The sequence below is a fragment of the Silurus meridionalis genome, chromosome 17 (assembly GCF_014805685.1).
Source record: "Silurus meridionalis isolate SWU-2019-XX chromosome 17, ASM1480568v1, whole genome shotgun sequence".
Taxonomy (NCBI): Eukaryota; Metazoa; Chordata; class Actinopteri; order Siluriformes; family Siluridae; genus Silurus; species Silurus meridionalis.
Genome location: NC_060900.1, coordinates 14,192,605 through 14,336,783, shown reverse-complemented (window position 1 = coordinate 14,336,783; position 144,179 = coordinate 14,192,605). Strand labels below are relative to the sequence as shown.

Below are 144,179 nucleotides of genomic sequence, written 5' to 3'. Positions count from 1 at the left end.
CATTTTTCCGTGTTCTTTTTTTAGCCTTTGGCCCGGAACTATTTCGGGCACGCTTTTTTCTGGTGGTGATCGAGATTACCCAGAGCAGGAGATCGATTCTGCATATGTGGCATCTGCAGCTGGCAGCAGCACCTGTTACTATGGGTGTGTATCTGATTTTTTTACAAATAAAATATGGTTTTCACATGGAAAGATAAATATAATTCATTATTTCTTCAGGCAAGTGAAAGCTTCAGTAACATATTTTGCTTGGCTGGAAACCTAAGTGCTTAGTCTTAAATGTAGTAGCCATCATATGGTGAGCTATTTATAGACTGAAAAAACACTAAACGTCAGCTCCTGGGGCAGTTTGTTGCCTTAGTCTTCATCTTCTCCGGATCGGTTTTTGTGCACAAATCTTTTGCATTTTGACAAAAAAGATGATCTGTGCTTGTTGTTGGAATAGCACAAATTCAAAACCCATGGTGGTGCACAGGATAGTGTTGCCTTTGTAATTTACACTGTGATATCTCATGAGTGTGATATCACATTTTTTTAATGCTGGAACATGCTTGGTTATCATATTTGTTGGCTTATATTTATCCATTGCACATGCTGTTTTATAATGCTATTTTCAGGAGCTACCTCCACCCCTGCTGATAAAAACGCTGCGGCTTCGTCATTGACATGCAACTTGCAGAATGACTCGACATCAACCCTTAAATCATCACTTAGCAAGTCCAGCCTACGCAGTGCCTGTCGCCTCACACTGGTCAAAGAGAGGGTTTTCAGTCAGGAGCTGAACCTTCCAGATGGGGTAGAAGTTCTATCTGCCACACCAGCGGCAGGTATGAATCTGGCCAATGTTATCTTTGCGATATTTCCTGATGTAAATCAATGCAAATCCATGTAAATTGAGATTGTGTGTTGTTAGTGTTGAACCGATCATTTTGTTTGTGTTTACCATTTGTTTGATTGCATATGTTTAAAAAAATAATAATAATAATTTTTAGGTACATATGAATAAGTCCTTTTTTTGGTGGTATATTTTATAGGCCATTTAAGCTCGTCGTCTCTGCAGCCAACTGGCCGGGCCCCATATCTTCTTGCCACAACCTGTACAGATGGAACTGTGCGGTTTTGGAGTTGTAGAGTCTCTGACAATGACACCTCTCTTTATATTTGGGAGGAATGGCCTTTGTTAGTGGAAGAAGGTCTCACCAATAGTAGTGCATTGAACTTTCCTGACAGGCCTGTAAGCATCAGCTGCTGCCACACTGGCAGAGTAGCTGTGGCATACAGGGACCCGAAGCTTTCAAGACATATCAAGAAGCCCCTCATTCATGTGAGCATATTCCAATGTGAATCCACTGGAGGATCCCAATGGATGTTAGAGCAGACCCTTGAAATGGATGTTTCAAGTAGTCTAAATATCAATGGTTCTGATAAACCTGTGCCTGTGCCCAGCTTTCAGGATAGATTAATCAGTTCTGAGGACTGTTTAAATAGCAATGGTAAGAGTCTAGTTCATCTGGATTGGGTTTCCAGAGAGGATGGTTCACACATATTGACTGTAGGTCTTGGCTCCAAACTGTACATGTATGGGCTGCTGTCAGGAAAACCTCCTGAGCTGGGGCTGTCAGACACCAGCAGGGAACACTGCTCTTCAAGGTTTGTTCTGTTGCGTATTGTGGACCTGGTCTCCTCTGTAGAGGGCTCTTTGCTAATCCCGGTCTCACTGTCTTGGGTTAGAGATGGCATTCTGGTTGTGGGCATGGACTGTGAAATGCATGTCTACTCTCAGTGGCAGCCTGCAGCATTAGCCAAATCAGCTCTGACGACAGGCGATGCAAATGTTGGCAGCATGACCTCACTTTCCACATCTTTAAAACAGGAGGGACTAAGTCTCCAAACATCAAAAAAGACTCTTACTAGGTCTATGACTAGTCTAGCTCAGAAGCTTAGTGGTAAGAGGACAATGTATGACCTTCCAGCTGAAATGGAAGACTGTGGATTGTTTGAAGCAGCACACCACTTGTTTCCTACCTTACCTCAGTATCATCCGGTGCAGCTTTTGGAACTCATGGACCTAGGCAAGGTGCGAAGGGCCAAAGCTATTTTGTCTCATCTGGTTAAGTGCATAGCTGGAGAGATTGTAACTCTAAAGGACACCAATGTGAACCAGGAACGTCGTCTACGATCACTCACTATCAGTGCTAGTGGCAGCACATCCAGGGACCCCAAAATGTTCAACAAAACTGAGAGCTCGGACTACACAGAGATCGATTCCATCCCCCCATTGCCCCTGTATGCTCTGCTCGCTGCAGATGATGATACAGCCCCCTGTGCGAAAGCCAAAACATCCAGTGTTAGTGGGGACAGTGGTCATGGTTCCAGCCGAGCAGACACCTATGATGAGCTTTTCCAGACCAGCCCTGTGAGTTTAGATGACATGGATGTCTTAAATGGGGAGGAGGAGGATTCTAAGGCTAAAGTCATTGATTTGTCAAAATACAGTCCCACTTTCTTTGGACCTGAGCATGCCCAGGTTTTGTCAAGCCACCTGCTTCATTCTAGCCTACCTGGGCTGACACGGCTAGAGCAGATGTCTCTCATGGCTTTAGCTGATACCATTGCCTCAACCAGCACAGACATCAGGGAAAGTCAGGGAAAAGGTCAAGGTCAGTATAAACTGTTTACATGTCTGATTTTTTTTTAATGACTGTGTTCTTACATTTGTAACTAAATGTTATAACTAAAATTTAGGTGGTGAGACACTGGATGAATGTGGCTTGAAGTTCCTGCTTGCTGTTCGATTGCACACTTTTCTTCTGACTTCGTTTCCTCCAATGCATCGTGCACAGCTCCTTTGCCAAGGTATATTTCCAAAGCAGAAGCAAAATTCATGTCATGTCATTTCCAAAATAGGATGAAATTGGATAAATCTTTTAGGTTTTTACTTGAAGTCGACCAATTAATCTGTTTTGACGATTAATCAGCAACGATAGTTGATTGCTGGAACTCTGGGCTATCAGCAAAAAATTCATACCGATAGTTTTTCCAGGTTGCTGGAGCGGTTGAGACGGTATGCTGTCATTATACAGTATGAGAAAGTCTTCTAGAGGCAAATCACTGAAGCCACCTGCTGTTAGTTAAAGTGTCTTTTTAAAAAAAATACATTTTGGATGTAACTTTTTACATTTATTTGGAATGTTACTTTTTGTTTCAGTTTGAATGTATGTCTTTTATTTTCCTCAATATTTATTCAAGTAATTATTATATTTATTTAATTTAGCACAATTTCATGATTCAGTACAGAATGTATTTATTTATTTTTTCACAAAGTTTAGTTCTATTTTACATCCAGTATCCACTTTGACAACTATGGGTTGATTAATTGGGTTATCGGCAAGTCCGATCCAACTTAGCTATTAGTATCGGTAAAATCCTCTAATATATTATAATAATAATTATAATAAAATATCGGTCAGCCTCTAATGTTTACTGTGGTTTGATTGCATTTTTAAAATCTGACACGTCTGTTAGTTTGTTGTGGTTCTTCTTGGTACTTTGAGTTAGTTTGACAACTTGGGGCTTTTATTCTGGTTCCTGGCTTGCAGGACTGTCTACATGTCACTATACCTGGGCATTTCACTCTGAAGCTGAGGAGGAACTGCTCAACATGTTGCCCTGCATGCAGAAAGGAGAACCCACTTGGCCTGAACTGAGAGCCATGGGTTTAGGATGGTGGCTAAGGAGCACTAATAAGCTTCGCAGATGTATTGAAAAGGTTGGCACAGACCAAAAATTCTCTCTCTCTCTCTTTTCTCTCTTTCTATATAATTAGCTGATTAGAGTATGACACCACCAATCTCCAATATTAAACTTAATAATTAATTTTGGGTTTTCATTAGCTTCATTAGCAAAATTAAAAAAAAAATAAACACTTGAAATATATCAATCTGTGTGTGATTAATCTATATAAAGTACGAGTTTCACTTTTTTCTATTGAATTACTTAAATAAATCAACTTTTTAATGATGTTCTAATTTATTGAGATGCACCTGTGTGTGTGTGTGTGTGTGTGTGTGTGTGTGTGTGTAATATATATATATATATATATATATATATATATATATATATATATATATATATATATATATTTTTTATTTTTATTTATTTATTTATTTTTTGAGTAGAGATTTTTTAGAAGGCAGTGTAGTTGAATTTAGGTCTCTAAGTTATATTAATAATTAACATTTTAGTGGTATGAGGTTTGGTTGTTTTTTTTGTTTTGTTTTGTTAGTTATTCATGTTTCCATCACTCTTATCAGGTAGCAAAGGCTTCTTTTCAGAGAAATAATGATCCCCTGGATGCAGCCCTGTTTTATCTGGCAATGAAAAAGAAAGCTGTGGTCTGGGGACTGTACAGGTAAAAACCTTTTTTCCCAATTTTTTTTTTATCTTATTTTGTGTGGGGGTTAGGATTACAAAAAAACTTTTTACTAGCCAATTTTAACTTGGAACTTTTATCATTTTGAAGGTCGCACAAGAACGTGAAGATGACTGCTTTCTTCAGTAACAACTTTAATGAGGACAGATGGAGGAAGGCTGCATTGAAGAACGCATTCTCTTTGCTTGGAAAGCAGAGGTTTCAGCACTCGGCAGCCTTCTTTCTGTTGGCGGGTTCCCTAAAGGATGCTGTTGAGGTGACTGATTTTGGGGCTGAAAATATTCTTTTTAAATAGGATAAATTTGTAAGGAATGTGTTTGGAATTCGAGCATCATTTGGTGAAGTTAAAAGACACGTTTGAGTTGAGGCATTCATACTTTGGTTTCCCGAAACTGAAAATCTTTTAAAGAGCTGTAATGAAGAAAAAAAAGTAATTGATGGAAAATCTTTGGTGCTTCTCAAGTCCTGGAAAATAGAGGCACTAAATAAGAGATTCTGAAAGGATTACCATTTGTGAAGCCTTATGATTAATAAATACTTGCTAACCTCTTTGATTCCTAAGCTCTTTACAAAATTTTTACCAAATGTACAAATTAAACATTTTAACCATCACCAAACAAATCCTTAAAATTTTAATGGGGAATGTGATCTTCTTTCGGCTGCTCTCATTAGAGGGTCGCCACAGCGTATCATAATTCTCTTTACTACTCTGTCCTTTACATCTGCCTCTTTTAAACTAACTACATGCATGTTTTCACCACATCCTTGAACCTCCTCCTTGGTCTTCCTCTTATCCTCCTTCCTGGTGGCTCCATCCTCAGCATTCTCCTACCAATATACCCCATGTCCCTCCTCTGCACATGTCCAAACCATCTCAATCTCACCTCCCTCACCTTGTCTCCGAAACATCCTACATGCGCTGTCCCTCTAATAAGCTCACTTCTAATCCTGTCCACCCTCGTCACTCCCAACGAAAACCTCAACATCTTCAGCTCTGCTACCTCCAGCTCCACCTCCTGTCTTTTACTCAATGCCACTGTCTCTAAACCATACAACATCACAGGTCTCACCACAGTCCTATAAACTTTCCCTTTCACTCTTGCAGATACTCTTCTATCACAAATCACTCCTGCCACTCTTCTCCACCCACTCCTCCCTGCCTGCACTCTTTGTGTCACTTTTCTAATACACGCTCAATTACTTTGCTTTGTTGACCCAAGGTACCTGAACTCCTCCACCTTCTCCACCTCTTCTCCCTGCAACTGCACCCCTCCACTGCCCTCCCTCTCATTCACACACATGTACTCTGTCTTACTCCTATTGACTTTCATTCCCCTTCTCTGCAGTGCATACCTCCACCTCTCCAGGCTCTTCTCAACCTGCTCCCTACTCTCACTACAAATCACAATAGTAGTGTAGCAGTAGTTACTGCAGGTCTGCGCATCTCTCTTATTCTTGAAGATCGGTACCAGCACACTCTTTCTCTATTCCTCAGGCATCCTCTCACCTTTCAAAATCTTGTTGAATAACCTGGTTTAAAAACTCCACTGCCATCTCTCCTTAACATCTCCATGCTTCTACCAGTATGTCATCTGGTCTTACCGACTTTCCACCTCCTCCTTACTAATCCTTTCCACTTCCTGCTTAATCTCATCAACATCCACCCTTCTCTCTCTCTCTCTCTCTCTCATTTTTCTTATTTATCAGCTGCTCAAAATATTCCCTCCATCTTTTTAACACACTCTCCTCACTAGTCAACAGACTTCCATCTGCACCCTTCATTGCTCTAACTTGCAGCACATCCTTCCCAGCTCCTTCCCTCTGCCTCGCCATTCAGTACAAAATGGCGTACTGACCGGGAATGGGAATGTGATATAGAATATTATGTATTTTGTATTTTCCATTAATTTGTTCTAGTTTGTGTAATCTTATCTGTTTTAACTGTCTGTATTTCACGTATATTTGGGCTTACACTTGTTAGCAAAAGTATTTTAATGTTTGTAGAATTTATATAAAATTCTCTTTGCAATGAAAAGATGAACTGATTTTTTTGGAATTTATCTAATTTCATTGACACAGCAATGGCAAATGGGTTTCTTCTATAGCTTTCATGTTTTAAGTATATATGTAAGACATACAAATGAGTTACAAAGACAGACTAAACTAACTGGTGGTGCCATTGCCATCAACGCATTAGTGTTAGTTATTTTTGTATGTTCCTGTCTTCTATTTGCCATTTTATTATATATTTTTTAATAAACATGCATACATTTAGGTTTGCCTGGAGAAGTTGCAGGACCTGCAGTTGGCATTGGTGATTAGCAGATTATATGAGTCTGAATTTGAGACCTCTTCCACATATAAGAAAATCCTTCAGAGGTATGTGCTGGGTCAGGACCACCAGCTTCCAATGCACCAGGATCCCTTTCTTCGCAGTATGGCATATTGGGTTCTAGATGATTACAGTCACGCTTTGGATACTTTGCTCGAGCAACCAAACCCAAATGCTGATGCTTTACACCAAGGTAGGAAGTAATACTATGTCATAGATATGTCATTTGATATTTAACAGATTGGTTAGTGATTAATGCAATTTTTTTGGAAATCTGTTTTTCAGGAAGTCTAGAAACATCTCCTTGTAACCCAGAGGTTTTCAACTTCTACAAATACCTCAGAAACCATCCACTGCTCCTTAGGTGTCGTTTTTCATCCTCAGATAAAGCTAAAGCAGGACTGACTGGACAAGCCACCATGGCAGACTCCATTAGTCTCACCGAAAGGAGACTGTTCTTCACTACTGCTAATGCTCACTTACAAGCTGGCTGCCCAATGCTAGCACTTGATGTCCTCTCCAAAATGCCCAAAGTTATTAAGAAATCCAAGATGCTACACAACCAAGAGAAGCCCTCACCAACATTTAGTGGTCCTGACAATTCAGACAGTGGAAGTGGAAAAGACCAGGCCTCTACACTAGACTGGTCCCAACCCATGTTTAACGGCTTTGGGTCTGTCTCAGACACCTTATCTTCTCCACAAGAAGACCACAGCCACTCGGACTCGGTTTTGAGCTTTGACTGGAGTCAACCTTCCATGACTTTGCAAGATGAGTCTTTGGAGCTGAAGTGGGAAAGTGACAAAGAAGAATCTGAGGAGGAGGAAGCTGGCTTAGCGATGAAGAAGATCCAACCAGATAGCTCTGCTTTCCTTTGTGATGCTTCTGCCTCTACCTCGGTGTCTACGGATGTCACTGTAGACAACTCCCTTGTTCTTTTCGATGACATCTTAGCTGCTCGTCTGAAGTTCATTTCCTGCCTGAAGATGCTGACTGCTGAGCTTCGGACTCTCTCGACAGGTTATGAGCTGGATGGTGGCAAGCTGCGCCACCAGCTGTATCACTGGCTGGAGCGGGAGGTGAAGGCCCTTCAGAAGTGTTGCGGCTACAACCCCTACCTTCAGCAGGTGGCCGGGACCATCTCGGTTGAACCTGGTCAAGTTAGCGGTGCCTCCGGAGATGACCAAGAATACCAAGGGACTGCAGAGCAGGTCAGAGAGGTGCTACACAGACGCAGACTGTGGCTTCAGAGAAACCAGCCACTACTCCGCATCTTCCTAAGCTACTGTATCCTACATGGTTCTCATGGAGGCGGGTTGGCTTCAGTCAGGATGGAGTTAATTCTGCTTTTGCAGGAATCTCAACAGGTAACTTGCCTCATGATACAAATTCTGACAAACTTGTCAAACTTTTCATTGTTATACAAATTAGTAAGTTTTTAAAAATTTTTTAATCGGTTATGTCGAACCCTAATATCTCGAGCACAAGGGGGAAAAATTTGCCACTTAATGTCAGTTATCTTGATCGGCGCTGTGCAGCCGCAGAAGAACTCGCGAAAGTGGCGGAAAAATCAAGCCTTACAGATGCTACAGGTGTTGTATTGTATACTGGTGAATCTCTGCTGTTAGTTAGTGCACATATGCCTTTTGTTGTTAAATGCTATCGTGGGATGAGCAGCAAAAGCATAGAATGAACAATGGCAGGATCGGGGAATTTGCGATGCGCTTTGGGAAGAAAAGAGCAGCCGTTGAGAGAGTGCCGGTTGGAAGACACGGACCGGGATACGCATGAGCGATAACAACGACCGCCGTGAACCAACATATACCAACAATAACGGACAGTGAGAGTGTGGAAGTTTAAATAGGAGCTGGTGATGATGATAAACGAGCACCATATGTGCGCGATTGAAGCCGCGGGAGCTTCAGAGAAAGCGGCCGAGAAAGCACCTGACACGCTGAAGGGGGCGTGGCAGGTGGATTCCTGACAGATAAACATGTACTGTATGTATTTTTATAGCATGCCTTCATCAAACAAATCGCGGCAACGCTGTTGTGTAAAAGAAACCCTTCAAAAACACGTGCATGCACATTCTCATTTATTAACGCACATCATGTACATAAAGAATTTTCAAGCACGTTAATATACTGCCGCCATTTTGATTTTCGTTTATCTCGATCATCGGTTATCTCTATGCTTTTTGGCAACCCCCTAGGACATCGACATAACCGGGTTCCACTGTATTTCCATTTGGGAAGACTTTTCCTTTAACTTCACTACATTTTGCAAAATCAGTTGTTCCTTTTTATTAATGAGTGGATAAAAACTTAACTGGTCAAGCACGAAGCGCACGCTCTGTTTTAAATTTGTTTTGAATACTTGCTAGTTTCTACTTCGAACTAACATACAGTTCAGCGTCAGTTCAACAGCAAGCAGAGAGTAAATAAGTGATGGAAAAAAACGAACTTTCTAACTTGCCACAACACTCAGGGTCTTATTTGTGTGATTTTTCTTTCAAGTAGTTGATAAAAAGGTTGCGGGCTCATAATAATTTATATAGATATCAATCAGTGTTTGACTGATTAAAATTATTCTATTAATAGATTGGTGTGCTGAGAGTAACATTAGAGTCTTTTCAAATAAACTGAGTTGATTAAGAGAGTCTTGGGACAAAAACGGTAATAGGAACATTTATAGCCATAATTAATCATAGTACTTTGGATACTTAAGTACATTTGAAGGCAAATACTTCTATACTTTTACTCAAGTGAAATTTTAAAGGGAGATCTTTTAATATTTCACCTACTGTATCTCTACTTGAACTCAACAACATGCTTTGTGTACTTTGTCCACGAATCTAAGCAAGTACAAACAAATAAACTAAGTAATTAAAAAATTGTGGTGTATTAATTAGTTAAATAAAGGACCAAGCAATTGCTCAGCTAGGTTCATTGTTATGTAAAAGTTACAGAACAATAGACTAAAATGTGCTTGATTGGTCTTGATTTGTTTTGGAAACATCAGCTGAAAATAATTGCAGCACTAGATTAAATGCTGCAGTGACATTTCAAGCATTGACTGAAAGATGGAGCTGAAACACAGGGCTCTGAGGAGCCTGTCCTCCTTTCTGCAGATCTTCAAACAGAGGGCTGCCTGAGTAAACACAGCAAAAGCCTGTCGCAGGAATCGGTAGCTCTGTTTGTCTAAATTTCATTTGGTTTCAGTCACCTCATTGTGACAGAAAATAGTTTGAGTCAGACTTTGTTGTTTATTCAATACGCGCCATGAAATATGCATTTTAGCACATCGTTTGGCATTTTGTTAAATTAGTCTGCTTCTGTTTGTATTAGGATGACAGTTTTCAGGTCCCTGTTCAGCCGCAAGCATCAGTTCCTCTCCTGCTCGCCTGCACCGCAAGCTCCAAAACCGTGGTGGCCAATCCTATAGTTCACCTGACCAACCTGGCACATGACATACTGCACATCATTAATGCAATGGACTCTCCTCCTCACCCAGATGTCATTAATAATGAGGTGTGGTAAATTTCCAGAGTATACATTAATGATGTCTATGTTTTCAGAGATATAGTATATTTGACACAGTGGCACTAAATTCACACACAACTCAAAGTTTTGATTCATTTCTATTAAGTACACAGAAAAGCCCCATATTAAGCACAGTTGTATGTAGATAAAGAAATGTGCTTCTTGTATATTTTCTTGTTACACTGCCTGTTCTGAATCTCGTTTCTAATCCTATGTCTGCTTTATACACAGATCTATGTAATGCACACTCTGGCAGCTTCTCTGTCTGCCTGTATCTACCAGTGCCTCTGTGACGGACACAATTACAGGTGTGTTGAACTCTGTTATAGAGCACCCATTGTGTTCCTTAAAAAAAAATCAGGAAAAGGTTATACGCACTTTGTCAAGCATGTTAATGCTGTAAATAAACTGTAAATAAACATGCCAGTCAGTCATCGACTTCTAAACCTTTTTGTTTAACACTTTCAGTATGTAATAAAAGAGAATATAACATAAGGGAGCTGCAGATTGTTGCTAATGTTTAAGCTTCATATCGTTTCTTCCCGACAGTCATATCAACCAGTTCACAGGCACAGTCTATGAGAGCATTTTGCTTTCTCATCATCACCCTGTACGAACTCTCAGTATGGATGAAGCTGTCATTCCTAACACCTCTCCAGCCCAGTGGCCAGGTAGACTGCAATTTTTTTATTAATAATAATAATAATAATAATAATAATAAATTAATTTAATGATTAATTAATTACTTAATTATTTAATTCATTATTTTTTTTGCTATTATTATTTTAATCATTATTATTATTATTATTATTATTATTATTATTATGTTTTTAGTCTGTCATTTTGAGTTTATAAAATCTTAATTTGTGTGTATATATATACACTGATCAGACATAACATTGTCATTATTGGCATCTGTTAGTGGGTGGGATATATTAGGCAGCAAGTGAACATATTGTCAAGTTGATGTGTTCGAAGCAGAAAAAATGTCCAAGCATAAGGATTGAGTGAGTTTGACAAGGGACAAATTGTGATGTCTAGACGACTGGGTCGGAGCTTCTCCAAAACTGCAGCTCTTGTTGGCTGTTCTCGGTCTGCAGTGGTCAGTATCTATTAAAAGTTCTCCAAGGAAGGAACAGTGGTGAACCTGTGACTGGGTCATGGTCGGTCAAGGATCACTGATACACGTGTGGAGCAAAGGCTCATATTGCTGAAGAAGTTAATGCTGTTAATGCTCGACGGGTCAGGACTTTTTTAGCAGCAAAAGGGGGACCAACACAATATTAGGCAGGTGGTCATAATGTTATGCCTGATCGATAACCATAAAGATATGCCTGGTCGAAATTATAGATCCACTGTATATAATAAATGAGTTTTAAATGTGTTTTATATCCTCTTTTACCACACCAGTTGTAATTTAAGTACTTTTAATCTACTTTTAGCAGTGCACCGAGCTGATAATTGCTTATGACTAAGATTAGCTCTGTGCCTTTCTTACCTTTTATATACAAGCAGCTGGCCTCGGTATTCACAATGGGAATGTTCTGTCTGAGCCTCACAAATAGCTATGTGGCAGTATTTTTAGTCTTATATATATTTTTTTGTCTTCAGGTGTCAGTTCGTTGGTGCGTCTCTTGGGTGCAACAGCAGAAGAGAACCAGCCGAGTGTGGGTGTGCTCCTGTGTGAGATCCTCACAGCTGTCTTCCTCAGCTTGTTTGTGCATGGCCTGGCCACACACTCCAGCAATGAGCTCTTTCACATTGTGGCGCATCCACTTAACAGCAAGCTGTGGGTGGCTGTGTTTGGTGGGGGGGCTCGGCTTACTGTAACAGGAAAATCCAGCCCAGCATTGGGTTAGTGCTTTGTTAAAAATATTTTTTCCCCCCTTTTTTTTTGTAGACAGCAGAAGATGCTGGCCTACATAATAGCTTTCTCAGTAGAAGTAAAATGTATTATTCAGTAGCTATTAGGGCATTTTACAATCCCAGCATTGGCCTACTGTGTTTGTTTACAATATATATATATATATATATATATATATATATATATATATATATATATATATATATACACACATACATACTTCTCTAGTAGGCATAGTACTGTTTCTCATGACAATTTGCTATTTGTGTGTGTGTGTGTGTGTGTGTCAGCCCCTGCTGTGATGGAGGACCAGGAATGGAAGCAGAAGCATTTCAGGCAACATTCTTCTAGAAGCAGTTCCAGGGAGGCAGCAGACAACCCAGTCAGCCACAGCCCTATAGTAGAGCAGGAAGCATCCATTTTTAAAGAACGCTTTGTTCCTCCTGAGCTTAGCATCTGGGACTACTTTATTGCAAAGGTACAAGACAAATTATGTTCTGTCCAATCTTATCTTTATTTTTTCCATTCATATTAGGCTTGACATATTCCACATTTATATGTCTCCCGCAGCCTTTCCTGCCACCATCTGTAAGCCAAGTTGAGTATGATTCAGAGGAAAGCCAGGGGAGTGATGAGGAAGAAGAAGAAGAGGAAGAAGAGGATGGTTTTGGAGATACTATTTGTCCCCTTCAAGAACATTCCAACAATAATTCTTATAGGTATGCAGGGGTTTTGTATGCAGTGCATTTTCTGATCATGCTGTGATTTTGTTTCAGTGTAATTGAATGCTAAATTATTCTTTCCTTAGCTGGTGTTTGATGCGCGTGGCCATGGTGAAGCTTGTGCTGGGAAGCTTGAAATCATTCTATCCCATGGCTGGCTTTGATCTCTTGGGTAAAAACCTCCCTTATTTAGTAAAGACACTCTTTTCACTCTTATGTTTTTTTAAACCATCACCTGTCAAAAAGGAATAAACACTGGCTGAGTGGAATCAAATATAGATTATGTTTAAAAGAACTTGTCATAGAAGATCTGAACACAAGATCTACAAGATGCCATTTTAATAAAGGAAACAAATATATTACTTTTATATTTAAACAAGGACTTTGCAGTACAATCATGTGTATATTCTGTAAGCTCTCATATTTCATTAAATCTGTCATAATCACTACTGGTGTCCAGTAAGTATTACTTACCCCTAATGAGCACCTTTGGGATGAACTGGACTTCACAGATGGATGGTCACCATAATAGCAAAGAGGAGACTAAATCTGGAATGGGATAAATAAAATGCAAATGTGAATGGTCAGGTGTTGGCAAAACTTTAGCTCTATAGTGTATGCTTGGAAATTGTATTCTGTACTTAGTTTTTCTCAGTTGCTTTGAAACGTTTCTCAGATACGAAATGACATTTTCAAAACCTCCATCATGTAGTCACTTGTGCACATCATAAAAGCAATTTCTCGTTGCTTTGAACAAATCGCGAATGCTTCAGTACATTCATTTAACTGATTGTGTATGCTTGCTGTCTCCTACATTATCATTTGTTTATGTTAATGAAAATATATTATACTGGTTCTCACCTGAATAGTCTCAACCCCCAAAACATCTCAGCTTCAGTTCATTGCATAAATCCAGAATGGTTAAACCAGTTATCAGAATCTGTCAAGCTTAAATATATGTGTCTTGAATTTAATTGTTCAGATAAATCTTGACTGTCACTAATGAAGGCGAGTGTACAGGTGTACCGGTTCTCTAAAACGCGTCAAAAGTGAATCTCGGGAACCTACACTTGGCAGAGCGAAACACAGAATTACAGTTTCTGAAAACAACCAGGAAACAAACAAACATTATTACAGTACAGTAAAAGTGTGAAACCTCCTGCAAACAATATCCCATACACAGGAATGTGTACATTTGTGCTGTCTTTAAAAAAAAAAGTACAGGCTTTTGCAAGTAATCCATTATGTGGTGCAAATTGCTTTGAGAAATGTACTTACTGTTTTGCAAATATTGAGGATGATTCAAGAAATGAGGAAAAAATACTGTGCGAATTCCTCAGCTAGCAGTTGAAATGTAGTAGACGTATTGCATGACCACTTTATAGTTAAAACTCAAGTCATATTTAGGATTTTGTGTTTGGCGATGTTAACAGGGGGATTGTTGGCAATGTAATTCAATGTCTTTTTTTAATTCCCATTGTGTATATTTTTAGATCTGCCTGTATGCTCTCCACTGTGCCACTCGGTAATGAAAACGCTACAGCGCTGGGAACAGGTGTTACTCAAAAGGCTGGAGATTTTCGGTGGACCACCCTCTGAATATATCTCCACACACCCAATTGATGGGTCCATGGCATCTGGACCAGCTCTCCTCAGACACAAGGCCTTATTCGAACCCTCTAACACACCGTTCAGGTCAGTGGGGATGAGACAATTTGGATTGCCAAACACACACACAGCCAATTTCTTCATTCTGTCGAATATGATTATAATGATTATGATCTCTAATCATGTTCTGATTTTTAAACAGGTAATTTAAATGCTGAAAAAAAATGCTTAATGAGGGGGAAATTGCTTGATTTATTATTATAATTATTATTTTTTTTACAATAATAAGACCTGTAATAATGAGAGTTAAGATTCTGTGTTATTGTATTGACTGTGCTTGTTAATCATCTAGGTCCCACCATCATTCTGCACTTTCTGTTAAGAGACTCTGGCAGTATCTGGTAAAACAGGAAGAAGTGCAGGAGACTTTTATTCGTAACATCTTTACCAAAAAGCGGGATCAGAAAGAGGTACACAGTTTGCATGCTTATCTGGTTTGTGCAATCGTAAGAACTGACCTAGTATATAATACAGCACTGATGAATTTTGAATGGGTTTCAGAACGCTTATAAATTTAAGAGAGAGGTCTGTGCTTCTCTGTGTGTGCTCTAACTCCCGGTTGTGTTGTGCAGTTGCTTTGCCTGATTATTTGTGATGTAATTGATGTTCATGCCATTTGTTGTTGCTTCTGTGCAATTTATTTTTGGTATTTAACAGTCTATACGTATGTTCACTTTTGATGTGAGCTATTGACTTGCATGTTTTCATTTGATTTCTCGTCTGATGTTGCCATTTTGAACAATTTAAGTCGGTTGAGGACTGCACTGACAGCATGAGGTATTCAGGGATGGAGCAACTTGGTTCCAATCAGGTACTGCTTGTTATATAGTTAAAATGTTTGTTAAAGATTTGTGGTGCACGTGGATATTATGTATGCATACTTGCTATATTTAAAGAAGCATTATGTGATTTTACCTCTTTCTTTACCTTTTACTGCCATAAGGTGTACTTTATCTCTCTTGCTCTAAATATTAAGTTAACTACATTATTAAATGTATATATAAATCATGAGAAAAAGAATTGTAAAAAGTTTTATATATTATTTTTTATTTATTTTCTGCCAAATCCACATCGCACAGGCTTATCCTGGAAACAATGACTGAGAGAAGGAATTACACTTTGAAAGACTATGGTTGGGGGATTTATTTATTGTTAAAAAATATCTTAGTATCTTTTTATTTTAGAACTGGCCCTGACACAGCTGATAATAAATAATGACAAAAAAATAACATCTGCACGAAAACACACTAGTTTAAATTTTTTTTTGTATAAGCAATATATGATATAATATCACTTTTATATACAGTATATAATATATAAACTATATAATTATATAAACCATTAGTTTAGAGGCCGCTCTCGTACTGTATAACGCAACCCGGAAAAACTATCACGATGGATTTTATATATCACTTTTAAAATCTTTGATATGAGAAATGGCCTGCTAATGTTAATCAAATAATGACAACACAACATATCTGCACAAAAAAACTTTTTTTTTATTACTCATCAAATCCACAAGCTTTAATTTGATTCTAATTAGATGCAAAAGAAAATTCTATAGAATATTCTATTTATCAAGATATTTCTCTAATTCTACAGCAATTTCACACCACTAAATTTTGGAGACAAGATAAGCTCACAGCTCACCTAGATTTGTTATTAAAACATACAGTTATGCTTTTGGAATGTAATTTCCATTGTAACTGACCACTTAACATCAGCTATTCTCTGTTATATGTAATACAATATGAGAATGTGAGAATTGCTGTAGACAGTAAAATGTTAGTGGAACAGTGAAACTTGAAATTAATGGCTCTATTTCGCACAGATTGAGGCAGATCTGGGTTACCCTGGAGGCAAAGCTCGCATCATCCACAAGGAATCTGACATCATCACTGCCTTCGCCATTAACAAGGTGCAGAGCTGCGTGAGAGATTTGCTGCCATTTTCTGAGTAAAGTTCTAGTTTTTGCTTGTGAACTGGGTTCGTGTGTGTAATGAAATGTATTCCGCTTTCACAGGCTAATCGTAACTGCTTAGTAATTGCGTCAACCCATGACATCCAGGAGCTGGACGTGTCCTCCATTCTGGCCACTCAGATATTGACATGGATCGATGATGAAGCAGAGACGGAAGCAAAGTAATTTTGGCAACTTCTTTTAATCTGTTCAAATTTCAAAACAAGGAAAATTGTCACAGTGACAAAATAATGGGAAATTTACTTTGACAATTTTCAATGAAGCGGGAATTATAATGCTGGTTTGGATCTGTATTTCCCTTGGCCAGCCTTTTATTTTCTGTTCTATTCTACTTCTACCAAGGCATGTACCATATGTTTCAAAGCTATATGAGTCCTATTTTCTTTTCACAACCTACACAAAAGCCCTTTATATGAATTTATTGTGGCATCATTGTAGCTTATTTCCACTTCATTCACTGATCAGACATTGAAGGAAATTATATTTGAATCTCATTATTACCTGATTGTCAGTGTGAATGCTTTGTTTTCTGATTGATTTGACCGTGAGCGACAGTAATGATCCATTTAAATTGCTGTTTCAGTTAACAGGAAGAGAGCAGACACATTATGTTTTTCAGTTCTTATTTGATCCTGTATTGTGCTTCTTGCTGTGTTTTAGAGGTGATGACTTTCTGGTGGTCCAGACCCGGGATGACTTCACCGCTTTGCATGGCACAACGCCTTACACTCGCAGCAGTCCTGGCACTCCTATTAATATGCCCTGGTTGGGCAGCCACCAGACTGGCAGAGGAGCAGCAATGGTGAGCAGCCCATGACCATGTTACTGGCTTTCTTATGCCAGCTTAATTCTTACTGCCAGTGTATGGTAATATACTGTTTAATTATATGGTTTTGGATATATTTAATATATAAGTTTTTTATTAAATATACAATAAATGGTGAATAGATTGTGGACACGTGACTATCACACCCATATATGGTAGTTTTCTTTACTGAAGCTTAGGAGTTCAAACATGTTCCAGACTGACTGTGCCTCTGTGCATAAAGCAAGATCCATGAAGCTATATTTTGCCTCGTTTAGAGTAGAGAAATTCGAGCAGTCTACACTGCCTCCTGAAAACAACTCCACTGAGCACAATTTGAGATGAATTGGAACACCACAGACTTTCTAACCTTTGGTTTTTCTAATGGCTGATTTGTTACATCCCCATAGTCATGTGCAAACTTATTTAGAAAGCATTCCCAGGGGAGTGGGGATTATAACCAGTGGTGGATGAAGTACCCAAACCATGTAGTTGAGTTAAAGTAAATATACACTCTGTTAATTGTTACTAAAAATAAAAGTACAAAAGTATTTGCCTTTAAATGTACTTGGGTATCAAAAGTACTATGATTTATTATGGCTATAATGTTCCTATTAACATTTTTCTTACAAGACTCTTAATCAACTTTTTGTTTATGTGAAAAGACTCTAAAGTTACTCTTATCACAATCTATTAATAGAATGATATTAATGAGACAAACAGCGATATCTGTTCAAATTATCATAAGCCCAAAATCTTCTTTTCAACTACTTTAAAAAAATTAATCTAAATAAAAAGTCAGGAGTTACTTCTATCGTTTATTTAATCATTTCTAAATGTTGTGGTTGCTATTAAACTCACACTCAACTGTATGTTGGTGTTGAGTAGAAACCACCACGCGGCGATTAGAACAAGTTTGAAAACAGAGAGCGCTTTACCCTGATTGGTGGCTTTCTGCACGCTTGACCGGTTAAGTTTTAATCCACTCATGAATGCAAACAAACGACTGATTTCGCAAAAAAAAAAATATAGTTGAGTAAAAAGTCTGATATTTGACGTTGTAATGTAGTGAAGTTAAAGTTCTCGCCAAATGGAAATACTTCAGTAAAGTACAGATACACGAAAAAGCTACTTAAATACAGTAGCGAATTACATAAATTACATTTGTGATTACTGTTCAACAAACGCATATAAACTCAAAAGAGCACATACAGTAAGTATGTGATGGTCAGGTATTGTGTATGTTTCTTTAGGATTATTCAGATGTTAAAGATGTTGTTTCTTTCTATAACTTACTAAATGTTTTATCCTCCGTGTAGCTGATTAAACGAAACATTAACAACGTCAGGAGGATGACGTCCCACCCTACACTCCCATACTGTAAGTGCCACCAGAAGTTTTATGGCTAATAATATATTACTGAGTGAAGCCCAGCGAAGAGTTTCCCCTCTTAATGAACAGGCTAATCTTTATCCAGTGTGAAAGACAAACCCATCCATTATACAGTTCATCCTAGTATTTTTCTAATCACAGCACTGGTATATTTAACATATACTAATAATAATCTATGTATAAAGTATTGTATATGTGGTAAGTATGGTATAATGGGTTCTCTATCTTTAAATACAGACCTAACAGGAGCTCAGGATGGCAGTGTGAGGATGTTTGAATGGGGTCATTCGCAGCAGATCATCTGCTTTAGGAGCCCTGGCAACTCCAGGGTGACGAGGATCAGATTCAACTACCAGGGGAATAAGGTGAGTGAAAACCTTTCGTGTACTGTACAGATAAAATGTAGTATCAAAAATAGTTTACCTGGTATTACCTGCCATTTTTATTCTTCTAAAGTACTTGAATATTTAGATGTAACAGATTCTTCTTCCCTCCCCAGTTTGGTATTGTTGATGCAGATGGAGCTCTTAGTCTCTGGCAGACAAATACTTCAGGGAACACCCCTAAACCCTACCTGGTACATTCCATCATTCTGTTTTGTTTTGTTTGTTTAAAGAAGAAAAATGTATTTTCTTTGGGGGTGGCAACAGATGGTGTTCTTTGTGTTCCTCTTTAGACATTGCAGTGCCATAACAAAACAGCGCATGACTTTGTGTTCGTGGGCTCATCATCCCTCATCGCCACCGCTGGCCTTTCCACTGACAACAGGTACATTGTGCAGGGGAATTAATCCACTGGATCATAGCTGACTTTTTTCAGTCGGGTTACTCAGGAAAAACATTTTCTTTACCTCTCTTTCTTCCTTTCACTATACAGAAACGTATGTCTCTGGGATACATTGGTCACACCATCCAACAGTCTGGTTCATGGTGAGTTTACACTGCTATGGCTGCTTTCAGGTTTCTCCACAATTGTGTTGGAGACTGCAGTGATGTTAAAAATGAACAACAAATAACCAATTAATCCTCAAATATCCCCTAAACAGATTTTACAGAAACAATAAGCACACAGCTCACACAGGTTTATTCATTAATTATAAAACGGACAATTATGCTGTAGGATTATGATTATTTTAACCGATCACATCTTCAGACAAATGTTCGCTCTAATCCCATAAAACTTTTAATAAGCCTTTATTTAGCTTTTTTCCTTATATTTATCTTTAGTTAAATTTAGAAAGTCTGCCCATAGTAACAATCTACCAACCTTGTAGGATTCTAATTGATTATCTATCTAAATTTTATTTAAAACATATTTTTTATCATTTACATATGTATATAATGTGCATATAATATGTATCATTTTTACATATGAAATTGTATTTAAAACATTTTTTAAATGCAAAGCAAAAGAATGCATCTCTTTTCTGTTTACTGACATAATACTACAGAAATTCTGCATTTTATTTAGAACTCAAACGTTTGAAAAGCTGTTGTAGTGCTGTTTATTATTTCGGATGTGGCACATGTAAAGAAAAGTGTCGGTACAGAGAGATATTTTATATACATGCTCAACATTGTTACTAGCTAGCTCTAAGTACTGAAGTGCACTGATAGGGAAATGATTGGTGTTATCAGTAAATATGTATTAGCAAGCAGCGGTGTTATAACGTTAAAACCTCCATTACCTTTTATATCCTTTTTTAAAGTGTCTCTCACCTCTGCTTTTCAAATATTGTCAAATTCGTAGGCTTTTTCTGGGAGCACCTCAGACCATTTACAGTGAGAAAAGAGGATTTGTTCAAGCATGCTCTAGATTTGCATCTAGATGACCCAGAAAAACGCAGGACAGGATTTAACTAGATTTCCCTGCCGATAGTTTTAAGACTCAAACAAACATGTTTTATTCACCAGCTAAACTGCGTCTTTGCCTGCTGTGAAATGAAGTGTTGCCATGGCGATACTGACAACCGCAGCGCTGATCATATTATGTGTCACACACTGCACCTGGCAGTAATGCATTTTTATCCCCTTTGGGGTCTATACAGGTGCACCACTGTAAACTATATGGGCAAAAATGTCAGCAATTGACCATCACACTTATATGTGGGTCTCAATCAAATTGTTGCCCTAAAGGAGAAGAGCAGAGTGTTTTTTTTAGTGTTTTAATTAAAACTGAGACCAAATTTGTTCCAGCATGATCTGGTACAAGGCAAGTCCTATAAAGTCTAGTCCTCCGACCTCAACCCCACTGAAAAGCTTTGTGAAGAACTAAAGTGCTGGCTCAGCCCCAGCTTTTCTTACAGTAATCAGTAAAGCTTACCTAAAATACAAAAAAACGCAGTTATTACAAATGAAAATGGAGACTAAATCTCGCTCAGAAATGCACAAATTTTTGTAATGGTCATGTGTCCACAAACGTTTGGCCGTACAGTGTATACCACACACACAAATCTCTAATAAACAGGGGCCCTGAAATCTCACCAAGCATGTCAATCTGATTGCAGGCTTTAGCTGCCATGAGTCTGGTGCCACTGTGCTGGCTCTTGCTCCCAAACAGCAGCTGCTGCTCAGCGGAGGGAGGAAAGGCTGGATCAGTGTGCTGGACCTCGCACTTAAGATCCAGCGCCAGAGCTTTCAGGCCCATGACTCGGCTGTCAAAGCGTTGGCTGTGGATGCCACCGAATGTTGCTTCATCAGTGGCTCGGCCGAAGGCAACATCAAGGTATTTTCGATTTAGATGTGTGTCTTATGTTACAGTGTAATAATCCAGAATCTCAGAAATTAATCGGTGACCTTTTTCAACTTGCAGAATAATGAACATGAAGATTGAGGTTCAAATTGTATTTGAAATGTTAACATTTTTATTTTGTATTGAGAGAATTTATATCAGTTAACGAAATGGAAAATCCAAATCAAATCAATATTTGGTGGGACAAACCATTTTAAACCGTAGAAACAGCATCAGTTCTTCTAGGTACACTTGCAACACAGTTTTTAAAGGAACTTGGCAGGTGGATTGTTTCAAGCATCTTGGGAAAACTAAGCACAGATGATCTGTGGATGTAGGCTGCCTCGGATCCTTCTGTTTGTATTTTTAGCACTGCGGGTGCCGGACGATGACTTCTGCATGCTGAAGATGGTATGACTTTGGTGTATGTTTAGGGTTGTTGTCCTGCTGCAGAAAAATCTGGCACTTTCCTGATGGTACTGCATGATCGGGAACTATCTATTTGTATTTCTCAGCATTGAGGAACCATTAAAGCTGTTTTAATCTCCAACGCCATTTGCAGAAATGCAGCACCAAACTTACAACCTCCACCATGCTTCACTGTTGCCTGCATTTGGACACATCAGTCCAGATCATCTTCTGCCACTTTTCTGCACCCAAGATCCTGTTTTTGTAGATTTTTTGAGTCGCTTAGCTTTTTGAACACAATTCTACCATGAAGACCATTTCTGGCCCGGGTACTCCAGACAGTAGATGGGTGTACCTGGCTTCCACCGGTTTCCTCCAGTTCTTTCCTGATGGAACTGCTGGACATCATCTGATATTAAAAGGAAGTGTCTTGCCATGGTGTAGGACCTGTTCCATGAAACTGTCTTCCAGAACCTCATCTTAGTCTCTGGTTGTTCCTCATCTGGTTTTAATCTCCCGCACAGCTTTTTCTGTTAGTTATTGACTGTATTTCAGCCTACATATGAAATTGATTACATCTGACTCTGATCCTACACAATTATAATAAAAAAAAATTAATAAAAAAATAGACTTGAAAGCCAAAAGGGTGACCACACTAAATATTAGTTTGATTTGGATTTTTTTTTGTTGATTTACTTTTCATTTTGTTAAAATTGTTAAATAATTGATTTAAACTTTTTTTGAAAAATTATTTTAACGTATTGACAATGATGCTTGTATGTTTTTTGTAGGTGTGGAACATGTTAACGCAGGGCCTATTGCACATGTTCCCGAACGAGCACGCCCGGCAGTCCATCTTCCGCAACCTGGGCACAGGAGTGATGCAGCTCGAGACGGCAACAGGCAATCACATGTTTTCTTGTGGTGCCGACGGCACCATGAAAATGCGCGTCCTGCCTGACCACATCAGCACTTACACCAACAATTTGAAGAATGTCAAATTCATTATTTAGCACAATTAAAACTTTCGGATCAACTTTTGCACAGGGTAAGATGAGCAATACGGACCACGGGGGAAAAGGCATTTTGAATCGAGTGAACACGGCTCTGCTGAAACACCCAGCAGTCGCAGCTTCGGACATACAGATTGATTAAGGCCAACTGAATTATAGATAACGGACGCTTTTTCATATCACTTACAAGCGGATCAAGTGTAGAAACGTATTTAAGTCCATTAAATGATCTATTTTACTCCATTTTTATCTGCATTACATGGAGAGTTCAATCCTATTGTAATATATACACAGCACTTAAGTAAGCCTTACATAATCCGTTGCTAAGCAGTTGTTGTGATCGTGGTCTAGATTAAAAAAAAATAAACAGTGAAAAGTGTCCTTATATTTATACCCGAATTACAACCGTGGACCTCTGACACCTACTGGTTCGAGTCAGGGTTGTAAACTTCTTTACATTCTGTAACTTGCAAATTTGTGACCATTCTTACATTTAACTATGTACTAGTTTTTGCTTGTATCCCTAATGGTATGAGCAAGGTATTCTGGAATATTAATAATAATAAGCGTGAACAGTATTTAGATTATTGTAGAATAATCATCGATGGTAAGACCTGCCCAGGAAATATGTATATCAGCGCAGGCAATCTTAAGTTTTTTTTTATTTCTTTTTCTCCAAAGACAAACTTGAATCCTATAGTAATGAAGGATGAGACCTTTCATATGCACTTTCCCCTCAGAGGAAGAGTCTGAGAAATCGGCATTTTTATGTGTACGTAAGTGGAAAATCCTTGCCATTAGTCAGTTACCGATAAAATGCTGTTCTATCGCCTCCAACAAATATCTTCTGGTAGACTGAGATCTGGCTGACAGCTGATTATTTCTAGTATATTCAATACTAGCATAAACTCTATAGATTATATTATCATTAGACTTTAGATAATGATCAAGCCCTTGAAGAGTTGAATCTCCGAGTTCTGCGCTGTCCCACATCTCTAACAGCACTACGGTTCATTATACTAGAAGCGAGTGTCCTGTCCCTCTGTCATGCTGCCAAAGTTCAACCTGATCACTCCTACGCCTTCAGCTTATCATTTTATGACTTGTTCTTTGAATCAAAGGTAAAGGGTACATATTGATAGCCTATGGTGAATAAGTAGTTAGACTGATGTTTTTTTGTCAGCCTTCTGATTTATGAAGACTGATTACAGTCAGCTGTTGCACAAGAATAAAATTTCGGTGTAAAAAAAAAAAAAAAACTGTACATTAAGCTTTATTTCAGGAAGCAACTGAAGAATTATTTTGTTTATGTAAATATATAAATATAAAAAAGACTATCTTGATTAAACCCTGCTAACCATAGGCCATTTACAAGTGTTTAAAAAATATATTTATGATTAGAATGTCACTTATTAGCTCTTGCAAATTATGCTCTTAACATATATATTTTTTAGAAATGGATTATTTTTTTTTCTTTTCGCTTTGTTCGTTTTAGCTCTTGCTACAAGATCATACACGCTTTACACTGCTATCATTCATGTTATACAGATTACGCCCTGAAAATAATAATCAATCATAGGATTCCACATTGATAGAAAGAATACTTGATTTGGAAGTAAGAAATAAACTGCAGTAGTTTTGAGCACGTCCAACCTTCTCCCTTAAAATTTTGAAATGTGAATATACGCAAATCTGTTGAATTTTATTATGGATATATTGTAAATTAAAATATGTAATTACACAGCGTATGTAATGAAATAATAAATCACCTTGCTGCAAAATTTGTTGAAGGTATGTGCATTTGTTTGTTATATACAGTTTACAAACATTAAATGAGCAAATTCCATTAAGCAGTACACAAAGTTAATTTATTACAAATTTAAAAATAATTATGAAACTTCTGAGAACAAAGTGTAGGGTTAAATAAAAGAAAGGTAAAATGAGAAACCTTTCAAATGACCGTATTGAGTTGTTTTACTTTCATAATCATTAATTAATCAAAAAGATGCTTTCAGTTTTATTTATAGTCAGCGAAATGATTGCTAGGAATATTTTTTTATGCAATTACGTCAACAAAAAGCTTTTCTCAGAGCTGCTTAAAAATAAAATCAGCTTTGACTACTGTTAAGTACCAAGTAACATAGTATGGAATTTTTATTGTTAACATTTTTTTTTTACGTTAAACGTCTGTCACTTTTGGTCTGCAAGTCAAGAAAACAGGCCTTAATAAAATGTAGGGTCAACAAAAACTAATTAAAACTAGATCACGTGAATACGGTTATTGCTCCTTTTTTTTATTATTATTAGTGTTTCACTCTCTGAATCATTCTCAGACTGTTGCTGATGATTTGTAAATGTTAGCTGTTTGATTTTAAATCTCATTCTAGAAACCATCGTACCCCCTCTGCAAAACTGTCATGCATTCTGCGTTTGCATTTCTCGAAGGCATTGGATTGTTTGAAGTCTCACAGCTTGGCATAATCCTTCAGTATTGTCTCCAGTTTCTGGCTCAGCATGATATTCCCTCTGACTTTCAATTTGCCAGCGAAAAATGCCTATGGGGTGGAAAACACGGAAAAACAACACTGATTTCTGAACAACGGCATTAACGTGCTAGAATAGTCCTAGCGCTCGCACATCTGGTGAATCAGCCTTAATGTGAAACAGTACCTTCTGTGGATTCAGTTTCCCCAGCACTACATCCATGAAATCCTCATCAGCCACAGTAAATGTCACGTCAGCTTTGCCGCTGTATGGACCTTTATGAAGTGCACCTTGTGCTGTTTTAAGATCAATAGCTGAACAGAAAAAGATCAGATCTTGGATTTAGAGGGATAAATAAATATGAAAGCTTGATCTGTGTGCCAAGAAAGTTACAGCATGTATCCCTTTTGGAGAGATGAAAAATGTTAAAATAGAAAAAGAAACAACAGGCAAGATATGATTTTTTTTTTTTAAGCTCAAAAAGCATTACATTTTAAATATCTAGAAGTATGAAGTTGCTCTTCACACAAGGCAATTGTAATTCATTAAAACAATGAAAGTGTTGACCCCTGTCATAGAGAGAATATTAGCATTTCATCCTTACATGTAATGTCTAATAAAGAACACTTGGGAAATAAAATCTTGAACCCCTCGGAATGATTAATCTGAAGTCTTACTCCACTTTGCAGCAGTCTTTCCTCCTTTGGTAATTTCCCATCCGAAAATAGCATTCACTTTCTTCACAAGTTCAACACCCAGGTCTTTGATCCGGCGTCCAATTTCAGCAAACACCAAGTCACTCTGGAGTCCACTGGTCTATAAAGTCACATTGTGATTTATAATCATTTTTTCATACAGTTGTTTTCCTCAAATTGCTTATTTTTGCTCACAATGTATTATTATTAATATTTAATAAAAATGATGCTGTACCTCTGCTGGAGAAGTGCTCGCGACAGCGCCGGGAGCTGCGTGGAGATCTATATACGCGCCAGATAACGCGACGTCTCCCGTCTCCTTCACCTGAACAGCCACAATAAAAATACATAAATGATTTGGACAGTGGAATGGAAATAGCAGAAAATAGAAGGTTCAGCAGTCAGTGTACGCTATAGACCGTGATGTAGGCTCTATACACAAGCGCTTATTCTCACTTTGCACTGAAAGTGAACTCTGTTTTCCTCTTTCCACATTTCTGTCTGTAGCGACTGGCCTGGGAACACTGGCTTCACAAATCGCACCTAGGAAAATAAAAAATAAAGGATAGAGCAAGAAGTTTTAATACAGACTGCCGCAATCATTCGAAGAAAGTATGCGGAAAAAAAAAAATAAAAAATTCTAAAAAAATCGCTAGATAGTTGAGTGTGTGTTACAGGAGTTTTACAAGGTTTTGAGTAGCGCTGCAAAAATCTGCCTCACCTTAATAGATTTCAATCTGGAAACGTCGTTTCCTGCATACTGCCTCAGGACCTGGCGTGCAGCAAATCCAAACGAGCAAAGTCCATGCAGTATGGGAGACTTGAATCCTAAAGTTTTAGACAACTTTTACAACTGTATATGAATCATTTCTTTGGGACAAACACTATTACTGTAACTGATTCTGAAAACATGCTCCTGTTTACAGTGGGAAGCACCTCTTACCTCCCATTGCTGCAAAGCTTGGGTCTATGTGAAGAGGGTTCCAGTCACCACTCAACCTATACAAAGCAGCCTAAAATGCAGAAAATGTTTTTGAGATAGTTGTGAGAGAGGTCAGTCCAAAATATGTATAAATGCCTGTATGAATATGACTAAATCTAATTGCTATGCACAATTACTCCATGCTGTCTGATATACCACCACCTACAAAATACTAACGAGTATAGCAATACTATTAATCAATTTGCAATCCTTTCATTAACTAGATCGTATATCACCGCTATCACACCTGATCTCTGGTGGTTTCATCAACCACGACTGCATCTGGTGATCTGTTTGGAGGTGCAACGGTGGCCTGGGAGGGGGGGAGGGGGGGAGAAATAAAACAAGGAATATTATAAATGCTGAACAAGAGGAATACATAAATAAACACTGAATAATCTACATGATTTACAGGCGTACCACTGCTTTATCTGATGTCCTCTTTCCACCAAACCCACCAGCCCCAACGATAAACACTGAGAACTGATTGTAGCAGACCAACTCCTGCTTGTTGTACGTGTAAACTGCAGGAATGAAGACGCATCATTGTGCTCCGTGTTATTTCTTGCTCGGTTCTTTATTCAGTTAGAACGGTTTTCATTTATCAAAGAAATATACATTACTGAGTAGTTCTTCCATATAATCAAGGCCAAATACAATATATTCTGATGATGATAAAAGATAATCATTCACCATCCAGGAGTATGACTGCTCCAGATCCTTTGTCGAGAACGTCTGCAATTGATGCCTTAGAGGTGAGCGTTCCTAGAAAATAGATGTTCGTTAAGCAGCCATGTAAAAGAAATAATTAATAAATAAATATCTATCATACAGTACACGCATGTGAAAGCAGATCATACCGGAAGTTGGCAACGGTTTGTACAATTCCAAGTACTGTTCTCCGTGTAGGAGCTACAAAACAATATACAGAGGGATGAATGTTAGCATTTACATTACATCCACTGTGTCCTTAAAGGCATACAAGAGTGGGAAATATAGAGAAGAATATATAGCAAGAAAGATATATGTACTGCACAAGTCTGATCTGATTAAGCAAAAGCCTCGGTGAGATCAGTGGCATAATTGAAGTCAAATCACTTGACATCACTTAAAAAAAAAATTAAAAATCTGCTCACCCTGGTAGGGTCGAAGCTGAGTCCTGGAACAGAACTCAGTCCTCCATCTAGCATTGATGCTTGAGCTGGGATAACTCCAAATGTAGGCAGGCAGCTGAACTCCTCATGACCTTCATAGAGGAACTTGAGGTGATCGGCCTCTCTAGTAGACATGCCCACTCCCAGGGCGTAAAGAATGCAGTGCATGTTAGTGTAGCTAAACGTCATCTCAGGAAGCACCTTCCCTACGGCCTCAGCCTGCAGGCATACAGTGTACATGTATAATTATAAAGGCTTTAGAAAGAAACTGATGTATTGTTCGATTAACCAGAAAGTAAATATCTGTTCAGTAGGACAGTAGTGTCATTTTATATATGATTTTATGACTATACAATTATGTACGCAAATTTATTGTAATAGTAACATTTCACAAATTAAAAATTCTAAATTTTATGGACTTATTGTATTTTGCATTTAAAGTGCGTTTCAAGCTGCATATTCAGTACTCACCGGGTTTATGCCAGATGATAAAGCGGTCAGAGCACTGGTTGGATTGGCTCCAATCCCTTTCTCAGCATCCACTTTCGACAACACGTCCACCAGCAAGTGCATCGACTCTTAATGGCAGTGCACAAAAGGGAACCAAATGTTTAATTAACCAGTCCACACTCAGAGGACAAAGACAGCGACATGCTCAACCCAAACATAACACAAATGATGAGCACTACAAAGCCATGCTAATAAGCCTTTTTGCAATCATAAGCAAACACACTCACAATGATGAGGCTCACTTAGCTGACTTTTTTTTTTTTTTTTTTTTGCAAACTTGCTAATAGATTAATGGAGATTTTATGTTCATGTATTTGTAAGCATGTGCAATGATGGACCCCATGGAGGGGCTTAAACCCATTCCATCTGATCCTCAAACTAGTCCTTTTAATTTAATTTGAGCCCCAATTTTAAACATATTACTACAGTCAAGCCCAAATTACAGAATTAACACAAATGGTTTATTTTCGAGTAATTCCTGCAAAAATATCAACCACCACTGCTTGTGTTTATATAATCTGTAGGCTGAAAGGTATAGGGACCACATATTTAATGATCATTAACACATTTCGGTGTTGACCTTGAATCGTAGCTGGCTTGGTGGCATTGGTGAAGTCACAGATCTGGGCCCACTTATCCCGAACCTCTTCTGGGCTCATACCCTGTTTTTTCTGACGGACAATACTGCCCAAAGTTCTCTCCCACCGCACTGCACAACCACATACCATTAAAAGTATTCAAATAGTCATTCATTCATCTTTTCAAATTTCAAATACAAAATATCCAACCATCAACATTCCACTTACATTTGCCAATCCAGCCGGCCCCAACCTAGGAATAGAACAAAAATGTTTGGAATTAGCTGAATTACAATTTTATATTTAATTTATCTAAGCAAAACTTATGATTTAATAAACTTCAGAATCACACCTCAAAAAGCCCTCCATTCTCCTGACATTGCTCATGGCAGAGCCACAAGACAAGAGGAGCCACGTACTCCGCTTTCAAAGACTCCACCAGATCTGACAAGGACAAATACAGTATTGTCACTAACAATTAGAGCAGGAGGGAACTCAAAACAAATCAGATCACACTACTTAATATCGCAAAACACTGGAAGTTTATTAAACTGCTTATCCTGTAGAATAATCCTACTGAGCTTTATGAATATTAAAAAAACTGCACTTCAGGAAATGAATACTCATGGAGGAAATCAAAGTTAATCCATTGTCTTGCTAACCGCATTTCGCCACACGTAGCTGATATTTGTATTTTATTTATGAGTAATTAAGTTGCTTTGTTTTAAATTTGGCAGTGACGTGAATTTAGGATTTTAGAAGTTCGGGATGGGGTTTTAGGAGCAGAGCAGTTTCTGATTTAAGAGAAAAAAAAAACTTAAGAGGCAGTGAAATGTTAACTGAATTTTGACAGCAAAAGTCAAATTACATATAATTTACATATTTGCATATAGGGAGTTGAATTCAATTTAACTTTTCTAGTAGCATGATGTTTATCCAATTCATGTCATACTGCCAGTATTCACAGATCACATGATGTATACACGATTTCAGCTTAAAAGGGTGTTAAGCCACTTCCACGATTCCACGATCTGGAATTTTTTACCACACTACATGTAAAGTGGCATGTGATTTTGGAGAAAATATATGGCTAACAAAATTAGATAGCTTGAGGCTTGAAAATTCACTAGTAAATGTTCATGTAGATAAAGTCGGTGTTAAGTACTGAGGAAAATGTACACTGTTTTCGAGTCAGATCATTTGGTTCATCTAACAAATAAGAACCAACCATTTTTTCACAACGTTTTTCTTAACCAGACAAAATATTTGTATTAATTGCAATCTAATCACCTCTACACAGGACTACACACACACACACACACACACACACATATATATATATATATATATATATATATATATATATATATATATATATACACACACACACACACACACACACACACACACACACACATACTTCTACAAAGGTTTCACTGCAATTAAAGAGTTTCTAAAAAGTAGTAAAACTAAGACTCAACCACGTGGTGAATAAAATCCTCCTATATATCGGCTACATTTTCCATCAATCATTTTGTTTCCATAATGCTACTGGCTGGAAATAAAAGGTTTGAAATTATAGGTGGTGATAAGAGACGTCACCTGGACACCTGCCTAAAGATTGTAGTCTCAAGCCTGAGATTCCACCTCTTTTACTGTTCTTTGTTTTGTGTGTTTTTTGTGTGTGTGGTCTTATTTGTTTTGTAACACTATATTCTACCAGCCATATTTGTTTTTTTACCAGCAAGATGTCGTTTTTTTTTTTTTATGCGAAAGTTATTTCCCAAATATATACAGACTAAACACCAGCCAAAATTCTGTGACAAACAAAAGAATAACCATCTAAATTACAACATTATTGTTCGGTTGGAGCAAAAATGCTTTACAGCATGTTTTTCACTGGAACCTTATCTTAGCTAATAAACTGGGATTAGCAGCAGTGGATGTGTTTGTGAATCGTTATTACAATAAATGTGTAAATAGTGCATTTTCTTTATGCATGTTGTTGTTGTGTACTGCTTACACACATTCAGCAAATACATTCGTTATACGTTTTCCATTCAAACACAGTGATGAAATCGCTGCTTGAGCTTTAGAGTTAGAGTTAGTCATGGTTACTCTTCCTTTTTATTTAATCTATTGCTGGACATTAACACCTGAGAACAGCGGGATATTGGTTGCACTGGCGCAACGCTGATGACTAGGAGGTTAAATATTAGTAAAAGGTAACACAATTGAACACAACATGCAGTTTTTAAATGAAGGTTTTTATTATTGAAGGAAAACAAAATCCAAGTAACCTAATAACTGCTTGGGCCACCCTGAGCAGCAACAACTGTCTCAATTACTTTCTTTACTCATTTGTTTATTAATTTCTTTGGATCTCGGCATGATGTCTAGCTTTTGATGATCTTTAAGTCTACTTCACTTTGTCAGGCAGGTCCTATTTAAGAGAATTCTTGATTGAGAACAGATGTGGCAGTAATCAGGCTAGAGAAATTTAACTCGGGTGTGATACAGTTTTAACAGGGGGGGCAAACACTTTCACACAGGGCCATGTGGTTTTGGATTTTGTTTTCCCTTAATAATAAAAACCTTCATTAGAAAAACTGCATGGTGTGTTCACTTGTGTTTATCTTTTACTTATATTAAAATTAGTTTAATGATCTGAAATATTAACGTGTGAAAAAAAATACTTTTTTGGCTACTTGATAAGCCTGAATTTTCTGTCTCATATCCATATTCGCAGAGATCAGCATTAAATTATCACAAATCAAGATTCTCGGCTCATAACCCATGCGAACATTATACTGGCTTGAAGAATCTTTTTTTGTTTTTGTAAATATCCGAAATGAATGCAGCAGCATGACAATCTTATTAAACCCCACAGGGGATATCAGATTTGGTCCAACCTAGAACAATACAGCGCTCTACTAAAGTGCAAATCTAAAGTGTAAAAAAAAGAGTACAGTGTTCCTGCATTGTATCTTTCCATGCTGTTTTTCTAAGCAGATGATCTGGGGATTATTTGTTGCATGGTTTTGATATATGTCCTTTAATTAGGGCTGTCAAAATGAACGCATTAATCACTAAATTTTAACAACACTAATTTCATTAACATGCAATTAATGTAGCATGCATTTTTATAAATAACTAAATATAAGAGGTGAAATTAAAACCTTCAAGGTAACACACATTAATTCCTTTCTTTAATCAGATATAAAAAAATAAATAAATAAACCACAAATAAATATTTTGACTTATGATTTAAAATAAATTTAAAACACTATAATTACAATAAAAAATTTACAAGAATATTTTGTCTTTATGCTCTATGTTGATATGGCTTCAATAATAATAATAATAATAATAATAATAATAATAATAATAGACCTACATTTGCATAAAGCATCCAAATTTGTCCATGCCGATGAAAAAGTTTTAATTTAAGGTACATTTAGAACGGATACAAATGTGCAATTAAGTTGCGATTAATCACGAGTTAACTCATGACAATCATGCGATTAATTGTGCTCAAGTATATTAACAGCCCTACTTTGAATAAATGCTTGTTTAATACAGGCATAGTTAATAGACCATTAAATGGTTTAATAAAGCTTTGCTTAAAGATACCGGTCGATAAAGTGATTTACATATTGAAAATAGCAAAGTAGAGTATACCTTGACAGGCACACACTCAGCTAAAAAAAAAACTCCATTATGGAAAAACTGCAATGACAAAAATTGCACTGAATAGCATGTATGAGTCTGTAATTATTCAATCACTTGCTAACCTGGTGGCATGACAGTCTCAGTGAGACGGGAACCCGCCGTAGGCGCAATGGTGTTGCAGTGGATGTTGTACTTCTGGCCTTCAATGGCCAAAGTATTGGACAGGCCCAGGAGGCCCAGCTTAGCAGCACTGTAATTTGCCTGACCGAAGTTCCCGTAGATTCCAGCGGCCGATGAGGTCATGATGATTCTGCACAATGTTGTTCAGATCATTAGTGTCATTATATATATATTTTTTAAATAGGGAATGTTATGTATATATTACCTCCCAAATTTTTGGTTCTTCATGTGATTCCATGCTGCCCGGGTGACTAAGAACGAACCCCTCAAGTGTACTCTGTGTATAAGGTCTAAATAAATAAGAATATATAAAGAATAAATAACTTAAATAATAAGACCTTTAAAAAAGTGAGAGGACACTAAACATTGTGCATTTATTTACTGACGGACTGCAACACAAAAAGGGTACATAAAGTTTACTCGCAACCTCTGCTATTCTTCTGTTCAAATGTGATACAAATACAGAATTAAAAGACAAAAGTCATAGAATATGTGGGAAAAAAACTATCATAATACTATTAAAAATGGTATATATCCGGGCAGTGTTTGTGTTTAAAATAAGAGGTTGTTAAGGCAATGGCCACCATTAGGACTGGATGCATCAGGGTCTAGTGGAATTTCAATCCACTCTGCACCAACTAAGCGCTAAATGCATTATGACGTGCTCATACAATAAACTTAACACTTATGAGTTCAAACTCTCTAGAACCTTGATTTGCTATACTGAGTAAATGTTATGTTGCAGATCGAACAATCTTACCTGAAAGTGACCATTGCCAATGATTCTTCAAAAAAAGATATAAAACTAAAGTTTGCTTTCACATCGTTCTTGCTTCTAAAAGCAATACATTTACTACCTTTTGTTTCAAAGTTCCAATACCAAAGATAATCTGGTTTATGCACCAGAAGTAGTAGTATTTATTTAGTGTTAAAACCCAACACTTGTATAACATGACCAAATTTTCCATATCCTTCATTGTCATGTTGCTTCGAAAGGTACAATTTTGTTGAGGTATTATGATTTTATTGGGTCAGAGCATCTTCAAAACTGCAGCTCTTGTGGGCTGTTCTCAGTCTGCACTGCTCAGAATCTATAAACATTTGTCAAAGGAAGGAACAGCAATAAGCCGGCAACAGGGTCATGGGCAATCCAACAGAAGAGCTCCTGTAGCTCAAACTGCTGAGGAAGATAACGCTGGTAATGACCGACAGGTCGCGACTGTTTTGGCAGGCGGTCATAATGTTATGCCTTTGCTCTTAACAAAGTTGAAATTCAATCCAATATATTATGTCTATATACACAAGACTTTTTTCTATACAGCAAAAAATAAGCCTGGGCTGAATATGTGCTTTAGGTTCTTTTTTCTTTTCAATTTTTGTAATTATTGTAGCATATATTTAATATTTTAAAGTTTATAATAACCACGCGTGTGAGTAGTATACACCAACACAAAAACTGTACGTTTGACTGAAACATTGCTAATTGAACATGAACTCTCGTGCCTCAGCATTCACTGATGTGCAGGGTTGGCTATTCTCAGCAAAATGTCCAGCCTAACTACATCTCTAAAACTGTGTAAAAAGACTTGACATACTGTAATTCCTCCAAAACCTCAGACATTAGAAATGAGAGTGACACATTCTACTTTGGGTAGTGAAACATACATTTCTAATTTGTTGTTTCGAAACTAACCCGATTGGCCAAAAAAGCCCTGGCAACCCAGCTGATGTGACAGGGGGCGGGGGGTATTTTCAGTTCTGCAGATAATTATTCTGTAGCTTGAACATAATGAATCCTGCATTCTTTATTAAACCGAGTAGAATCTCATACCTGCTGCTATGAACTTCCAGTCACCATGGTGATTTTATTAACCCGAATTGAATCCGCTATGAAAGGCTGCCTGAACGCAGCAGAGACACTTTTTTGTGTGTGTGCATGCGTGCGCGTGTTGGTATGAGTGGGTGTTTTTAGCTACTAGCGTATTAGCTTGTGAAAACGAGAAGTTTTTTTTGCCACCTGATTTGAAATAAGGAGGACATCACTATAAAAATGTTAACACCTCGCATAATTTGGGGCAAACAGAATACTCAGCAATCTATTGAACAAACTGATCAGGATGCAAATGTATCAAATAGAGAGCTGAAATGATACACTGTATACAACCATCCCTTTCAGCATACATTGTTGACAGGGGGAAAAAATGCAAGCAATTAAGTTGCCAAGATTCAGAATGTAGAGCTAAAAGCATAATGAGAAAAACAGGGGTGACCATGGCAATGTAAAACTCCCTGAGGCACCATGAGGAGAATTCTTAGCGAATTCATCTTATCGTTGCTCCAAAGTCTCAAACTGACTTGTGAGCAAAGTGCAGACCCTGGTGGGCGAGGGGAAATGAAGCATGCATATCTCAGAGCTCCATGCTTGCAGAACTGGAGCAGTCGTGCGAGAAAGCATCCTGCACATTCACTTTACTGAAATACTTTTGTGTCCTTACAATTTATGCTACATGTGTGCACTTTGCAACATCTAAGCTCACAGATAATGTTCAGAGCCCTCATATTGCACACCCTCACACGGCCTATTATACATGCTGTTTAAATGCCTTTACAGAAGACATTAGGTATCGGAAATTTCTTCGCCATCCTGATCAGTACGTACCCCAGTCAAGGTCACTAGTCCTAGCAAAAGATCGGTCACGCAGGATCCTTGAAAATCGAAGAACAGAGAAAGTAGTCCATTAAGATCCATAGTTTTTATAAAGAAATGTACAAATTTGATGTATGAAATTCCATAAATACAAAACAAACTCACCCAGCATTGTTAACCACAATATCTAAAGAGAAGAAAACAACATTAAATCACACAGCTACAATTCACAATGGTGCTTGTGGGGGTTTCTCGTGATGCCATAAGCCACTTTTAAAATCAGCACCGGGAAAAAGAGCTTGCTAAAATATTTTAGGAGATCATTTTGATTACTATATTGGAACAAATTCTGTCACGGATGAATCTGAATTGAATCCAAATATTTGTTTATAATAATTGTTGTACTGTAATCATTGCAAATAATTTTCTTAAATACATTTACAAATCAAACTTCAGTAGGTTTTTTTTTATATCTACATTTGTTCCAATGAGACATCATTATGAAAAAATGATAATAATCCTATATTCCAACCCATTCCCTATTAATATTCTAAACTGTTTCCTATCCATCCAAATACAACTTAACTAGATTTAGTGCTGAGTAGACATATTATATTACATTTTTACACCAGTATCATTCTAAGTAGAGGCTACATTTATTACCGTTTACAATATTATCACAATATTCTAAAACAATTAGTACATTACTACCGGATTATGCGATTGTCTTCTCCAAGGACACATGGATTCTTATTTAATAAATACGAAAATGTAGAAGACAGTTGTTCCTGGGCAACTTTCCAAATATGACAGACCTTATCAAAGAAGCATCTTCCCAAATAAGAGACAGGAGTAATGCTTTAAGGTATTAGATCAATTTAAAAGCCACTGTCAAAACCCAGCATAGCTGAGCTCGTTGGTTCTACATTGCATCCGGAAAGTATTCACAGCGGGTTATTTTTTCCACATTTTGTTATGTTACAGCCAATTCCACAATGGATTAAATTCATTATTTTCCTCAAAATTATACCAACAATACCCCATAATTGACAATGTGAAAGAAGTTTGTTTGGAATCTTTGCAAATTTATTACAAATAGAAAAACTAGAAAAAATGTAAAAAAATAAAATAAAATGTACATAAGTATTCACAGCCTTTGCCATGACACTCAAAATTGAGCCCAGGTGCATCCTGTTTCATCTGATCATCCTTGAAATGTTTCTACAACTTGATTAGAGTAAATTCAGGTGATTGGACATGATTTGGAAAGGCACAAACCTGTCTATATAAGATCCCACAGTTAACAGCGCATGTCAGAGCACAAACCAAGACATGAAGTTCAAGGAATTGCCTGTAAACCTCCGAGACAGGATTGTATCGAGCCACAGATCTGAGGAAGGGGACAGCAAAATTGAGCACTGTGGCCTCTATCATCCATAAATAGAAGAAGTTTGGAGTCACCAGGACACTTCTTAGAGCAGGTCGCCCAGTCAAACGGAGCGTTCGGGAGAGAAGGTCCAGTCCCTGAGGTGACCAAAAACCCAATGGTCACTCTGAAAGAGCTCCAGCATTTCTCTGTGGAGAGAGGAGAACCTTCCAGAAGAACAACCACCTCTAAAGCACTCCACCAATCAGGCCTGTATGGTAGAGTAGCCAGACGGAAGCCACACCGCAGTAAAAGACCCATGAGCACCCGCCTGGAGTTTGCCACAAGGCACCTGAAGGATGCTCAGACCATGAGAAACAAATACTGAACTATTGGGCCTGAATGCCAAGCGTCATGTCTGGAGGAAAACAGGCATTGCTCGTTAGCTGACCAATACCATCCACTACAGTGAAGCATGGTGGTGGCAGCATCATGCTGTGAGGATGTTTTTCAGCAGCAGGAACTGGGAGACTAGTCAGGATTGAGGGAAAGATGAATGCAGCAATGTACAGAGAAATCCTTGTTAAAAACCTGCGTTCTAGACCTCAGACTGGGGCAACAGTTCATCTTCCAACAGGACAAAGACCCTAAGCACACAACCAATAGAACAACGGAATGGCTATGGGAAAACTCTGTGAATATCCTTGAGTATCCCAGCCAGAGCCCAAACTTGAGCCAGATTGAACAACATCTGGAGAGATCGGAAAATGGCTGTGCACCGACGCTCCCCAGCCAACCTGGTGGAGCTTAAGAGGTTTTGCAAAGAAGAATGAGGAGAGACTGCCCAAAAATAGGTGTGCCAAGCTTGTAGCATCATACTGAAAAAGACTTATTGGTGTTAAAGGTGCTTGGTGCGAAGGCTGTAAATACTTACGTATGTGACTTTTTTTGTTTGTTTCTTTATTGCATTTCTTTAATTTTTTTAAATTTGCAAAGATTTAAACACACTTCTTTCACGTTGTCATTACGGGGTATTGTTTGTGGAATTTTGAGGAAAAATGCTGTAACATAAAATGTGGAAAAACTGAAGCAACATTGTGTAATTAATATATGTTTAGGATTTTTATTATTAAAAATAACATGTTAAAATAAATGACCATATTGCATTTCTTAAGGACTTCACTATAAACAATCATAAAATGTTTTTAAACATTTAATTTGAACAACAATTATTTATTCATGTATATGTTAAATAGAATACAAAATAAACATAATCTAAAAAATATAATATAAAATATAGACAATTATGACAGTGGTGATTCAAAACTCTAATTATTCCCTCAATCTCAGTTTGACTATCCTGCTTTTACTATGACTTCGATTGAATTGATCATTAGAATCCCCCATCCAATCTATCCAATATGATTTAAATGAGAGAGAAGGGGGTGGGGGGAAGCACCTATTCGTCCAAATGCATCCAGAGCAGTCTGGATTAGTTTTTCACCATCTTCTACTGAATCTGTAGGAAAAATAAAAAAACATTTAAAATGAAATTGCACAAGTAAATATATGTTTATATATATATATATATATATGTTTATATATATATATATATATATATATATATATATATATATATATATATATATATATATATATATGATCCACAATAAATAATGAACATATCTCACAGATTCCAGATTACGTACCATAATTTGCCACAGCTCTGCCACCTTTAGCTTTTATCTCTTCAACTACTTTATCAGCAGCTGCTGAACTCTTTCCCCCTCCCTTTATATCACCCCCGAGGTCATTCACTGTGTACAGAACAGACAATTGACAGGCAGTTTCCTATTAAATAATCCAGCATAAAAAAAATTAACAGATTTACTAAGAATATAACCTACCAACCACTGAAGCTCCTCTCTCTCCAAACGCTAAGGCATACTCTCGCCCAAGTCCTGAAAAAAACATGCCGGATTGCACTTTATTACAAGTGATCTGTACATGGACTTTATTAGAACTGCATACTCAAGTTAAATACTCAATACTGAAAAAAAATGATCAGTTAAACACTTTACATCCAAAAAAAACATTGGTTGGTTCTCATTAATATTCTTGTTTCAACATATAAACTTTTTTTTTTTTTTTTTTATTAGCTGCAAAAGCATAGCGCTGCTATTTCTGTTGCCCTTTGCTCTATAAACACCAGGCACAGTTGCAACAGTGACACTCCATATAAATGTGTATTGTTCACTGTGGTCTTCAACATCATTCTCTTCTTATTACTGAGGCTTTACAAAAGATAAACGACTAAAGTACAAGGGCATAGAGACAAAACACTCAGACATAAATACATACATTTAAGCCGAGCTATAAATAAAATTCAGTTAAAGACACAAAAATGTCACCAAAGTTTGAACAAAGCCAGGCTGTGAGAGGTGTTGCTGCAAAATTTGAACTTTGCTAATAAGAGCATTTTTCTGATATTAAATTTATTCCTACTGTGGTTTTTAATCATTTGGAAATATTTTACTTTTGAATTTATTTTTTTAGCTTTTCAGTTGTCATATTTTCTGTTAGCAAATGTTTAATTGTTAAATGTTTAACATTGGGATTTGGGGATCCCTTTTTTCATATGGGTGTTGATAACGGTCAGAACAATTTACATCCTATAATAAGTAGTATATTTTCTGGTAAATGTGAGACGTGATCAAATATAGTCAACAATCTATAGACTTTCAAGCTTTGAAAAGGTATATTCCTGTTTAGGAATTACACTCGTTTTTATATTCCCTCCACCTTCGCAGTCTACAACATATATTTATAACAGTTACTGTGTCCAAATAAGAATGAATACCCAGGGATCTCCTGAGATGCTTTTTCAGGCATTTATTATAAATCTTCCAGTTGCTGCATGGTTGAGAGTCTTTTTGGCTTCGGTTTAGTCTTCGGGATGTGAAAAGCACATACGCTTGTTCTGGGATCAGGTGACTGACTCAGCCATTTAAGACCATTCTATTTCTTGCATTTAAAAGGTTGCTTCCACTATGTTTGGAATCATTATCCATCTGCACTATGCAGGCCATCCTATCAGTTCTCAGAGTGAATCTGCACAGAAAGTGAAACTCTTTATACTTCAGAATTCATCCTGCTACTTGTCAGCAGTCCCATCAATAACCACCAGTGACACAGATCTATTGGCAGCCACACATGCCCATGCCATAACACTGCCTCCCCATGTGTGACAGATAAGATACGATATACCTTTATTCATCCCACAGTGGGGAAATTTCTTTGTTACAGCAGGATAGATATGTAACAAAGTGTTACATATGATATGGTAAGCTTTGGATTATGAACCCCTTCCAATTTCTTCTCCATACTCTATTCTCCCAATCAGTCTGGTACAAGTTAATCTTGGTTTTACCTGTTTACAAAAAATTTCTGAGCCCAGAACTGAGCATTTTTTAAGCACTCTTAATATTTTTTGTTCTTCTTGAGTGTCATCAGCAGTCTGCATCTTGTTGAAAAAGTTTTTACATTCATGAAGTCTCTTGATTGTAGACTTTGACAATGATGTGCCTACATCCTCAAGAATTCTCTTGACTTTCTTAAATGTGATGGGGACACAATTCTGCAATTATCCACTTTAGTTTTTTGTGGTCCTCAAATCCTTTTAGTGTTGCTCAACGTTTCTGCTCTCTCTCTCTCTCTCTCGCTCTCTCTCTCGCTCGCTCTCTCGCTCGCTCTCTCGCTCGCTCTCTCGCTCGCTCTCATAGATCTCTTTTGTATTTCAGATTAATGGTGACCTCCTTCACTAGCATCCACACCTTATAAATTGCAATCGAAGGTGAAGGACCTGCGATCATCTCTCTTCATCCAGAGTTTCATAGTTTCTTATTTGCCATTTTCTTTCTCCCTGGAGAAAGTGATAATGAGTTTCGTCTGACTGGGTTGTGCTGTTGTCAGCAAGCTCTTAATCATGAGAATAATATTTTAATCAGGTTGACAAAGTGTACAGAAATATTTGTTCTGTATTTGCTCTATATGATGTTGGTAGTGACACTAACATAGCATAATGCAGAATCAGTTATATGATGTACAGGATAATTACAGGGTAGGATCAACTGTCTGTCTGGCAGAGGGTTAATGTAGAATCTGTAACATTTTATAATAGTCCCAGTTTAAATGTAAATACATCACTATTTTGTACTTAACACCAGGGGAGGACGATGGGACAATGTTACAACATTATTTTAGTAATACATTTATTACTGAAATGTCTCACAAATCTGTTTTTATATATAGCTCAAGCATACTCATGCACAGTCGCACTGAGAAGTTTCAATCCTAAATTATATCATGAATCATGAGACATGAACAAACCAAGAACAACCAAAAGAAGGCAGGTTCTTGTTCTATGTTTCCTCCTATTTTTGGTAACAGTAGAATGGCTCACAACATGCAGGAGTCAGGGTCTAAAAATTGACAACAAAAAAAAAAGCGCAAAAACCACTGATCCTTGATTACGATATAAGTCTCAAATGTTTTTTCACTCATACTGCCATTCCTCAGCTGTACATAAAATAAAAAAAAATATTTTTTAAATATAAACCACTTCACTTAATATACTCAGTCTTGAAAAATTAAATATTAGCTTAAAAAGGCAACACATTAATATAGCGTTAGCCCTTTCCTCAGTGTTATAATAACCCTCAACCACCGTGGCGGCTTTTTATTAGCTTTTCAAGCATGGCTGTGGGGATTTGCCAAATCAGCCAGAAGAGAATTAGTGAGATCAGGCAGTGATATTCAGCAGGATATGCATTGCAGTCCGATTTCTAATTCGTTCCACAAGTGGTCAGCGGGTGGTCTCAGTACAGGCTTTAACACAGCGGGATTCTCATGTTGAGCCATATTTGAATTTGTAACTCAGCATACAATGACAATTTCATGTGCCTTCAACTTTGTGGCAGAGGTTTATGGAGGACTCATACATAGGGTCATAGCCAGGCTTAAAATGATTTGTAACCCTAACCCTAGTTCCTTGTTTATGTCCGTGTTCATCATTTAAACAAAAAGTACAATTGAAATAAATCGTAACGTTCGTTTTTTTTATTCATATTTAAAAGGGAAGCAAGTAAAACAAAAAACAAAAAAAAACAGAGCAGCGGGAGGAAGCAGTCAGTGCAATAAAATTAAACTATGCATACATTTACCTGCAGGCTTCTGTGAGCTCGAGAAAACTTAAATACTGCGGGTGGGAGCGGGAGAAAATAACATTTTTGCGGGAGCGGGACAGAAATATTCGTCCTGTGCAGGTCTCTAGTTACATCACCTAGAACTGGGAGTAATATGAGGAAACAGCAGTCAATTAAAAAAGAAACTTGTGTGCAAACTTGCGATTAAACTGGACATTATTTAGACAGCAGGTGTCGGTCCCTTTACATCTTTTATTTATACTTTAATTTAATATATAGTTCAGATGAGAGAATATACCGCATCACAGACACCACCACTAGGCAATCAATAACGAGACTAGGCTAGATCTAAACCTACAATAATGCCAGAAAAACAAAAAAACAGAAAACAAATTCACATTTAGAAGACAAGCATTCCAAATGTACAGTCTCTCTTTCAACAATAGAGATCGACAATTTTGATGGTACAATATTCCCATCAAATTTTCTATTCATTTAGAGCCCCTGTCTATTATAAATCATTACAAAATCACCTTTCCCAAGTTGCCATTGTTGACTGAGCAATCCAATCATTTTCTTAATCATTAGAAGACTCTAGAACAGGTGAATGAGGTGAAGAAAAAAAAATTAAAATCATCCACAAATGACTTCCATGTATTTTCACTGCTTCAATTCCCTCCACTCTTCTGGGAAGATGTTCCACTAGATTTTGGAATGTGCTTATGGATATTTGTGTCCTGCCACAAGCATTTTACAAAAGGCAGGTACTGATGTAAGCTCACTTTGTGCACAGTGGCATCAACATACTGGAACAGATTTGGGTTTCTAAGTACAAGTGAATGCAAAATGTTATTATAGCGCATCTAAACACGGCCGGTACAATTGAGTGCCTCCAGCTTTGTGGTAACAGTTTGGAAAAGAACCACATAGAGCAGGAAAGGTCAGGTGACCCAATACTTTTGGCAATATAGTGTTTTTAATATGGAAGTGGAGCCACTGGATATGACTTTGTGTATCAATAGAAATGTTGACATTGATTAAATCTGCTGGCAAGATTTTTAGTACAGTTTTAGTGTTAGAGTTTAAGTTTAACCTCTTAGTCGTCAGCGTTGCGACAGCGCGACCGATATCCCATTGTTCTCAGGTGTTTAGCAATAGATTAAATAAAATAGGACAAGAGTAACCATGACTAATTACACATCATTCTAAAGCTCTAAGCTTAAAGCAGCAATTTCAGATCACTGTGTTTGAATGGAAAATGTATAATGAATGTATTTGCTGAATGTGTGTAAGCAGTACACAACAACAACATGCATAAAAAAGCACTACTTACATTATTATTGTAATAACGAGCCACACACACACATCCACTGCTGCTAATCCCGGTTTATTAGCTAAGATAAGGGTCCACTGAACAACATGCCGTAAAGCATTTTTGCTTCAACCAAATAATAATGTTGTAATTTAGATGGTTATTCTTTTGTTTATGTCACAGAACTTCGGCTAGTGTTTTGTCTGTATATATTTCAGAATAACTTTTGCATAAAACAACATCCTGCTGGTAAAAAAAAAAAAATGTGGCTGGTAGAATATAGTGTTACAAAACAAATAAGACCACACACACAAAAAAATAAAATAAAAAAAACAGTAAAATAGGCAGAATCTCAGGCATCAGTCTACAATCCATAAGCAGGTGTCTGTTCTGCACCACCTATCATTTCAAACCTTTTATTTCCAGCCAGTAGCATTATGGAAACAAAATGATTGATGGAAAATGTAGCCAATGTGTGCAGGATTCTAACGATATATAGGAGCATTTTTTTCACCACGTGGGCGAGTCTTAGTTTTATTACACTTTACAAACTCTTATTGGTCCAATGGCATACGAACCAGGAAGTGTTGCAGCTCCCAGTTCTACTCAAACAGCTGTTTCACCTCGTGTTAACTGGACTATGTTTACAAAAAAAGAAAAAATGGACAGTAAAAAAAGTTGTTTTATCAGAGATTTGCACAAAGCAGCGATGTGGAAAATATTCCTGGGGGCAGAGTAACAACAGAGACTTTAAGATCTGCATGAAGATGCTATTTTACATCTCTAAGTTTATACCGTAATTTCCTGACTATAAAGCGCACCCATATATAAGCCGCACTGAATTTGACAAAGATTTTTATTTTAAACATAAATAAGCCGCACCTGTCTATAAGCCGTCTACACTGAAACTAATGAACTTTACACAGGCTTTAATAAAAGAAAGTGTCTGTTACACGGTGTAACGGGTAAAATAAGTTGCGCTTCCTTTAAGAGCAGAGCGGCATTTTGGGAATTGCCTGGCGTTGCATTTTTCCGTTATTACTGCATATGTGCAAGCCCGAGGAATATGTCCTTATTATTTTCTGATGCTCAAGTTTCTTTGACTAACCCATAACGCTGTTGCCAAGAAAAATAAAAAAGCACGGGTTTTGGAAACCTGTCTGTGCTTATATGATTTCTGTTGCAACTGGAGTTAGCGAGCTCTCCCTTCACCCAGACTCAACACGTTACAACGGCTTGTATCTAAATAGTAGCCTACCAAGAAAGTCATTGTTCACGGTCTTCCTCCTTCCTTTCACAACTATTTCTCTCAGGAGTTTATCTTTTGGCATCGTCATGCGGTAAAAAAAAAACTTTTTTTCTCTCGATGCCGTGCAGCTCAGAACACAGGTGAGGTGCGTTTTTTCGTTTCCGTTCGGAAATTTCATTGGTCTAATTCATTGGTCTAATGTCTAAGTTTTTTTGGATTGAAGTTTGTGAAACCGGGAAAAACCCAGGGAAAATTCATAAATAAGCCGCTTCGTTGTTTAAGCCATGGGGTTTAAAACATGGGAAAAAAGTAGCGGCTTATATTCCGAAAAATACGGTATATATATATATATATATATATATATATATCTCCCTTTACATATTACTATATATCTCCCTTTATACGATTTTATAGGTTTTATTGCCCGTTTGTTTTTATAAGAGAAATGCTTGAAAAGTGTGTGTGTGTGTGTATTGTTGAGATTGAAATGGCCGCACATCAATAGTAATGTCCATGACTGTAAAACAATAGCTTGTCTGGCTACCTAGCCATCAATATGAATGCCAAATCAATATCAATAGCCAAACATGTATAACAGCAGCCTTTAATAGTCAGCCATTTATTTCTATGCAGACTGTATGAATAGAGTATGAATGAACACCTGAGTTTAGCAGGTGTCTCTCAAACAGGGGGAGGGAGAAAAGGATCAGACACAGTCTCAGATAAATGTTTTAGGAATCTCATTTGTCATGAAAATCTTGCAGTACTTTTCTGGATTGCTTCAGGACCGATTTCATGTATTTATATATGAAATAAAAATAATGTTAAATGCAGGAAATGTATATCCATGGCACTTCATCATCTATAACTTAATATCTCTTTGAGCAATATCAACTTTGATGATTGACAGTAAAGCTCAAAGTGTCTTCTTTTTAAAGATATCTAAATTGTGTATGTAGCACATTTATATCAGGAACTGTTAACATTTTAAATTAGGTAGAGCATTTCAGCTGCGAGTCCTAAAATTTGGGCTGGGTGGGCGAACCAGACATAGTCTCGGATAAATGTTTGTAGGAATCTCATTTTCATGATATCCACATTCAATTTAAAATATGAAACTCATTAAGAAATAATTTCAATTCAGGAAATTTCTTTCCACAGTACTTCATCATGTATAACTTAATGTCTTTTTGAGCAATATCAACTTTGATGGACATAATGGACAGTAAAGCTCAAAGTTTCTTCTTTTTTAAAGATATTTAAATTGTGTATGTAGCTCATTTTTATCAGAAACTGTTAACATTTAAAGTTAGATAGGGCATTTCAGCTGCGAGTCCCAAAAGCTGTGGCGAAGGCTAACAGGTTAAGTTTAAGCAGCCACTGCTAGTCTGGTTGGAGACTACAGTTGACTACAATGCTTAGGACTGCAGTGTGTATGAACAATTCTGCATTTAAGTTACCACCTCAACACTGGCTTGCTCATTAGGGATAAAATTATATCCACTAAACATATAACCTGTTTATTTCTGTAAAGCTGCTTATGGACAACATCCATTGTTTAATGTGCTATACAAATACATTCAAATGGAACAGAAGTGTTGAGAGCAAAGCCTATAAACAATAAAAAGTTTGTTTACATGCTGCACTTCAGCCTTCAGGCTTACCCATAATCCCCTCTGTGCACTACCATACAAGAGGAAATTAAGAAAGAAAAAGAAATATAAATTGTATATATATATTTTTTTTAATCATCATGCTAGACACTAATACTGATCAGTCACATGGCCTGATATTAAGGATATTACATAATTGATCCTGATATATTAAATATGTACAACGGTGTAAACAATAACAGCTCTGGAATCAGGAAATCTGTACTAAAGGAAGCTTTGATACAAACACAAGGTTTCACTGCCCACACTGAGGCCATGTTTTATCAAGACTCCAGAACTAGAGAGGTTCACTGAAACCCTACTGTACGCACATGGACGTGTGATCATTAGCTAGTTGTTTGTTTGTTTGCAAACGAAAGTGCAAAGGAAGTTTTGACTTTTTAAACAAAAAACTTGCTTGCTTTTATACATGCATTGCATTGTTGTTTGTTGCTAAACACGGTGCGATCTAATTCACCAAATCGGTTCACTACTGCGCGGAAGTTGTTATTGTTGATACTTCCGGTCCAGATATCTAACCTTGTCTCATCATTCTTTTTCTTTAAGATTGCTATTCAATTGCAATTCACACGTGCATCTCAGATCTGTTTGCTGACCTGCTGCTTTCTCCCCGAGCACAGAGACTGCAAGCTGCTTGAGCTAGCAGCATTAGCAGGTTATAAACAGTTTAAAACAGGGCTCTGTCGCCTCTCTACTCACCACCGCCGGCTCCCGTCACAAGAACGACTTTTCTAGCAAACGACAGCGGTGCAGACATGATGGAACCCTCAGTCCGTGTTCCTGCAGGTGAACTGACTGCGTTTTTCTTGACTCTTCACCTACTTCCTACAATGGACTTCAGGACATCGCGTCATCGCATCCGGCCAATCAGAGCTCTCCCCGGGCCTCGCGACTCCCTGTTCACGGAGCGCGTGCATTGAGAGCTCTCACGACCTGTAGTGCACAATTCACTGATGTTTTTTTTCCAGTTCTGCATGTGTTTACTTTCCACATAACAGCTCGATCAGGCTACCAAATACCTCAGATATATAATAATTCTTTGTTGAAATCGCCGAAAATATATAAAATACAAAATCCTATAACAAAAGCACGTTTTTCTTGTTAACGGAGAACACAGCTGCCGACATCTTTGTATATTAAGGTATAGAGTCCATTTGCTATCTGGATAGACAAAGTTCTTTCTGTATTTACTTTAGTTTGCATCTTAAGGAGGACAAAGTCTTCTAAGAATGCTGAATTTATTAAATAATTATTATATTTTGTCACTACTTTTGTCACTACTGATAAAATGAGCAACTGTACTAGTAGAATGCATTTCCTTCTAACAAATTACTTACCTGAATAAAATACTAACAGAAGTAGTCAAACCACAATGCAGCCTTTCAAAAGTCTTTCATCAAATTGCAAATGTTTTTGTACATTCGTTTAATTGATTGTGTACAATTGTCTGCTGTCTCCTACATTATTAGTTCTTTATCTCATATTGATCCAAATATATAATACTAGTTTCACCTGAACAGTCTTAATCCCCAAAACATCTCGGCATCACTTCATTGCATAAATCATTCGATGCAAAATGGTTAAACCAGCTTTCATCATCTCTCAAGGTTAAATTTCTATTAAACCTTTTTGTCTTTTTGTAAATGTGTCTTAAATTGATGAATTGTGCACCGTCTCAGACCGTACAGAGGATAGTGAGGACAGCCAAAAAGATCAATGGAGTCTCTCTCCCCTTTATCACGTACATTTAAAACACACGCTGCATCCGCATAACCAACGGCATTGTGAAAAACATCACGCACCCTTCACACACACTCTTCACCCTCCTACCATCAGGAAAGAGGTATCCGGGCCCTCACATCCAGACTGTGCAACAGTTTTTTTTTCCTCAAGTCGTCAGGCTCCTCAGCACACAGAACTGAACTGTACATAACACACACACACACACACACACACACACACTCACTCACTCAACTGTGTGTTACTGAACTGTCATAAACCTAAACTCAAACACACACTCAATACTCATTTTATTTCATACATATCCATGTCAACAACACCACACATATTATATTATAATCATATTATAACTGTTTACATGCTGTTTTGCACACCTAATGATTGCTGCTCTTGCTGTTTTGCACATCCTTTTGTTTATTTTTACAAGTACACACTTGTTTATAATTCTCTTTTTCACATTGTAGTACTGTATAACAAATTATACAGTCAGTTTACTGTATAATGTGTTTTGTAAATTGCCTTGTATTGTGTGTTGCACTGTTTTTGTTTAGCACGTTTACACTAGGTTGCACGTAATGCACTTTATGTGGCTAGGACAACTTACTTTAGTCCTTAGCTCAGTGTTCTGTATGTAGCTCTATGTTGTGTGATGTAGCTCTATGCTGTTTTATGTACCATCGAGGTTCTGAGGAAACATTGCCTTATTTCACTGTGTACTGCATCAGCTACATATGGTTGAAATGACAATAAAAGCTTCTTGACTTGACTTCTTGAATCTTGAATTCGGCTAGTGTACATCATCAGATCAACCAATAAACAACTAGTTCTCTAAAACGGGTCAAAGGTGAATCTTGCGTTCAATTGGCGAGTGTATACAGACAAAGCAAAACACAGAATTACAATTTCTGAAATTGTCTGAACAACCAAGAAATGACCAAACACTATTATAGTACAGTAAAAGTGTAAATCGTGTCTGGTCTCTTGCAATTAATATAAATCAAATATGCAGTCAAATAAATAAATAAATAAATGAATAAAATTCATTTTTAAAAAAGTGCTGTTGAAATTCATAGATGCCATACAAAAGAAATTCAACCATGTGAATTTACAATTACAATCAAAATCACAGTTTATATCAGGAAATACTGAAACTGTGAGCCATTATACTGACAATATGACTAAACATTTTGACAATCTTGTTTGTGAACGATGACAAAAGGAATTGTTATTCTGATGGCAATGAGATGTTCATTGATACAAATACTTAGTTTTGAGAGATGAACTAAAGATTTTAAGACTTTTGCAAAAAATCCAATGTGTTGTTGTGCTGTTTGTACAAGTTGTTTTGCGAATCCACTCACTGGTTTGCAAAGGATGATTTGAGAAATGCTCCAAAGTACCTGAGAAAAACTGTAACACATATAATGCACTGCCACGGGCAAGGTAAAGAACACCTTCCCTTTAATTCTGTGTTTATTTATCATTGCCTAAATATCTCCTGTGTGATTGATAGTCTCCAATTTTTTAAACAATAAGAAATAACAACAACAAAGTTGCAGTCTTAATTTTAATTTTAGTTTTTTAAGACCTAAGTGGCCCCTTAGGGGTCTAGACAAACAGACAGACAGACAGAGACAGACAGACAGACAGACAGACAGACAGAGACAGACAGACAGACAGACAGAAGTCAAGTCATGTCAAGTTTATTTCTATAGTGCAGAACTCAAGTGCAGAGAAACCAGACTCAAAAGGGGGGAACTCATCCTCATTTGGGTGACATCAAGAATGTGATCATAAATCTTTAAACAATACAGAACACTGGAGAGTGAGAACTAACATGAGACAGACAGACAGACAGACAGACAGACAGACAGATAGATAGATAGATAGATAGATAGATAGATAGATAGATAGATAGATAGATAGATAGATAGATAGATAGAAAAAAATTGCCTATTTGCAAATACACATACTGTACCTGTGTTAAGTTGGTGTAGTCGGATGCACTGCCACCTCACACCTCTAGGGTCCCCGAATCAATTCAAGAGCTCAGGCTTTGTGTGTGAATTTAGTGCATGGCCTTTTTGTGTATGTATGCAGTTCTCCGGTTTTCTTCCACCTCCCAAAAAATATCCCAGCAAGTTTATTGGCTACACTAAATTCCCAATAGGTTTAAATGAGGGGGTAAATGTGTGTGTGTATTCAAATCTCACACCCAGTGCTTCTTGGATAAGCTCGGTATACATGTCTACCCTGACCAGAATGAAGCAATCACTGGAGGTGAGTGTAAAGGAGCCAAAATGTTATATTGTGGGTACTGAGGTTATGGTAAGGTGAGGCTCAGGGTTAGGTGTAGCACAGCATTAATTACAGCAGCAATCATGGGAATGGACGAGCGCGCGCTTGCGTTATTGCTCGTGCGTCTGTGTGTGCGTCTGTGTGGAGCGTGCGTGCGCGTCTGTGTGTGTGTGTGTGTGCGAGCGCGCGGGGCATGCCGAAAAAAAAACCTTTATGATTTAAGTGCAATGCCAATCACGATTCAGGATCGCTCACCTTGCTTAATGTTATTTCGATTTACTGTATGATATACGCACGAGACTCTGCACGAAAGGCTTGCAATGTGTTGCTTCTTTGTTTTTGTTTTTTTTCTCTAAATGAATGAACCAGGCTGCTTGCCCGTTCTGAAATGAAATGTCTTATTGCGCATGCGCGTGTACCGGGACGCGTCCTCCGCGCTTCCCCCCCTCCAGATTCTTCTGCAATGTATAAAGAGCCAAGAGAAGAAAACATAACATTAAAATGCACGAACAAAGTGTGCCGATCGCCATGAGAGGATATAGCTGCAGTCCTTGATTCGGAGGCTGTTTACAGAGAATGTCAGGGACAGCAAATGCGGAATCGGAGGGAGTCTCCAAAGTTCAAATAAAAAGGCAGATTAAGACAATCGTGGAAGATTTGGAGAACATCTTAGGGGACTTGAAGGATGTAGCGAAAGAACTCAAAGAGGTTGGTTGTGTCCCTGATGGGACCTGGATGCTGAATGAAAATCGTACCGTAATGCGATGAGCAAATGTTTCTCTGATACCTTCAAGTGGTAAAATGACACGTCTTTGGGAAGGCTGGCGGTGAGGTTCAGCGGAATCAGAGCACACTGACCGCTTTCACTCACAAAGGCCTTCGTCTACTGTATTTAATGCGATTTGTGCAAGATTTGTGATAACGTTTAAAGGCATTGTTTTTGGGCTTTACACTGGATGCCTGGAAATTAAATAGAAATGAAATGTCAAATAATTCAGTGCTTTTTCTTCATAGGTACGCGTGGCTTATATATATATATATATATATATATATATATATATATATATATATATATATATATATATATATATATAAACTTCTCTCAGCTTTTTTCTATGAAAAATGTCTGGCCTCACCGGTGTGTCATATGATGATATTTGTATTGAGCAAATGCAAATGGAGTTCCCTGTAGATTAATGAATGGTGACATGGCCACATGGCTGTTTATTTGCTTTCATTTTTAGATCCTTTTATAAAGCCAGTGGATACCAAAAGGAGCTGCAGTTTTTGCAGTCCTGCCACTGTGGTTTGTAGCCCTCACAGTACTAACAGATAATATACAGACTCTAACTAAACACAGCAGTACAGTAAACTTACTTTCACCCTGATCTAACTTGGACATCTTGGAAAAAAAATCTCCTTACAAATAATGATGGACATTGGACATTGTAATCATGCATGAAAAGTTTGCAATTTATTTTTTCCTACAAAAATCCATAATATGTATTCATATATATATATATATATATATATATATATATATATATATATATATATATATATATAGTCTAATTTGCAATGCAGATGTTGCTTGGCTGTTTCCTACTTAGTCAGTGTAGGAAGAGCATGTACAGATCATTGTAGTAGGAGGGCTACAGAGCACTTGTGGCTTTTGTGTTTAAATATAAGTCTAAATGCTGCGGAAATCCCAACTTTACTATTATATTCATAGCTCCATAATCATCTGCACAGTAACAAGAGTGGTGCCTCTTGAGCTTTGACATCATTTGCTAAATTCACACATTTATATTTATTTAAAGCATCCTATGGCTCATTTTATTATATTATGTGACTATTTTGTATTTAGACCTATCTGTTTAAATATACCCTGACCACAACAAATTATGTACTATCACACGTAGTTAGTGAACACTCCTTATACTCTAAATATTTCAAGGCTATATATATATCTTTTATGTTTTTTTTCAAGGTTGTTTATGAGATAGACTCCCTGACTTCAGACCTTCAGCTGGAGGAGATGGCAAACAGCTCAAAGACTGACACGATGAACAGCAGTTCGAGCAGTACCACTACCACTACCACTGCCTCCAGCATTGAGAGAATCAAAATTTACCCTGAAGACACCTTCCTCAGACCTCCATCCATGGCCTCTGGCATGCTCACAGTACTGAAGAGGACCCATCCACCTCTCCCACCCCCTCGCCTGACGCCAGCCCAAGTCGAGGACCGTAGCAGGAGCCTGTCCTCAGGGAACCAAGCCAAAGAGAACAGAACACTCATGCGCAATGGCGTCTTCTCTACAAAGCCTATTAACATACCAGGCAGAGATGCAGTACACATGCCTAAAAGCTCAACAGAGAAAGGACTGTCTCTCGTACCCCTTCTGCGGCACAAAAAAAGTCGATGTCCGCAGGTGACACGGGAGCGGGTGCGATTCAGTGAAAAGGTTCAGTACCATGGCTACTGCCCGGACTGTGACCTACAGTATGACATTGACAACACAGATATGCACTTACACAGCGAGCTTTTTGACATGAAACTAAGCCCCATTCATCGGTGCTCCTCCATGGCCCCAGCCCATGTTCTGATGGAAAACGGTGGGCTGACCCTCAGTCACAGCTTTCCTCCTTCAACTCAACCTTGTGTGCCTCATCATGCTACTCCAAAACCACAGAAAACCATACTACGAAAATCTACCACAACAACTGTTTGATATATAGATCCCCCTAAGATGAGACATTAATTAATCTTTTAAATATTTTATATAATGAATAAGCACTTTGTACTGCAATATCATATGGATTACATGAAGATTAAAATGGCTACGGTGATGGCTTTTTTCATTGGGAGTCCAAAGAAAGTAAGTGATTGGTGAGTACTTTTGTAAAAACAAGCCAAATATGATTGTTGTGGGAAAGCCGGCTAGTGAGATATTATGAGATAGAAGGGAAATGTAAGGAATATAAATTCATAGAACAGTTGTGTTCTGCTGAAGTGTCATTTTTCTTTGTGTATTAATTCTAGGGTATGGAACAAAATATTGGCTAGCAGGTAGTTGAGATTAATGTGTTGAATTCATTTTGGAGGGAAATTGGGCACATAATCAAATAGTGCCTTAAACAAATATTGTCCTAATTGTTTGGAATGGGTTGGACCTGGAAAATGTAAATTGCAGGAGGTTAGATGATAGATGATCTATATAGGAACTTTGCATACATGCAGTATATACTGCAAATGAGTATGAAGGTGTATTTGATAATGACCTCAGGTCAGACACTATGGTCATTAAATATTTATCTAGCCTCATTAAATAACTGGTCTATGAAAACTGTGAAGGTTCAGGTCACACACTAAAAGTAATCTGGCCCAGGTTGTCTACTAAATGGCATGTACCCAGAATTGTATTAATTGGGTATAATGTATTACACACGTTTTTACCATGTGATGTGTTTTTTTTTTGTTTGTCGGAGTTTGACGTATGATTAAATCCTGAAGTATTTTCTAGTGATATTTAACTATTGGAGTAACAATGGCCTAATTTTTTACATTCAAATCAAGGAGGGAGATAAAAGGCTTTTTCAATGCTAAGGGTTTAGGAAAGAAGGCATACCCTGGAGCGAGCTGAAAATAGCAACCTCCACTAATTAGAAAAATTAAACAAATGCCTATTATGAAATTTCACTCCAAATTTGCCTCAACCTAAATATCATCTCAAGTGTCAATTGCATTCAGTGTAGTGGTGGAAAGGAATTTAACACTGTGAATTATAAACCTAAGATGAGAATGATCCACACCTTGTGTTGTTAAAGGGTTACAGAGTTGACATAAAAACTCCATCAAACTTATATGACCCTGATAAAGTGTGTTTATTTCCCTTTAGTATAAAAACCGACTAATTCCGTTTAAATATTAAATACAACATTTTGAAGATTTAAACATACACAGTAATTCCACTGATCATCCTTTATCAATAATCCAAATCACTTATTATTACAAAGCAAAGCATTTGCTCTACCCAGTAGTAAAATATTTCAGGCAGGGATAATGTCAAGACAGGCTTATAAGGCAATATGTCACTTGCACAGACTCTCCTAGTAATCTGAAACAATAATGAAATCTAGACCCAGACAAGTTTTTAAAATGTTCATTGATAACATTTACCTTCTGATATTTGAGCAAATAAACAAATTTGTGGCAAAACACCTTACGGTCTGTAAATAGAGCTGTGTTAGAATGTGTGCTTGATTTCAAGCACAGAGTTTACTAAAGCAAAACGTAAAGGATGCCAGCGACTAGTAATAAAATCACAACCTTATTCAAGGACATGCCAAAACAAAATTGGAACATCATCAAAGCATCAATATGCAAATAACTATATTTAAAGTTTAATGCCTGCTATTACAGTATTTTTATGGCCCAGTGCAACCTACAGATGCTTGATTGGATTCAGATGTGGGAAATTTGGAGGCCAAGTCAGCACCTTGAACTCTTCGTCATGTTCCTCAAGCCATTCCTGAATCAATTTTTGCAGTGAGGCAGGGAGCATTATCTGGCAGAAAGACACCATTAGAGGTGTACCTCATCTGCAACAATGTAGGTTGTACGTGTCAAAGGAACTTCTATCTATTGTAGGAGCTTTTGGTGGTGTACAGGGTTAGAATAGACATGCTGATCTGTCTGTGGCTACACAGCCCTATATGTAGCAAGCTAAGATGCACTGTGTTCTGACACCTTTCTATAGCCAGCATTTTTTTTTCCATCAATTTGTGCTACAGTAGCTCTTCTGTAAGATTGAACTGGATGGGCTAGTTCTCGCTCACCAAACACATTGTGAGCTTTGATTACTCATGAAACTGTCACTGGTTAACTGGTTGTCCTTCTTTAAACCACTTTTGGTATGTACTAACTACTGCATACTAGAAATACTCCTCAAAAGCTGCTGTTTTGGAGATGCTCCGACCCAGTTGTCTTGCCACCACAATTCGGCCCTTGTCAAAGTCACTCAATGCTTAGACATGACTTTTTGTTCCAAATTCAATAACTGGCTGTTCAGTTGCTGCCTAACATATTCCACTGCTGGAAAGTTGCCATTGTAACTAGATAATCAGTTTTATTCATTTTACCTGTCCGTGGTTTTATTTCATTTTTTTATATTTATCTGAATTAATACATACCTGATGGTTTGAGCTCCTGGAACTCTTCTTACACTAATAAAAACAAGGAACAGTGCTTACTCAGAATTCACAGTGTACTCTTTAGAGAACATTAGAATATAATTCTCAAACCATCACTATATTTAGAAAAGATTTCCTATTGTATTCTTTCTGCAAATGTTTAAAATAATCTTTCCCCAGGGTGCTATAAAACAAACTAAAATAGAAAACAGATTTCCAAGTTTACCAATATTCACAAAAGTTATTAGGTCACCAGTATATGCAAAAATCCCCGCTGGCCTGCGTTGCTGTACTGAACACTTGATATTTTAAAGAATATACATTTTTTTTAGAAGTCACTCGGTCACACAGTAAGAAGTTTCCTAGGCTAGGTCAAAAATAAACAGAAAGTTTGAGGTTATTTGTCCAAATTGCTTAAACACCTATCAATCGATTGCTTTAAATAAATCAGCTCAGTGTGATAGTGGGAGGCTAATGTCAAGATACCAAGAGTGAATCAGACACACTTCTATTCAATAGTACAGAGAATATGTAGGCAGTGACTTTTATAGCAGAGATGTTAACATACTGAGATTTGTCTATATAGAGCATGTGGCTCTTTTTTCTGACTGTAGTAAAAATTTATTTATTCCATTCTCTGTAATATAAGATAACTGTGTTGGAATGATGTATCTAAATTGGTCTTTTCTAATATTTTAAATAATTTAATAGGCTTTACGGGGTTGTTAACTGTATGTTCTCCTTTTCAGAAACGTGACATCTTTTTTATTATAGAGTGGCATGGTAGAGTAGCAGGTACAGTTACTACTTCATATTTTTCCTAATTTGATCCAGAGATTGAGTTATCATCTGTGTGGGTTTCCATGTGGTCCTTAGTTTCCCTTCCTGAAGTAAACAAATGTGAGTGTGTGTGTTACTGGTACGATGGACTCCCATACAGGGTGTATTCCTGCTTCATGCCTAGTGTTCTCAGAAATCCTCTCTGGTTCTGAACCTAACCAGGATCAAACATTTACAGAAGATGAATCATTATTTCATGATGAAAATACTATCATTCAAATCGTAATCACAGTGTAATCAAGATATCAATCAAGGTTGATCATATACCAGTGTTGCTAGGCAAAGAGTTTTTAAAATGTAGAAAAAGACACACATTAGTGTTGTTAAATAATTTAATAGAAAATATGGAATAAGACTAACTAGTAGTATTTACAAGGAATAGGATATGGAAATGCTGCAATTGTGCCAAAAATGTATCAAATGTTATTTGATAAGACAACAAAAGTGTTTGTAATGCAGATGGCACCAGGGAAAATTCTGGTATTCTGGCATTCATAAATAACAAAAATTGTAAGTTCTGCTTTGTCAGTTGTGTGCCCTCAATTTATCTAAAAGAGACATCTAATAAAGAGAGAGATGCTTATAATGTCAGACAGTCTTTTTGTAACAGAAACCACTTTCTTTAAAATATATTTGGTAGATACTACTGACCTCAAGCAGTGTCTTAAAACGCCACTCAGGATTTTGGATCGAGATGCGAAGAAGAAGAGATCTAAGTGACTTTGAAAGAGGGTTCATTTTTGGGGCACAGATGAGAGAAGCTTCACACACAACAAATGTGTTGGCTGTGTTTCAGTAGGAACAGTAACTGAAGTGACATTTACATTGCTGTCTATAGGAAAGGCATCAGTAAATACAGTTGCAAATGTATACTCCAAAATAAGCAATTCATCAATATAATGTTCATGCAAGGAAAAACAGGAGAGCAACTGTTCTGGAGGAGAATTTTGGTGCAGGTCGTGATTAGACTGACAATGAGAACTGTCAGTTGACGACTGCATAGGATGGATATTACAGGGTTTTATGTGAAAAACGAAGACAAATGAACATTTTATATTTCAGAGGTGCAAAAATCCATAGACAGTGGACTACAGAGATGTGAAAAAGTGATATTGTCAGATGAGTCATCCATAATCATATCGGGCGAACCTTTTTGTGGCAAATAAGGGGTTTCAGTGGATCTGTTATGTTGTTCCTCTTAAAGGGAAGGGTTGCTACAAATCAATAGTAAATTATGGTATAAAAAATAATTAGTATAAAAATAGTATAAAAATTGATTTTCACATCAGTGTTAGAAAGCTCTATTTCTTTATTACCATTACTGAAACATTAATTCAGGGAATATTCTTGAGAAGAATGTGAACATTCAAATGTGCATTGAATCTCTTCTGGTGGCATGCTATATTTTCAGCCACATTTGTATGCATTTCTAACTTGCACAAGCTTGATACTGATCTAAATGTATCTAAATGGAAACTAAGTATTGTAATTCTTTTGTAAAATGTCAGTTCTTTGCGTGTTTTTATTTGTTGCAATATTTAAATAATGCAACAAATAATACTTTTTGGTCAAAGTAATGCAGGCCAGCCATTAAGTATGTGAGGCACAAAACCATTTATATGGGAACATAAATCCCTATGGGGGAAAAGAAAGAAATGTTGAGATGAAGCTCTGACATGGTGAGCATTTGCTGCTTTATGGCTTTGTGTGATGAGTTCTTAACATTGAGTAAAACGGGTCTTTTTTTCAGAGGAGTCCCTAAGACAGAGCAAGAAAGAGCAAAGCATTAGTGCGACTGTATAATATGTGTCAGCATATTCTTTGTCTCTGTTGGCTCCTCAAAGAGGCTGTCAGCCATGAAGGACTATAATACTGAGTGCCCATCTAGCCATGGGTGGTAAGCTCTTGCCACACTTTGAGTGGATGTGCATTTTTTTGTGTTGCTATATTTGCTGTCAATGGTTGTGTTAAAGCTGGCCATTGGGTGAGATTCGGGGGGCATTGAAATCTTCCACGAACCTTCCTTGAATACCACTTCCTTCGATCTCGGAGCATTGAGGTATTGTGATCATGAGATTAAAATGAAGAACCCTGTTTTCCTTCTCCTGTATTTAGTTAGATCCTAACGAAGTTTAATTGCTCTGTAGAGACTGATACTTGTTATTAGTTTGTGGATACCCCTATAAACTCATTTGACAAGTGTATAATGAATGCACTGTGGAAATGCTGACATAGATGTATAGAAATATTCAAATGGTAACACTAATAATGAAAATGTTTAAGAAGTTCCTGGGGCTTAACTAGCACTGTGTCAGATTATGTATTTTTGCTAATTTAATAACTGTTCTTTTTGATGACATTTTGATTGTGGCTGAAAGTGTTCTTCTGATAGGTATGACCTGATGTACTGAAAAAATATATGCCTTGCAAATGAGCAGCGTTTATAAGTGATATCTGAAAGCAAAATGCCAGGCTACACAGGATGCAGCAGCTGTAAATAATGCCATGAAGATCAGACACCTCAGCTGTTCTTTCAGAGGTAAACATGGGAACAACAGAAGCTCTTTACTAGAACAGCTGTATCAGCTGGTTTAGGGCAGAGGCTTGGTGAGGCAGAAAGAAATTGCTCAAGAAATTGTCAAATCAGGGTTATACCAAACATCTTCTCACTCTCATGTACATGAGATACTTCATCATATGAGAATAGATAAAGAACTTTTACATTTTTTTGTTTTTCTTCATTATTCATTTGCAAATGTAGACCAATGAAGGACAGGCTTTTACAGTTTTGTCATAATGGAAAATAAATAAATGTGTCAAAGCTGGGGTGAATGCTCTGGATGCATCCTTAGAGGCAACATACGTCACTGGATGCACTTCTCCCCAGAGTGGGAGGAAAAATCAATATCTTTTGCCATTCTCAACCCACATACCTTATATTTACCGAAAAAACCTACTGTACTCGCTAGAGAAAGAGAAACACAGTGAGATATGATTTTAACAGTGTAAAAGATACAATAATACAAATTGTGTACTTTATGTTTTATGTTAAGGATCTTTTGCATTGTATAAAAATGTAATTACTGTCGTGAATTTTTTTTGTTCTTAATTTTTTTGAAAATACAAAATAACAATGGTGGTTTAAAGGTTGAGGTTAAGACTAAATTCCTAGGTCCCTTTACTATTGACTGCCTACTTCTATGCTTGGACTGAATTCTGCCTCACTTGTAAGTCATTTAAGCATTTATGAATACAAATGAATAATTATAAAATCAAACAAAATCGATCACATCATGAAACATTTACAATGAAGAATTGTATGAGGTTTCAAGTATAAGAAATATTTCAACCTATGACTGAATGGCAGAAGCTCACCATGTTCTTGATGACATAAATTAATGCACACCCCAAGTGATTGAAAGGGTATGAGGAGAACTGGTTGCTCTGTGTGTTGCTCAGTGAAATTACCCTAAACTTAATAAATGTTCAGATCTAGTGGCTTATTCCTGCACCAGGGCTCAAACCAGTTTCTTTTTACAAAACCGTGAATGTCATGTCTGCCAATCATAGACAGACAGACAGACATCACTAGACATGCCATTTTGTACATCACAGGGGTAAAATCACAAAATCATGATCATGCTTCCAAAACAGATTTCTGGGTCACTGGGCATCAGCATGTCCCTTTGGGCTTGGTTTGTGGGCTTAGTATTTTTGAGTAAATAGTCCCCTAGGAACATTAGTGAGCTTGTAAGGGAGAGTTCAATTCCCAGGCTTGTGCTAGAATGCAGCTGTTAGGTCTGTAAGCGAGACTCTTAACCTTCAAACTGAGGAGCTTTATACAGTACTTGGATTATATTCTACCTCACTTTGGATAAAAACATGTACTAGATGAATGCATGTGAAATGAAACACAGCCAATCACATAAATGCCACATACGTGCTGGTATAAGTTCCCTTACCCAGCATGCAATGTGTATGCTCACATACCCTCCATTTTACCAGTTCTCCAATTTTGTCTTAATTGCAATACTCGCGTTAAAATATTTCATTTATTGTCCCTACAGGTCCTTTAATGGCTGAAGAAATACCATACTCCCTGCCTGAATTACATCAGAAGTCTCGAAGGCTTTCAGATCACTACCAAAGGCCGCATCACGGACAAAGAAAAAAGTACGACAAGCAAGGATACTCACCCGAGCCATCTACAATCAGATAAATCATAATGGCCAAAGGGTATAACGTTTGTTTCAGAAACAAATCCGTGATTTCAATAGATAGATTTGTAAACAGAGAGAATTGCAAAAAAAAACTTTAAAGAGAATGAGGGAGTCACTACAAACCTTTTCTTTTCCATTCCAACATTGTTTTATTTCTGTAGCAGAGATCCAACAGTGACCTGAAAATTCATTGTAGCTTAAATAGCTATAATAGAGAAAAGTGCTGTATTGTTGCTGCTAAAATCGTGAGAACATTTCATAGGGTCTACTTTAAATTAATGGCTTTATATTACATCTTATCTTATAATTAGTATCATTTTTCAGTAATAATTGCAATGCCCTTTCAAATATTGCCTTTGAATGATAAGGGTAACCTCTGGAAGGTATAGAGAAATGTGCATTTAAGTGTTGAAACACAGTATATGTTTTATAAAAAAAAAACATATATATATACAAAAGAACATATTTTTGATATTTCCTGAAGTGATTTTAAAGATTTTCTGGATGTAAATCACTGCAGGGGCATTTATTTAGATAATTTATTTATGTATTATGCCGAAGTATAGGAAATGATTAAAAGTTTTTTCGTATATGTTGTGGGTGTGGTTATGTGTGATTGTGTTTCTAATAATTAAAAAATCTGATGAATTTGTTTTCATGTATACACTCTAAAAAAAAAATATTTGAAATTCTTGAACAAGCCTGTCATGCGTTCTGCTCTTTTAATCGAAACACATGATGCTTTGTTCTAAAATATTTTATAACAGAACTCATGTAGACTCTAAGACACACATTTGCATCTGATGACTAATATCACAGTTCCATATCCAGAAATATAGTGTTGTTTTTAAAATTGTGCAACAGCTATAAACCATTTGTCTGAGAAAACGTTCTATAGATAATAAATAATAAATTTATGAATTAAAAATAAATGTTTCTGATGGTGATAACAATAGAAGATGTCCAGTAAACAGAGCACTTCCATGTAGTCCACTTTAGTTTCTTGTGTTTTATGGAAACAGTGAAAATATATATATATATATTTTTAATGGATAATCATCTTGCTATTTTGAAATACTACCAATATATTTTAAATCATTTAACAATTGACCTACAAAAAAGACACAATCATAACAAAATCTAGATTGATTTTTAAGATGTCAATTTTTAGCACTTTGCACTGTAATTCAAAGTCTTTATATAGGGGCATAAAGGTCTGCTGTAGTATGTGAAATACAGAGTGATTTGAAATGATGATGCTTTCTCTTTGTGTCTCTCTGTGTTAATCTGAGTGAGCTGTTTGATCTTTTGCCACGGTAGGCTTTTGCTGAAAGCAATGCAAATCAAACAGATGGAGACTACAAAACACTTCTGTAAGTCATTCTGTTTAAGGTAAATAAAAAATAAATTAAAAAAAACTGTAAATCTAGAAAATATATAATTTTCTTACTGAATCTAGCACTTAGGCATTGTAATGCCATTGGCTCACTCAAGAATGTATTGAATGTGTTGAAACATGGTAAAGATAGCGATGTATCAATGTGCTGCTAGTGCTCCATTAAAATTAATTGCTGTATAATAAATAGTGGATGCTTGGGAAAAAAACACTTCTTAGTTGATTTGCAGCACTTTCAGTATTTGTGTATGTATTAATTAGTTTGACAGGTGTATATATATATCATTTTCAATGAGCCATTTAAGTTCTCAACTGAATAACCTAATGGCAATGATTTGGTCTATGCAATGCACACTGGTAAGAAAACATGGCCTTGTTGTAAACAAAACATATTGGGCTGGTCTTGGCTATTAAATTTTACATTTATACAATCCCCTGAATATAAAACATTTGTACCAGCTGACCAGAAACAAATGCAAATTAGTAGAAAAAAAAACAGGTAATTACAAAAAAAAAGTATGTGATATATTTTGCAAAATCAGTAGTACACATTAACCACAAACCACACAGTAATAGAGAACACACACACACACACACGTTTGCTGTCACACATTGCCTTGCCTAAATTACCTACACTAAACAAACCTGGAGTTCGGTCACTGTCCCAAAAAGTTATATAAAGTCAGTATGTTTGAACACTGCTTTTATTGAATCTGATAATGTGCCCAAACAGTAGTGCTTACTTTTAAACCACTGTAATGAGAGTACATGGCACAAGATGGCAACCTACACATGCTCTTAGTTCCTCAAGCATATTTACATTTATGGCTTTTAGCAAAACTAGATTAAGACTCGTGCTTTGGTCAACTTTTGTGCTAATATACAGCAGTTATTTATATCTAATCTATCTAAACTCATCAAAATTAGACTTTCATTAAATAACATGAAGAAGAAATCTTGAGAAGACCCAGATTCAAAACAGTCCTCTTTTGGGTGACACTGAGGTAATTACAGTTAAGGTTACAGTAATGGTTCCTATACTAAAGAATAAATGAATTCATTTATTTTAAGACTATTATTACTAAAAGAAATATGACTTAAACTAAATGAATTTTGTTTCATTCAAAATGTTACTGTTGTCTACAATAAAACATTCTGAACTGCACTTTCCTCTTTATCCAACTCTGCTGCATGACAATAATTTTAACAAAAATGTTAACATTTGCTCTGCATTGGGCTCTATCACACTATGGCATGGGTTATTTTCCACATTAAGTATGTATTAGTACACTATTTATTCCTCATTCACCATTTCCAAGCTTCAAATGATGGCAGAAAGAGATACGTCTTTTCAAACACACCTTCCGGCTTTTTAAAAAGCTGTATCGAGAAATGCAAGGTCACGCTTCCCACGTGATTGAGTAATATTTTTTTGCGTTCTTTGTCAAAGACTATTTCTTTGGGTTTTAGTCGCATATTTTACTAAAATAATAAACTTACAATTCACAGTGGTTTTTAATTATAAATCTGAAGTTAAAAGAAACAAACGACAAAAAAGAATGCATATTAACGAAATACATTTTATCTGTATACCACTTATAACTATAGACATTCTCACTAAGCAGCTTTACATAGATCAAAAGTCTTAATGATTTTGAAGCAACACTGTCAAGGAATACTACAAGTGGGAATGAGGAAGAAACCTTTAAAGGTTCCACTTCAAAAACTCTTTCTGTCCTGGGTGATAACCAGAGGTGGCAAAAGTACACACATCCTTCACTTAAGTAGAAGTACAGATACTTATGTTTTAAAATACTCTGGTAAAAGTTGAAGTACTGACTATACTTTTTTACTCAAATTGAAGTAAAGAAGTTTGGGCTCTGGACATGTACTTAAGTAAAAAGTAGCCATTATTACTACCTGTTTTAGTGTCACGCTGGTAACTAGACGTCACTTCATATTAATACTAGGGCTGTCAATCAATTAAAATATTTAATCGCGATTAACGGCGTGATTGTCATAAGTTAACTTGACATTAAACAAAAATTAATTGTACTTTTTTATCTGTTCTAAAAGTACCTTAAATTAATCATTTAATCATTAATCAAGTTTTGATACTCCAATCAACCTGGGTATGAACAAGATGCTTTATTCAAATGTATGTTTATTATTAGTGGAACCAGACTCAACATAGAGCATGAAGACAAAATATTCTTGTAAATGTTTTAAAGTAATTATGCTGTTTTAAATGACATAAATCATCAGGACACCAAATGGAATTTTTGCAATGTTTCCACACGGACGGTTAATGAGGTGATACCGGAGAAACTGTACCTCTTCTGACTTTCATTCGAATTACATAATCATAGAGTATTTGTTTATTAGACATTTCAAGCTTTCTATCAATATATTTATTATGTCTGTGAGGCAGGTATTCACTGAGATTCAGGGTGTTTTATTTATGTGTATGTGAAAAGAGATGACAGAGGCAGAGACGGCAGAGATCGCCACCTGTGTGTTTTTTTATTTTACAAAAGCACAGCATTTGGCTGTTATTATGAGTGTATGCAAATAAAATTAGATCCTTTACAGATTCTAATGATGTATTGCTCTTATCTGTACGATCAAAAAAGACAGATTAATTTAAGTTTGTTTCTGAGTCATGAGGAACAAAAATTCACAAAACGCGCCGGCGCGTTTGTTGACCCCAGAGGGTTAATTGTGTGCATCATGCCAGATTTTGGTCCTGATTTGAGACTTGACGCATCAGTAAAACGAATGTAATTTTAGTTTTTTTCATTTTTTAAATCTGAGTAAAGAAAGGACATCGTGAAAAAATGTGTGTAACATTAAACATTTTAATTTAGCCTCTTTTATATGTATTTATTTACATTTTTATTAAAATGGTCAAACAGAAATGCGCGCTTTAATAAAATTAATGCAGTTAAAATGAATTTGCATTAACATGTTATTAACAGATTAGTTTTGACACCTAATTAATATTTCCTCTTCTTCTTCTTCTTTCGGCTGCTCCCATTGGGGTTCGCCACAGCGGATCATTGGTCTCCATATGTCAGGCGGAAGAATGTGCCGGAAACCTAAGTGCAGTTAACGATGTTTAATGAAGAAACACAGGGCAACAGCAGAAAACGGCAAACCAGGTTATATAGCCTGGAGGCTGATGAGCTCAAGGTTTAGATGATTAGTATGTAGGAGAGCTGCTTGGAATGATAGGTGGGTTATGTGAAGGTGTGGCTGGTGGATCCCTGATACTACTCTGTTCTTTACATCTGCCTCTTTAAAACCAACTACCTGCATGTCTTCCTTCACCACATCCATAAACCTCCTCTTTGGACCCTGTTGGCTAACAACTGTCATTGGGCCTCGACCGATCCGATATGAAATTCTGATTTGTGATCCGCATATTTGATTTGCCACGTTTTACGCTGGATGCCCTTCCTAACGCAACCCCTCCCCAAGAGTGTACTAGCTTGTGCAACCATAATTTCTGGGTTGACAGTCCTAATTAACAAATTGATACAAAACGAATTACAAATTGTGTTACCTAATGAATGTGTCCAGGCTGAAGCAAAGATGATGATTATGATGATGATGATGATCAGGTGATCAGGAATGTCTCTTCTCTTAGTCATGTTCACATCGCTGACTTCCTCTGCCTCATCCACATTAACCCCAAACTTCTTGTTGCCTATTGTTGCTTATTGTTTACTTTGTAATCTAGCCTCCATCTGTGGTGTGTGAGAGCCAGGAAATGACAGGAAATCAGTTGATGGGCTGAAAATGGTGGACAGTGAGAAGAAAAAATATTGACGTATCACCAAATAGATTAACACTAAACAAGCCTGTTTTGGAAATGTAAGAAGTAGAAAGTACAGATATTAGTTTAAACATTTAACGAGTAAAAGTAAGAAGTTGTCTGAAAAATAAATAGTTAAGTAAAGTACTGATACCAGAAAAATCTACTTAAGTACAGTAACGTATTTGTACTTCGTTGATGCTTGTTCCCATCTCTGGTGATAACTGATATTAAGTTTTATAAAGCATAAGAATATACAGATCTTGAAGAGCAACAGTTCTTAGAAGGTACAGGCCTATATCCTCAAAATGAGTTCATCCTCTAAAGGAAAGATACGTCTTGGGCATCATCTGTTGTTAAAATGTGCAAATGTTCAGCGTACCCATTTCTTATCATTCATAGCAGCAGAAGATGAGTCAGAAAAGTGCAGAAAGCACAAATCAGGAATAAAACACCAGGATGAATCAGATACCGTAGGTTCAGAGGGAAAGAGGCGCTGCGGCAGTAGAAGTGTGTGCTTTTCAACCATTCGATCTGCACCTTTATATAGAAAGGTGATTTAACAAAATGCCAACTGTGAACCAACTATAATTCAACCTTAAAATTAGGATTAAAGATTAAACCCCATCCAATATTTTCTGTAAATTGCATTATTTTAGGGAATGATAAAAAAATCTGTGCCATTCTATAAAACAAAATGTGCTCAAGAACCATGGGTTATGACCATTTAGTATTTTACAGGTCATTAAAAGTATTTTGGAATCACTGAGAAACATTAATGGTCTATCCTGTCTTAGACTATAGTTGGGGCTCTGAAATAAATTAAAGAATTCTAATTAAAATACTAATTCTAACACATTATTTTTTCTATAATAATCATACAAGTATGTGCCATGCACATAGTCTAATTCTAATATGTACCCTTTATGGCCATAAGCACTCTATTTCCCCATTGATTGACGAATAAAGGTATATCTTATCTTTACTGTGGGGCCTCCTTTGGGGCTTTAGCTCAGTCCTCCAGCCCTTCTACTGCTGCTGAGCATACTGCTCACATATACTGTACATACTACCAACATCTGATTTTCAGCTTGCTATTTTAGCCAGACCACTGTGAAACCCACTTCACAATCTAGCCAAATCCTAAGTTGCTACACAAAGCCAAATCATTCCTCAGCTTCCACATTTGCCAACTTCTGAAGACTACTAGATCCTGACTTTCACTGATATTTAAAAGTGCTTAATTCTAGGCTAGCTAGTTTCTAAGCTTAGCTCAGTGCAGCTGTCAAGATATGCTGAGGTTCCAGGAAGTTAAGATCTATGTATTAATGGTGTCTGCACCAACCATCTTAGAGGAGGAATCTTCAAGTTGGACATCTTATGTACAGCAAACTGATTTAGAAATTGATCTGGAATTGAAATAGAAGTAGACTGAAAAAAGTAAGGAAAAAAATGATTAGAATCTGTTCTAGTCATGTAGATTACTTTGTGGCAAAAGTGGCTCAATTGAAAAAAAATTAAATAAAATAAAAACATGCATGCTTAAAGGAAACTTGCATCCTTCCTTAGAGTCCTATAGCCAAGGAGTTCATTTTTCTATCCTGCTCCACAAGGAGTGCAGGAATGCATCTACTGGCTGCATCTGGAAGACATTTCCAGTCTGAGAGTAAACCAACAGTTAACTGTGGCTTTAACAACATCATAAACAAATTAGCCTCTTCCATCTCATATACACTGATGAAAGGCCCAAAAAGGTTTCACTGGAGAAAGTGTGATCATTAGATGCACATTGCCCAAGCACTGAATGCAGATTCACTGTAATGCAAATAGCCAATTTAATACTGCTTGCATTATAGTGCTTACTGCATATAGAAGGTGTGTCTCTGCCAATCTGGTTTATGTACAGAAAGTGTTGTTGGCACAGTTCACACTGCTGGGCACAAGTTAACTAACTTTGTGCAACTTATTCTATGCTCTCTTTGGGCCTGTGGCCAAAAAAAACCCTGGTGAATAGATCACAGGTTTCAGGAACTAGACACAGCCAATTGAATCAGCCATATGGCACCTTTAAAATCCACAGCCAAGATTGTTGGGTAGAAACCCCCAACCTACCCCCCACCCACTAATGTGTTCTATTGGGTCCATTCATAAAGAACTGAGGTTGCTGGCAAGAAACTTTACAGCCGAAAACATTGTTCACTAGACAGAGACTACAAAAGACCAGTGGCTTCTGATGGCACATGGGTGTAAGCTTAATTTCTTTGTTAATGGATATCTATGTATACTTTTAAATATATTAAATATACTGTATATACACATACACTGTCTTCTTCAGAAGAATTGAAATGTCAAGGCTAATTCTCTTGTTTTTGCTATACACTGCAGACATTTGAGTTTGAGATAAAAGGATAAACATGAATAAATATATTATTCTTTCATCTAGATGTTTTAATCAACTTATGACACCTTTGCTGGAAAAACACCACACGAATCCTTAAGATGGGCAAACATATTGGTACAATAATTCTTAAATTAAACATGTTTGTGCAGTTATATAACCATGATTTACTGCTTTTACACATGATGAAAACAGATCTGTTTGCCAATTAAACAGAATGATTAGGCATTTTCGCTCAGGTTATCTACATCTGTAGATTTAAATCCTTTAAGTGCAGAGCACTGTGAAGAATTTGTAGGATTGTGACATGGCCATGTAAGGCTCTGGGATTCAAGAACCTTTACTACATGTACCTCTTGAGCCAATGCACTGCCTAGATCCTATAGTACTCAGCCTACTATAGATCTGGCTAGACAACGGAAAGTCCTTATCTATTACACTGCAGATATTGACTAAGCTGTGCGTGGTGTCTTATTGAGCCATTCTAAAAGGAACAAGGTACATTTCTCCACAACACTTCTCCAAAGAGGATCTCCTTATGACTGCTCAATAGGAATTCATCCATTAGCCAGTAATTCCAGCAAAAAGAGTGACCTTATGGCTGGCCTCACAGTATACATTGAATAGAAACCCTTGTAAAAAAGATAATAGAAATGTAAAGTGATAGAAATGTCTTAAAAAATAAAGTACAGGATGATTTCAATATGTGTTAGCCAATACAATTTAACTCATAACAGTATTGGAAATAAATACCAGTTTACATGATATCAGTGAAAAAAACCCATTTTATTATTTGTTTCATATGCTCATGTTGTGAATTAAAGTATGCATGACATAATTTTGGAGATCTATGTTTTTACATTCACATTTATACATAATTTATCACAAGTAAGGCCCAATGAAGTTAAACTATAAGTTTAATGTATAAAAGAGTTGAGAGTAATTCAAATATTACTAGACTTGCTATTTTTAAAATATAAATATTGTGTATAAATAAACACAAGACAAATACAATCAGTTATATATAAATGATATATTTATGTTAAAATATGTCACTGTATAGTGTGTGCTGTATTTGCTGAGTGTTTTTTTCTTGGACTCCACCCTTTTTTTTTGTACTGTTGCGACAACAGTAGTTGTGTTTAAAGGGTTGGAAAGTAAGTCTGTGCATGCTGTGTGCCACGTTGCCTACCAAACTGTAAACAGAACCATCTGAAATGGGGGAAAGAAAATGAAATGTTTACTACATATGTGTACATAATGATTTGATTTGACAAGTAAAAAGCTCTCAGGAAGTTTGTTTGCTATTGCTGCAAATATAACATTAAAAGAACTACCTTCTTAATATGAAACATATGGACGTACAACAATGTCACCGTTTATTCTGTATCCTGAAAAGCAAAATTCAAATAGTTGTTAATCATTTATATAAATATATTATGACTAGGTTATGTAATTACATTGAAAAGCTGCTTTGGATAGATGTGAAGGCTGCATTACCCTTGTGTTTTATAGTTGATTCTAATAGTTGGAATGATTTTTTGGTGTCTTAGTTTCCATATATTTTATATGTCCTTAGGGGGTCTTTGCAGTCTGTATCCCTGTGGAGAGCCGCCTCATTATTACGGAGATTAAAGTGCCAGGGTCAATCTCACACACCTGCAACTAATTGTAACCCAGTGTGAATGCCTGTATATTCAGTAGGAAATACATTCAGTGTGGTAAAACGCTTTAACTTTGATCTTTGTGGAACACATAAAATGTGTCTCATTCAGTAGAATTCCCTCCTGTTTTTCCAACGTGGAAAGCCGTTAAGACAATTGAACATGCTGGCTTACTGCACGTGATGTACTGCATGTAATAGTTGATCCCAAAAGTTTTTTTTAAATAGGTATAAGATGGCTTATATACTGTAGGTATAAGCCAGTCATATAATCAATTTCTATCAGTCTTTCTGCTGTGTGGTGCCATGAGGATATAGATAGCAGGCAACCTTGCAAAATGCCAAAAGAATACATATTTGCTAGGAGCAGATAATGCTGTTCTGAATCTGAATCTGGTACTCTGAACAATTCCATGTAGGGATGCATAGAAAAGTTCTCACAAGGAGAATAAATAAGAACAATAAGTACTAATTACATAAAAGGAAAGATGCAAAACAATTACAACATCTTGAATCAAAGAACATCTTATTTGTTTTTTAACCTTTAAAGCTGCTTTAAAGCAATATTCATTGTTAAAAGAGCTATACAAACAAAAATGAATTTAATTAAATTTTATTAAAAACTCTACCTTCTTTTTGAAATTTTTTACATGTGCCTTTCACAGCTGCTCCAGGAACACCCTCCTCTTGTAATGTTTATCAAGCACTTAGGTGTGGTTGATGTTTTTTCACTATTACAAAGGCACTGTATGCAGATACATTATGATGTCTTTCTTAATGTTCCCATGATCACCAATCTTGGTCATTTTGTGCACTGTTCTCGGGAGGACAACATTCTTGTTTCTCTTTGGAAGGTAAGATACTAGGGTGATGGTGGGGCTGAAGGCCTCTCTCCCTGCTCCGAAAAGACTTCAGGCTTATTTGTTCTGCCAACCATAATGATCTTCTTCAGGAGCTGATGGCTAAGAGGTGAGGAAATTGTCACACATGACATTATGCCCCCTCAGTCCACTTGCTACACCAAGCACAGCCCAAATCCTATGACTCTCCTCCAGTAGTCGGCTTCCCTGTACAAACTAGATATTTCCAAATGTATCTGGTATTTCAATCACAGGCCACCTGTATACTGATGCCATACTTTAATGGCTTGCAGGATATATTCAGCAACTGTTTGCCAAAAGAAATCTGATCATTAGTATCAGTCACAAAAAAAAAACCAATAATATAAATCAATAATATAACATAATTCGATATAATTAAAAATAAAATTAAGAAGAAAATCATTACTTTTCAGATATATTAAAAAAATGTACCACTTACTGGAACCAGTTCTTCATTCACTGTTACATCATGTCCAGGGTCAATTTTTAAGAAAGTGGAAGAATTTCCATGTCTTTATGGCACATGCCAAAGAATAGAGGTAGCCTTGCCTTGGGACCTATGCACGCCCACTAAGATAAGCAACCCTATGTAGGCATGCAGGTCAATTTTAGCCATCTTTTTCCAAATGTCTTACATACTGTATGGAAATCCTCAGGATTGTCTGAGATTTTGTCTTTAGACTTGTGTGGAGTCAACAAGGGGAGTTATGTGCAGCATGCAAAAGCTTATATGATATGATATTTATATGTTAAAAAGAACAATAAAGCTTTGGGTATCTTCTTCTTCACAATATACATGCTTCCCTTAGGAAAAATTATTAGAAGGCATGGGATTAGCTTCCACTGTTATGCTGATGATACCCAGCTATATATCTCATCAAAACCAGGTGATACAGCTCAATTAGCTCAGATAACTGAGTGTATTAATGAATTAAAAGACAGGATGACCCATAACTTTCTACAATTAAATTCTGATATGACAGAGATTTTGCTTATCGGCCCAAAAACCAGTACACAGAAGCTCCAGCATTTCAACCTGCATTTAGACGGATGTTCTGTAGCTACTAGTTTAACGGTAAAAGACCTGGGAGGTATTTTAGACAGCAACTTGTCCTTCAAAGATCATATCAACCAAGTTACAAAAACAGCCTTCTTCCACCTTAGAAATATTTCTAAGCTAAGAAACATGTTATCTATATCTGATGCAGAGAAGCTCGTCCATGCGTTCATGACCTCCAGAATAGACTACTGTAATGCGTTACTAGGTGGATGTCCTGCATCATTAATAAACAAGCTTCAGTTAGTTCAGAATGCGGCAGCCAGAGTTCTCACAAGGTCAAGAAAATATGATCATCTAACCCCAATCTTATCGTCCCTACACTGGCTACCTGTTTTCGACTACAAAATACCACTTCTTACTTACAAAACACTAAATGGTTCAGCTCCCATGTATCTATCCAGTCTTTTAACACGCTAAAATCCGTCACGCTCCCTGAGATCTCAAAACTCTGGACTTCTAGTAGTTCCTAGAATAGCAAAGTCCACTAAAGGCGGTAGATCGTTCTCACATTTAGCTCCTAAACTTTGGAATAGTCTTCCTGACAGTGTTCGGGGCTCAGACACACTTTCCCAGTTTAAGTGTAGATTAAAAACTTATCTTTTTTAGCAAAGCCCACACATAACATATGTCACATATTATAAACATGCCCTCTAGAACATCTGATCACATGCACATTATCAAATTGTGCTGTTAATATCATGAACAGCAGCTACACTAATTCCTCTCCACTGCTTCTCTTTCTTTAACCATCCGGAGGCATCCTGAGGTTTGGCCAGCTCCAGTCACGTCCCACCTCATGAAGATTGTGGACCTTTAAAGAAACAGAAACCATCTAGAGACGTACCAGTGCCAATTGGATCCCACTACATGTGTGGAGTTTTGACATTGGACCTCCTGGAGTGTTTAAAGGCTCTGGCATGGAGAAGCTGGTGTTGGATCTGTGATGATCACAAATGCTATTTTATGAGTTGTTCAGTAGCTCCTAGTTTTATAACCATAATGACTGTAAAAGACTAGAAAGAACATTACTCATAATCACACACTCCAGTGCTCATGTTAGTTCTCACTCTCCAGTGTACTGTATTGTTGAAAGATTTATGATCACACTCTCGATGTCACCCAAATGAGGATGGGTTTCTCTTTTGAGTCTGGTTCCTCTCAAGGTTTCTTCCTCATAACATCTAAGGGTGTTTTTTCTTGCCACAGTTGCCACGGCTGCTCATCATGTATAAATGCACACCATTCACCTTAACTGTTGATTTCTGTAAAGCTGCTTTGAGACAAATGTCTGTTGTGAAAAGCGCTATAGAAATAAACTCGACTTGACTTGACCTGACTTCTTATCCCCTACACTTCCAATGTCAGCTGAGAAAGAAAATTATCCTGGCAACCATTCCAAATAAACCATACTTGTTCAGTCTTTTTCTAATTGTACTCTAATGAACTTTAACAATTGACATTCAATTTGAAGCTTATAAAGTCTGAGATGTAACTCTTGGTTTTTTTTTTTAGACAGCATTGCGTTGTCTGATCTTTGGGTGAGTTTACTGGGATGTCCAATCCTTGGAAGATTGGAAACTGTTTGAATGTTTTCTACTTGTGAATAAACTTCTTCACTTATGAGCTATAAATTACTTGGAAATAGATGCATAACTATACCCAGATTGATGAACAGCAACAATTGCTTCTCTAAGATCATTCGTGATGTATTTCCTCCCTGGCATTGTGTTAACTCACACCTGGATGCTCCAGTCCAACAAAACGCTCAAATTTGTGTTTTATAGAGGTATTCACACTTACTGATGTTCAGTTAAACAAGGGCATTTAATTAGCAGTGCCTGGCTGCTACTCGGCCTCTTAAATCCTATGGAAGCAGTAAAGGTTTTTTTTAGTTTTCCCACATTTTTACTATTTCAGCTTAATTTTTGTAAATGTGACATGGTGTTATTGTTCATCTGAGACATAATGAGGGCAAGATGATAATGAAATCTAAATTAATCTAAATCTAAATTAAATGAATATTTGGTGGGACCACCCTTTGTCTGCAAAACAGCTTCACTCCCTATAATTACAATTGCACACAGTTTTTGAAGGACCTTTCAGGTAGATTGATCCAAACATCTTGGGAAACTATCTACAGATCTTCTGGGTATGTTGGCTTCCTCAAATCCTCTTTCTTTGTCTCTCTCTGTTGAACCATCACTTCCAGGACTTCTTCTCTACACTGAAGACAGTTCTTAATGACCTTGGCTGCATATTTTGGGTCATATTTTGTCCTGTTGCAGTATGAATTTGGGGCCAATCAGATGCCTCCGTGACCGAAGTGCACAATAGATTAGTATTGATCTGTATTTCTAAGCATTGAGGACAGCATAAATCCTGAAAAAATCTCCAACTGATTCCTGCTACAGCCATTGACATCTTCATTTTTCTTTTGTTTGCTCACTTAGATTTTGGACATAAAAAAATGAAGCAATTTTATATATATACACTGGCGATCAAAATTAGAGAACAATTTATAAACAATTGAACATTTAAAATCACACCAGAGCAGTGTGAGAGACTAGTGCTTTCCTGTGGCCGCAGATGTGCTGAAGTCATTCAGAGCAGAGGCCTGTACACTTCCTACTAATTGCTGACTGTTGTAACCTTCAGAAAATTTTGTTGTAATCTTTTTCCATGCTACAGTCATTGTTGTTCTCTAATTTTAATCAGTGTGTTTTCTGCAAAATAATGTTTTTTTTTTAAATGCCTTAGTTAATTTGTGGAAAAGGTGTTCTGGTAGCATGGTATAGACAGGGCAAAAACTCCTTCAACTGTTTAACAGTGAAGATGACATTATTTCTGAATTGTTCAATTGTTTATAAATTGTTCTCTAATTTTGATCGCCAGTATATATATATATATATATATATATATATATATATATATATATATATATATATATATATATATATATATATATATATATAATATGCATTCATTTAATGAGGCATTTCTTCACATCTGCCTAAAATTTGTGCACTGTGTGTGTGTAAAATGAGTCCTGTGAAAATGATGCATGTATGCTTGCATCATCTTATCATTTTAAAAATGTGAGTGTTTTGACTGGTTTGCGTCCTTCACACTGCAATCAACTTAAACAGCTAGTATGTATTTCTTACTGTAAATGCACAAGTCATCTAAAAACCATTAATCAATATTAACCATACTACAAAACAACAGATTATATGCCAATTTGTGAAACACCTTCCAAAATCATATTGCCATTTCAATTACTGGCCACTTGATTCCCACGAAAATAAAAGAGTCCCAATAAACCATCTGGTAAAATAATTCTTTATTCAATTTTAATAGAGGGGGAACAGTCACTGAGGGCCTTGCTGCAAGTTGGCAGCTGTAAAGCAAGTCAGTTGTAGCAGAAAGGTCTTAACAAAACATATGTTTGGCATTTAGGGGTTATTTCATGCAGTGTTTGCTTCTGCAGGATTGGTAGCAAGTTGACATTGCGCAAAGTACCTAAAGTCCCAAAATAAATTGAAACCTGCTGAGTGCATAATGTTTTTCCTTAACAAAATGTCATTTCCTGTGGAGTGTTGATAAGGAGAAAATAAGCTGTTCACCACAATAAGCTGGGAAGCCTTATAAGTCCATGATGTTTACTAGTCATTACTAAAAGTTTGGAAATGAAAATTTCAAAAAAGCAATATCATTAAATAATGACAAGAAATTATATCTCTTTTGACACTAAAATAATACAATCCGGATCATGAATGGTTAACTTTAAATTAATAAAAATGCTTTGTAATTTATATTCATATTCATATTTCTTCTGTGTTTGTTATTGACATCTTGAATGTATAAAAAAATGACATGTGTTTGCTAGACATTTGCTAGGGCCAAATGTGATTGCTAGAAAGATGAAAATGGAAAGAAATGTGCTTTATACTTGTCACATGTACTTTACAGCACAGTAAATTTTTTTCACATATCCCATCAATGTTCAGCCATGATATAGCATTCCTGGAGCAGTTAGTGTTAAGGGCCTGCTCAGGACCCCCAAGGGTGACAGCTTGGCAGTATCAATGCTTAACCTCCAACCTTCTGATCAGTAACCCAAAGCCTTAAACACTCAGTTACCACCTCCCAATACTAGAGAAATAGGTTAGAGCATTTTTAAAACAGTAGGTATGCTGTTCCTGATATGCAGTGATTAGTACCTATCAACCGGTGAACCAGAAACCCAAAGCACACTGATGTGCATGGAGAGGAAACACTAGCCTGCTTAGCCAGATCCCAAAAAGCATTATTGGACCAAAAATCATGGAAAAATGTTAAGATTGTTGATGATAAAAGGTGCCAAACCACACATTGCATCGCAGCTTCCTGCATATGAAACTGCATAGCTGCAAAATCAGAGGATCTTCTGCTATCATCTTGGTGCAGGTAACACAAAATGCCTTCAGAGGTCTTGTCGAAGCCAATGCTCGACAGGTCAGAGCTGTTTTGCCATAAGGGATTCCTGTATAATATTAGGAACGTGGTTTTCATGTTAAAGCTGATGTATGCATTTAGTTCAAATGACTGCAAATGTGATCACCAACACTGGCCACCTGACAAAAACTTTGTCAGTGTCAAAGATTCCTTTATGAATATGGATTTTTATTAGATACACAGTAAAATAACCCTTAATAAAAAAGTGTTGTTTTGTATGCCAGAAAAGCGAAGCACTGTACATGTTAATTCAAGGCTAGTTGGTTTAATGTGCACTAATGACAAGAAATAGGCAAACCCTTTACAGCATAACACACCTACAGATCACCTTTCTATTTGATTACAGTATTCTGAATGTGGGTGGAGTAGAGCGTTTGAAAAACACGCATTATCCACCCTCACACTGTCAGCTTCTAACTGCTCATGCAACATCTGCATATGACCACTGTGCTTTGCAACCAACAAAAAAACTAAAAATCCAAAACTTATCCCTCACAGGTTCTCAGAAAGAAAGGTGCACTAGTCTCAGAGAAGTAAGGCTTTCATTTATACCAATGCGCCGCCTAAAAAGATACGAGTCCTTTTTCTATTTGTGCGCGCTTGCCTTTATTTTAAGCGCCCAGCAAGTACGACGTTTTTAAAGACCCATTTTTTGCGCAGAAAATGAGGATCGTCGTTTTTAGATTTGTCGCGCTTTTGTTATTTGGCTTATTGGGTTGCGTTGTGCGCGCTTTACGCACTGAGGCGCGCTCTGGGTCTGTGGAGGCAGCACGCGCTCCACCGGCAGGTGCCTCGCGCCTGGCGATACGATGGACCGCTAACGGGCGCGTGTATAACCTCCTGAGCCGCGGTTCTGAGTATCTCCCGTCGCGCGGTCGTGGGACCGTGGACGCGAACAAACCCACGCTGGTGATCCGAGTTTCGAACAAGACCGCGCCGATTGTCGCGGGCGCGCACGCGGAGTCCGGATCGGAACCGGCGCACACTCAAGCCGCGCAAACCGGCAACGGAGACGAGATGATGGCAGACAGTCCGTACGACCCTTACAAGTCCATTCGCAACGAGCTCTATAACCCGTATTACAACTATTACGACTCTTACTACCATCCCAGACAGAGGAACAGAGCTAGACACGGCTATGGGACGAGATTTTATCAGTATGGTAAGAGAAGATTACTTTCACGTGTAAATATAAATAAAAACAAATTTTAAAAAAACGCGCTTACAATGCAACTATCCACAGGTCTTCCAGATCTGATTCCAGACGCGTATTATGTAGAAACTTCCACTTATATACAGAGAGTGCCAATGTACAACCTTAAATGCGCAGCTGAGGAACACTGCTTGACAAGGTTGGAACTGTTTTAATCCACCATGCTGGTCAAAAAAGTATTTATTTATTTAATAATAAATGAACAATTAAAAAACTACTACTACTGCTGCTGATAATAATAATAATAATAATAATAATAATAATAATAATAATAATAATAATGTGCATGTGGAGATCTGTGTCTTTTTGCAATTTCTTATTTTATTTGTCATTAGTCCTATGTCGTACAGTTTATTGTAGCTTACTATATTATTGTACAGCTCAGCTGCGCATGCGCGGGACTACGACACCCGTGTCCTACTCAGGTTTCCCCAGCGTGTGAAGAACCAGGGGACTGCTGACTTCCTTCCCAGCAGACCACGACACGCATGGGAATGGCACAGCTGCCACCAGTGAGTAACTCCCCAATTGAAGGCCAGGTACAAAAAAGCCATACTTACATCAACTAAATACTAGATCAAAATAATACACACAATACTGTGTATCATTTTGACATTGTATTTAGGGTACTACTAGTATTCAAAATCAATTGCACTATTTCAGATATCATATGCATTTGGATAAAATTGCTGTGGCATGTTAGGTTAGGTTTGGCTCACTTCAATCAAATGAAAGTACAGCACAGGACACATTTAAAACAGCCATGGTGCAGGTCTCTTCTTCTGGTTGTGCTACATAATTTTTACAGAAACATGTACAGATTTTTCGTTTTTGTTTTATGCATGATATTAATTTGCCTTTTGTATTGTATGCAAATGAATCTGATGGTAATGGGCATACAGTATACACTGAAAACCCTAATAAGTTCAATGAACTCAACCTATTGAGCAAACTCGTTTTCTCAACTAAATTGAGTAATGGATTTTCCAAAACTTGTATATTTATGATCACTTAACTTGCTGCTGTAGACTTTACTTAAATTGTTAAGTTAATTGGTGTTTTATAAATTGCACTTAAATATGTAAGTAAGTGAACTTAATAGTTTAAGTTAACTTCAATAATAAACTGAAATTGAAAATTATTAATTAAACTGACTAAGCTCTTACTACTTTTGACTGCTAAAGATATATGCTATCATAAATAAAACATACTGAACAGCATATTGAATGTATTTATTGCGCAAAATCAAACAATATTAAATAAATAACAATAAATCGTATATATAGAATTTTTTGCAAACCTTCTTGATCTTTTGCTTCCACCGCAAAAAAAGTTTTTCTTTCCCTTTTATCCAGACACTACCACAGCATGGATGAGTTCTGTCATTATGATCTCCTGGATGCTTCCACCCAGAACAAAGTAGCCGAAGGCCACAAAGCCAGTTTCTGTTTAGAAGATACCTCCTGTGATCCTGGATATCATAGGCACTATGCCTGCACATCACACACTCAGGTGTGTAATTTTCCTAGTATTTTTTTCATTCAATATCACACATTGTAGCAGTTGCTCTTTGAACCTGTTGGATGAATTCCCATGATCTTTTCTCAATACAAAACAAGAGAAAGTATTATCTGAAGTGTTGTCATATTATATTATACATTTTCTCTAATGCAACGTTATCTGTTGATGTTATAGGGCCTGAGCCCAGGATGTTATGACACCTACAATGCCGATATTGACTGCCAGTGGATTGACATTACTGATGTCAAACCCGGAAAGTACATTCTCAAGGTTCGATTTCAAATGCATTGATTATAAAGTAATATGTGTGCTCTGACAGTGTGTGTCTGATGCAATTTATCCTATGTTGCAGGTAACTGTGAATCCAACCTACCAGGTTCCAGAGTCAGATATTACCAATAACATAATGCGCTGTGACATTCAGTATACAGGCAATTACGTCCATACATCTGGGTGTAGGATATCTCAGTAAGTCACTGAAGTATTATTCTTTATTTCCTTTCGTATTTTATCAAATGGCAATGTTATTAAATGATAAATGCGTATGATTGTGTGTCTCCTGGGAAAACCTTTCAGATGGTTGCATTTAAACAGTTTCTACTACTACTGCAGATTTGAAAGAGGGAAACACTTTCTTTTCTTATATAAAAGAACCAGAAGTAAAGCTATAGCATTATAAAGTCTGCCAAACACAACAATTGAAAATGGAGAAAATAGCATATAAAGATTTTATTCCAAGTATGAGACATTAGCATCTATTGGTCTTATGCAGGGGTGTTGCCTGACAAAGTAATTAAATAGTTTAGATGGTGGCATTGACAGTAAATTGGAGTCAAGAGTCAAGCCTTTGCCAATTTTGTTTTGTTGATTTAGTAAATTTCACAATTAACATTAACTTTATACTATATATTTACTTTAACCAAAACAACTCTATGCTAGGTATACTTCCATATGATTTAGCTAGCTAACAAATTAATCCCTGTAATAATGGAGCTTCATCCAACTGGATAGCAAGCAGGGTAGGTCTGATTTCTCTAGTGATTACGTCAATGTCAACAAACCCAATATAATTATCAAAAATTAAATAGTATGTTGCTTCTCTTTGTGCTTCATCTCTTTGTGGTGTCTGCATGTGGAAACCTGGGCCAACTAACAACTTGAGTAGTTGTAATGAACCTGTTCATAATGTGTTGTTATAATGAGTAGTTGATGAATAGTACTATTTCAGTGGTCTTTTTTTAAACATTGTTTAGCTCCTCAAACATGGGTGAATCTGTGAACCATTTAATAATGGTATACTAAAGGTTGATGAAAACTTAATGAACAGTAAATAGGCAGCTACATTTTTCACACTTGGTTTAATTCTAATGCCTGGTGGAGTTGATAATGGCTGCTAATGAGGACACAATTATCAGTCACAGGGGTGTGCAGGATTGTTTTAGACCCTCTGCTGGGGCTTCTGTGCTTGTTCCATATGTTCTCTGACAATTGGGATGATGCAGTGACTGTAGCTTTGTAGTCACATATATTTAGCAGTGAGGAAAAGGTGAGGGTTGTTCTCCCGAAATCTCCAAAGTCTTCCAAAGTCTCCCGGGCTGCATTACCAAATCCCGGAAACACAGCCAAATAGGGAGACTTGTAGAGTTTCTCTAATCATTCCACGGTTAGGCTTTGTGTATTGAAGGACTCTGCAGTGATTGATGCTATTGTTACTTATCTCATTGGCTTTGAGATGCTCCTACTAATGCTTGGTTATTTGTAAGCATAGAAGCATGAAAGGGTATATTATGAGATGAGCATACTCGAAAGTATTGTTCTATGAGTTATAGTTGTCTAAATTGGGGGACTTACAAAGAATTTGTTACTAACAACAGACAGTAAGTTATAAGTTGTAATCTAGCAAATTATTAATTGAGTACAGTTGCAGTTTGTGCAGTTTTGTACAGTACAGTGTAGGTTTGTATGCATTTTTTGAATAATTATGCATTGGTTCGAGTGAGGATGAATCTGCCTACTCACGCCATCCATTTTCTTTTCTTTTTTGACAAAATTAATTTTGTCTGGGTTTTTTTTTTCAACCAAACTACTTTAGCACACACAAACACACGCCCTGTCACAATCCCAACCTTTGTACTTGTTTAAAATATGCACCAACTTCCAGGAAGTGCTTAAAGAGAGAGCATTTACTACACCTGTGAATTCACTACATTGATGCTCAATACATTGATCCTCAAAATAAAATTAATTTATGGTTTATGTAAAATTATTTTCTATGTTCCTTATTGGGCATAACCTCAGTTAATTAGTGCAAATGCTGTAGAAAACTGGGTCAGAAGACACCCCTGGTCTAATGTCTTTTGCATTATGGCGAATAGCAATCCAAAAGAGTGATCATAGCCTGAAGTTTACTGTGTAAGGGATTTACATATAGCTAGCAAACCTTTTGACAGCTTTATGTGGAACGATTGTTTTTACCATTACTGACATGTTTTCCCAGACGCCACACAATTTAAGTGAATAATTGTTTCATTACTTGGATATATATTTTTTTTTTAGATACTGATCGCGGAGAATTGCCATCAAACCAAAAATGTTGGTGATTAAAAACACCTCATCCACCGCAAGCACAAGCACAGATGCCTGATGGGGAATTTGAAGGATCAAATGTTGCATAGCAGTGTTGATTATATTTGTCATTTTAAGACTGGACAATTTGTTATTTATAATTAAAAAATTAAATTACAGTAACAGTACAGTATCTTAAAAGATCTAAACATTTATAAGATTTTATACCTTTATACCATTTTATATATAACTTTTAACATTTATTTGGCAGATGTAACATAAAATGACATAAAATAAGAAAATTCAAATAACATTATAGTGAATCTGTAAGAAAAATAAAGAATTCAGTAAGAATAGATTTTTCTTTGACCTAAGGTCCTATGATATTATTTTTTTTGTTGCACAAAAAAGTTTATAATGCGGAAACATCTTATTTGTGATACTGTGCTATATATCACAACAAATTATGCTGTCAAATGTCACATAGCTTTTTTTTGTAATATAGTATTTTAAATAATAGCTAATAACCATAATTACAATATTAGTACAATAACGAAATTGTAATTCATCATTGATTTTTTATTATTGCATTATGTAATCAAGTATGTATGTATATCACCATTATTATCTTTTGAGATTTTAGGGATATGTTACTAGTTATTTAAATTATATTTGATTAGATTTAAAATATCTATTTAGTAACTATTTATTCGCTGGTGTTTTGCAGAGAAACTACATGGGTTATGACTTTTTTAATGCAAATTTGAATTTGAATGAACTAAATTAAAATCTAATATTAAATCTGAATGTTGTCATATTAAGCAAATTTATAATGCAGATAATTACTTTAACATGGTTTCCTTTGTTTTGGACTTAAATTAAATTGTAATTTAATATGTATGTTCACTATGGGGTTAATGCAAATGCTTCAATGCTTTAATTCAATAGTGTCGATAATTGTATTGTGTAAATGATAGGCTTCACAGGGCTTTTTTTAAATACATTTCATGTTTCTAAATATAAAAAAAAAAATTATCACTGCATATTTCACAAAGGCAGTCAACAGATTATATTAATATCCAATCATAGCAGTTAGATTTATGCCCAGAACTTGGATCAGATCTTATTACATAATAGTAAATAAAAAAAAGTTTAGGTTTATTTCTATATGCCTTGCCATTTGACACAATAGCACCCGACACATATAGCTATATCAATTATGTAGCATCCAATTGTACATATTTATCTTTATTATTTTTCAGTAGTAATAAGCATACAGCAGTAATAGCATATCTTTCTTGCTTATCTGTCTTGTAGACACTGAGATATATGTATATTTATATTAATTTAATCTTCCTTCTATCTTCTTGCATGCATTCAATGTTATCTGCTTTATATGCAACGTTAAAGTGAAAATAAAAAGGTCATGGTGTAACTATAAGCATTTACACTAAGAGGTTGGTGCAAGATTCTTTTTATGCTTCAAACTTTATGCCAAAAGTTGACATTGTACAATCTTTAAAATCATTATTGCTTAGGAAGCTATTTTGTCTGTAGAGAGGTGGTGATGTATAGTTTAGAAGCTGACCAAAGTATTTGAATTATACACCAATCAACCATACCTGACAAGCAAAGTTTAATAATTGCCTGTCAAGGGGTAATATATAACAGAACAGAAGTTCTTGAAGTTGATGTATTAGAAGCATGAAAAATAAATAATAAAAAAAATATAAGAATCTGAGTAACACAAAAACAGCATGTCATTGGTGCAAAAAGAACAGTGATGCATGTGGGAAAAGCAGCCAAGAAAGCACTGTGTTGCCCAGGGCAATGTTCTTCTAGAAAACCACAGGTCCTGGAATTTAATTGGATATTATTTTCTCATGTAACCTATACCTATACATTGGTGCAGACCAAGCAGACCGTTTTCAGTAGGATAATGTTTTTTGGCACACTGAAAAAAATGTATATGAATGTTTTGAGGAAAATAACAATGAGTTCAAGGTGTTAATGTGGCCTATAAATTCTCAAACCAGTCAAGAATCTGTGGGATGTTTAACAAAACAGAAGTATAAAAATCTCCACTTCACTGTTGATATTACTGGTTTTAACAAATATATCATAATTAAATATTTGTAGAATTTTAAGCATTGGAATAACTGAATAGTACAGTGGGGCAAAAACATATTTAGTCAGCCACCAATTGTGCAAGTTCTCCCACTTAAAAAGATGAGAGAGGCCTGTAATTTTAGTCATTTAATCATAGGTACACTTCAACTATGAGAGACAAAATGAGAAAAAAAAATCCAGTATACCACATTGTCTGAATTTTAAAGAATTTATTTGCAAATTATGGTGGAAAATAAGTATTTGGTCAATACCAAAAGTTCATCTCAATACTTTGTTATATACCCTTTGTTGGCAATGACAATTTCTATAGGGTTGAGATCTGGAGACTGGCTAGGCCACTCCAGGACCTTGAAATGCTTCTTACAAGGCCACGCCTTCGTTGCCCGGGCGGTGTGTTTGGGATCATTGTCATTCTGAAAGAACCAGCTACGTTTCATCTTCAATGCCCTTGCTGATGGAAGGAGGTTTTCACTCAAAATCTCACGATACATGGCCCCATTCATTCTTTCCTTTACACGGATCAGTCGTCCTGGTCCCTTTGCAGAAAACAGCCCCAAAGCATGATGTTTCCACCCCCATGCTTCACAGTAGGTATGGTGTCCTTTGAATGCAACTCAGCATTCTTTCTCCTTCAAACACGACAAGTTGAGTTTTTACCAAGAAGTTCTATTTTTCGAATTCTTCAATGATAACAAGTGACATCAGTAAAGCTGATTCCTTAGCTTTCCTGTAGTTTGTCAAAGTATACTTGAGCATTTGTTAGAATAGCTCTGGGTAGTTGTAATTGTTTTTTAACACAAAGAAAATAATTTACATCTAAAAATCCACCAACATTTTTCTTTTCGTGATGCACTATGCATCATAAATAATGGCCATAAGGAGGTCTGCAAGCCAAGGTGATAATGTCCACACAATGGGCCAGTCTTTATCCAAATAGGATAACATCACTAACAGTTGAAGTGATGATGGCAGCACTGATACCAGTCCAAATATTAATGAAAGATTTGTACTAATCATTAACATGATTAACAAAAATGAGGTTATAACCCAGGTTTTCAATATACAGTAGACTTCAAGGCCACTATGTACTTCTTTGGCTATTAACTTACATAAGTCAAGGCATGAAGTTCTGTGCTTTGCTGAAGTGTTTCCTTTAAATAGCATTTCGAGGACTCATTCCAGTTCAGCATCCTGCATTATAAAAGAGGCTCTGTAAGGAAATCCATTACAAGAGTGAGATCAAGCGTTGAACTTGAAGGCAAACAGCAATGCACCATCCAAGTTTCTAAAATGTGCTGCAATGGCTGCCACATATGACTTGAATATAGACTGTGCATGTTAGAAAGCTATAACTGGATCCAGATAATATGGTACACATTTTTGAAGAATCAACCGAGCAAATACGGGAACTATTGTTGAACTACTGTTGTATTTAGCACTGAAGATTAAACTGCTGATTTGCAGTGCCTGTAATTGTGAAGGGCCGAATTCACAAATTGGCCAATGATGGCAAATCTTTTTTTTTTTTCCCCATTTTGGACAGATCTTGTCATGGATTAAGCCAGGCACTTGTCGGAGATGTAATAGAAACTAGAGCCTCGTGGGCAACAAGCAGGTCTTTATTGTCTGAGTACTGTAAATTCTGTGAAATGTGAACACAGAAATGTGTACAGAAGACAATAAGCCAGTTTGCACAGATTCACATCAGTGGACTTTCGAGCTCTACCGGGGAGTTTGTAATGCTCTTACTGAGATGAGAACATCTCTTGGTCTGTGACCCACTTTAGAATTGTGCTTAATAGTACAGACCCAAGAGGACTGCTTTTGCAGCTGTGGTTAACAATCCTAGCATCCTTAGCCGAAGCTGGTAGTGCACATAGTGAATTGGTCATAGCAATAATATCTTTACACAATGGGGTGGCTAGCATTCATCTGTGATGTTTAGGGGACACCTAAGTGTAAGATGGGAACAGAGAAAATTGCACTGTGCAAAAATGTACCTAATGCATGACCTTTTCTAAACAGACATGAACAATACAATGAAAGAGCAACAACCACAATGGCAACAACAATCAAGACACCAGGCCATTCAGCTTTGATTGGACCTGAGCCAAGAAATTGGGACAGATAATAATCCAAACCTATTTTGTAATATAAAAAAAAAAAACCCACAAAATTGATCGACATTCATAATTTCTTTTAAATTATTGTGTTATTGGTGTGATGCTCAGTTGAGTGCGACATGTGTAATTGTTTAGTTCTTCTCAAAGGCTCAAGGACCTTACAGACCATTTTTGGTGTCATATGCTTCGCAAAATTTAGCTTTAAAGTTTGGTGTTAGTTCTTCGAATGCACAAGACTACACTTTCATGATCTAGACATTTTATGTACATGTCTCCAATGTGCCATCTGGCAGGGTGTAACTCAAATTACACACCAGGACGTTCCTTTAAACAATAGCCAATCAACAGCCCTGGATGTGGAGAGGCAGGGACACTGACCCATCTCTTTATTTATCAGTATAGATCCCAGACAATCCCAAACATTTGTAAGTTAATCATTGGATTTCCATCCACATGGACCTCTTATTATCATATACAGAGTCATGTTTTTGAGTCTAACTGACTGACCCTGGCTTAATCCGAAAAATCCTATCGCTGCGAGACGAAAGCTCATACGATCTGGAAGGGCCTTCGGGGCAATCTCCACTAAAGAATCACACATGCTGAGTCATTAGACTCTTTCCCAATGTCTACAAAAGCTGACTCAACTAAACCAGCTTCTGGACCGGCTTAAATTGTTCCAGAAAAAGTTATGAGTCTCCATGCATGATCCCCAAAAGCATACTCTATGCCACATTTGGACATTCAGCAATACACTGACGTAACTGATGAATAAACTGAAGTCACTTAAAGGATCAGATCCACCCTTTCACTATTAGATCCACCGGATCAGATCCACCCTTTCACCACTGCACATAATTAGATCCAAACAAGTGCCTATACTCACTATATTTGCCTGATATTAAGCTTAATTTCACCATTATAATCACCATTTATATGTAATTATAAATGTACAAGGGTTACAAAGCTGAACATCGACCACAGGATCACACTTCATCAGCTCGCCTTCATTTAAATGTACAGTGCTGTGTGTATAAACCCTAAATATTTTTTTCGAAAGCTGCGCTCTCTACGTCATCCACTAGGGTGCAGTATTGTAAACCTGCCTTTCACATAGGTTTTGCTTTTATAATTTGTTAACAATTTACATTATAAATACTTAAATGCTGATTAACCTTGATTTACCTAGTAAATTCTGCATTATGAATAAACGTGTAAATTAAGCAATTATTTGTAATAAATACAAACGTTATATATTTATATACATTGCATGCTTTGGGTCACTGCAAAAATTGTGCTTAATTACATTTTTCAAATATAACTATACTTATAGGCATTTATTTTGATGAGCTGTTATAGTCCGTAAGATCAGTATGAAAAACCGTTCACAGATATTTTATATGATTAGAAAAGAAAATATACATTTTCTTAAAAAAAATTGTTTTGGTTGTTTAGTTTGTTCGTTTATTAAATGTTTTAGAAAGTCAAACTATGAGAGTCACTCTGGTGTTTATTCATTTAAGAGCTGAATAGTTCCGTGTTGTGATGTGGCCCTGTAACGGTGTCCTTCAAGTAAAAACCGCTTTCCTTGGAATAACCAGGATCAACGGTGCGCCTCCTGTTCTGTGTGACCGGAATCAAAATAACCCCACACTCCCTGTAGTGGAGCCCTACATAGGACTGGACATAATGGCTTCTACACCCTAGATAGTGCACTAACTTAACAAGCGGGAACAATTCTGGAGTCAACCCATGTCAAATTCTTGTGCGGCTTGTGAAGTGAATCAGAAGGAACAGCTGGAAGACGGAGGAAAAACACAGCTTCGGTCTACAAGGTATTTCTGTCTGTCGGATTCTTATACGAGGATCCAAAGGTGAAGGTATCCCAGTGTCGGTGAACACGAGAGAAAGCTCTACCAACCGTGTTATACAGTGGTGGACCAGCCCTCCGCTAAGCTAACTCGCTAAGCTAATCATTCCCCTCAAACAATAGGCGCAGCAGCTTCTCACGGGGACAGACGGGTGTTTTTTTTTTTTTTATCGGTGAAGTTCAAACGATTATCGGGAGAGTGGGGACATTAACTTATAGACACAATGCCTTTTAGTGTAACGAGTCCCTGCACGGACGCGTTTGTCCTCCTTAACTTTGTTTTGTAATAAATTGGCCTCACACACGGAGACACCGCTAGCTAGCGCGGCTAGGAGACTTCGGCGCTAATTCACCGCAAAAAGACCCTCATACGGCCGGTCACTTTCAGCCACAAAGACCAAAAACAACATGTCCGGATAGCCCATAAATCCATTATTATCCTCAGAGCATGTGTGTAGGTATCATCTACATGCTTCTCCATGGCCTATTGGTCGTATTGCACCAAAATACGCTTCCATCTATAAACTAGTGCACACAGGACCGGTCTCCTGAGCAATAAACCTTATAGGTCAAAATAGCACAAAACCTTTATGTATATTAAGACTGCGTTCCAGTTTTTTTTACTTGCCAAATGTGACTTTAATATTTCATCTACCAGTAATAAAGTAGTAAGGAGTTAAATGTGGCATCTGCATTTCAAATCCCAATATGAAGTCATAGAACTGTGATTTTCATTGAGACGAGCCTTGATTATACCTGTAAATCAAAGTTATGAGAGCGAGCAACACCTATGTGTGACCGAATGATAGTTTTATCAATACTATTTGGGACATTTGTTTAAAAGAAAGAAAGAAACCCCTGGTGAACTCAGGAAGAGAAGAATGCTGCACATGCCAGAAAACAATTGACTTGATCGGAAACACTGGCCAGAAGGTCGGTGTATCTGTAAAAATCAAATCAGCAATCAAGAGGAGGCTTCACCTGAGTAAACACTGAGGGTTTACCACACGATCCACATGAACCATTCATAATCCTCTACAACAGGAAGAGCTGATTAGAGTTTGCCAAAAACAACTAAAAAAACAGTCCCGTAACAAGATTTCTGGCTGAAGTGCAGCTTGAAGGAAAGAATTGTGTATGGCATGAATGGAGCTGTTATTCATATATATTGATGACAGGACTGCTAATACAAGCAGAAGGATGGATTCTGAGGAATACAGAGCTGAATTATCTGCTCAGAGACACCAAATGGGCTGTACAATGACCCACACCTTTGAATGCAACCCAATGTTGTTGTTGTTTGTTTTTTTTAAAGGCAAAGAAGAGGATTGTTCACTCGTTGAACAAACAGGAACTGTAGACCGCTGCAGACCTGACATCAACATAACCTGTCGTTATGTCTTAGGGTTACAGAATTGAGACTTTCATACAGAATTTACAAACAATTTATTAAAAATTAAATTATGATTTAATGTCAGTTTTAGTTTTGGTCTGTTTTAAAGGTGAGGGTGCAAGACTATAAAAAATGCTGTAATGTCCACACCTGCACTATTCAACTCCAATGTAGTAGTTGTTTTAAGCAGCGAAAATAAATAAATAAATAAATTTGTTAGTGTCCAAATATATGAACCTGACCAGTTAGGTTCAATCTTGAACTAGATGACATGCACTCCAATCAGCAGTGTTCAGATCAGTCAGTCAGAAACAAAAGTGTGTTTCATTTTTTTTGTGCATTATGTGTTGACTCATGTCTACTCATATGTATGCAAACATATCTGAGTTATGTCCATCTGTTACTGTCTCCTTAATAAAATGTGTGTTCTGTAAGAGGTCACTCTGTTTATGTAGTTTTTGTTTATTTTTTCTTTTAGGGCTACCTGAGACATAATGCTGACAGAAAATGGATGCTCCTGAATATTTGGACCTAGATGAGATTGATTTCACTGATGATTTATCTGTAAGTAAATAACCTGTGATAGTCAGGATGTTGTGCAGTTTATTGAATTGATCGGGAGTAATGTATAATAATTCTCTACAGGGCAACTTCACCTAATATTAGTAAAAGGGCCGGTGATCATTAAAGATGGGTTTGTTGTATGAGTTAGGAAAACATGATGCATTAAAACTCACATTACACATGCACTTGTTTTTATTTTTGCTAATTTTAAAGAAAGATGAAAGGCTGAAGGGGGTTGTTATTCACAGGATTCTGCACAACATTGCTTTGGTTAGTGAAACATGTAGTATGTAATATTTTTGCACAAATTGCTAACAACCGTGGTCTCTTTTGTAGTACACGTCAAAGAGCATTCCAGAACTTTGTCGGAGAAATGATGGACAAGCAGAAGAGAGACAAGGTATGTCTATAGTTATATTATGATTATAACCTATGCCAGGTACAATTTCCACAAAAAGGAGCCACGTTCTAGATATATCCACTACAGAAATTGTTCTCCGATAAAGAGGTTTCTTAGGGGAGAAGATTACAGACATCAACGTGAAGGTGAAGGAGCACTCAACTAGAACAATAGCAAAGACCATAAACATTCCATGATATAGGTCTGCTTCTCCGAAATAGTACTTGGACATTACATGCCATCACAAAGCACAAGAATGTGAGGTTGCTGGGACATTTTGGGGAAGAATTCATGGATTTTTCAACAATTCAAAACACATAGCCAGAATATAATGACCTAGTTAATCACCACACTGTTATGGAGTAAATGTTGTAAATTGAATTGAAATTGGGAATTGAAAACAATTGTTTTACAATAGTGTCATGAAAAATGTATATAAAATTATTCTAAATTATAAAAATATACTTTCCTATTAATAAGTACAATGTCGAAAGACGTTATTGGTGTAAATTTGAAGCACAGGAAGTATATCTAATTTAAAAAAAACATGTATATGTAGTTTTTGCATTATATATATATAAATTCACACTTGAGTGACTAGACATTCATTGAACTCTTTCAGCTCCTGGCATCAACTGGAGTCGAAGTGCTTCCTCACTTAGTGGAAGTGGAATCAAACCCACTGGAATTGCTGATGTGTACAGCAAATTCAGACCTGTTAAAAGGGTCTCACCACTTAAGCATCAACCAGAGGTTTTGGACACTGAGGCTGACAGTAAAAGTCCTGGGCAAAATGTAGAGCGAAACAGTTCCCCCAAAGGGCTCCAAGCAAGTGTGAGTTCATGTGATATTCAGGCACTCAAGTGCAAGAGTATTGGTAATGGAGCACTTTTTGGGGAACTGGAGCATTATGACTTAGACATGGATGAGATATTAGATGTGCCTTACATTAAATCCAGCCAACAAGTGTCCACCCTGCCCAGAGCAGCCTCAGAGAAGCGGACCTCAGGGAGTAGTGCCAATGATAGATGTGTAGGCCTCAAGGCGTCATCTCTCACTCATGCTGACAACCTGAGCGGTGGTACACAATTTTGTGTACTCCCACCTGTTAACTGGTCAGACATGAGAAAGTCAAAGTCTATGGATCCAGACTATCTCAGGGCACAAACAGCTGGATATGACCATTCACCAGGCTCCCTGCACCGATCTAAAGCCGAAGCAGACAAGCTATTATCAGGCAGACCTTTTCCAGATACACCAACCCACAAGACTGGCTCAGACCCTTCTGTCAGTCAGCCTTTGTTTCATATTCAGGGAGGTTCAGTTGGAAGGCTAGACAACAGCAATCCTTGGAGCTGTCCAAAAACATTTGGAGAATGTGATGAAGAAACCAAAAAGTCTCATAATATAATCAACATTGTCCGGGAGGGCCAGATATCACTCTTGGTGAGTATTGAGTCCTCTAATAAGGTTGAAATGCTGATTTTATGATTGTCATATTACAAAAAAAATTATATATAAAACTTGTTTATTATTGTTGTTATTGGTGCACGAGTTCTAGTGTATACACAAGTATTTTTTGGATGTTTTAAATAAATTAAAATAGACATATTTGTTTGCTAAATTTATAACACTGTCTACACAGTTGGATGTTTGAAATAGAAAATATACATCAGCTTGTTACTAGCAATGAACATGGAGGCATCCATTTTCCAATATTTTTTTCAACTGTGTCGAGGCCAAAAAGATATACCAGGACCAGGATCGCTTAGGACAATTTTGCATGAACTTGACTGACTTGTTAAACCTGTACCAATTCCAAATGTCTGGAAGTCCTCTGTGAAGCATCGCCTGTTTTCCTTGGCATTTTCCAAATCTAAATGCACAATACATATGGTGTATACATAAACCTATCAAATTAATTAGAACTTTTTTTAAAATTGCACAAAAATATGAATTTGAACGAATCGTGAAAAATCGCCCTGCACTAGTTGATTTATTCATTTGTTATAAGAAATGATAAATCTGATCATCTTTTTGCCTCCTCAGCCTCATTTTGCGACAGAGAACTTGGAACTCATTCGAGATGAGGACAAAAACAACCTTCTTCATATCTCTGCTGCACATGGACATGCAGACTGCCTGCAGCACCTGACTTCCCTCATGGGAGAGGACTGTCTCAATGAACGCAACAACCAGCAGCTCACTCCTGCTGGTTTAGGAGTCAAGGTGAGATCAGTGGCTTACATTATTAGTGTTTTTTTAGGGTAAACTATTTAATTAAAAACATGTTAAATGAGTGTCTGTGAGCTTAATTGTGTTTTCTTAAATCTGCCCTTTAGACCAGTGGACCTAACTTAAGGTTCACATTTATTCCCTAAATCAGATAAACAAATAACAGCAGTAACTTATTACCTCAAAAACTTGTAACAACATGCAAATGTGCACAAGGACAGACTTTTCTTTCCAGGCTCTGCTATTTAACTGATGAACAAACAACAGAAGCAAATTAAAATCTATCAACATGAATATAATTTGATCAGAGAATTAATCAATTATTGTATTTTTTTGTGTTTTGTATTCTAAAAACATACATCAGTTAAAACACAGCAAAAACTTTTTAAACACAACAATAATTATTTATAGCGGTTTTATAAATAAAATAAATTAGTGGGGGTTCGTGACCCCCTGAGTTCGGAACCAGTGCCTTAGACATTGGCCGCCCATGACCCTGTCCACGTTTCACCACTGTTCCTTCATTGGACGACTTTTGATAGATATTGACCACTGGAGACAGAACATCTAACAAGAGCTGTAGATTTTGAGATCGTCTAGACATCACAATTTGGCTCTTACACTTGCACATTTTTCCTGCTTTGAGGACACAATATTCACTTGCTGCCTGATTTATCCCACCCACTAACAGGTGCCATGATGAATAGAAAATCAGTGTTATTTACTCACCGGTCATAACGTTACAATGTCTTCATTTTATACCTGACCGCTGTATATGTTGTGCTTCTTTTGTTAAATATTTTACAATGTTTTATTTGGATTCAGAAATAAAAATACATGTGGTGGTGTTTTTTTTTTGTTTGTTTCTCAATAGAATGGTCACCTGGAGTGTGTACGTTGGATGGTGAGTGAGACGGAGGCCATTGCTGAGCTTAGTTGCACACGGGACCACCCAAGTCTTATCCACTATGCAGCACAATACGGTCAGGTAAAGACTACATACATAAATAAGTTCAATTCAGTCTTCATTTGTCTAGATTAGTAACTTAAACATTTTTATTTTACTAAAATTTTGCTTTAGGAAAAAATCTTATTGTGGCTACTACAATTTATGCAAGAACAAGCGATCTCACTGGATGAAGTGGATCAGAATGGGAATAGCGCAGTGCATGTTGCTGCTCAGTATGGTCATCTTGGCTGCCTTCAGGTAAAAGTCTGGTTTGTTTGGGGGTTTTTTATGCACAGTTAGCACAGATCTTTTTTTTTTTCTTTTTCTAAAATGTTTAGCAAAGTATGTTTTCTATGGGATGGAGAAATTGGAAACAGGACACAGGCCTTCCTCTTGCTTTCCTGTTTGTGTAGACTGGACAATAATTTCCGCTTCTTTTCATTAGTCAGCGAAGAATGGGAGTGTGGAAAAACATAAGGCACAATATCAAAAAGACCAGAAGTTTTTGAGCAGCCACAAAACAGAACAGAACGGCACAAATGGGATTCCACTGAACTTAACTTGTGTAATTCATAAAAGATACTGTGCTATGCACTAGTAGTCAGTTATTATTTCAATTCTAGCCTTTAATACTGTTTCTTTTCCAAAGACACTGGTGGAATATGGCTCAAATGTCACAGTTATGAACCAGCAAGGAGAGAGGCCATCTCAATGCGCTGAGCGACAGGGTCATACCACCTGTGCACGCTACCTGGTGGTTGTGGAGACCTGCATGTCTTTGGCTTCACAGGTGGTCAAGCTCACGAAGCAACTCCATGAGTAAGCAGGCTTCAAAAATAGATTTTTAATAAAACTTTTACTTCAAGATTATCAGAAGCTCCTCAACTGTTTACACTATATACTTTTGCAGACAGACTACAGCAAGAATAGCACTCCAGAATCAAATGCAGCTGCTATTGCAGTCCCAGGACCCCAGTGGAAGGCCACAATCACCCAGGTTTGCTCTTATCTCCTTACTGCATAAAAACACTTCTGTGTTATTGTAATAATCATATGTGTTACATGTGCTAGGGTCATCTTAATTATTTCTCTATTAGTTTGCTTATTCCTCCAGCTGAGACCTGGCCTGAGATGACCCTTACTGCAGAGGGTACCCCTGGTGATGGGCAGTGGGTACTGAGGCAGAAGCATGTGGATTCTGCATCAGTCCTGCGTAAGATCCTGGGTAAAGATATAGCTGAAAGAATGGGCAGCAGGGAGAAGGCATTCCAAGATGAGGCAGTAGAGGGCGCCAGTGGCACAGACTCAGGAATGGGGCCTGGAGTTGGCCCTCTCCGAGGTATGGTGGAAAGGCGGGAGCTGAAACTGGCCCGCCTTAGGCAGATCATGCAGCGTTCCCTTAGTGAATCAGACACAGACTCGTATCCCCCTGATGAGTCTAAGCAGTCCACAGGCACCTCCAGACCAGAAAGGCCAAGCCAGCTTCCCATAGCAGAGAGTGAGGAACCGGTTCCTATACCTGATAAGAAGCATACCTCAGCTGCTGAGCGCAAGTTTTCATTCACGCTCAGGACTTCCAAGTCCGTGGATGGATACAATCCTTCTCCAACATCAGACAGTGATCTTGATCATGAAACAAAAACAGACTTTTCAGGAGAAATGACTGAATTTAACAACGGGCAAAAAGTCACAAGTCCAAAGAGTGCTCTTAAATCACCATCCTCTCGTAGGAAAACCTCACAAAATCTTAAACTCAGAGTGACTTTTGAAGAAGCACCAGTTGTTCAAAAGTCTTCTCAAGCAGGGGAGGTTAAAGTAGCTTCTGGTAAAGAAAAGACTTCAGAATCAGGGAAACGACCCTTCGGCGCATTTCGCTCCATTATGGAATCTTTAAGTGGAAATCAGAATGGCAACAATAATAATGCTCAAGGTTCATCTGTCGGCAAGCACTCGCTTTCAAATTCAGCACAGAGCCCTTCTGGGAAAAAATCAGATGCTAAGGCCAGTCCAGGGGGTCTGTCAAAATGCAAAACCAAGACCAGCGCTGTTTAAGTGCCTTTCGACAAGGGTGCTGAAAAAGCACCACAGAGCCCTATTTTTCTTAAAGAAAAAAAAAAGACAAAGTGAAAAAAACCTTGAGTGTTTTGCAACATGAACGACCAACCAAAACACTTGCGTAAAAGCAATTTTTTTGCAGTCTAAAGCAAACACTTTTTTTTTTTAATCACTGGTCACTGTATATAATGTATAACACACAGTTTCACATGCATTCTCCATATTATATAGATATGTGAAATTGTTACAAGTATTTTTTAACATCACTGTGATTTCGTACAATCATGATTTCATTTTACAGTCGAATGTTAGTGAGGATAAAAAGCGTTTTTTTTTTTTTTGTTTTGTTTGTTTGTTTTTGTTTTTTTTTTAAACACAGTTGTGTTTTAAAACCTTATTGCAATGCAAACTATAAAAAATGGTTTAATTACTTTTTATTATGTCTTAGTGTTAGGAAATGAATGAATATTTATGACCACTACGTTTCACTCATAACATGCATTCCATTGTTGACACTTTTCCAGACTGGACAGTATTAGATACAGGAAGTTAAACCTGCTACATTGTTGGAAATGGTTTCCTGATTTTGATCAATCACAATTTAAGTTTTTTTTGTAATTGTTTTGTCTGTACCATTTTTCTTTTAAAACATATTTATGAATTATAATTTAAATATCGTTTAAAAGAAAAAAAAAAAAACATTATTGCAACTAATGTAATCCTAAGATGAAAAATAAATGCATTTAACTGTTAACCAAGTGCCTTCACAATTTTGAAATATGACAAATTGACAGTTTATTTTAAAATGTTATCGAATTTCTCCTTTACACACGTCTGGGCATTAGCTAATCCCGGCTAATGTTATGTACTAGGTAATAAATAGGGAGTCAAATGCTTTGATGAGACATTATTTTAGGGTAAAGTAGAACAAGCATATCAGATCTGCCTTGTTTTCATTCACAAACTATACACTACAAATCACTGGCTTTATGTTCCCCTCCAGTGAGGAAAGCATCTCATTTTTTATAAAAAAAAAAAAAACCAATACCTGGGGAGGTTGTGTTTTTGTAAGTGAAGTTAAGCTGATGAATTAGCCCTCGTTCATTGGACAGCAGTTTGAGGCAATATCCAGGGGAGTCGTTCGGCACCTTTGAAGAGGCAGGCAGTTTAATTGGTGATGGTGTGGGGCTGTGAGGGGAACGTTTAGGCACGGGGCCGACAGCCTGTTGTGTAGCATGAAAATGGAAGAGACAACTGCTTGATTTGACAGGAGGAGTCATATATAGATTTTTGTGTCCATTGTTTTGGCTTATTTGTGTGCGCTTTACTCAGTCAATCAAATATAATTGACACCACTGGGCTCTGTTGTTTCTGGGATGACAGCAGTTAATGCCAGTGGAAAAAAAGGCCGGGTGGAAAGTTCTTCTGGTGAAGGATGGGGAAAGGTTTCGGCCAGCCTTGTGACAATTTTTCACACTTCAACAGCATTAATTGATGTAATGACAGCAATGATGGATACTAATATATGCAACCTTTAAAAGGAAAGCTAATTATACCATTCCAAATTCATTTTTTGCCTAGTGGTTTGAATAAGGCTGTGAATTAAATAGTACCAAGTCTTTTGAATAGTAAGTTCCTCGCAAAAAAAAGTATTAAGAATTTATAGGTGAATAAATGTACACTTTAATGAGTAAAGTCAAATACAATACTTAATCACAAAACATTGTACATTTATCCTGATTGACATCTGTTTTGAATGTTCGTTTTTGTTTAACTGGTTTTAGTATCCTATGTATAAAACTCTTTACATCCAGAAGAGGGAAGTATAGCTGTATAGCATTACTGCTATTAAACACAGGGAATAATTTATATGTTCCTAATGTTTATGGTGTGTTTGTATAATCATTGGCAAATGAAAAAGAAAGGCAAGAATTGTATTTTGTATAGAAATAGTACATAATTTCCACAGGCAGAATTCAAATGAAATGTGAGTGAGTTTTTTTTAATCATGAAGATGGAAAATTTTAAACTACATACAGCAGGGGAAGTACTACAGCAAAATGTCAATTTTGCAACTTTTTGTCAGTCAGAGCACTAAGTTGACTTGTTAAGTGGTGATTCTTGTCTTTGGAAAAGTGCCATCTGACCTGCTTTCATACAGCTTGCCCTGGTAATCATTCCTGTTCTTGCATTCGACCCCAGAATTTTCCCACACTTTAGGAGAATGGATTAAAATGATTAACAGTGAGTCAAAAAAATGAACGTTCCTAAACCAAATATTAAAAGACTAAATATGTATAGATTGTAAAAAAAAAAAAAATTTTCATAAAGTCAAAGATTTGCAATCGGTAAGAGCAATTAAATAATGCAAATCCCAGAAAGGAGCAAAACGGTTTTAGGGCCGGACCAACATATGGCAGCTTGCTAGTACTGGGTCATAAGTCTGACCTTCTGATAAGTAACCCAGAGTGTTAAGCAGTGATCCACACAGCATTCTAATAGGCTTTAATAAGAGTCATTAACAACGTTAATCAGCTCAGACCCTTCAAAATGCATGGACTCCACAAGATACAAGGTATGCTCTGGTATCTGGCACCAAAATATTAACAGCAGATTAATGTGATTGCTGTTAGTCGTAAGGTGGGTCTTCTATTGATTGTCCTTTTTCTGGAATTGAAAGCCAAGGTATTTGAAGTCCAAATCAACAAAATATGCCTAGCATCTGCCTCCAACACCTTGGATTCTTCCCATAGTATATCCTAGTGCCATCCACATTATGCAAAAGTAAATATGGTTTATAATAAAACAGTCCACATTCTTCCTTCGCTCCAAGTTACAGTTCTGATGCTTACATTTCTATTGTTGCCTTTTTTGGCAATAAACAGGGGTCTGCAAGGGCATGCTGATTAGTTTTTAGCTATGAACTCTATATGCTATATGCACCAAATCAACATGAACCTTTTAAGCAATTTTTGTTAGTAGCTCTCTGTGGGATTGGTCCAGATAGATTAGCCTTTGCTCCCCACATACATCAGTGAGCCTTGGGCACACATGACCATATTGCCAGTTGTTTCCCAGATTATGCTTTCTTTTGCCACTTCTGGTAGATACTAACCACTGTACACAGGGATTGGCCATTTTGGGAAGTCTCTCAGTCACCGTGTTTTCTACACCTGTCCATTTTTCTACTTCTAACAAATTATTTTCAAGACTCTGATTTTATATTTACCGCCAAGCTCCAGCCTCTTCAGATTTAGATCACTAAAGTCACCAGGACCAGTTCTCTCCATGGATTAAGGAGACTGAAATTGTATATTTGCTGCACCCACTTTAAATCTGTGAAAAGTTTGTGAAAGGTAAGTGTCATAAATGTGGTGCCTTAATTGACCATTAAGGATCTGTTTTGAAGATCCCAACCAAGAAGATAATTTTGAAGTAAGCCTTAAAAACACTGCATGCACAGATGATGCAAAAATGCACAGCTTCACAATTATACATTTTACAACACAAAGTAATGCACCTGTACAGTCCAAACCAATAGCCTGACAATGTCTATGTCAATTGTCCAAAACATATGCTGCACGTCACCTATGAAGACTATACTTAAATGTCCAGCCATGAGTCGCTTCAGCCTTTTCTCCTGCTCTAATGTGCACTGCCATCATATTATGGTAAGACATCTAGAATAATCATTCATCAAAAAGGGGGTCAACTGATGGCCAATCTTTGCTTAAATCAATGAATGGTTGAGACATGGACTAGCTGCGACCTCTAATTCTATACTTTTGTACCCTGAATTGGATTATTACTGCCGGTAAGGAATATTCATGCACACCCCCATTCAGACATTTCACCGTCACCTGACCTCAACCAACAACCCCACGTCTGGTGCATTGGTGCTAGCAATGGCCAGGTTCCTTGAGCTCCAGCACTGGCCTTTCTCCTGTCAGTCACCAAACCGAGTGGGAGAAAAAACAGAGACTCAGGAGGGGGGAACTCACCTGCCCCTGAGTGTGTTTCTGTCAGCTGGACCATTTCTTTTAGTGCCACCAGACAGACTGATAGCTTTGGTCTACTATGTCTTCGGCGCTGCACTCCTTTGCCAGCAGCCACCTCAGAGTGTCTCGGCGAGTACACGTGATGATGTTCAAGGGTCTAGCCCCTTGAAAAATAGCACACAATTAATCAGACATCTTTAGAAGGTTTGTGACTGAAAGATATTGGGCCACCCACAGTCCACAGTGAGTCTGAACAGCCCCACTTCTACAGCCTGGGTAAAGAGCTCAACTAATGCTTCTGCATTACAATGTGGTCCCATTTTTTAGACTGTGATGTAGGACATGGCCACAGCAGCTATCATGGAACTGCTGGAGTACACACAAATAGGACCAGACTTCATAAATTTTTGGAAATGGTGCTTCTGCTTTGTGCTCAGCTTAAAAAGAAACAGGGATTTCCATGAGTGAAAAATTTATGGCAGATCTTTCTCACTTTCCAAGTTTTGGCACTCGTGACACTTCACATTGTGGTTCAGATATCAGTAAGTGGAAGGTAAGCTTGGAAAAACTCAAAAAGTAATCTTGATTTCTTATCCCTATTTTATTTAGTGAGTGTATTGCACTATGCACAAAAATGTATACACATATACACCCAATATTAGTTGTCTCTCTCATGTGATGCTCATCCCTCCTCAGCTGCGGTCTTAAATAGAAACACAGAAAACACGTTGTGGCAAAACTGAACAGGTGTAGATCATTACCACTCATTTATTCCCAGCTTTGCCCTCCATTCACACAAAAATAAACACCTGCCTCCACAGATGCCTCCAACTGCCTAATTTTTTATCCAAATTAACATGGATATAGCGACATGGTTAGCTAGAATTTAGACCTAAATTTTCACTGGCTTTAACACCTATACTTAACTAGGAGTCTTTACCTGGGTACATAAAAAAATAAATAATAATATTAAATTTAAATATACACGAAACTGTTATAAAGTTGAAACTGTTATTAAACTGTGACCAACATTGACAATTGTTTCTGGTGAGTATTCATATTTTTCTTTCATTTTAATTATACTTTATGCTAGAAGAATCTCTCATTCCTTTGCCTGCCTTTCATTGTTTAAAGCTTTTGTCTGCTTAGACACAGATACTGCTGTTGGTGTCATTCATCCGTAGGAATGACTTCTTTAACGTATTCCATTGATCTGTGTATTTCCCATTAAGCCGGCCCGTTATGTTCAAATGGAGGGAGGTAAGGAGTCTCAGACTGCCAGTGGAGACCTCCAGGTTTAGCCTCTGGAGGATGGTAGGAACTGAAGCACATCATTTAGGCCAGTGTACTTTCATCCACATTATTTGCTGTAAACAGCAGTTCATTACAGCAAGCCAGAAATGCAGTGTGTTGTCATGGCTGAATGCTACAGTTCAGCCTGTTTGCAATTGTCTTAGAATGGCAGCTTGGGAAAATGACTTCTTAGGACATGCGCCCTGAGGTCTTAAGTGCTCAGATCTTCAGGTGACACTGACATGCAGGAATTACAACCACTCTATTTATTGTTTCTGTTGTTTTTTTCATCTATAAATGTTTTAATGTTTGTGCTATAACAACGACAGCTATAATATTTCGGTAACGCATAATTCTATCCAAACATATGGCTTAGTTCTGTTGCAGAAGCAAATAAAATTGATCTATTTACAGAATTCATTTGGATATGTCTTAAACATGGATAATCTTTGGTGAACTTTCATGGAGGAATTTATATTGTTAGGAAAATATTTAAACAAATATATTATTAAAATGAATAGAGATACTGATTTGTCCAAATTGACACTGCAACAGCAAAATCATTAGATGACAGTTATCTTCATTATCCTTTATCCTGGATGGATAAGAAACCAATCAATAGGCACAAGGAATGGGATACCAGTCCACTGCAAGGCTCCATGAACAAACAGTCATTCACGGGCAGGAACACTGTAGCAAAGACATAAAGCTGAGATTAAAATATAATTAAGTTCAAGCTGTGATTTAGTAACACGCCACATCATCACTGTAATAACTAGATTTTTTTCTTTTTTTTTTTTAAATGTACATGATATATATGTTATAATGATATATTCCAAATTTTGTGGATAAAAGTTGAGCTTTTTTGCTGCGAATAGTACATGACCTTATGTTGGTATATCAGATCAAAAGGTTGTATGCTCAAATCACTTACCTGAAATTACAGAATCATTACTGATTTGTTGTTTATAATCACAGACAATATTGGGTTATGCATAGCATGAGGTAAATAAAATAATTGCTTATTTTGTTAAACCTCCCTGTGCAACATATCCTGGTTTGCTACACCTCTCTATGTAAAATACTCTGGTGTGTACCATGTCCTGGTATACTACACCTCTTGTGTAACATATCCTATTACACAGGACCGTTCTAAGAATTCCCTGGCTATGTTTACACTTTATAATAAATGATTCATTCATTTGCTCAGTTCCACTGTGCAGATAATGTTCATAAAAATATAGAAGCTGGCTAGCTAAATAACTTGCCTGCTATTTAGCAATCGATGTATTAAACCACTGAAACCTTTAATTACTAGCAAAAATAATTTAAGCACTTTAAGCATAACTGTATTTGTCACTTTAATGTAAAGTTGTAATAATAGACATGTCTAAATACTGTCTGCTACTTGCTTGTGAGAATTTAATAGGTAAATGTAATAAAATTGGCTTGTGGCTTTTTATACCCCCACAGGTGTACAGGCATTTGGCATTTGGCTTCTTATCAGAATGTCCAATATGTTGATAAAGACTTTAGGAAGATTCTGCATTCTCAAACAATATATACATTTTTTGTAGTCTTAGGAATGGCTGTGCTCACCATCAGTGAGATCTTGCTTCATAAGCATGTTAAACCTCAGGGATGGACATAAAAGTCTAGACTTGCTTTGTATTTATGCAGCTCTAAATCGAGACTAGAGCTTGTGTGAGATTGTAACAAAGGTTTTGATTCTGTTTTCAGGAAACGACTCTTTTTTTATGTTTTGAATAGAATTACTTTTAGCATTTTATGTTTATTTTCAAATCCTACAAAAGATGTCAAATGCAGTCTTCTCTCGTCTGTTCTGTGAATGATGAATGATAAATAAGTCATTTTCACTAGAGTTGAGCAGGGATTAGAAGGAAGCCAAAATGGCAAACCTTTATTAGCTTATCTGGTATCCTTATTGGTAGCAGAATAGCTTTCCTTGTAGCAGGATCTTCTGCAAAAATTGAAGGAGAAAACAGGTATTTAACAACAAGGATGAGATTGAGGTTGGGTTTTTTAAGCACTGTTATTACTCTAGCAGACTTCAAGATCCTGTTTATACTTGGTATTAACATCAATCTTGATTGATCCACTCACAGGTTTAAATGCATAGCCGTTTACACCTGCCATTTAAATGGGTCTCCACTGACCACTTGTGATTAGATTTTATACATAATTTTCATGGAGGAAGGATGTCGACGCATTTATCATGAACATTAGTTTACCAATGCATTTGTTTCAGGCAGAACTGTCCTGCACATACCGTTCCATATATATACATATGTATATCAGCATGAAAGAGAGGAGAGACAAAACATAGATCAGTTAAAGGCAGGTTTAATACTGGCCTTTCTTTTTTATTTATTTTAGAATTAGTGAAAGCAATATACACAAAACAAAATCTCTATGCAACTCTTTCGAATTTTCCTTCTTACTGTCTGAAATTTGTGCAAATCTCATAAGTAACCCAGCAAGTATGGAGAGACAAGGCAAGAGTAGCAGAAAAATTGTTGTGCTCCTTGGGAATTTAAAAGCAAGGCACTCTGTATGCTTTGCAGAAAGTAATTTGTTGAGTGCAGTGGTGTGCTGTGCATTTGGTACCTGGGCCTTCAGTGGGGACTTACCCGACTTAATCCACTTCTTAATACCATCACTATTACGTCGCAATAAAAAAAAAACATGAATACTATACAAAAACGCAATATAACGTGTGGCATTGCAGAGAGAGAGGCATTTCAATATGGAGGATGAATACCATTTTACTAAAGCAAACTCCAAGCCTTTACACTATCACCGCAACTGTGCACCTACACCATCTGGAGCAGTTCAGAATCAATATTTGTCTAATAACATGACAAAAACATTAACATTTTTAATAAAATACAACTTACTTATCAGAGATGCATACTGCTCGTATTCACTGGTCTGGAAGCGGCAAACAAACTCTTTCCTGGGCCAAGCTAGCTAGCTTCGGGTTTGGCTCTACTCACGATGTCTAGATTTTCTTGAAAATGTATTGTGAATAATGTCTGGTACCAAATCAAGGGTGTCCCTCTGACCAACCAATCAAAAGAGGGAAAAATGCTGATGCTATTCTGGGCTAGCTAGCTGGCCCTGTGAGGCGAATTTGAAATCTGATTTCCTAAAGAAACAGACCCATTGCGAATATAGTATAAGGTACATGAGCCAGCACTACTGATTGTGAAGGCCTTGGGCAGATAAGACGTGGCAGCACATAGAGCCTGAAATCTGCTTGGACAAAAAATCTAACATCCACATACACATACTGGAAGCAGTGCAGCCAAGAGAAACACTACAAAATGAAGAGTTAAGAAGTAGTAAGTTTGTAATTTTACTGCATAATTCTGACTGAAGTAACAGTGACAATGCAAAACTGTTTAGAACTATTCAGGAACAGCCGGCCAGCCAGCCAGCCAGATAGATGGATGGATGGATGGATGGATGGATGGATGGATAGATAGATAGATAGATAGATAGATGGATGGATGGATGGATGGATGGATGGATGGATGGATAGATAGATAGATGGATGGATGGATGGATGGATGGATGGATGGATGGATGGATGGATGGATGGCTTTAGATATTTTACAATAGAAATTCCAATGAATTATCATATAATGGAGATCACAATTCTGGTCCTGGTGACCCCCTGCCCTGCACATCTTAGTGTTTTTTATTAATCTAACGTGCCCAGCTCAATTTAAGAACTATATACATTTCTGATTAGCTGGATCAGTTTAGAGCACAGAAACCTAAAATATGCAGGATATTCATGACCAATATACATGGATCCTAAGTGTTGTCATAACATTGTGTTGTTGTTTAGTAGTTAATGAGACTTATGTTCAACACTATAACACATGGTAATTCATTACTTTTTACTAAAATTGTAACTAAAATATTGGTTCCTCTTTGTTTTATTTTAGTCTATGTTTTTAGGATATCATTAAATTTCTTTCTTTGGACCTTGGCTGGCTAATTAAGAATACACCATGTACTCCTCTTATGGGGCCTATAAGACATTTTAGACTCTGAGATATTTGAATAGGTTCAGGTAAAGTATATCAGAATGTAGATGTGCACTAAGGGTGCGTAAAAACTGTGCAATCAATTAAGTCCAGATAAATGCAATTAGTAGTTGGGTAAACGTATACATTAGAGTGTCTGTTATGGCCGTTAGGCTTGTTGTGTTCTGGGAATTGGTGTTCGATGCACATTCAGGCATTGACATGACATTAACTATTACTTTTAAACTTTAATTGAGACGAAGTAGATGAACATAAGTTTTAATGTCTTTAGCAGCTGCTAATGTGTTTGTAAAATGATGTAAAGTGTTAGAATTACTCATTTGTTCATGCTCATTTCTCACCTTCTTACCTACAGTATGTGTTGTTGAACTCTTTTGTAGTGGGTAAATAGTTTTAATTTTTTTCTGGTTATGTGTAAAAAATCTCTTTATTCTGTGCTTCAACTCTGTACTTTAGATCTGCTTACACCTTGATAGTTTAGCAGTTTACATCTACAAAACTTTAGCCTTGTTGAGATAATACATCCCAGAGAAAAACATTCACATACAACTTATCTGCAGTACATTCTTTATATATGAATCTTTATATAATATAACTGGCATATTATTATTATTATGTCATAAGTGTATGTTGCATTGCAAAGTATCAAGCATTTTTGGTGTGTGCCGCTTTTTTTGCCAAGCTGGATTGGCAGGCCAGAGGTCATTCTAGTGAGGAAGTGAAATAGCTGATTGTAAACAGGACAATTAAAAATCTTAGAGTGAATAAAAGAGAAATTATACCAGTTGGGTAGTTGCTAATTTCTGATGTTATGCATGTCTAAACCTATTTACTACTGAAATAATTGAAGAGGAAGGTTTTGAGTGATATTCTGGAGCACTGTGGAAAAGATGGGATTCAGCAGACAAGTGGTGCTACTGCTAAACAGAGGAATCTGCCGACCTTCTGTAGAAAGAGGGGAAAATCATGTTAAAGTAATAGGAGGAGACAAAGAGTAATGGAGTATAATATAATGGGTGTGAGAGAAAGAAAAGCAGATACTTCCAACTTCCCTTTGTGGAAGGTTGTCTTGGCAGTACAGCCTCTACTGCTGATTCTGCTGACATTGAACAGAATTCAGCAATTAGAATAGTGCTTGTAGCCCTGAGGTGGCCCACAAGGCTTTGGTTTTCACTGCTGCTCTCATTAGTCGACAGAATGCCTAGGCTGCTTCCTCTTTAAGAAATTCAGCTGGAATGGATTGAATGATTAAGCACACTCAGCAAGGTAAATGCACCTGTACATTTTGTGCCTTAAAATGAATGTGACCTGGCAATCCAAGAGACACTCATGAACGCAAGAGCTCCTAGTAAAAATCCCTTGTATGCGCTCAGTTGCTGAATAATGAACACTCCATGAACTGGATTCAGCACACTGCCTCGTTCCTTAAGCACATGGGACTGCTAAGATTTTCCTGAAGAACATGGCCCAGAACACCAAACTGCCTCTATTGGCTTGCCTTCTTCCCATACTGCATCCTAGTGCCATATCTTCACTATGTTAGCACATACATGTGATAAAAGGGAACACAAGTGTTTTGCCACAGTTACTCTTCTGTGCGATCAGAACAGGCATACTAGTCTTTGCTTTCCCTGTGCTTAAGTGAACACCTAGACGTATATATATCAGGAAGTAAGAGCTAAAATTCTGATCTATCTGCTCACATTCATATTTTGATCTTAAACTTAATCCCAGTCCTTCTCCGGACTTTCAACTTCTTCAAATGTAACTGACTCACTTATTTTGGAAATTTAACAACTTGCATTCCTCTGTCTAGATGGACCTGAATCTATGATTTGTTTTAAGATATAATTAATTGAAATGTCTGTAGAAAAAAAGATTAAACTCCCAGGAAGCTTCTAGTAATCAAGAACCTCTTTAAAAAACATTTTTTTCCATAGAAAATCTTTATTTGGAGCATTATTTGGGACTTCCGTGTGTTTTAATATTCTTCAATCAAAGTAAAATTAAATAAAGTTATATATTAATAACCATGTTATAACATTTACACACAAATATTTAACAAACACAGTAAATGACTATATTTGACTGGCCATCTTTCAATTCAATGAATTAAAAACCTGCTGATCTTAAAATGAGAGTTAATATTATATTAATTTTCAGTGCCAATTATTTATTTTCATTTGAAATGAAGTTTCAACTTTTCAACTAAAGTTTCAATTCAGTTCAGTTTTATATATTTATTTACTGTTCAAGTTTACAGTTAAATTAATAATGTCGTAAAGTGTCAAATTAGAAACAAAAACAGCTTATATCGTCAATTTTCTTTTCATATTTTGAAAGTACCATATTTATTTAAGGAGATTTGGCAGTCAAAAACCACCATTGTTGTGTTTACATTATATAAAGTCGTTTAAATACTCTTTAGTATATGCTTATTCTCTTTGTATCAGTTAATTCTGTATAAGTAGGAATTCTGGTTTATTGCGCTTTTGCAGGATGGTGGCATCTAGCGTCTGAAGTAAAAACTGCAAAGACAAATTTATATATACAGTATATAAATATTTACACACACACACACACACACACACACACACACACACACACACACACACACACAGAGTATACACACAGCATATATATATATATATATATATATATATATATATATATATATATATATATATATATATATATATATATACATACTCTGTGTGTATGTGTGTGTTGATGTAGTTTTTACACTCTACCTCATAATCAGTAATGATTATGATTATGAATAATTCCAATATTTGTAAGGTATTTTAATGACAATTCTATTTTGTTGGGATTATTTTGGAGTTATGTCTCTATTAATGGCAGAGCTGATACTATTTTTCATTAGTAGTTACAAACGAGTTTTTAAGATGGAGGTGCAGAGGCACTGCAGGTTACTTGTGTGATCAGTGCTTTCTATCCAACATAATAAAAGTATGACTGACCCAATACAACTCCCAAAGTTGTAGACTAGCCTCATCCACTTCCAAATAATGCACATAATAAAGTGAAAGGGAAATATTAACATTTTTGTGTGAAGTTTTATGTAATTCCTTTAAGGAAATAAAAACTAAGGTGGCTAATGGCATTACATATAATATTTACAAACATGCTGCCTTATATATATATATATATATATATATAAGGCAAATGTATATTTATCATTATTGAAACCATACTAAACACTTACATTAATGATATTCTTGTAAACAATATTCTTGTAAATGTTTTAAAACAGTTATGGTGTTTTCAATTACATCATTCATCAGGACACCAAACTTTTGCTATGTTTCCACACGTATGGTTTTAATTGCCAGATTTGTGCACCATGGTGGGTTTTAGTGCTTGATTTGAGATGTGGCACATCAATAAAACAAATGTTTAGTGATAAAAAAAAAACTGAGTAAAGTAAATATCTGAGTGAAGTAATACATCATTAATAAATGTGTGTTGCATGTTGAGATCAGAGTTCTATAGCAGGCCACTCAAGAGCTTCCTCTCCAAAGCATGTAAACTTATATATTTAAGCTCACTCTGGCACAGGGGCATCAACATGCTGGAACAGGTTTGGGTTTCCAAGTACAAGTGAATGCAAAATTGTATTATTGCACATCTAAAGACGTCCGGTACAATTGAGTGCCTCCAGGTTTGTGGTAACAGTTTGGAAAAGAACCACATATACCAGGAAAGGTGACCCAATACTTTTGGCAATATAGTGTGTGTGTGTGTGTGTGTGTGTATATATATATATATATATATATATATATATATATTTAAGCTCACTCTGTTTCCATAGCAACTTTTTGTTATAGGGTCACCCATTCTTTTGCAGCCGTGCTTGGGAACGTCCATGACGGAGTACTTTATCCAGATTCCTAAAACTTAGCACCCATGAGGTGTACAATATTTTTTTAACTGGGTAAAAAAAGTTAATAAAAACTAAAACATACACACACACACACACACACAAACAAAGCAAAAGGCTCAGGTGTTCTCTACAGAATTTGAGCTTGCTGCAGGATACGTAGTCGAGTATTACACAACAAACACACATTTTCCATTAAAATTTTTAATTTTAGGAATTGCTCTGTCTTTGAACCTTGCTTATCTAAAATAGCAGCAGTTAAAACAAAAAACTAATTGTTATTGCATGTGTTAGTTATGTTTATTGAGTCCAAACAAATTTCATTGCTATTGAGGATGTTTGCTGCTCAGCATTTCTTTTGAAGGTTTGCAGTCATGTCAGATTTATTTAAACACTCTACATAACACAGTAAATATTCTCATGTGTTTCGTTTGCATGCATTTCCTCATTTCATTTTTTGTTGCCTGGAGTTGCAAGTGCCTGTCTCGCATTCCATATTTTATTGTAATTGAGTATGTCCTGTTATAAACTAAACATACAGGTCGATCCAGTTTCAAAATCAAAAACATCCTGCAAATATGCTGCTTTCAGTTCCTTTAAAAAATACTGTTCCTCTCAACTGTATGTACGGCCTATGTGTTGCCGTGTACATAGGGCTGTTCAAAAACACTTCAGTCAGCTCCTTGAGGAGTTAATTATTGTTCAAAATCAGGTGAACTAAGGCATTATAACACTAAAATATCAATGCATGGTTCACCTCAGTCTGTGACGCACAGGTATGTAGACAGTTACCTGTCCTGAAAATTAAATAAAAAAAAGATTCTGACACCCAAAATATTTCTGATGATGCAGGTGATTATTTGAGAAGAGTTAATTACATTTACAGTTATGACTCATCCAGAACAAGCAATGAAATTGTAATGAAATGTAAACCATTTCATTACAATTTTCCATTAATTTAATTGTATTTAATCAGTTTAATTTGTGCCAATAATTTTAAAACACTAATTATATTTTATTTGTATAAAATATTATTTATATCATATTATTAATGATATTATTTTATCAATTATTTAACCGAGCAGGCATTTAAAATTGTTTTAAAAAATGTGATGATCACAGATGGTAATAATAATAAACTCAATTAATATAAAACGACAAGCAATTTTGTTTTGCATTTCTTTCCCTTAACTGTACCTGACTTGTTCCGAACCGTGACTTAAAATCCGAGGTACGTCCCGAACCGTGAATTTTGTGTACCGTTCCACCCCTAATAAATACAAATATATGAAACTCAAATGTACCTGAAATAAAATGCACCCGAGGGCCTGCGGGGATAGAAATAGACAAATCCTTCTGATGTTGTTAAAAACAGAAAGTGACAAGTGACATGACATCAGATATGCAATGTGAAAGACATGGTGCCCATGGTGACCCCAGGGTGAGATCAGAGAGGTGTCCATGGAGACCAGATTCTGATGTGTTCCTGAATCACCCAGGATGATCCCATTATAAAAGTACAAGTCAATTATAAATGGGTTACTTGTGGAGAAATTACAGTGGTTTAAATACTAATCACAAAAACATGCCATGGGCAGAGGCCTCTTTGGGGGGGCGGTGGTGTGGGGGCATATAGGGCATTTATATTAGTAACCATTTCCTAAAAGGGGTAAGTATCTCTTCAGTGCTTTTTATACTGCTTTTTATTATATCTTCTACTCCAGTGATTTCGAGTCACTAAATAATAATAATATCTTCTTTTGGCTGTCGCTCCTGTGACGTCGAGGGCGGAGCGTGTTTTCAATGAAAGCGCCACAACTGTCATAAGACTGAATTGTTCCTGCGGATCACATGACAGCCCGGGAACCTCCTGTCTCTAATCACAGAGTTTGCTCTTACCGTTATTACTGTTAGGAGAATATGGCGGAGGAAAGGGAACCCCCACCGTTTGCAGATGCAGGACAGGCAGACTTTACAGAACTGGAGGATGGAGAAGACCTTTTTACAAGCGCCGTCTCTACAATAGAGCAGGTAGGAACATTTACCAGGTGGCTAGCAGCTCAGTCCTATAGCTAGCATCGCGGCTGCTGTTAGAAAGTCAACGGATACAGTATGAAACGCTTTGAAAGCAGACTTGCTGCCGTATTTCAAAGTTTTCCATTTAATGCATTCGAGTTTTTACTCGGCAACCCTGAGTTTGTGTGATTATAACGTTGTCGACAACGTTTCATTTAAATGCATTAGCCCACAAACATTGCCAAGGCGCATGCGCGGGCGTCATAACTGCGCATCAACGCTGCGCGCGCTTAACGCAGAAGTAATGCAATAGCGTCACGTCGACAAACACATTTAATGCATTCAAATGCACAATATATTTAAATATATATTTTTAAATATGATTATAAATCCGTCTAAACGATCCAAACGATGAATATTCAGAATAGAAATTAAAAATACCTAAAATCCCAAAGGAAGTCTAGATTTGACCGTTAAAGGTGACAACCCTCTATGGTTGAGTAATAGATTTCAGAAGACAAATTAGAAAAGAACAAAAAAAAAAGTTTCCCCACAGAAGTTTAATATTTATTTCCCCTTCTACTTTCTTTTTGTATAAGTATTTCTGGAGTACAATTGCAAGAAATTGCATTGGAGTCATATTAGTGGTGATATGTGTGGTAACAAGACTGCATAGCCCTCATAAATACATAAGTACATGCCCTGCACAACTTAATGTAGTTCCCCTGTAATGTGACCGTCCTAAATGGGTGCACTAGACAGGTGACAACTGCAGCGAACATGTGACACTCTTACAGTCTGGTTGGACAAGATATCATTAGGGTCTTCCGAATTCTACATCTCAGCAGTTTCAGAGTAGAAAGGAAGGAAAAAGGATGAGGAGGAGGAAGGGAGAAGTTCAGAGGTGTTAAACGGGTACCCTGTTTAAAGGGTATCCTGTAAAAAAGTTTTACTTGAGGGCAGCGTGCCATAGGGACTGTTTACAGAGAAACAGTTTGCTGCCGATCACACTGCTGGAATTGGGTGTGAACATTAACTGTCCTCTCATGTTGTTATGTAATGGACTACTAGAGTCTTGGAGGCAAAGGGCAGAAAAGTCTGTTACCATATTCTCATTATGAATACGTTCATTTTTCTTTCATGGCTTTGTAAGAGATATTTGGTCAAAACTAATATCCATGGACCAGATTCCAGCCCATCTCAATTCTATTGGATAGCATGTTTAGAGCAGCCTTTTTTGGACAAAATGGCTATGCAATTTTGTGTCCTGTAGTGTAGTTGTTGATCACAAATTAGGATAGATAGATAGATAGATAGATAGATAGATAGATAGATAGATAGATAGATAGATAGATAATCACATAGCTTTTGCAAAAGGAAACATAGGACCAGCTTTAAGGAAAACTACCTCCAGTTGTAAGTCAAATGTTTTAGAACTGATCTTAAAGTAATTGTCTCTTTTTTTTTTAAATTACTAATAAGATATAATTTTTTTTAACTTATTTAGTAATAATTCAGTAGCATAGTGTTAACCTCCTAAAATGTTTGACATTGAAAATTAAAAAAGACAGTGACTGAGTAATAATCAGAACAATAATACAATTATATAAAAAAATGCCCTACAAAGCAGTCCTACCGAGTGTGTGAAATCTGGCATGCAGTTTAAAAAAGGTACTTGAACTCCATATCTGGCACATCTGATATCTGAATGAAATGTACTTGGCTTAACCTTCAGAGCAAATTCAGATATACTCCTGAGATGTGTAATCCTCCTACTTTCAACTTTGTTTGTATACATTAATAAAGAGAGTGTTTGTTTTTCATAATGTGTGACGTTAAAGTAATGTCATAGTTACCAGACTTCTACATTTTGCCCTTGTAATTTTTTTTTTTATTAATTTCAGTCCAGCCCTACATCTCCAGAGCCAGCCAGCTTGCTTGTAGAAGACATTAGCACAAACACTAATGGACCAAAACAAGAAATATTATTAGATGATGACCCAGACGACCTTTTTCCTGGTATGTAATTTGTGGTTGAATGTTGTTTCTGTGGAATTTTGAGTTTGTTGATAATTTGGGTAAGTTCCATATTATCACTTGGCACAATCACAGAAATGTAAAGAAACATAGTGCTGATAAAACATATCCGCAGGCTCTTTATAAAATATTATAGTGATTTTAAAAACATGCTCAGTGAACTATTTAGGCTGCAGTTTATTTATTTTTTATTTCATTTATTAGTTTAGTTTATTTATTAGTCACAATCTCGTTTGGAGTTGGTGTATGAGTGTTCTGGCAGAATGTGATGGAAATGTATGGTATGATGACCATAATGATATGACTGTTTATATAATGATATATCTATTTGTGGTTGCTCTGCCCTATTTAAAAAAAAAAAAAAAACAAAAAAAAAAAAAGCGATATGCCATATAATTTTTTATTCCAATAGAGCATCACTTTAATGATAGACCATGACTGAAAATGATCTTTCTCCATCCTCATGCCTTTTATCTAAAACACAATTGAATGTGTAATGGATATGATATATTTTTTTCTCGTGTCGCTACAGAAGCAACAGAAGAAGTGTCGCTGGACAGTCCTGAGAGGGAACCTATCCTGTCTGATGGCCCATCTCCTGCCATCACACCAGTCACTCCCACAGGCATCATCACTCCAACAGTCGATGTGTTTGGTTCTCTAGATGAGGTACAGCATCTTCTAAAATAATGCAACATTGTTGATATATAAACGTAACTATTGATTGAAGAGTATGAAAATTGAAAAGTATAAACTCTGTATCTTCCTAGATTATTTTTTGTTGTTCATTATTTAATGAAATTAGGAATAATAATAAATACGGTAAAATGAATAGCAAATGGTATTGTAAATCGTAACCGCTTTAAGCTTCAACTGTTCCACTGGCATTGTGATGTATTAGAAAACAAGAACTTGTCTGAATAAACAGGAGTTACATTGTTGCTTCTTAAACAACCTTTTTTCAGTTTTTAGGCTGCATAGAAACTATAGCTCACAGTGTCTGTGTGAATAGGTTTTGGTTTTCAGATCCTCTAAGAACAATTGTGTTGAGTCTGATGACCCATTTCCTATTTGTAATTCCTATTAATCTGCAGACTCGTATCCTATTACTAGTTCCTGTTCAGGAGGAGGCTTATTTCCTAGTAATATGCCTCTTATTTTACAGGATGAAGAAGCTGAAGAGAAAGGGGATACCTTTGATATGCAGATAACAGTATCTGATCCAGAGAAAGTGGGTAAGTTTAGATGAGCTTCCTCTCTATATACCACTGTAGCATAAATAAAGCAAGCCTTTTGGAACCTGTAGCAGCTTTCGTCTCTGAAGGCCATTTTGTATGGCTAGCTGGTTTGTGGGTAGGGGGTGGTGGGGTGCTATACATTGCAAAATCAATAGACCTTTTCAAATGTTATCAGGTATAGGATTTGGTCTCTAGCCCTCTCTAGAAATGCATCTATCTAAGCAGTAGCACCAGAACACATCATCCAGATTTGTTGTTTTCCCACACATTTGATTCAGTTACAAGCATGTCATTAATAGGCCCCCCTCCTGACTGGTTGTGGCCATGTTATGGCAGGAATTTCCTAAGACAAAGCTGGGAACTACTCATTTAGGGATTTGCACAGTCAGTAAATAGCCATGTTTGACCCCTAACAAATCCATTCAGAATCCTAAAAGAGTATTTTAATCACACATACCTACAGTTAAGAAAGCATTGTATTGCTACCAGTAACGCTGTGATTGTGTAGTAACACTGCTAACTAGAACACAAATAGAAATCATTTGCTTAAAATTAATACCAGGACCCCACAATACAGCAGCTCTGAATACATTTTAATCAGCGTTGTTCTTGACAGCCAGCTGTTTTTGAATTGAATAGTCACTAAAATATAATGTGCATACATTTTTCTCTTTAAGGTGATGGGATGAATGCTTATATGGCATATAAGGTGACGACCAAGGTGAGAGTTTTCTGTGAAATGTTTATAACCGAACAAATATTACAATGTTATTTGCTTGATTTACTAATGGAGATGAAGGAGAAACCTTTTCTCTAACTTTCTAACTTTCCTCTAACTTTTTTAGAGGGGAAAGAATTTTCCCTTTAGTTTAATTTATTGTTTTTAGAATTTGATAAGAAAATAATTTTAAATATTGTTGTAATTGAAAAAAAGATTTTAGCCTTTTCATGATATTGATATTCAGTTTAGGAATTTGGTGAATTAAGTGAATCGATTTCCACATCCACCTACTTTAGCTATTCATACTTTCACTGTATCTCAGATAACATATTTATATAGTTATCAAGTACAAATTGTTTTTTTCTATTAGGATTAGTGGTTATTATGATTGACTTATAAAAAAATTCACATGTAGCCTTCAGAAAACTGTGATTCTTATTTACCAGTTTTTTGGATTTTCAATATCAGTAAATACTTTTGAATGTGAAGTCACAGTTTTTGGAGACAAAGCTCTTGAAGTGGCACAAAGCACAATCATGTCGATGGCAAATTTTATTTTTTTTTTGCCCAAGATGTTCTATCTATAAAGAATATAGCTTTTTAATCCTACAGATGTACATATGATACAAAGGCAGGTAAATCTACAAAATCTTGCTTCTAGGGAGAACTTCAGAGCCTGCTCACTGACATACTGTTTTCCTTCTTTTAGACATCCCTGAACCTTTTCAGCAGAACTGAGTTTTCTGTGAAAAGAAGATTCAGTGATTTCCTGGGTCTGCATAGCAAATTGGCTTCTAAGTACATGCATGTTGGCTACATAGTCCCCCCAGCCCCAGAGAAAAGCATTGTGGGTATGTAAAATGTGTCACATGATCACAAAAAAAAAGATTACAGAATTGTAATTGTTCATGTAACTTTAATTGGTTGAATTTTTTCATTTCAGGAATGACAAAAGTCAAGGTTGGAAAGGAAGACTTGTCATCTACAGAATTTGTAGAGAAAAGAAGAGCTGCTTTGGAAAGGTATTGTAAAAATTTAAATAAATAAAAAGCCCCTTTGGCTCCTTTACACACATCAAACTTCCGCCGAACCTTTTTTTTTTTTTTTTTTTTTTAAAAAACATGAAAACAATTCGAATGGAAAGAGCATTCATGTTCTGGTCTTTTGTGGATGAAAGGTTAACCAACAAGTATTAGATAAATAATTATCACCAAGCTCAGGAGGGTTCATGCTGTCAGTGTTCAATGCAGGCTCATGCTGGCAGTTTTCTCCTGAGTGCACACGTTCACCGCTTTGTACGCCTGTACGATTTCCGCTGTACTGCTGGTTTTGCGCTGTCTGATGAATCGAATAAAACTTAAAGTTAAGTGAGGCGCTGACATTTCTCTGCCCTTTTTATCAGCCCATTGATTGATGTGAAGGTCAGTGGCTTGGACAGGACCCCTGGATGTCTGCTTATAGACTTCATTTGTTAAAGAACTGAATCTTCATTGCCAAGTACTTTAATTTCTGAGCAGTGCACATGCGATTTTTCAAGGCTTGAGAATTAGTTTATATCTTTTACTGTCTATGATGCTGTACTGCTAAAAAAAAAATGTTTAGAAAACGTGTACCTTTTTATTAAATTTTTATACTTTTGACTGGTTGTGAAAACGTTGCTAAAACATCGTAGACTGATGTTTGTTCTAGTATTGGCTTTGAAATAAGGATTTTAAATTAAATAATGTATAATTGTTTACTTTTTAAATAGATATCTGATGAGAACTGTGAATCATCCTGCTTTACTAAAAGACTCTGATGTCATTCAATTCTTGGAAAACACAGAGGTATTTTCATTTTCATTCATCTTTCATTATAAATGATGCATAATGTGTTCATTTGTGTTTTTTTTTTGCATCTATAATGTGTTGGAAAAAATACTTATGCCCAATGCGTAGCTTAGATCCTTGAATGAGTTCTTTACACTTAAGGTCAACTCTCGGGTTATTTCTAGTGGATTACCACGTTCCTGAGGAAACTGCATTAATGTAATTGTAAAAGAAAACCCCAGTGATTTTATGGGGCTAAATGGTCCGAGGGCAATTGAAAGCTATTTATGCCTGTCGGCCCTCTGAGAATTTCCTAGGGGCGAAACACACTAAATTGAATTGAGCATTAAAATGTATGGGAGTAGAGAAAACCACAGGCTTTTCATGGTCCAGACCTGTAGTGTAGGTGAGACGAGAGCGAGTGAAGCTCCCTGTGGGATTGGGTCTAGGCCCCGGCCTGTTAACTGGTTTGTTTGCCCTTATTTGTCATTTTATCTTAGCTGCCGCGAGCAGTTAGCACCCAGGCACTGAGTGGGGCCGGAATATTGAGGATGGTAAACAAAGCGGCCGACGCTGTCAACAAAATGACAATCAAGATGAATGAATCGGATGCGGTAAGGGGCTGATTTTTGGACTTGAATAATGAGACGAATTAATGAGCTGCTACCTGGCTTGAATTCTAAGATCTACACACAGAAAGACAGACCCATGACATGGAGGCATGGTGTCTCCTACCCTTTGTACTTGGTGTTAATTGTAGACATGCACAATATCAAATGTAATGCTTTTAAATATTTTTGACAGTTTGTATTTTTATATATATATATATATATATATATATATATATATATATATATATATATATATATATATATATATAATAATTATTATTATTTTTTATTTTTTTTAACTAAAACTTTTGCAATCATTTTGACAGTCACATTTTTTACTGATTTAGTTCTTGAATAAATGTTTTTACATTTTGTGGAAGTGCTTTTTACAGTTCCTTTTTCTAACATTTCCCAATACAAAGTGGTTCGAAGAGAAACAACAGCAGTTTGAGAACCTTGACATCCAGCTCAGAAAACTCCATGCCAGTGTGGAATCATTGGTTTGTCATAGGAAAGGTAAAAATTGTATTATAATTATTTTGTACATTTTGACTGTTGGTCTGTAATGAAAAGCAACATACTATGTGTACTAAAGTTGTGTTTGGTAACATTATAGGGCTCACGTAAACGTTATAGCTAATAAGTAGTGAATACAGTCTTAGTAGTACATTTTAAATGGTTGAATTAAGCACTTTTGTATTCTTATTTAATAATGTATGTGTTACCTGGTTTTCCTTGATAATTATAAACGTAAAATGTATGTGCATGATTTTACTTATGAGAATTTTAAGGGGTCACAATTTTTTTGAAATGGTCATTTTGAAGGAGAAGCGGATGAAATAAAGCAATAATAAATTAATAGTGTGTTTGGAAAATTTAAAAGGCACTCTTATTCAGAGCAAATTACAGAAGTGCTGTGTGATCTCCAATGAAAATGCTCTTGGTGATCTTAGAATTTAAATTTGTAAAAGCCTTCCAGTCAAAGCTGTCAGTCTAATTAAACCAACTGAAATTGATGTATTGTTTTTAAGAAGCATCATATGGTCACATGTCATAATTAGGAGTTGATTGGGATTGCACATGTGGCCCTAGAGCCAGTGGAAAAGAGACAAAAACCTTTTTTTTTTTTTTTTTTTAATTTATTTATTTATTTTATAACTACAGAACTCTTTAATAGCAATTTGCAAACCACAGAAAATACCTATGAGCATCTGTACAAATGCATATTTAAAAAAAAAAAAAAGGTCTTGGGACCATTGAGATACTATATCATTCTGGAACAAAGCACAAATTAACTCCCAAGGTGTTAAAAGTTCCAACTAAACCCAAGACAATAAAGAAATAACAGGTGAAGGACCAAGTTGAATGCTTCTTTCATCACTATAGCCTGAAAGGATGAAGATTTAGCTCTTTAGGGAAATGTTTATATATACTGTATTTAGGCTAAGGCTTTAAATCACAAGTGCATTATCCTAAATGTAAATAATGGAGGTGAAGGCATTATGTTGTACAGTGTTTTTTAGGAAAAACCCACAGGTGGACCAAATTGAAAAAGCAAGTATGAACAAAGGAGGAGCACAAACCTTACTTACACAAAATTAGGAGACCAGTGATTTTTAATACCAAAGTATAAACATTTTCTGAAGTGTATAGAAAGTAATAGGAATCGTGCAAGGTCATGTGAAAAAAGAGGTATACATTCAGTGCCTCCCGAGAAAAAATTCAGAAACCCACCAACCAAAGACTTATGTTAGTATATAGTTAGTAGTATAGTTAGTTAGTGACTTTTATTGTCTTCTCCAGAGTTTCACCATAGAATATAAAACATTTGATGTCTGGATAACAACCTAAAAAAGGCACAAAAATACATAAAAACAGAAAAACAATGCTGATTTTTGCTATATAGCAACAACAAATGTAACATTACAGTTTTTTTGCTCATTTTAAAACTTGTTTTAAAGTAACAGAATTAAACTAGTGTGTCTGAATATTTAATATTAAAGTTGTAGACTTAAATAATTCTGAGGGCATTAATGTACTATTTTGGTATTCTTTTTGTAAAATGAACAGAAAAGTATATCGCAATAATGATTACATGTGATGATGAGATTTTCAAGGGGAGTGCATTGTATATTGTACGTCATTTCCTTGCATTTCATTTAAAAAAAAAAATATATAGTAGAATGTTCAAATTATGTTTTCTTTTTTGTTTGTTTTTTTTTTTATTTTTTATTTTTTATTTTTTTTAAAACATAAGCATATTGTATTGTAAACGTATAACCTCTTCAGAAAAAATTAATGTCATTATTTTTCTGAAGGGATCTTGTGTCAGCCATGACTTGTTGACCTGCTCTCTTTAAGCAGTTTACACTTGTACTGGTCTAGTTGACAGTGAAATTAGTGATCGTCTCACTTGGGAATGTTTAGTAATCGTAAGTCAAGGCCCATTTGCCCCTTTATCTCTATCGACTTCAGCTGTTCAAGCAGTACTGGTAACCAATTTGTCTGTACACACAATCCAAGTCACTTCATCTGTCCCTTCACTAGAGTTATCAATGAACACTGCATCATTTGCTAAGAGTGCCGCTATGCTGGGAAATTCAGAGGACCACACAGCTTTGTCACGGGCCCTCTCTCAGCTCGCCGAGGTGGAGGAGAAGATTGATCAGCTGCATCAAGAACAGGCCTATGTGGACTTCTATGTGTTCTCTGAACTACTTGGTGACTATGTACGACTTTTAACTGCTGTTAAGGTGAGTAGAACTTTTATTTCTGTTCCTGAGGCATGCTGATAAATGTATTAGCCAGTTTAAAACAGGACTTTTTTTTTCAATGCACCGAACAATATGTTTAACCATAAAATTCTAAACATATCCAAATGTGTAAATAGCTGTGTCTGAGCATGTTGCTAATAACATTCTGGGACAAGTTTTAAATTTGATGTTGTAAAGAGCAGACTAAAACCAAATATCAAAATACCAATTTGAAGCATATTTACAGTTCTTTATGCTTTCTAGGGTGTCTTTGACCAGCGCATGAAAACGTGGTCCAAATGGCAGGATGCTCAGATTATGCTGCAACGAAAGAGAGAAGCGGAAGCAAAGTTACAGTATGCCAACAAGCCCGACAAGCTCCAACAGGCCAAGGATGAGATTAATGAGGTAAAACATGAATGCCGTTAGTAAGCAAACATGTCTAAGAGTTAAAAAGATTGACATTTTACATCACTTTGTCATGCAGAGTTTTTCATTTTTAAGTATTTATTTTATTTACTTTTCATTTTCATTGCAAACATTACGAAAAGTGCATTAAATGTTACCTTCGAGTTTCTGTGACGGAAAATTAACCCCCCCCCAGGTCTGTTCAGCATCAACACTTAGAGCCCCAGTGTTGAAGTCTGCTGCCTTTCTCTTGCTTTAGTCCATTCATAACGCCACTAAAACCACTGTTCCACTTGATGAGAGTTCATAAATTATTGATTACTTCAACCACAGCACATTATCAGGCACTTTTAATTTTTGCATTTTCCCTGTCATGCCCCACAAAGGAGATTGAGGAGGTAGGAGTTGGCTCTGATTTTATTTGATTTTTTTTCTTTTCTCCATTAGATATGGTCCTTTAATGTGTGTTGCACTGGCATAATGTTTATGAGAAATAGTTCCATGCCCATAATGACTTCTTCACCATGTGCCATGCTTTAACATGAAAGTGAAGCTTGAGTGATTTTATAATCAATATAATTGTAAACAGGTTTTCAACTAACACCTGCTTTGGGTTGATAATCTTTATACTTTGTTTGTTAATGTTGTTATTTTTTTTAATCAGGTGTTTCAGATGTAGAAGGGATAATTAAATGGGGAAAATGTAATGCTCATCATTTCCATCCTGTGTTTCTGTGGCTCATCAATAATATCTGTTGTATTACTGCCATCCGTTTTTTTTTTTTTAACTTGCAATTTTAATGTGAAAAGTTTGACTTTGGTCCAGTTGTTTAGCATGATGAGATGATAAAAATCAATGGTTTTGGATTTTGTTATTTGCACATTTTGACCTTTCAATATCTATGCAGGACATTGTATTTTACAGTATACAGAATACATACACTGATTAGCCATAACATTAAAACCACTGACGGGTGAAATAAATACCATTTGATTATCTTGTTAAAAAAACACTTGTCGAGCGCTGGGATAGATTAGGCAAAAAGAGAAGTGTCGCTTCTCGACATTCGCATGATGGAAACAGGACAAAAGGACAAGTTTAAGGATTTAAGTGACTTGTACAATGCTCCTTCTAAATGTGAGGCCTTGTAAGGTGTGAGGTGGTTAGTTAGACTTCAACAATGGTCCAGGGAAGTTCAACTGGTTACCAGCACAAGGCTCACTGATGTGTGTGGGGAGTGAAGGCTAGCCTTTTTGCTTTCACCACGAAGAAACTACTGTAGAACGAAGTGCAAAAAAAGGTAATGGTGGCTATTACAGAAATGTATCAGATCACAGTGCATTACAGCATGGCTGTGTAGATGCAGACCAGTCAGAGTGCTCATGCTGACCCTTGACCACCACTGAAAGCCCCTGCAATGGGAACAACAACTGGAGTATGTAGCAACAAAAGAAGGTGGCCTGATATGATCATCCATGTATTCTGTGTGTGTGCCACTTTCCTGGTTAAAAGATGACCTCAGGATTTATTATAAGAAGGAGGCAAGCCGACAGAGGCAGTCTGATGCTCAGGGCAATGTTCTGCTGGGAAACCTTGGTTTTCAACCCAAGTACATCCCTACTCAGGGATAGTTGACCAAACCTGCTATAAACAGATTAGGTGGTTCTAATGTTATGGTTGTTACCAGTGTTTGAAAAAATGTGTGCATGTATATGTGTGTGTATATGTTTGTGTGCTAAACATTATTATAGAAATATGAGAAAAGAAGGCTATGAAAAATTGTCTTAATTGTTTGATTTTTTCATGGCGGGGGGGAAGAAAAATTTCACGAAAATACTCTGTTCTCTAGGAATTCATGGAGTGCCTATAATTTTGTTACAGCTATTTAACAAAACAAAGTTGAGGTGTGTGTGTGTGTGTGTGTGTGTGTGTGTGTGTGTGTGTGTGTGTGTGTGTGTATGTATGTAGATAGATAGCTATTTTGTTTAATATCAATGAGAGCAACGTATTTTGTGAATTTTTTTGTACAAATGGTCAAAAGGCTAAACAATAAAGACAGATTTTTACAGCCTACTTTGTTCATATTTACCAAGGGTGCCAGTTGTAGTGGAGGGTTGTGTATAAAAGTATTTTATTTTTTTTTGCCATAGCACTTAAGACACTCAGTCTGTTATGTCTGTCAGCATGGTGGTTTTCTTGTCTGTTTTGACTTGCTTTAGTGGGAAGCTAAAGTACAGCAGGGAGAGAGAGATTTCGAGCAGATATCAAAGAACATTCGCCGGGAAGTGGGAAGATTTGAGGTTAGTTGACATGTTTGGGATTTTCTACTTTGAAAGAATGATGTTTCTACTATGTGATTTCTTTCACACTCAAAATAAAGAAAAGGGTGCTGTGTGAACACGTTGACACTGTGGATCAAGTTTTAGCATCATTCATTCTAATAACTCAGACTTTTATGTTAGCTGAGCTTTTTATAGGTCATAACCATCTTAACTTGCCTGACCTTCTGTTTCTTTTAGAAACAAAGAGTGAAGGACTTCAAAATTGTCATCATAAAATATCTAGAGTCACTTGTACATACACAGCAGCAGGTAAGACTTTTTGCCAAGGGTAACATTTTGTGTGTAAGTTTTGCATATTTTAAATATTTTTTTTCTTTCTTGTTGCAACAGCTGATAAAGTATTGGGAAGCCTTCTTACCTGAAGCCAAAGCTATAGCATGAGCGGAAAAACTCCCATGCAAAAGCCTGGGGGCCAATCGGTCTTCTTTTCTTAATTTTTATGTACAACATAATCACTCAAATTGGATGCATGGACTTAATGACCACTTGAAAACCAGTATAATAAACACTATAAATCTTTAATTTGGTAAGTCCATACTTTGCCTTTTTTTTTTTTTTTTTTTGTCTTAAGTTGATCATTTGCCTTTTGTTTGTTCTTAAAGGTGAAATATGGGCAGCGGTATTGCATTTAATGCTTATTGATACACTACTGCTTTTTAATTGTCTTTAAATGTCCAAGCTCCATTGTTGAAATCCATTATGATTGTCTTTTTTGCCAAGGGAAATGTTTTTTTTTTTTTTTTTTTTTTTTTTTATTATTCTACATATCCATATCCAGTGAACAAATTTAGCATACATCATACAGCTATTTCTTATTTGATCCTGTACACAAACTACAGTCCTATAGTACTTAGTACAGTGTGCTGCTTTCTGCTATATACATGTTAAGTTTTTTTTTATTTGGCATCTTGGCCTACAATATTTAAACTACAATTATAAATATTAGTTGATTTTTTTTTGTTCTGAAGGAAATATTTTGATTTTTTTTTTTTCTCCCTAATTTGTACTTGTGTTATTACTTTACATTCCTGTGAAAAAAATGCAGACATGCTAATAAAGGAATGTACTTCAGTATTAAACATGCGTATCTTCTTTTGTCTGTGTTTGAAGATTTACATTTGGAATTATTTTTTTTATTAATCATTCAAAAGACACAGTTAGAAGCCCTGTTATCCGTGTGAAAATGTTTGTGAAAGATATTATGATTCCTTTTTCTTGGTTCCTCCTTAATTTTATCTGCAAACCATAATTTAATCTGTATTTGTATAAAAATATCGTTATATTAACACTGTAACTTTGTTGGCTATTAAGTTTGATTAATATAGATCTATATCAGAACTGAATCCAGTTAAAGGATATAGCTGAACTTAATGGTTATAATATAACTTATTAAGGAGTATTTAAATCAAGTGTTCTTTAGTTATTTTCTGTGTAAAATTTAACAGTTTTGTTTGCAAATCCATGCATGTTTAGATCCTTCTACAGTATTGTCACATTATTCTCAAACATGCTTTTTTGATTATCAGTGCTTTTTTCAATAAGTTATTAGTTCTCTAAAAGAACATGTACTAATCTAAAAGATATTTGATCCATTTGGATATATAACATTTTTTTTCCATTATAATTCCACTGATGGGAAATGAAGCAGTATTGAATTGAAAGTCTCACTAAAGCCTGCCACATCATGACTTAACATTTTTGTGAACTGAGCAGTGAAACAAACTGTCAAGCAAACCGTTCATCACTTTGCATATACATTGCTAAAGCACTGTCAAAAACTCAGATGCATGCTTCTGTTCATGGTCTCTGTCATATTGACAAGCTGTCAAAATTGCACATTGCATAAGACAACGTCTGTGCAAGTGGCTCTGTGCAGTACATCATTACTAGTGCAGTTTTTCATTATTATTATTATTTTTTTTTTACTCTTCCCTTTTGGCCTGATGTGGAAATGTCTCTCATGACATTATTGAGAATGTGCGCTGACGTGAAATTCTGTTTTTAAAAAACACAGGTGTTTTCAGTAGCTGTGTTGTGTTCAATACAGTACTTTGAATTTGTTGCATGCAGTTTTTCGTGTTTGGCCACAAAACAGGAAGCAGAACTGGTTTGCTTTGTTTGTGAAAATATTGCATGTATTTTGGAGCCGGAAAGAGTAAATATTGATATAACAACCTAAAAAGAAAATAGTCTTATAGACGACTTCTCTCATTCAATATTATATTGTTTATTATAAAGCACAATAAACCTGAAGGCATGAAATTTTGTTCCACTTTTTACGTATTGGAGGATAAAAAAGGTGATTTGAAGTTGAATAAACAAATGTTTACAGTCAGGTACATTTTATTTGTATAGCACTTTCAACAATGGACACTTATCCCGCATAAACTAGGAAGGAAAATTAATTCCATAGGAATCGAGGAAGGGACTTTGAGAGTAATAAGACCCAAAGAGGAATCTATCCTTATCTGGGTTGATGGAATGACAAAAACATACTTTTTCTAATCAGCCCTTGTAGATAAGATGTTTTTGGAAATCAGACTAAAGGTCTGATACCTCTCTCAACTGTTACCCAAAAGTCTAAGTCAAGGTCCAAGTTTGTTTTGAGAGTCTGTGTTAGAATTCTATAAAATTGGCTGGAAAAAAAAACTGCTCTACTATCCCAACCAGCCTATATAAAATCTCCAAATAGCAGTGTTATGTTGTGGTCAAAATACTATGACCTCGCTTGATCAAGTGCAACTCGGGCCCCACAGATAAGAAGAGCAATATAATGGACTACAGCAAAGAGAGAATGTGGTAATTATTTGTACCCTGTCAAGAAAAGAACCCCTGGACCTCTGGCGATTCAAATCTGGGAAGTTGGGAGCAACTTGAAAATAATGCACACCAGCAAGAGACAAATATCGGCCTGCTCTTGCGACTTTGCTGAAATTGCATTAGTTTGTCATGTGCACCACTACCGGTTCTCCTGAAGAAAAAAAAAAGTAATTTGCTTGCGAATGTTTCCAGCAGTGCTTTCTTTTAGGAGTTTGTAGAGGGATCTCTCTTTCCCCCTGCCACTATAAACACTAAACAATTTCTCAGCTTGTTGTAGCTGAAATGAATGTGTAATAGAATAGACATGATCACAAAGAAAAAAAAAATGAAAATACAGTATATATGTTGTCAAAATGTGTGTGCAAAATTACATACATCAATGATATTCCTTACAGTTATCTAAACAGTGTAGAAAGTGTGTGCATAAACTTATTTAGGAGTTTATTCATATGGTATTGACCGTCCCTGGAATTCCTTTGCCTATATGAGCAAGGACCTGATGCATAAATACAAACTTTTCCAAAACAGTCTTTTTGGTTTGTTTCCTGATCTAACAAATTAAAAGTGCATATCAGGTTACAGCACTAGAGATAAGGAAGAGGCTCCAGAATGGTGTTAATTCATTTTCCTTATCTGTTTTTGGCAGAGCTGTCAGGCTCCCTGATGATCCCATGACTGCTCATTTTGTGCTCTTTATAAGAAGTGATTTTAGCGACTGATCTTGCCTTGGAGCTTTAATTTCAGCCTTCTTGCACAGATCTTTTTATGGTTGCCCTTTGATGGCAGGGCCACTGTGGAGATAAGTGCCACTGTGTTTGGAAGCCTAAAATGTCCTGATTCTGGTTCACACTGCAGTATCTTTGCTGTTAACTCTTTCAACTTGGACTCTTGATTTTTGGTGATTTATAATGTTTGAGTTGTGATTTATAGTTTAATAATTTAAGAATGTATAATTTCAGTTTTCTACTGCAGCTCTGCTTGTGGCTGCCCTTGTATGTTAGCAATGTGCACTATAAAGGAGATGGGAACGGATAAGTGCCACTGTATTTATAAGGGTAAAATGCACAGTTTCAGGTTAAATGCAGACAGATATCGGATGACTATCAAAGTCTATTCCATGTCCTTTTGAAAATGAGGTCAGGCATTCTTGAATACCTTGCAGATGTATAGCTACTGAAAAGGCACAAGTGTAAGAAGAGGGAAAATAAGAGGGAACTACATTTATCATTGTAAAAAATAAAGAGAGAGATATCACTGAAGCGACATGGGTTCAGTTTATAAAAGTGTTGCAAGAGAAAACAGAATGGCCAGATATTAACAGGCAGACTTCAAGAAGACTTTTTTTTTTCTTTTTTTTTGTTAGTATATAAATTAAATTCAAATTCAAATCCTACTTTAACTACTAAGGGAAAATCTGCTTAACACTAAAGTACTGAGCTCTACAGAATATGTTAAAAATGATATCATGTACCATACAGTTTGAAGGGAATTCCTGCTAAATTGGGAAGTTTATTATAATTATAACCACATAAATATAATTATTATTTCAGTTTGGCTTTGTATAAAGTCTGTATCAATTAAACATTTACTACATAATTTATGCTTTAGTTAGTTCAGGGGCTTTGAATTTTTTATAAATACCATACCATAGTCCCTGCTTGATCTCTAATAGCTTAGTTTGTTATCTCTGTCAACTTTCTTGAGATTGAAATGAATAATCATGATGTCAAAATGTGTATGACTTCCAGCCAAACATCAAACATGTTCTCTCTCCATTTTCCTGCTGTTTTTTGCTTAAATTCTTGACCTTGTTTGACAGGACAGGTTCCTATGCACGACAAATGCCACAGTAAATTAAAATGGTGGCAGTGTGATTGAACGGAGGCATTTGCATACATAAATCTATCACCTATGTGACATTAATCAATGATTGCCCATCCTGAGAGCCAGGCTACTGACTCGTGACCGGTGCATTATTGGTTCTGATCGGCCTTTTATGAACTCTGACAGGCCTCTGCCACCTGTTTACGGCACTAAACAACAGATAATCATTCAGTTTACTTTGCGAATCACATCAGAAACAAAGCATCATTAAAACTTGTGTATAATGCATATAAAATATACAACTATTTAAAATATGCCACATGCATGTTTTGCATTGTTATCAAAAGTGTAATCTCATCAGTAAAAGAAATTCTTCTGAAATCCCAGATATGTTTACACATTTTTGTGTGCACTCAAAACACACAATTAGTCCTCAGTCACTACCTTCCACTATGGATGTGCATTTTAGGTTCTAATCCAAGAGTTTCTTATATATTTCCTTTGTTCTCTGAAGGAAAAGGTCAGAATTGCAATTGGAATTGATGTAATTGTGAGAAGGGTGCAGCTGACAGTGTCAAACTGCTTCGGCTGCAAGTTCCTCCCATTTCATTAGCTGGCCATTTTCCAACTCCTCACCCTGTAAATGCACTGTGACATCCCCAGTATTTAGTATGCAATAGATTATGAATGGCCACACTGAACACTTAATAGGCCTGATGAACACTAGACCCGTTCCCATCACAATCTATACACACCAATCTGGGAGATCTTTACAGCGATATAAATACAAGTGGCATGATATAATGAAGTTGTGTTCTTTAAGCCCACAGCTGCACCCAGACCTGTAATGTCTTTCATGAAAGCCAGCTCCTTTTAGATATAACCTTATCTGCTCCTTTGAATAGTTTTACAGTGATCAATAAACAGTTTTCTGTGGCCTTTCACTGGTGTCACTTGTCATTGAAGAATGCAAATGTGTGTCAGAAACTAGCTTGACAGTTTTCCCTTTGCAGCCTTAGAACTGGGAAAAAGCCAATCAGCAATAAAGCAGATGATGACCACAAGCACTTTCCCTGAATAATATTAAATAAAGGCTGTGGTAGTAAGAGTTGCAAATATATAATTGTTAATGTCTTCTTGACATCGTGATGTATATTTACATGTCTGGAATAACGACGTCACTTCTATAAAGGCAGAAGTCTACATGCAACATTATAAAGCCATTATATTAGCAAGCACATGGTTTTAAGTTTCTTAATTATCATTTTACTACAGCTTTTCCTGTTAAAATGCTTTTAAACATGAGAACAACAATTTCTGGTAGCACAGATGGGGAAAAACCCTACATACTCTCCTGCTGAGCGACTAGAAAGACCTTTTGAATTGTCTTGTGCTCTCCCAGGACAAGAGCCTGCTGCTTATTAAGATTTCAGAGATACAAACGGTAAGTTCAGTAATTGCTTTCTTGAATCTGCCTTTAATAATTACACGCAGCAAAAAGGTGGCAAAAATTAGAAAGGCAGAGACTAATGGAAAACTAGATTTTTCACTGAATTAGAGAGCACAACAATCTATATATTGACAATACATCAAGATGAAAGAGATCAGGAAAAGTGTTTCAGACTGTCTGGGAAAAGGAGGCAAACTGGGTGTGATGCAATGTGGCATGCACTGCCGAGGCTGCTGGGTAGCAGAGAGAAAGGATCAGACAGCCTGGATGTCTCTTTTCTTCTTTATCCTCTCTCATTTTCTCTTTGTCTCTCTCTCTCTTTAGCTAGCTATTTTTCTTTTTAGCTTTCTTTAAGTATGTTGGCAGGGATACATAATCATCAATTAACATAGAATTCATTATAATCTTATAAAATACTTTTTAAAAGTGTTTTTGTTTGATAGCAACATGACAAAAATCATTTGGTTTGGGCAGCTGTAGAAGAGGAGTAGCCTTTTTTAAAGAAGCAGCCATGCTAGTAAAAAAAAAATAACCCCTTTCCATTTCTGAGCATTTATGTTTACATTCGTTCAATTGACAAGTGAGACAGAAAAATGGTACAAAAGCATCGTTCATTGCTGACTGAACCAACCGCCAGATTTCATTGAAACAGAGAACCACAACTAAACGTTCTAGAGGTGAGAAGCCCCACAAGATGAAGGCTAACTTGCAAAAATAACACCAAACAACAATTATTAAATAAAATAAAAGCAAAAAAAAAAAAAAAACACACACTGTAAATATGCAAGCATTTAGAGGAAACTGATTTTATTTAGAGGAAAATGTATTGCTTTTTAAAACCTTTGTTATGAATTAATAATGTATTTATTCATTTGTTTGTTTCCTTATTTATTTATAGCAAATTCTTTTACAGGTCAACTTTGTGGATTTTTTTTGTTGACTCGAAGGTACAAATTACATGATTATGATGTATCATGTATTTGAGAAAGTCTCTTTGTTCAGAGGAAAAAAATCAATAGCAAAGCTCCTGGAGCAGCTCTTACTCCCTTTTACATTTCCAGATAGGAAGGCTCTGGAATTGCTGATTCTACATTTAGAATGACAGTGATTCATACCATGGCGCTGTCCAGTTAGGCCGCTAACTTATACCTGAGGGTCCAGCACTGACATTTCATCTACAACTTTGGGAGAGGTTAAGGGCCGGGAGGCTACAAGCTGCAAGAAACCTTTACTATCAGCTTATTTTTAGATGTAGTGCAGGAGAGCACAGGCAAAAAAACCTCTTTTCTTCTGTTTTCCATTCTTGCTCTGTAATGGAGGGAAGACAATTCAAAAATCCAGAACCTACTATATATGTATACATATATAGGAGAATATTTTATATGGATCATGAAAGTGGTGTAATGAATTAAAGAAATTTTTTTTAATAATCTGATTATATATATATATATATATGTATATATATATTATATTGTGGATCAAACTTATCTACTAATCCACTCACAGAAAGCATACAAGGATCTATGGTTCTTGTGGTTCTATTCCATGTAGTTTCCTGCTTCACATCTTTTCTTTATTTGACCCTAGGGCACGTGAGCTGCCTGTGTTTTGGTTGTAATTAGGATGGCCAATAGACCTTATGCTGACCTTGGTTCCACTATTGGGACAGCCTAGATACAGTGTCATTGGTCTTTGTTTGGAAAGCAATACAAAAACACTGTCTACATGCTATTGGTCATTAGTTGCTGTCTGAATTCTCCACTGGGTTTTACTTCAATTCACAGCAGGGTTGAGGTCCATCATTTTCTAAATGTATGCCGTTGACACCAGATTTTCATGATATGACCGTTACATGAAGCTCTGAAAAAAATTATGGTGCCATACCTACTGAATAATAGTCTATATTGACTAAATAAATGTAAATTATTTAATAAATGTAGATTATGTAACGTGATTATGTAATGTCTTTTCATTGGTTCTCATTTATATCTTCTTATATCTTGCCCCCCATTTCCCATCCCAACCTGAGATGTAGCCAGAGGCTGCTTGGAACATGAGAGGTTATTCATCATGGGCCGCAGGGTCAGGCTCTGAGTATTTATCTTGTAAGCAGCTTAGCTCTACTGGAAACTAGGCTTGTCTCCAGTTTGTCTTCATTCAAGCCCAGCCGTTGTTAATGACTGTCACTGGATTTGGCTACATGTCCAAATACCTCGGCCCTCAGGATAGGGCAGTTCTGAAAAAAAGGAAGAGTAAAAAAGTACCACTGTTCATTGGGAATGTTGAGTGTATGGCTTCCTGGGGTGATTGTTTTCAGACAACTGGCTGCTATTTTCTGAAGGCATGTACTGTAAATACTGTTAAAAAGGTAACTGTGAAAAATGTATTTTAACATTTAGGAACTATATGTTTATGAATGTCTTGAAGCAGATGGATTTTTCATGTCCAGCCCCAGTTTATTCCCAATATAATTTATTTGAGGGCACTCACAAATCTGTAAATATTATTTATATATAATATTTTACTATGTACCAGTATAAGTATTGTAACTGTGACAATAACATAAGAATATCTAAATTATGATTCATATTTAAAAAACATAAAGTGTAAGGTGTAATATTAATTGAAGGGGCGTGTATAACAGTGTATTATCAAGTGCCTTACATCATATGTAATGTTCCTCTTATTAATAACACTTTTCTTTGCATATCTGAGCATGAGTGGTATGATGGGTCAACAGGTATCTCATAGACCAGTGTCTTAATTAAAGAGTCTAGGTAACTTTCAAATGTACTTTATGTGCATAAATGGGATTTCTCCAGGATTCTTTTCAAAACAACAAACTGTATAGTCAATGTAATAGATTTAACAAGTGAATATGTCTGTAGGGTGATTGATCTAAAGCAAATACTTAAGAAGTGCTACTTTTTTTTTACTGCTGTTGCTATGCGCAGCCATGCTGACTTGATGTCATACCTTTAATGCAGAATGAACCACTTCTAGGTGTGAATGAGCATGTGAAAGTGTGTGCATGGTGCCCTGCGATGGATTGATATTGCATTTAGCCAGACACCAACAGACACAATATGAACACTAGCTCAACAAGTTTGTAGCTATGGTCCCCAAATCATTTGTGCATTATTTTCATCAGCTATGCAATCAGAGTCTCTTCATGCTAAACATAACTTACAATTAAATGTCTGCAATACAAACCCTCTGCTTTTGAGCTGCGTTAGTTTTTGTAATGACCCATTGCAGGTTCGGGGTAGTTTTTCTTCTTCATTAAGTCTGACGAGGACTGTTAAATAATATTAATGACCAGGATAGTCATTACTTACCTCTGTTTGCGCTGGCTCAAGTGATTTTATCGATCCAGGGGATGAGGCCCAGTACAGCAGATTATTCTGGCCTCTGATATTATCAACAGCTTAAATAAGTTGATTAGCACAAGGACTATCTTTAAATAGATCTAGATGATGATGTTGATTGGGTGGAGCAGAGTGCCATCCATCTTTTTGATCTGCTAATAACTGGAATCCATCACTGTTTCTATCAGGCCCTTCGTAGCTCGGCCCGTCTTCCCTCACTTCTCTCTCTCTCTCTCTCTCTCTCTCTCTCTCTGGATCTGTCTCTCTTGTGCTTTCTCTCCCTCATGAGCCACAGGTTTTTAGAAAAGCTGGTACAGGAATGTAGGACAACATAGTGTGCACTGTATTTTGTCAGAGGACTGTGAAACTAGCTGCTGTGATGCTTTGTTAATGCTTCTTCAGAATCGAGATGTGGGTGCTTTTTTTTGCACGATAAAAATCATGTCATTTTGACTTGAAAAAGTGTTTCATGAAGTACAAGAAATGACTGGTCTGTGAAATAAAAGATTCCCTCTGTCTTTAATTTGGATACACTCCTGCCACCAGAAGGATCCTGAAGCATGTGACTTTTCCACTACAAAACGTATCTAAAAAATAATTAAAAATGCGTATTTTGATAATGATTATTTTGATTATCCTTTATTCAACTCTTTATGCAATTATAATACATTGTCTCAATTCATTAAGCATTCTATACTAAACTGCAAAATAAACAGCAACTCACAACATTTTTTTCAGTCTCTGAGCTCATATAAAAAGTCATGTTATCAATAGGTTTCGAAAATGATTAGAGTATACTAATTTCCTTTAGCAACGACCCATGTCAATGGATATACTGCAGAGTTTCAGTGTCCTGCAATTTACTGTTAAATTGCTTAAACTATACAAAAGAAACTCTAATGTAACAATTTGTCCATAGACAAGCCCCCAGCACCTATTGATATAGGGAATGCTGGGATAGGCTTTTCTTGCTTAGCCAACTGTGAACAGTAAAGCCTGGCTTAATTTGATTAAACACTTTGTTAGGAATAGTAATTAATGTACTTTCTCTGCTTGCTTTTTAATGGCTCCCTACAATTAGTACACTGAATCTAGTTAAATATACTCTTGTTTTTTTTTTTTTTTTTAGTTGTGTTTTTTTTACAGGCGATGGTTGCATGGGTCATATTATTAGGAGGAGGGGGTAGAAGGACTGTCAGCTGGGCTCTCACAGGAGTCCATTTATTCCCCAGCACAGTCCTCATTATTCCAGTCTAGCCTGCTACAGGTAGAGACCACCTTCATTCCAGCCAGGGCCCCTTCCTCCACACAAACAGAAGGAAAAGATTAATTGTTTGCTTTGTTTTGTTTCCCTAGGGACACTGGTCACTTAATAAAGAAAAATAATCCTATCTTGGTCTTGATTCAGTTTATTGTCCCAAAATATGTGTGGATAAGCATGGGACACGGCTTAGTTCTTGTTAGCAGATTTGCCCATTAGCTCTGAAATGGCCAAAGTACATGAGAAAACAAATGCAGTAAATAAAAGAGAATTGATGAGAGCACAGGCCTTTGTTGGTCACAAGTTGTATCATGATTTGTGGCTCCATTTGTCACTAAGTCCTCATTAAAAGGGCAAAATTAAACAGCCAGGCCAATGTTCTTAATTGTAAAGCAAGCATATTAGATGGGGCTTGTTGAATAGAGGCACAATTAGAGAGGCTTTAATTGACAATTGCTGCATGTGCTGAGTGAACACATCACGTCGCGAAGTGCATTAATGGCAGGCGGTCAGGATCTTGAAAGTAAAGGTCAATAAAATGCACACTTAAATGCAAATGACACTTTAACATGTCAGATAAGTGACCTTTTGTGGACAAGGGATAGCCTTGGTAATACAAGTCAGTATTACTAGTGTCTAAATCCAAATATTCAGAGAATGCGGTGTAGGAATTATGAAATATAATAATGGAGAAATTTAAGTAAATTAATTGTATCAATGTGCAAACTCGGATTCCGTGCAATTGTTCTATCCTGCTATTTTACATGCATCATTTAATGCATTCACAGTTTCTATTAAATTCAGCAGCAAAACTACGATTTCAAACATTACATTTCTGAATATCCTACATGTTGTCCAGAACAACAGAACAGACCAAATCTAAAAGACTAGCTTAGCAGTAGTTGTTAGTATGACAGTAATAACTTTTTAGCCTTCACTATTGGATTTGTCAAAACCTATTTATTAATTAGCTATACAATAAATTATTTATTTCAACAAGCTGCGATTCCTCTTTTCGTTAAAAGATCAAACAAGATTGATATCAGATTCCAAGCTGTGTGACAACATAATGTGCTGCGGCATGCAGCTTTGCTCTATTAGCAGAAACTTGTTATTTTTCTTTAGCTGAAGCAGGTCTCTAAGTGTGGACAGGCGTTGATAAATGCTGCCGTGTCCTGTTGATGCAATTCATTTGTCAACTGTGTGAAAAAAGGTTAATCGGTATTCTCCAGCCAGGTTACAGTGTTTTTCTCTTGCTCTTTGCCAGTAATTGTGCCTCTGTGCACCCTCATCAACTAGCCCCTCACTGACTTGGGCAGAGTACATTCAGCCCTTGCTGCCAAAGAGCCACAATGAATTATCAGCAATTTTGAGAAGAACATTACGTCCTGATACACAAAAAAAGTAATGACAAAAATAAAGGCAATGCAAACAGTGAGAAAAGAAATCATAATAATAAATGTCAGCAGTGTTTCATAATTTATTTCCAAGTATTTCATACATGCAGTTGAATGATCATGGGTAAGGGGGGAAAAGAAATCAATGAAAATTCATATTTCATAAGCTTCTAATTGTGTTTAAAAGTGTACAGTAGTCATTTGTTTTAGCAGCCTCCACAGTGGTTGCTTTATGACAGTGCCATACATTTGAGAGTTAGGTCTTATTTCTTTTCCCTTGCCTCATCACTCCTCCTATCTTTTGATCGCACTCCCTTCATCTTTTTACAGCTACACTATACAGCTGTTGAAAATAAGGGTTTTGTTGTCAAGAAGACTGTACTTAAAAAAAAAACCTTGACAACTTGACAACGTTCTATCATCTGTGAAGTTATCGATTTGCCAGTGTTTTAACCATCAAACTGGATCTATTTGAGTGACTCTGGTTTTTAAACAATTTCGTTGACAGGCCAGGCATCACAGCAATTGCCCTGCTTTTTAAGACAGTATTTTAAGACAGTATTTCAAATTGAGGATTTCGCTCAAAAACGTGCTCGTCCCAGCACAACCAGCTTAACGTAGAACCAGACTTCCGAAGGGCCCCAGTGGTAGACAGAGTTGTCACGAAAGAGCGTGGGGGGTGAACGGGGAAGACAGAACGCAATGGGCTGGCTTTATAGATTGCTGTTAGGGCAACAAAACTTTGGCAGCATTGATTAACTTGACATTGAATGCAGCAGTACATTTATCACTAATAGCTATGGTGTAGAAAATCTAATAAGAGCCAAACAATCCCCCTGGAGCTGTAACAGGTTCTCTGTGGCCAGCGGAGCGTGCCATGAAAATATCCGTCTCCCTGGACCCAGCTGCTGAGAGGTCAGGCAAGCGATGATGCCCCGAAACACACGCATCATCTGATCAAAATTGCGTATTCCCTTTTTTTGATCACCCACTGATGCAATCTGGGCAGGCACACCACATGATCAGTAAGTCATAAATATGCATAATTGCTAACACACAGTAGCGATTTTCAAGTGCATGTAAGTGAAGGAAGTGTCAGTAATTGGGCCAAATTCAAAAATACCAGCATCTGGGTGTCCCACCTTCTTGTCAGTATACTTAACAAAATTTCAAGCTGGTGAAGAATTTTAATTTCTCTGGGGGATGGGGGAAGCTGAGAAAAGATTTGCATGTGTGACTATGAAACACTTTGGCCGTGCGTCAGAGTTTAACAGGGAGGCTAATTGATTTGCTGTCACCTGGACATCAGGTTCACTCTTAGGATTCAATTTTTTTTTTCAGCCTGTTTTGCATATCGCATCGATCAGTTGAGGAAGGGTGTTGGGTAAATGAGCAAAAAGCGCAGAGGCAAGAGGATGAATTGTTTACTCACATAAAAATAACCTTCAATAAGAGAAGATGCATGGGGCAGACTTCTAGTGGTGTTCTGCTGCCCCAAGCAGATGGCATTCAGCTGCTATTGATCCAGGCCGTGCAGGCGAGCGGGGGGCAGTTCTGGTCAGGGCACAGGGAGCAAGTCTGTCCATCCTAACCAGCTACTGAACCATCCCTCAAAACAAAGGAAGACACATTCAGAGTTCAACCAATTGCATTTTTTATGTTAAGTAAATAGCTGTCAACTTTAAAACACTCAATTATCTGTTGATAAACAAGCCATGTCGCTGTGAATTTTGAAGTTTCGCCTTGTTTGGGTCACACAAAGTCGTTTAAGAACTTTATAGCCTGAAATCAGGAAGTACAAATGCTATTCACAGAAGAACATGAAGAGTGACCTCTTTCGACAAGCATATAGACAGAGGTAAAAGTAGCTGAATGGAAATCATCATACATTTATACACCAATAACGAGGCCTTTATGCCAGGATCAAGTAAGCTGCTGCCAAGGATCCATTATTTCAAGGATGAATGCTCCTTGCAGCAATAAGAGAAAGAGACCCCCCCACACACACACCACACACACACACACACACACACACACACACACAAAACCCTTCTATGTCTCACCCCTGGTCCAGCCTTCAGCACTAATTAGTTTCAGAGGGAATGGAAAAGGAGGCTGCAACCAAGCTCTTCCAGCATAGCATCAGAGTGTGGAGGGGATGCATTAGTGAGACAAAAGCCGGGGAACGCTTTTAACTTCACTGTAAAACAGTAGGAGCTATGGCTGTGAAGGCTTTCGAGAGTACCCTGAAATTTTAAGTAAAATGCAATATTTTTGAAAATGTGTTTTAATTTACACCAGGTAAAACTTTTTCATAGATGATTCCTTGTCCGAGTTGGAAAAAGATTCTTTTGGACTCGATGACTGAACCTGCTTCTTCATGTTTGCTTGTTTTTTTTTCCCCCACCATTTTTTTTAGCCAGGTTTAAAAGTGATAGTGGCCTATGATGTGCATAGTTTTATTTATAGAGGATGTAAATCATAGTGCCAGACACCAGAGAACAGGTGCTGCTGATTGTTCTTTGCCCTCAACCTTCTTCTCTGTAACAAAATAAATAAATAAATAAATAAATAAAAAATTAAAAAAAATTCTTCCTGCATGGTGCCACCTGATTTATTAAGCAACATATTATTTTCTGGCTTCTGAGACTGTGCATCCTGCTTATGATAAATGTAGTGCAATGCATAAATTTAACACAATGGCTCTTGTGTAAATGCAACATCTTAATGATTAAATGTTAAAAACTTAACTGCTTTCATCCATCCTCTCTGACTAAACCCTGTCTCGCTATTTTAAGATTTTATGTAAGAATTACATTAAGTGGAGGCATTTTTCAAGTGTGGCTTTTCTTTGTTTGTAAGTGCATTCCTTCATACCAAAAGGGGAGGTTGGGGTATAATTTTAAAAAGCAGTCTGCTGAAAAAGGACTTTTCCAACTAAGTGTGATTTAGAGTTGGCTGAAGAGAAGCCTCATTTCATTCATAATTATCACCTTTTGGTATGAAAACCCCAAGGTCTGTCCACTTTAGGTTGTTCTGGCAATGTACACAGTCCCAATCTCAGAAGGTCTCTGGCATTCTAGTCCTAGCTTGGAGATGTGCACTCTCCAGTTACCACAGTAATTGGTTGATGAGGAGGCTCAGGCCCTAAAAGAATGTCAGTGTTCGATTTCCCTGCGATCCTAAGTGAGGATATGTCACCATTTATGCTGCTTTCGGGTGACACTGACTCCTGGCAGAAACTCTGGGGAAATCATTACACTGTTTATACCTCTCCCCTGTCAGGCACCACTTCCCTTTGATATTTTCACAATGTTTTCCGCTGAGTGATGGTACCTTGCAGGGGTCAGGGGAGAACAAGTATCTTTTGTAAATTCGTGACCATATTTTAATGGCTGAAAAAGAAAAAGCCAGACAATTGGTGACGTGTAGCACAGAGCCAGTAAGAGAGCTTGAAGGAAAGATCAATAGTGTCCACCTGGTGTCTTCTTCTGAGTGTAAAGAGATAGAGCTTTAACGATTTCTGGGGCTGCTCGGCCACATTTTGAAAAAGAGTGGAAATGTTTCAGCCTTGGGAACTGTGAATTTCAGAACTCTATTTCAGTTCGGTGCAGTTTAAAGTTAAAATCACTTTTATTAATCATAAACCTAATAGTTTGCATACAACTTTAAGAACAACTAATGGAAGACTGTGTTACCTTTTTTTTATCTTGTTTTAGGCAATACAAACAGTTCTATGTGAATTAATTTGCCATTTGATTTGTTACATAATCTATTTCTACCATGCCATCACATCTACATTCTATTTATCTAGCAAATTATCTTGTTTCTTAATGCATTTACTGAAAATTTTACAGAAATCTACAGTGCCTCATTAAAACTAAGTAACTTTTCTTACTATGTGGCCAAAGTCAAATATGTCAGATATGTCAATATGGTAATGCAGGACCTAATTTTCAAGGTATTTACTGATTATACTGTAGCACTGAAAACTGTATAACAGGGTTGAGTACTGTCATTAAATCATTCATATCAGTCAATAAAGCATAAATAGAAAAAGAACGGACAGCTGTAAATTATTACCTTTGCAGCAGAAGGATGCTAATAATTTATACTGTTTTTATCACCCTATCAATAATCTATATAAAAGATATAGAGACATTGCCAGAAATAACCCTTTAACCAACTGAAAATTATTTTCAAAAATTCTTAAAAATCTTTTTAACTATATATCCTGTATCCTACAATTACATTTATGCCAGTTGGCAGACACCCTTATGCACAGTGACTTACAACTGAGCAGGGGAGGGTTCGGGGCCTTGCTCAAGGGCCCAGTAGTGACAGAGAGGTAGTGGTGAGATTTAAACCTGTGACCTTTTGATTCAAAGTTTAATGCCTTAACTACTGAGCTACCATCCACCATTTTCTAAGCTCAACATAAACAATTAAAAAAACTAAAAATATAAACAAAAATAAAATTTGAATAAAAAATAACAGTGCTGAACTGCAATAAACAGACATCCCATCCCAAGTTCGCACCTTGCACCTGATGTTCATGAGATATGGATTCACTTCATGTATAAATGAATTAATTGGTGCTCACAAGGGAAACCTAACATGAAAAGGATTTAAAAGAGATGCCAGCTTTATTTGTTCTAAACTGAAAAAAAAAATGTGCTGATTACAGTCCACTGCTTCACCTACCTATCAAACTAGCTATTCATTTTTTTACACAGCAATAAGCTTCAGGCTTGGCTCTATCAGCAGCAGTTTAACATGGTTTGTGTGTGGCTGATTTGTCTGATTTTGACCTTTCAAGCAAACTGTCCCATCATGCAGCAGCAGGGCTCCTGGGGGACTCTAACTGCAGTGCTGAGCTGAGCTGGTAATGAAGCCTGTCATCCAGCTTGCATCCTCTTGCAGGGCTACTTCAGACACAGCTCCAGCTTGGAACGTTCTCTTTTTTTGATTCAGTGATTTATCCAAAAACATCTCTATGTCTTTGTGAGAAGCTCTTAGCTACATTCAGCACACTTCCAAATGTTAATTTTGCATACCCAGTGATCTTCACAGGAAAATAAATGCTGTTTAATCGTTTTGTCCAAATTGTTTTATTTGTTTGACTTTTTGTTAGAATTAAAAAATGACTCATTTTGTGAAAACTTGAAACAAGCATTATATCATGGTCAATCTAAATATTCAATTCTGACTAAATGGAAGGTGGTAGTTCTGGTCATTTTTAATGTGCTATCTTAAAAACAAATATAACATAGTAACAAATTCAGAGTTGCTTATATAATCTAGTGCAAAAGATTCAACTTGCAGGAAGTATATGATTAAATAATAAACTGTACATTAATGAGCACTCTTTACAGGCTTCACTCCACAACAGGTTCTAATAAAATCCAACATGCTTGTTAGTGAGAATATGTGCATGTTCTCCAAAGCAGTGCTGTTTTTTTATTTATTTTATCCACATTTCAATAACATGATTAAACAATAGTTACAAAATTAATAATATATATATATATATATATATATATATATATTATATATATCGGCCGGTGAAATCATGGTCATTATTCTTTAAATAAATCACTCACAATAAAACAGTTTTTAATAGTTTTTTTTGTTTTATTTTTTGAATATGCATTAGGAAAATATTCTTAAACTTAAAAAATCAAAAGTCATTTCAAAAATAAACAATAATGGTGATAAGAATCAGTAAATGACGGAAGCATAAACAATAGATTGTGCACAAGAATAAACATACATTAAATGCTGCACATTGCACGGTCACTACACAGGCTAGTTTTGATATACAAAAAATGTATTCAGTGTTTTTTAAAAACTCTGTAGAAATAGAACTAGCCTACTTTTCCAATTGCAAAGAATAAAGAAATTTATTCAATCAATTGGCATAAGAAGTTCAAATTGAATAGTTTTTGGCACTAGGATTCCCTAATTAAGTAATGCTTTAAGGAAGGGAAATCGTTTTCTATAATACACAAATACACTTTACATTTAAACAGTAATTTGGCATACAAGAACATACATGTTTGGCACATGAGTGAATGCATGCTGCGTTTCCACAAACAATTTTTAAAAATTATGTTTATAAAATCAAATTTGATGTTTCTCTTTGTCATAGAAAAAAGCAGAGATGTAAGTAAAAATATGATTGCTACATGTTTCCGGTATCCTCGACCTTTTCATTTATTACTCAGGGTCCCCGATTATATTAATTTGAATTAAATATCTGATTCCAAAATGAGGTTCAAATAGACAAATGAACTAACAGACTATTGAAACACTACTGGCTAATGCGCTTTAATACCTAACTACTATGTATTGTACATGCACAGTCTGGGGAATAACTACAATTCTGAGAATAATGATTAGTAACTTTGAGATTCAGCAGCATGACGCTAAGTGGATGGCAATACAGAGCACCAGATAATAGGTTTAAACCCATTTACCAATATTAACCAAGGTTTAGCACATGCTTGAGAACCAAAGTCATAAGCTTTATGTGTTGTTTAACAGTCTTGAAGAATTTTTCAAGTATGATAAGTATGATTATTGTCTGCTTTCCTCATTTCTAAATGAAAACTATTTGTTAGACATAGATTCACTTACCACTCTAACACTGTTCGGGATGAAAGTGGAAATGGAGAACTTTACAGGATGGAGGAGGAAAATGAAGTCCTGAGCTCTGCTGTGTGTGACACTACCAACCCTCCACTTCTACGACGAATGGTGTTTTGACCTCGATCTTCCCACTGTTCACTATGACACACTCTGTGTATGGCATGTTCCTGTCATTTGTGTCCTGAAGCTCAATTGTATGAACAACAGTCTGGAGGGTAAAAAAAGAGAAGCAAATAATAAAACAAATAACACTTTACCTTTTTTAGTTAATCACCTTATGGTCTAAAAACAACACCAAGACGTACCATGCCTTCCAAGATCTTGCCAAAGACAACATGCTTGCCATCCAGCCATGGAGCCCGTGCCAGTGTGATGAAGAACTGTGAGCCATTGGTGTTGGGGCCTGCATTAGCCATGCTGACCCAACCTGTGCCCTGATGCTTTAGCTTAAAATTCTCATCTGCAAACGTCTTTCCGTAGATACTTTTGCCTGTAACACAAGTGCACAAGTGCCATGCAGGAAAAACTTTAAGAATTCACCTTACTCCAAACTCCTTAGGAATGCTTCTTGAATTACAGTAAAACTTTACCTCCCGTTCCATCTCCAGCTGTGAAGTCGCCTCCTTGGATCATAAAGTCCTTGATGACACGATGGAACTTACTTCCTTTGTAACCATAGCCATTCTGTAACAGACAAAAGAAAATGAAGAAAATGCTGTTATTTGGCTAGGATTTCTTTTCTTAATGTTACAATGACAGAAAAGAGTCACACTTATTCAAAAATGCAATGAATTAAAGATATTTCCCTGTCTAAAAAAAAAATCTACCTCTCCAGAAGCAAGCGAAACAAAGTTCTTCACAGTCAGGGGCACGACCTCTCCGAAAAGCCCGATCACAATTCTGCCAACTTCGTGTCCTCCAACAGTGATGTCAAAAAACACCTACAGATGGACGCACAAAGACAGACAAACACACACACACACACACACACTCTTAAAGCTCTTTGCCTATTTTGGTTATTAAGCCTTGTCAATCATATCTTTATGAGAATGAGGAGGTGGGACAACCTAAATCTGATTTAAATAGCGCGCCACCTTAGATCACACACTTACTTTCACGTGCGGGACGTGATTTTAAGTGTAAACGTGTCACTGTTTCCTTCTGCAGCACCACAACAGACAGACACACAGACAGACACACAGACACACACACACACTCTCTCAAGCTGGATCCTTTTTAACTCCTATCATAACGTGTTTCTCATAGATTGTAGCTTCTAGTATACACATGGATTATGCATGTATTAAAACATTAAAATTGTGGTCTAGCACAGCGTTCTCTACACCGCTTTTTAACAGGACAGATATTACGTCAAAAACGCAATATATTCATTTTATAATAATATTTCGCCAACGTCATTTCGTGCTGTGTTTTTATTTAATTGCTTTATATATATATATATATAATTTTTAACTTAGTCTATGATTTCGTGCTATTGCGTCACTCACCTTATCCGTTACTTTCGGACCCACATTTATCTTCGAATAAACCACAGTTCCTAAAAACGACAAATAAATAAAGCATTTCAGACACATATTTCCCCATTGCATGACTGAATATTGTATGGATCTCTAGCCGACGGGCTGCACGCAGAGGTTTTCTGGGATTTGGCGTCCACTTCCGGTATCGATATCCCTCCTCCTCCTCCTCCTCCTCCTGGAGAATGGCGTCATTTCTGGAGTACTGGAATTAAGGTTCCGTTAAAAAAAAAAAGAATCATAAAAAATATTATAAAAGCAAAAGGTGGTTGTGAAGGCATGTCTCGTGGTTGAAGGCGCTTTCACATTAAAAAATAATGTGGAAATAGTATCTTTTAGAGTAAATTGGCCAAAGGTTTGTGGACACGGGATCATCACATCCGTTGTGCACGTTAGCTTTCTAAACGCTCCAGACTTTGTCTCCACTTTTCTGTAATAAAAACTTCAACTCTTCCATGAATGCTTTACATTTTAAAGCATGGTTGTGTGGAATTCTCCATTCAGCCCCAAGAACATTACTGAGATCAGGCACTGATGTCTACAGTGTTCCTATTCATCCAGTGTGTTCAGTGGGTTTGAGGTCAAGACTCTGTGCAGCCCACTCATGTTCTTCCACAACAACAACCCTGGCAAACCATGACATATGAATCTTGCTTTTGTGCAAGGTTAAACAGTTTTATGGCCTTTAGTTCCAGTGGAGAGAAAATGTAATGTGGCACCAGTTCAGAGAAGAACCAATGAGGTGTAATGGTCATGTGTGCACAACATTTTCAGACAAATACACGATATATCACTCAGTCCTTATTGACTACCTACATGTGAGGAGGAGAGTGATAATAAATAAGCATGAGCATTCCCTAGTTCTCAAAACCATTTTAATGACATGCTTGGTATTTTGGGACAGCTTGTTTGGTAACTTGGGACACTCATTGGTTGAGGCTTTTAGTTTCTCCTCAATAAAATATTTATTTATGACATACTTGTTTGTGGAAAATCACATTTCAACAAGTCGACTTACCAAAAATTCACCACCTCAAAATCTAGGGGTG

At 36.6% G+C, this 144,179-nt stretch overlaps 7 protein-coding genes across 12 annotated transcripts in view; 5 read left to right on the top strand and 2 right to left on the bottom strand.

Annotated features, from left to right (window-relative positions):
• Window positions 1-23,280, top strand: part of dmxl1 (Dmx-like 1) — a 39,295-nt gene extending 16,015 nt beyond the window's left edge. For all 3 annotated transcript variants that reach the window (XM_046870612.1, XM_046870610.1, XM_046870611.1), the window contains exons 17-45: window positions 25-144; window positions 618-827; window positions 1,035-2,660; window positions 2,746-2,856; window positions 3,600-3,769; window positions 4,314-4,411; window positions 4,523-4,688; window positions 6,708-6,957; window positions 7,050-8,131; window positions 10,112-10,294; window positions 10,538-10,614; window positions 10,856-10,977; window positions 11,918-12,160; window positions 12,461-12,648; window positions 12,741-12,889; window positions 12,979-13,064; window positions 14,386-14,587; window positions 14,853-14,970; window positions 15,309-15,371; window positions 16,392-16,478; window positions 16,584-16,702; window positions 17,202-17,343; window positions 18,666-18,726; window positions 18,976-19,103; window positions 19,238-19,315; window positions 19,415-19,506; window positions 19,615-19,667; window positions 21,245-21,462; window positions 22,668-23,280. In XM_046870612.1, the coding sequence (XP_046726568.1) occupies window positions 25-144; window positions 618-827; window positions 1,035-2,660; window positions 2,746-2,856; window positions 3,600-3,769; window positions 4,314-4,411; window positions 4,523-4,688; window positions 6,708-6,957; window positions 7,050-8,131; window positions 10,112-10,294; window positions 10,538-10,614; window positions 10,856-10,977; window positions 11,918-12,160; window positions 12,461-12,648; window positions 12,741-12,889; window positions 12,979-13,064; window positions 14,386-14,587; window positions 14,853-14,970; window positions 15,309-15,371; window positions 16,392-16,478; window positions 16,584-16,702; window positions 17,202-17,343; window positions 18,666-18,726; window positions 18,976-19,103; window positions 19,238-19,315; window positions 19,415-19,506; window positions 19,615-19,667; window positions 21,245-21,462; window positions 22,668-22,889 (6,464 nt within the window). In that variant the 3' untranslated portion in view covers window positions 22,890-23,280. The remainder of the gene's footprint in view (window positions 1-24; window positions 145-617; window positions 828-1,034; window positions 2,661-2,745; window positions 2,857-3,599; window positions 3,770-4,313; window positions 4,412-4,522; window positions 4,689-6,707; window positions 6,958-7,049; window positions 8,132-10,111; window positions 10,295-10,537; window positions 10,615-10,855; window positions 10,978-11,917; window positions 12,161-12,460; window positions 12,649-12,740; window positions 12,890-12,978; window positions 13,065-14,385; window positions 14,588-14,852; window positions 14,971-15,308; window positions 15,372-16,391; window positions 16,479-16,583; window positions 16,703-17,201; window positions 17,344-18,665; window positions 18,727-18,975; window positions 19,104-19,237; window positions 19,316-19,414; window positions 19,507-19,614; window positions 19,668-21,244; window positions 21,463-22,667) is intronic.
• Window positions 23,281-25,162: 1,882 nt separating this feature from the next.
• Window positions 25,163-47,458, bottom strand: hsd17b4 (hydroxysteroid (17-beta) dehydrogenase 4). The gene is made up of 24 exons (XM_046870619.1): window positions 47,295-47,458; window positions 39,065-39,118; window positions 38,867-38,974; window positions 38,617-38,676; window positions 35,957-35,978; window positions 35,804-35,850; window positions 33,350-33,434; window positions 33,087-33,274; window positions 29,645-29,736; window positions 29,521-29,545; window positions 29,295-29,423; window positions 28,676-28,782; window positions 28,187-28,423; window positions 27,911-27,962; window positions 27,744-27,815; window positions 27,471-27,574; window positions 27,298-27,363; window positions 27,012-27,081; window positions 26,790-26,896; window positions 26,525-26,611; window positions 26,304-26,393; window positions 26,051-26,189; window positions 25,560-25,687; window positions 25,163-25,444 (listed from the first exon to the last, which is right to left on the bottom strand). Exons 1-24 carry the CDS (start codon window positions 47,350-47,352, stop codon window positions 25,355-25,357), a joined length of 2,217 nt encoding a protein of 738 aa, XP_046726575.1. The 5' UTR covers window positions 47,353-47,458; the 3' UTR covers window positions 25,163-25,354.
• Window positions 47,459-50,319: 2,861 nt separating this feature from the next.
• prr16 (proline rich 16) lies at window positions 50,320-61,351 on the top strand. 3 transcript variants are annotated; one of them, XM_046871772.1, is made up of 3 exons: window positions 50,320-50,615; window positions 52,624-53,514; window positions 60,736-61,351. In XM_046871772.1, exons 1-2 carry the CDS (start codon window positions 50,337-50,339, stop codon window positions 53,365-53,367), a joined length of 1,023 nt encoding a protein of 340 aa, XP_046727728.1. In that variant the 5' UTR covers window positions 50,320-50,336; the 3' UTR covers window positions 53,368-53,514; window positions 60,736-61,351. The 3 variants fall into 3 exon arrangements, with proteins under 3 accessions (XP_046727728.1, XP_046727727.1, XP_046727729.1); XM_046871771.1 differs by having other exon boundaries at window positions 52,624-53,525; XM_046871773.1 differs by lacking the exon at window positions 50,320-50,615 and adding an exon at window positions 51,108-51,341 and having other exon boundaries at window positions 52,624-53,525.
• A 15,662-nt stretch (window positions 61,352-77,013) lies between these two features.
• LOC124400032 (protein-lysine 6-oxidase-like) lies at window positions 77,014-82,152 on the top strand. The gene is made up of 7 exons (XM_046871505.1): window positions 77,014-77,759; window positions 77,841-77,949; window positions 78,191-78,322; window positions 79,166-79,322; window positions 79,506-79,601; window positions 79,684-79,799; window positions 81,888-82,152. Exons 1-7 carry the CDS (start codon window positions 77,261-77,263, stop codon window positions 81,892-81,894), a joined length of 1,116 nt encoding a protein of 371 aa, XP_046727461.1. The 5' UTR covers window positions 77,014-77,260; the 3' UTR covers window positions 81,895-82,152.
• Window positions 82,153-87,848: 5,696 nt separating this feature from the next.
• On the top strand, window positions 87,849-96,333 carry LOC124400376 (synuclein, alpha interacting protein). The gene is made up of 10 exons (XM_046872164.1): window positions 87,849-87,984; window positions 89,891-89,976; window positions 90,313-90,376; window positions 90,999-91,822; window positions 92,426-92,605; window positions 93,486-93,599; window positions 93,693-93,818; window positions 94,210-94,379; window positions 94,471-94,557; window positions 94,658-96,333. The coding sequence occupies exons 2-10, from the start codon at window positions 89,920-89,922 to the stop codon at window positions 95,610-95,612; spliced, it is 2,577 nt and encodes an 858-aa protein (XP_046728120.1). The 5' UTR covers window positions 87,849-87,984; window positions 89,891-89,919; the 3' UTR covers window positions 95,613-96,333.
• A 14,371-nt stretch (window positions 96,334-110,704) lies between these two features.
• On the top strand, window positions 110,705-123,900 carry snx2 (sorting nexin 2). Of its 2 annotated transcripts, XM_046872013.1 has the most exons (16): window positions 110,705-110,917; window positions 112,807-112,921; window positions 113,472-113,608; window positions 114,105-114,174; window positions 114,855-114,898; window positions 115,608-115,749; window positions 115,842-115,920; window positions 116,649-116,724; window positions 117,207-117,320; window positions 117,740-117,833; window positions 119,865-120,070; window positions 120,335-120,478; window positions 120,865-120,876; window positions 122,699-122,779; window positions 122,999-123,070; window positions 123,152-123,900. In XM_046872013.1, exons 1-16 carry the CDS (start codon window positions 110,807-110,809, stop codon window positions 123,200-123,202), a joined length of 1,548 nt encoding a protein of 515 aa, XP_046727969.1. In that variant the 5' UTR covers window positions 110,705-110,806; the 3' UTR covers window positions 123,203-123,900. The 2 variants fall into 2 exon arrangements, with proteins under 2 accessions (XP_046727969.1, XP_046727970.1); XM_046872014.1 differs by lacking the exon at window positions 120,865-120,876 and having other exon boundaries at window positions 110,706-110,917.
• A 16,654-nt stretch (window positions 123,901-140,554) lies between these two features.
• On the bottom strand, window positions 140,555-143,285 carry LOC124400527 (peptidyl-prolyl cis-trans isomerase C). The gene is made up of 5 exons (XM_046872429.1): window positions 143,101-143,285; window positions 142,420-142,533; window positions 142,183-142,276; window positions 141,898-142,082; window positions 140,555-141,800 (listed from the first exon to the last, which is right to left on the bottom strand). Exons 1-5 carry the CDS (start codon window positions 143,200-143,202, stop codon window positions 141,672-141,674), a joined length of 624 nt encoding a protein of 207 aa, XP_046728385.1. The 5' UTR covers window positions 143,203-143,285; the 3' UTR covers window positions 140,555-141,671.
• Window positions 143,286-144,179: the final 894 nt, after the last annotated feature.

What these genes read in the sequence shown, in the direction of transcription:
- prr16 (XM_046871772.1), top strand. Translation starts at nt 50,337, where the DNA reads ATGCACTGCCACCTCACACCTCTAGGGTCCCCGAATCAATTCAAGAGC. An exon ending in GAATGAAGCAATCACTGGAG is followed by an intron (nt 50,616 to 52,623) that starts GTGAGTGTAAAG and finishes TTTTTTTTCAAG; the next exon opens with GTTGTTTATGAGATAGACTC.
- LOC124400032 (XM_046871505.1), top strand. Translation starts at nt 77,261, where the DNA reads ATGAGGATCGTCGTTTTTAGATTTGTCGCGCTTTTGTTATTTGGCTTA. An exon ending in GAGGAACACTGCTTGACAAG is followed by an intron (nt 77,950 to 78,190) that starts GTTGGAACTGTT and finishes ATTATTGTACAG; the next exon opens with CTCAGCTGCGCATGCGCGGG. An exon ending in CCGGAAAGTACATTCTCAAG is followed by an intron (nt 79,602 to 79,683) that starts GTTCGATTTCAA and finishes CCTATGTTGCAG; the next exon opens with GTAACTGTGAATCCAACCTA.
- LOC124400376 (XM_046872164.1), top strand. Translation starts at nt 89,920, where the DNA reads ATGGATGCTCCTGAATATTTGGACCTAGATGAGATTGATTTCACTGAT. An exon ending in ATTTCACTGATGATTTATCT is followed by an intron (nt 89,977 to 90,312) that starts GTAAGTAAATAA and finishes TCTCTTTTGTAG; the next exon opens with TACACGTCAAAGAGCATTCC. An exon ending in AGGGCCAGATATCACTCTTG is followed by an intron (nt 91,823 to 92,425) that starts GTGAGTATTGAG and finishes TTGCCTCCTCAG; the next exon opens with CCTCATTTTGCGACAGAGAA.
- snx2 (XM_046872013.1), top strand. Translation starts at nt 110,807, where the DNA reads ATGGCGGAGGAAAGGGAACCCCCACCGTTTGCAGATGCAGGACAGGCA. An exon ending in CCCAGAGAAAAGCATTGTGG is followed by an intron (nt 115,750 to 115,841) that starts GTATGTAAAATG and finishes TTTTCATTTCAG; the next exon opens with GAATGACAAAAGTCAAGGTT. An exon ending in GACTTTTAACTGCTGTTAAG is followed by an intron (nt 120,071 to 120,334) that starts GTGAGTAGAACT and finishes TATGCTTTCTAG; the next exon opens with GGTGTCTTTGACCAGCGCAT.
- LOC124400527 (XM_046872429.1), bottom strand. Translation starts at nt 143,202, where the DNA reads ATGCAATGGGGAAATATGTGTCTGAAATGCTTTATTTATTTGTCGTTT. An exon ending in GTCCGAAAGTAACGGATAAG is followed by an intron (nt 142,534 to 143,100) that starts GTGAGTGACGCA and finishes GTCCATCTGTAG; the next exon opens with GTGTTTTTTGACATCACTGT. An exon ending in AGCTGGAGATGGAACGGGAG is followed by an intron (nt 142,083 to 142,182) that starts GTAAAGTTTTAC and finishes CTTGTGTTACAG; the next exon opens with GCAAAAGTATCTACGGAAAG.
- hsd17b4 (XM_046870619.1), bottom strand. Translation starts at nt 47,352, where the DNA reads ATGTCTGCACCGCTGTCGTTTGCTAGAAAAGTCGTTCTTGTGACGGGA. An exon ending in GAGAGGAGCTTCAGTGGTTG is followed by an intron (nt 38,975 to 39,064) that starts GTAGGTTATATT and finishes TTCTGTACACAG; the next exon opens with TGAATGACCTCGGGGGTGAT. An exon ending in AAGAACCAAAAATTTGGGAG is followed by an intron (nt 33,275 to 33,349) that starts GTAATATATACA and finishes AACATTGTGCAG; the next exon opens with AATCATCATGACCTCATCGG.